This window comes from Haematobia irritans, chromosome 2, assembly GCF_050003625.1.
Source record: "Haematobia irritans isolate KBUSLIRL chromosome 2, ASM5000362v1, whole genome shotgun sequence".
Taxonomy (NCBI): domain Eukaryota; kingdom Metazoa; phylum Arthropoda; class Insecta; order Diptera; family Muscidae; genus Haematobia; species Haematobia irritans.
Genome location: NC_134398.1, coordinates 121,172,161 through 121,289,675, shown reverse-complemented (window position 1 = coordinate 121,289,675; position 117,515 = coordinate 121,172,161). Strand labels below are relative to the sequence as shown.

Below are 117,515 nucleotides of genomic sequence, written 5' to 3'. Positions count from 1 at the left end.
TTGCTTAAAACATCCCACTAGAGGCCCCGATGAAGGCTAGTATGTTATTTAAGCTTAAATCCCACCGATACGAGGGAGCCCGAAAGAAAACTGACCCCAGCATCTTGTTTTTTCTAGGATAATGCAGGACACTGGTACAGGAAGTGTCACAAGTCTTCCGTAACTTCCGGATTCAGACACCATCTGCAAATGTCATCATCCTTAGGGCCTATTCTTACCATATGTTTCCCAAGTATGTTAGATATAATGCCAATTATAGGGCTCAATTCCTGTCGTTCCACGAGTGTCCTTCTTAAACAGCACATGTGCTTCTTCATTTCCCATTATTCCATAGTGCCAAGTACCCAGCACAGAGTTAGTTTGCTGTTTTCTTTATGTGTAAATCGAGTGGGAAGGCTTCTCCCATCAGTATCTCTTAGAGGTCGATCGAAACCGATTATTTGTCCAAAATTTGTAATTAAAGATGTTTAGTGTTTTACTTCAATATTGACATATTTTTTACCAAAAGGATAAAAAACAACAATAAAAAGTATTCAGCCAAGACATTTTCTACATGCAAACTCGATCTACATTCGGAAAACAGACGTCTCGCTGCACTGAACAATTGCTGGCCGCTACTTTTAAATGTAGAAAAGAATATATTCACCCTTATTCCTGAAATCGCTCTCGCCGTCGCTTTTTGTCGTCTGTCGCTTTCAAGTCGTCTCGTCATCCATTTGGTATTCCTGTGAAGTGGCGACGGCGACGACGACGATTACTTTTTGTACCAATTACAATACTCGGTAATAAAAGGCCGATATAACCAGAAAACAATCAGCTAATGTGTAATTTCCCAATAAACACAGGATGAGCGTTTTTCAAATGCAACAACTTTTCAGTTTGAGTGTAAATATAATTTTCAACATAAATTCAACTTGACTTGAAATAGCTCATCTTCAATACATCTTCAAATTGTTTGCGAATTACTTCCAATTTGCCAAACTGTTGACGAAATCTTTGAAAAGGTGTTGAAGATAATGTGAGAAAACTTTGACAAAACACTACCCTAAAATGCAACGAAAAAACCATGTGGTTTTCAATACTTATTTGTGCAACGAAGTTCGTGGTCAATTGCAAGAAATTAAAAAAATGGAAAATTTTAGACAAATAACCAAATAGTTTATAAAAGTAGGTAAGTGAAAATAAAAAATGAAATAAAACTTTAAGGAAATCACTAAATGTATATCTCTTTGCAGAAAACTAAAATTATGGATTCTACGTTCTTGAAAACATTAAAAAGCTGACCCAAGAGAAAATGGTGGACAATTAACTGGAACTGCTTCAAATAGTTTATAATAATTGGTACGTCAATATGAAAAATTAAATCAACACTTTTGAGAAGTCACTAAATTTAAATTTCTTTGCAGAAAACTAAGATCTTTGGATGCTACATTCTTGCAAACATTAAGAAGCTGACCAATGAAAAATGAGTGGCTTATCGACAAGAAAAAGTTTCCAGAAACATTACAAGTGCAACCAATTAAAATTGTTAAAAACAACAAATTGTTGAAATCAACAACTTCTGGACGAAAATGTGCATCACATCGTCAGTTTAATTCATATGCTATTAACAGTTTAAAATGGACGTTCCTAATTTCAAATTGCCCGCATGTTAATAAATTTTAATGCTGTTTTATGACACCAAAAGGAAGGAAATCGAATTATCAATGCAAAAGTGTTTACTAATAATGTTGAAGATATTTTTTTTGTTGTTTGTTTTTTTTTTTTTTGTTCTTATTTGTTGATATGTTTAATAAGATTATTATTTATCAATTGGTATTGTAGTGTATTATGCAGTGTAGTGTATTATTATATATTTTATTTTGATGAAAATGAATAAATTATACAAAATTCATAGAATTTTGGCTTTGACTTTCAATTTGAAGTGGGGATATCATTCATACAAATTTAGGTTGAAAAGTATTTGCAACGATGTTAATTTTGAATTTGACTCGCATCGAAAATTGTTTGACAAAGTATTGAGTAGCGATGTATTTCAATTTGAGGAGAACACTTGAGATATTATTCCTAATGTGTTGAATTTCACTGTTGAGGGTAATGTCTGTTTTTTGTTGAGAACGCGATTTTCTCAACAATTTCTCAACTTGAATATTACCTTAATCCTTTGAAAAAATGTATGAAAAATTGTTGAAATTTAGCATTTTTCAAACGTTTGTGTTTATTGGGTTAATTTTTTTCAGTTTAAAATATTTTTATTTCTGACGCAATTCTATGTCGGGTAATCAAGAAAAAATATTTAATTTGACGCGGGAAAAAATGTGGATATATATTAGGGGCAGTAAAAGCTTCCAAAACTTAAAAAATAGCGACGACGCTGAGATCAATGGCACAAGGATCATCGTCAAAGAAAACAATCAGCTGATGTGATGATGTGAATTTTAATTAATTGCGTTTAATAATAATAAATAATAATTTTGACTCGGAAAATGATTTACATTATCTAAGTTTGTTGCTAAATAAAATACATTGGCCTTAAAGGTTTTCTATTAAAAATAAACGTTTACTTTAATTGTGCAGTTTTTCTTTTCTATAGGTGGGTATTAAGTTCGAGTTTAGCCGCTAAAGGTGAGTATTAAGTTCGAGTTTAGCCGCTAAAATCGCTAAAGTGAAAATTAAATCAGTAAGAAAAATGCATGAAGTTATGCATATTTGTTGCAAATTTTATTATAACTTGATGGGGAAAAGCCCAAAGCAAATTATCACCATAAGCGTAGGAAGGCCTCTGGGGAGGGGGCTTAGACCCCCCAGAAAAATTTTAGCTCCCCCCAGAATTTGAAAACCTATTTACGATTTTACATTTTTATAAAAATTACAACGCACAAAGTTCCACTAAAGACTTTCATGCACAATCGAATTACTTGGGTTGTGGTAGAAGTCTGACATTTATGAAATAAAGCTGTGATTGAACTTATGATTTAGTTGAATAAAAAATAGTAATTGATATTAAAACTATTCTTTCATAAATTAATATCTTAATAATGCTGCAAAAAAGGGTCGCCAAAAAAGAAGTGAAAATGTTCTTTTTGGGTCTGGAAGTGGTACAAAATTGGCGGAGAAGCGATAAATGTAATAAGAACTTGTCATAGAACGAATGTCCACCGTTTCAACAACCGTTGCAATGAATTTGCACCACTCCTTAAGGTGTGACCCGAATTCAGTGTTTTGAATGTGAATTAAAAATTTTGTGATATTTTCCCAAATAAATAATTTTTATTCTTTTTGATGATTTTTAATGCATTCTAACGCTTGCTTGAAACGTTTTTTCAAATATTATCGATTTTTCTATAATGGATTTAACATTTTTGTGGCAAAATTTGAATAATTTGTACCATCTTACTCTTTTTTTAAACTATTTGAAAAAAGAAAACAAAAAATTACGCATTAAAATATAAAAAAAAATTAAGTAAAAAACTTCCTGTGTAGTTAAAATAGTTAACTTCTTTGTGAAGACATTTTTGGAAGTGCTTTTAAAGTTGTGCCTTTAGAACAACTCCCATTTTTTTGCTGGGAAAAGTGTGGAACTACCCTACGGGAAATGGATCAACCACAGAACTGGTACAGGACTAGTCCCTGATGTGTATGGACCAGTCCCAGTTCTGATCAAAACGTATGGAAGGGACCGTCCACTTTAACATGGGTTTGTCATTGACGGAGTAAACTTACATTTTAGGACGCGTCTTGGACTCATCCCAAAGGACACGTCCTGGGACAATTTAGCAGGAGCAACCCATAAACAAGTCCTCAGGAACCAGTCTCGGACAAACTCTTAGAAATCTCTTTCAATTTGGGTTCCTAATCGAACCCGAAATGAAAAAAAAAACTTTTGAAATATGTCGAACAAAAGGTTATTCTGATCATTTTATTTCACTAAATGTGAAGATTGCAGCTTACTGGAGCACAGGTACCAGTTCTGTGATAGGTCCGTCAGTGGTAATTTGCACCAATTTCCCGTAGGGTACTTTTAGTTGCTTTATTATAAATTGATTGTCGAGTTATTTTGATGTCTATTTTTTATTCAATTTTATGAAATAAAACATTAGTTGAACCTATAAGTTCAGTCTATAAAGTTTTAGCTAGGGGGGCTATAGCCCCCCCTAGGAAAATTGTCTAGCTACGCTAATGATTATCACAAAGTTTGTGTTCCTTAAAATGGATTATTAAAGAAAAGCAATCGTGAAAAAATGACGTTTTTAGCGGCTAAACTCGAACTTAATACCCACCTTAAAATAGTAATTTTTTTCACAATTACTTTTCTTCAATAGTCCATTTTAAGGAATACAAACTTTGTGAAAATTTGTTTTGGACGATTCCCCATAAAGTTAAAATAATTGCTACAAATATGTATAATTGTATGCCTTTTTTACTGATTTAGTTTTCACTTTAGCGGCTAAACTCTAACTTAGTACTCGCCTTATGATGTGTGTACTTTATATACAGATCTTTGTCAATTTAGTATAAATAGCGCATTTTTATATCAATAGATGGAACAAATATACTTTAGCAAAAGTGGTTAAAAACAAACCTTTTTTTGAGTGTAGGAGAAGGGATTTTAAAACAAAATTGTTAAGTAAAAAATTTATCGGAAAAGCCTAGTTTTCGAGATATCGACATCTGACAATCGGTATTTTCCTTTATATTTTTGTTAATTCTGACAGCAATTTTTCATGAAAGAATGAAATTGCGTTTTTTGGTAAAAATAGTACATTTTAAAGAGAAAATGTTAAGTAAAAATTTTGTCGGAAGAGCGTAGTTTTCGAGATACCGACCCTTGAAAATTGGAGTATAGGTGCCAGGTCTTCGACGGGGGTTTGAGACTTTCTCCTATGGACAGGGTCTACAGTAGGCTAACGGGAATAGGTGGCCGGCATTCGGCCGGGGTTTGAGACTTTCTCCTATGGACAGAGTCCAAAGTGGGCTAACGCGAACCCAGGACCTCCCCGGGTCCATGTTATTCTAAATATATTACTTTTAGGATGATTATGGTATTCTGACGAACGGAATACCATTTAGTGGCGACGGACGAAAAGCGACGGCGAGGGCGACTTCAGGAATTAGGGTGATTGTTTTGTAGTTGCCGAGAGCCTGTGTTACGGTGCAGCTGGGGCCAATGTGCCAAGTTTTTTCTGTACAAGTACTTACCAAGTGTTTCCTGGATAGGTATAAAATGTTGCATATCTAGTAAACGAACATCATTTTATGAAAGTCTCTTGAAATTTATTGAACTTATTTCAGTACATTATTCTCTAAAAGTAAACACAGTTTTGGTTTAGTCAAATACATCAACATGGAGCTGTCGATTTTATCAATAAAGCCATTTTACTCCATTTCCAACTACGTGTCATAGGCATAACTTGCCAAAGGATAACGGATAACAAATGCAACAATCGAACACAACACCTGAATGGCTATAAGCATTTGTGTTACAACTTTTTCATGTACTGGTCCAAAAACGACCAACACAAAATTGATTAGAGTGAAATTGTTCGTAATAACCCTTCCGTCTGGAAGTTCTTGCCATGTTATCAATCGGAAAGTTTTAAATATAGTGACCATAATTTTACCCAAAATATTGAGTTCGTTTTTATGAAATTCCGTTGTACTAATATGCAAAAGATCCGTTTGTGGATCGTATTTAGGTAGGCGATGCCTTGGACAAGGCACAAATTTAAAGAGTTGTGGTATTGAGTAGAGAAAATTTATGATTTGTGGCAGGAAAAAGAGTAGAAGTGTTTTACTGAAATGGCCCAATATGCCGACGACTGCAAATGTCATACCGGCAAAATAACAAAAGGTGTCGCCCACAAATACCTGTGAAGGATATCTGAAAAGGAACAAAAAAGGATAATTACAAAATTATGTACAAAGTCTATTAAAAATAAAGAAAATCGTACAGGAATGTTCCCTAAATATTTATTTATTTATTTATCGTCAAGTATTTATTTATTTAAGAGATACTTCACAAATTTTCTATAAAAATAAAATTTTAAGGGCGCTGAGGCACATTTATTTTTGTACATAGTGAATTCAATAAAAAAATAAAAATTTTCTATATAGAAATAAAATTTTGACAAAATTTTCTATAGAAGTAAAACTTTGACTTTCTATAGAAATAAAATTTTGACAAAATTTGGTATAGAAATAAAATGATGACAAAAGTTTCTAGAAACAAAATGTTGACAAAACTTTCTATGGAAATAAAATTTTTAAAAATTTTCTATAGAAATAAAATGTTGACAAAATTTTCTATAGGAATAAAATTTTGACAAAATTTTCTACAGGAGTAAGAGGTACTTCATAAATTTTCTATATAGAAATAAAATAAGTTTTATATATAGAAATAACATTTTGCCAAAATTTTCTATAGAAATAATATTTTGACAAAATTGTCTATAGAAATAAAAATTTGTCAAAATTGTTTATAGAAATAAAATTTTGACAAAATTTTCTATGGAAATAAAAATTTTAAAAATTTTCTATAGAAATAAAATGTTGACAAAATGTTCTATAGGAATAAAATTTTGACAACATTTTCTACAGGAATAAGAGGTACTTCACAAATTTTCTATAAAAATAAAATTTTAACAAAATTTTCTAAAGAAATAAAATAAATTTTATATATAGAAATAAAATTTTGACAAAATTTTCTATAGAAATAATATTTTGACAAAGTTGTCTATAGAAATAAAAATTTGACAAAATTTTCTATGGAAATAAAATTTTGACAACATTTTTTACAGGAATAGGAGGTACTTCACAAATTTTCTATAAAAATAAAATTTTGACAAAATTTTCTATATAGAAATAAAATAAATTTTATATAGAAATACAATTTTGACAAAATTTTCTATAGAAATAATATTTTGACAAAATTGTCTATAGAAATCAAATTTTGACAAAATTACCTATAGAAATAAAATTTTGACAAAAGTTTCTAGAAACAAAATGTTGACAAAATTGTCTATAGAAATAAAATTTTGACAAAAGTTTCTAGAAACAAAATGTTGACAAAATTTTCTGGGGAAATAAAATTTTTAAAAATTTTCTATAGAAATAAAATGTTACCAAATTATCGATAGAAATAATATTTTGCAAAATAAGGTTTTTTGTTTGGTAAAATTTTCTTTAAATATAGGTAGATTAGTTTTGGCTCGAGTGGCAACCGTTTCGGATCGTTAGCATTGCTTTAGAAATTCACTCGAATGAAGAAATTATATTGTTCCTTTGTTTATACACACTATCTAATTTCTAGAATTTGAAAAACTTTTTCGCTCCGACCGTGACTTGAACCTGGGTATGTTGGCACCATAAGAGGACACCTTAGCGCATCCAACCACAAACGCTGTTGAACGTGTTGCGTCCAAACATTAATTCAAATTTAATCAGACCAAGGCATAACATTCTCACTATTTCTTGATATATTATTTTTTTTATGAATAAAAAATGAGGAACGAAGGAACAAATCTGTCTAGTTAATCTACTTAAAGCTGAAAACTGCCAAAATATGTAAACTCTAAAACTCGTAGGATTTGGAAAAAAATGGACTGAGAGTGCTTAAAAACTTTTCCAAGTTTTTACTGGGATACAAAAGTTTTTAAAAAAGATACATATGTTTTTTGAATCACTCGGTATTTCGCATTGAAATTATTAAAATTCATTAAAAATGGTGAACATCTTGCAGTCACAAAATCATCTTGTCGGACAAGTCCCAACGGCATGGTCAGGCGGGGTCGTTTGATCATACTGAGCTTGGATCAACAGATTCTTTATGGTCTGGGGCCAAATCACCGCATTCGTCATCGAGTTCTGTTTCGTATAGAGAAACATTTCGATCGCATTAAATTTTTGGATCACCGCATTCGATCGTAATTTATTTTGTCTACTACTTTTTTTACATTGCTGTAAACATATGGTAATAAGAAATTGGAAGATAGAAGAATTTCAAAATAATTTTTTGTTATCAAATTATGTTATTTCTGAGATATTTATATTGTTTTTGTGTGTTAAAATATATGTGTATATATATTGTTTTTTTTTTTTTTTGTTTTCCTCGTCTTCGGATTCAGAGGATGAGTACAAAGTGGCATTAATAAGGAAAAATATTCGTGACAAAAGCAGTCCTTTAGCATTGCCTGAAGTAGAGTGATTCTATTTTGAAGTGAGTGCTTTTAACTAATTGTGTTTTTAACAACCATAGATTTAAAGGGTGGTTAACATTTCAAGGGCCGATGTTGATTTTGAATAAAACACATCTCACGATAGCGAACACCATTCACAGTAACTGCCTGACCGGCCTCATTTTGGAACAAATACGGCCCGATGATGCCGCCAGCCCATAAACCGCACCAAACAGTCACTCTTTGTGGGTGCATTGGTTTTTCGACAATCACACTTGGATTCTCATTCGGCCAAATGCGGCAATTCTGTTTATTGACGAATCCACTGAGGTGAAAATGTGCCTCATCACTGAAGATGATTTTCTTCGAAAATTGATCATCCATTGTTGCCATTTCTTGGAACCATTTAACACGTTGTTGGATTGTGTATCTCTCCATGGTGTGGTTCACATTCAACATCGGCCCTTACAATTTAACCACCCTTTAAAAGACGTTTTCATCTGTCAAAAGAAACTTTTAAATATGTTCTTGAAAAAATAAGTTTTTTGAAGCGGCTACTGAGCATTCCTTTCTTTGATCCGTTTCCCTAAATGCAAGTAATATTATATTTTCTTAAATGTATTTTGCCAAAATAGAATAATAATTACATTTTCACCAACCTTTTTCTTTTTGTTTACCTTTTTTCTACTCAAAAATCACTACATACTTCGTTTTCGATAGCATGCTACCTATCGTGTTCAACTTCGAGTAGAAACAATTCGATAACGACTGCGGTGATCCGCGTAAACTACACTACGATGACGAAGTACTCGATTTCGACTGCGGTGATTTGGCCCCTGAGTGGGATGGTATTGATCAGAAAAACGTGCATTGTAAACAAGAGGGCACTACGTGCCGCCGAACGAATCAAATGGCATTTTACTCGAGGAGGTGACCTTAATTGACCAAGGAGATATTGTGCTTTAATATCTTGTAAATTCTTCCACTGGACCCACGTGAAAGTTAAGGCCCACGCCTCCATTCAAGACCTCAAAGATAGAATTCGTACACGCAAAAAAAAAAAAATACTTTTTTCCCAAACGAAATTTTAATGCAAAGAACTTCTTTTGGAAACTTCTTGCCGCGGTACAGAGTTTGTTTGGAAGAAAGTTTATTATTTTTGGTGGCATAAAGCCCTATTGCGATCAGTTTATTAACAAATTAGGCAATGAACTTAACGATATTCTTACAGTGCCTTTTTGTACGTTTTATCTATTCTCTTATAGATCCTTATAACTATTTCAGGTAAAAAATACAAAACATAATGCCCTTTATGAAGAAAACAGGTTGGCTGATAAATCCCCGGTCTAACAAAGAAAAACACATTTTTTTTTGTCAAAATTCGTTTTTATTATTCAACATAGTTCCCTTCAAGAGCGATACAACGATTATAACGACCTTCCAATTTTTTGATACCATTTTGGTAGTACTCCTTCGGTTTTTCTCCAAAATAGGCCTCAATTTCGGGGATCACCTCTTCATTGCAGCCAATTTTTTTTCCCTGCGAGCATCCTTTTGAGGTCTGAGAACAAGAAAAAGTCGCTGGGGCGACTTTTTCTTGTTGGGAAGCAATTCGAAGCCCAATTCATGAATTTTTGCCATCGTTCTCAATGACTTGTGGCACGGTGCATTGTCTTGGTGGAACAACACTTTTTTCTTCTTCATATGGGGCCGTTTTGCCGCGATTTCGACCTTCAAACGCTCCAATAACGCCATATAATAGTCACTGTTAATGGTTTTTCCCTTCTCAAGATAATCGATAAAAATTATTCCATGCGCATCCCAAAAAACAGAGGCCATTACTTTGCCAGCGGACTTTTGAGTCTTTCCACGCTTCGGAGACGGTTCACCGGTTGCTGTCCACTCAGCCGACTGTCGATTGGACTCAGGAGTGTAGTGATGGAACCATGTTTCATCCATTGTCACATATCGACGGAAAAACTCGGGTGTATTACGAGTTAACAGCTGCAAACATCGCTCAGAATCATCAACACGTTGTTGTTTTTGGTCAAATGTGAGCTCGCGCGGCACTCATATTGCACAGAGCTTCCGCATATCCAAATATTGATGAATGATATGACCAACACGTTCCTTTGATATCTTTAAGGCCTCTGCTATCTCCATCAACTTCATTTTACGGTCATTCAAAATCATTTTGTGGATTTTTTTGCTGTTTTCGTCGGTAACCACCTCTTTCGGGCGTCCACTGCGTTCACCGTCCTACGTGCTCATTTCACCACGCTTGAATTTTGCATACCAATCAATTATTGTTGATTTTCCTGGGACAGAGTCCGGAAACTCATTATCAAGCCAAGTTTTTGCTTCCACAGTATTTTTTCCCTTCAGAAAACAGTATTTTATCAAAGCACGAAATTCCTTTTTTCCATTTTTTTTTTTCACAATAACAAAAGTTGCTTCACAAAAGACGCTCTATCTCACCAACTAATTGACTTACAGACGTCAAATTTTGACACGAATCATTTGAAGGTTGGTACTATATAAAAATAATATGCATTTAAACTAGCGACTATCTATGTGTCAGACCGGGGACTTATCAGCCAACCTGTTAGTTGCAAATGTTTTGAACAGGTCGAATCATACGATTCCTTACCTTCAGGGAATTTCAATATTTTATAACAACCAATTCATTTGCCCATTAAGAATTTGGAAATACCACTCCACAAAGATTATTTTTTAAGTGGAAGCTAAACAATAAAATAATTATTATGGGAGATATACCTATATCAAGTTCATGGTACACTCAGAAAAGAGTGAAGCCATTAGCGAGTTATTTGTAACTAACCAGTGTTAATATTGAACTACGTATGTCGCTAAAGAAGCATGTACCCATAATATGTTAAGTGCAACATTTTCCTATAGGTTGGTAATTTGTTTTAACTTTTGTCAAGTTCAAATTTAACTGTTCAGAAGTAAAAAATTAAAAAAAAACGAAAGAAATTAACGTTCTGGATTTCCTAGACCACCTGGTGACTTGGAGCAAGGAGACCTCAAGGGGGAGGATCCCCATTTCTACATGTCGTATTATACTTAGTACAAACCACTTACTACTCTGTGGTACAAATCCTTTAGAATCATTTATTAGATTTTATTTTTATCATTTTTATAAAATTTTACCTTTTGTCCGGACGGAGGATCGAACCGCGTACCATCAGTTTTCTAACTAAACACACTATCCACTGTGCCACTTAGCTCTTATACTCATCAAAAACCAAATTTGACTTTGTTTATTCTTTTCTTGCTTGGCTGCATGTATTCATTAACACATATAGTCAAGGGTGTCTATTTTTAGAAACACCACACGAGCACATGTTTCGGAGACGAACTATTGTCTACAAATAGATTCACTTAACGGTAGTTAGAATTGTTAGTTTATTTATACAAAAAATGGAAATTTCGTGTCCAACTAGACTTCGTAATATTGCACAGTAAAAGTTCAGTAACGATGAGAAACTTCTTCGTACGATCGAGAAAATATGTATTCCCTATTATTATATTTGCTTCAGTCCATTTACGAACTCATTGGGAGTTTTTAACCATTTTGCTGGTAATGGTCATAAGTTTAATTTACTTCCACTGAGTTAATTTTGTTCATCAATAGTAAAATTTAACTAACTGTGAGTAAAATTTTGAATTACTCAATATTATGGAATTTACTTGTAGTTACGACGTTCAATTTTCTGAGTGTAGGGCTAGTTGCAAATATTTTGAACAGCACTGTGTGTAGACGAGTGTGTAATGCATACACAAGACGATTTTAAAGAAACTTCGTTTAAAGAATTGGCGCTACGTGCCGCTCAACGAAACCTTAACTGGAAAGTTTCCGAACCGTGTTATGTCTCCACGATGCGATCCTTATTTTTCCATTGGACCCACATGAAATATAAGGTCTACGCCCACAGACAAACGTCGATTCAAGATCACAAAAATAGAATTCGTATGGGTGGCTATAACATTGGATTTGGCTATGCAAATTTTCCTTTTAGTTATGAAATAAACATCTCGTTTATTTCATCGTTTATGTAAAAAAATATTTTTCTTTGAATATCAAAATAACACTTCTTAGAAAAAAGCTAGGTAAGTACACGCAAAGAAAAAACGTGTATCGAAAACGTTGTTCTTTTGTTAAGAGTATTTTGAAATTCTTAGAAAATTTCAAACTTTTTATACTCTGCTCCACACTGTGGAACAGGGTATTATAAGTTAGTGCATATGTTTGCAACACCCAGAAGGAGACGAGATATACACATGGTGTCTTTGGCAAAAATGCTAAGGGTGGGCTCCTGAGTCGATATAGCGATGTCCGTCTGTCCATCTGTCCGTGAACACATTTTTGTAATCAAAGTCTAGGTCGCAGTTTTAGTCCAATCGTCTTCAAATTTGGCACAAGTATGTGTTTTGGCTCAGAATAGATCCCTATTGATTTTGGAAGAAATCGGTTCAGATTTAGATATAGCTTCCATATATATATATTTCGCCCGATATGGACTTATATGGCCCCAGAAGCCAGAGTTTTACTCTAATTTACTTAAAATTTTGCACAAGAAGAACAATTAGTACTATAGTCAAGTGTGCCAAATTTTATTGAAATCGGTTCAGATTTAGATATAGCTCCCATATATATCTTTCGCCCGATATGGACTAATACGGTCCCAGAAGCCAGAGTTTTACCCCAATTTGGTTGAAATTTTGCACAGGGAGTAGATTTAGCATTGTAGCTATGCGTGCCAAATTTGATTGAAATCGGTTCAGATTTATATATAGCTCCCATATATAGCTTTCACCCGATTTACACTCATATGACCACAGAGGCCAATTTTTTACTCCGATTTAGTTGAAATTTTGCACAGGGAGTAGAATTAGCATTGTAGCCATGCGTGCCCAATTTGGTTGAAATCGGTTCAGATTTAGATATAGCTCCCATATATATGTTTTTCTGATTTCGACAAAAATGGTCAAAATACCAACATTTTCCCTTATAAAATCGCCTCTGCTTAGTCGAAAACTTGTAAAAAGGACTGTAATTTTCCTAAACTTCTAATACATATATATCGAGCGATAAATCATAAATAAACTTTTGCGAAGTTTCCTTAAAATTGCTTCAGATTTAAATGTTTCCCATATGTTTTTACTAAAATTGTGTTCCACCAATTGTGCCAACTTAAATTTTGAGTCTATAGATTTTGTAAAAGTCTATCAAATTCTATCCAAATAGAGTGATATTTAAATGTATGTATTTGGGACAAACCTTTATATATAGCACCCAACACATTTGACGGATGTGATATGGTATCGAAAATTTAGATCTACAAAGTGGTGCAGGGTATAATATAGTCGGCCCCGCCCGACTTTAGACTTTCCTTACTTGTTTTCACCAAAAAATTTGTTATGTTACAAAATTATTTTTTCAATAAAAAAATTAATTGTTATTCCAAAATCACAGTCCATTTCGTTTATAGCAGGCACTGTCCGTTTCTGACTTTAAGACTTTAATAAGAATACAAATTTAATATTGCAGTATATAATCCCGAACATCTTTTCGAAATCTTGTGAACATTTTTGGATTATATTATATAAAGTTGTATTTTTAAGAAAGCGGTCAACAGGTATATTTTTGTTAAATAAAGTTTCTTTGCATCGGCTCGTAGGCGCCATAAACTGTTTGACTGTTTGCATTGCTTGTGCGTTGATGGCTATAGCGATAATTGTCTGTTGATCACAAAACAGCTACATAACCCAGTGAATAGTGTGTTGGCTTACAAATTGTGTGGTCCACGTTTCGATTCTCCGTCCAGGCAAAAGGTAAAATTTAAAAATAAAATCGATTAATTTCTTCTATATCGTTTGTATTACAGACAAAGATGGTAAATAAAAACTAAAACAAACAACCGTGGAAGTCAGAATGATGTGAGGGAAGATGCAATTAACCAGAAAAGATTTTGAGTTATTCATTATGAAATTATTTTTACATTCTGTAAAAGAATCAACGATTATCACAAAAAGTATATACTTTTCTTCCAAACAAACGTCCCTACAGCGAAAAGCAAATGAGAAACTGTATTTGTTTGTCTAAAATTTCGTTTGGGAGGAAAGAATTATTTTTTTGCATGTACGTAGCCCAGTTGATAGTGTGGGTTACAAACTGTATGGTCCACGGTTCGACCCAGGCGAAAGATAAAAAAACTATAAAATCAAAAAAATTCTTCTACATTGTATTACAGAAAAAGGTTCTAAGAACTAAATAAATCTCGTGGAAGTGGGAAATATGTGAGGAAAGATACAATTAGCCAGGAAATTAAAAACAATTTCTTTGACTTATCTTTGTGAAATTATTTTTACATTCTGTAAAAGAATCAACGATTATCACAAGAAGTATATACTCTTCTTCCAAACAAACTTCATTACAGCGAAAAGCAAATGGGAAACGATATTTATTTATCTAAAATTTCGTTTGGCGAACATGTTAAATGGTAAAATTTTTTTGATCTTGAAACAGGTTTGAGGTAATCATATTCCTTCTTTGGGTGAAAAGATGTAAATTGGTACTTGATGGCGTTCGCGTACATATCTATAATTTTAGTAAAAAGAGAATAAAATTCAATTCTACTCTCTTGCAAATTTTTACTGGAAAAATAAGTAAACAGACCTATTTTACGATACAATGTGACTGATAGCACTGGAGATAGACGACTTCACAGACATCTATGGACAAAATAGGAAAATATTTTCTTGATTACCCAATATACCATATTCAATATTAAAATATATTAAATAAAAAATATTGCTTTGTATTTTATTACACAAAATTTATTTGACCAACACAAATGGTACAGTAATCATTTACTATAGATTAAACGATACAGACTTTTATTTTCTTTAATTCGGTAGGATATACATACATAATAATTGTTATAATTTGCTAAATAAATTACTAAGTCGTTATAATGATTTGGTTTGGTGTGGAAATTAACAAATGCTATGGGAAAAAACTAGAAAACAATTAAATACAAATCACAATGTTTCCATTAAAAGTAAAATAGTCCATTTCATGGAGGGTAAAAACATCCTCTTAAAAATATCATTAGCAATTAGGTAATTCTTAAGTGCAAATTATCATCATTTCTACCCTATCTCCACAATTCTTTTGCTGTAATATAATGTAGTATTTGCTCAGTGTATATTTCTACAATTTTGGCTATTTATATTTTAAATGTTGGTTCTTTCACTGTCTCTTATATAATCGTTATAGGGTGGGAAATGCATATTTCGATGTGTTACAAACGAAATGGCTAACATAATATGAGTTTTGTAAATTTTATTCTCCATTCCCCTTATGATGAATTATGGGATCGATTCCCTAACAAATAATCGATTTAACGGGTCCAATACTATTTTTGTGGGTTTAATTCGTGCTATTCATATTTTTGTCGCCGCTTCGAGTTCAATCTATTAAATAATAGAACATGTTTTTCTGATTTCAGGATCATGATTTGAACTCGCGTAATAAACACTTTTTCACTAAATAAACTATGTGTTATTTGGCCATTAAAAGCTCCAAATAAATATTAAATGGATCATGTGGAGGTGTGCTGTCGCCTTTACTTTGGTTACTCATGGTACACAGAAAAAAATTTCACGAAAATGTTTCCAATTAAAGTCTTGAGTTTTAAAAAATATTCAATTAAAAATTTAATTGATTCAGCAAATTTTTTAATTGAAACAAAAATCAATGACAAAAATATTAGTATCAATTAATCTTTTAATTGACTTTCAATTAATTTTTAATTGATACTATCATTTCTGGTTGAAATGCCAATTAAAAATTAATTGGATCAATTAATTTCGTCATTGAAGGCTAAAAATATTTTTTTTTGTGTGTAGATGAAATCCTCACTTTTCTGCATAATAAGGGAATAAAAATATTGGCATATGCGGATGATATTGTTATAATGGTGTCAGGCAAATTTCTGGACACGATCAGTGTTGCCAGTATTGGGGATTTTCCCAAAATTGGAAATGTTTTTTCGTTAATGGGGCCTGGAGGGTTTGGTGGGGAATTTCAATAAATTTTATACATTATTATTAAAAAAAGAAGAACTGAGAATAGTCAAAATTTAAAAAAGAACCCTTTGCTCCCATTTTTTTGTTTTGAGGGCCCAAGCGCTAATTTACAATTTTACTAAGCTCGACATTTTTCTATAGTTATTAAATCATTTTGTGAGGACTCGAGACTAAATGTTGTCGTTGGTTCTCCTTCATGTTCATCTATAACCCAATTTCATTACTTGAGTATTTAGAAGTAAATTTTCGTTTATAAATACATTGTGATCGACCAAACCTTTTATTTTTTAATATTTAAATTTATACTGAAGAGTATATTTCTGTATTTTTTTTTCTTCTTAAAAACTTGTCAATAATTTATTCGGAATTTTTATCAAGTATTTTAATTTAAATTGGGAGTTTTTGGGGATGAAAGCGTCCAATTTGGGGCCAAGTTGACGGAAACATGGCAACTCTGGACACGATCTATGATATAATGAGCAAGGCTTTGCAAATTCTATCAAACTAGACAAGGAACTGTGGTTTAATTTCAGTACTATGTTCGCTTTTCGCGTTGAAAATTTCGCGGTTACTTTATTAAAACAGTTCAATTTAAAGCAGATAAATTAACTTTACAGGAATATGTTTGTTTTCATTTATAATTTTGATTATTTAAGGAAAAGTAATCGCGAAAATAATGTGGTTTTCAACATCTTCATTAGAAGAAGAAAAATCACAGGATATAAAGAACAAGATCGAGTTTCTCAAAATTGGACAGATACTTGGGAGACTCTTAGACTCCAGTCTCCCATTGTATATATGCCAAAAGCTAGAATGAGACCATCCCTCTTTCCCTGGCTTTTTACAGCAGTTATAAGATCAGTAGCTACAGATGCCACGTCTGGTGGGCCATTACGATCGGAATCATATACAGAAATTCAACAGAATAAACAGGACGGCCCTTAAAACTAGTGCAACAACGGCCACCGCAGCTCTGGAAATATTGATGGGAATTTGCCCAATTGATCTGCTTATAAGAAAAAGGTGATACTCATGAGACTGAAGAGGTTCAGAACTCGTTGCTTCAATTGGGCAACATACAAGGACAGACTATATGGCGACTCGGCATGTATATAAGGGCTAGATAAAATCAATTATTCCAAGTATAAAGGATTGGAATAAAAGGCGCATTCATGTTAGAGATCTGAACATTTATACGGATGGACCAAAAATAGCTGAATGCCCTAGCAGTGGTATTTACTGTGAAGAGTTGGAAATCATAGAGTTATATAAAGCAGTATTTTACAGGCGGACGTGTTTTCCAATGCATATATGCATTGGAAAACATGTATATTCCTCTGTGAGCGAGCAAAACAAATTGGTATGGGACGACAAGAGAATTTTCATCAAGGCTTCGGGATGGAAGACCTACAAAATTTAATTAAAAACGCAAATATGATTAATCCTGGCAGAGGAAAATAGAGAATGAAGAAGAAAGAAACAACTATGGGAAATCACTATGGATCAATATGGTCTATGTGAAAACCAATTTCAAGAATTGGTGTCATCCTCTGTAACCTAACCTAACAATATGTAAACATGGTTGATTGAGTGAGTACATATGTAAATCTACACTCTAAGAAATTATTCTAATAATAGCAAAAAAAATTGATTTTCACCAAATTATTTAAAGGCATGGCAAAATACCAACTTAATGCGCCTGATTACTTCATATAAATTTTGGCAATCTTTGATAGCAAAATAAAATGTTTTATTTCATGTTTTTATATATTATTTCGTGAAGATTCAAGTTGCATCAATCAATTTTGCACTTAAAAATAACTAAAGAAATTTGTTAGGAGCCATTCTCTTTCTAAAAAAAATCGATGTTTTTGTATTATTCAGGTATAATCATTTAAGATGTCAGATGGGTTCAATCAAACATTTTTCGTTGCTATAAAAGCAAACTTTTTTTAGGCAAAACAATTGAAGAATATGAGACCACTTTCTCCTTTTTAAGCAAAAATAAACTGTGGAAACCACTACATTTTTTCGCTTGAGCGTAACGATGTATAATGTATATTTAAATTATTTTAGATAATTTTGGATTTGTTTGTAGAAATTCTAATTCCGTCAATTTTCTTTTTTACTTTCATGAATGCATAAAAAAATTGAGTAATATAAGTAGAAATTCATATTTGATAATAAATAATTTTTAGATGATAAACATTTGAGGGACAAGAGTAATGTAACATTTGAAAAATATATAATAATATATAAATTTTTTACTATTTTCTCTTATATATAATTAGGGATATATTAGTCTTTTTGTATTATACTCCATTCGTTCATATTAAATCTTTTTTCTGTGCATTACTATTATGATGATATGTGTGATAAATTGTTATAAAAGCGGTTTAAGCTATAGTCAATGGAAACAAATTCGGTTACAGATATGTAATAGAGACAATAGGCAATGGAATTTTAATAAATGGTCCTTATTTGCCGGACGTTAAGAAGTTTTTTTTTTGAACGTTTTCCGTAATTTTAAGCAAATATTTTTTTTTGACAAATTACTTATTCCAATTATTAGATGATATTAATTCAATAATTGGACAATAAACTAAACTAACTTCACAGGAATTTTGCTAAAACAAAAACTCTGGTCTAAATGCGAAATCAGTATAGTTTTTTTTTAATTGTATACAGAAAAAACAACAAGTGGTTTGGCTTACTAACAACATAAAGCAGTCCAATGCAGATTAAATGTCCACGTTAATGAGTCTTTCGGAATATTCAAAATTTTAAGTACGTGAAATGTTCAAAATGAAGTTGTAAGATTCAAAAATATTGAATATATGTTAATTGTGCGCTTCAGCACTGTACAATACATTATTTCTTTTGTTTGTAATACACAGAAAAACGTATTTTTTGACTACATGTACTCAAAAAAGGGACACTAAAGAAAATTTAACTTTATTTTAGTTCATGGAAATTGAAACGTTGTAGTTAAAATTTTCCCAACATAAGAAAATTTCCTTTACTTTAATAATTTTTCTGTACGTTAGTTAAATGGACTAAAAATGAGAAAAAATTATAAATGAAGCATAAAGTTTTACTAAATTCGTATCTCCCATAAAATAGTTCAGAACTTCCTAAAACTTTTACATTTTACCTAAAATGCGTTCATCTTGAACTTGATATGGCGCTAAAGACAATTTTGCATTTTCGAACTCCAATTTTTTTCTTCAAAATATGAAATAACTACTGAAAAAATTAAATAGTGCTAATAAATTTTCTTGAATTTGTCGAAAAATATGTCAATTATTACGAAATTACAAAATAGTCAAATTAATTTAAATTAAATCGCACGAAAATCCAATCCAACCAGTCACTTGTGATGTATATCGAACGAAAGCTTTCTTTCGTATGAAAGAAAATGGATTTTGTTTCCTCTGTTTTGACTATCACTTCCTATTTTCTTGTCGAGTAAAAAACGAACGTATAGAGTATGTGCCAAGAAAAATGTTAAAAACATTGTTAAAATTTAAATCAATTCTCAGGCAAAAGAAATTGAAAATATTCATTTTTACACTGAAAATGTAAATTTAATGTGATTGAGGTGATTTTTTTATGTATTTTCACCTGCTGAATTCGAAAATGAAGGTCACTGTAAAATACGGTTTTTTAGATATATTTTGAACCACTTAACTTATCACAGATCCAATTATTCCAATACGTTTGTTCGTCACCTCAATACCTTACATTCAAGTACCAACAACAATATACTCAGACATTTCTAGCTCGAGATATGATTTGTCTAGTGGAAAAAGGACGAAAAATATTAACGGGATATCTCAAAAACTGTTCCATAAAAATGTTAACCTTCAGCAGATGAAAATACTTAAGAAAAGTCACCTCTTATCAAATGTACATGAAAAAAAAAATATTTTGTAAACTAGTGCAATCAATGCATTCTCATATGAACGAAGCCAAATTTCAAAAACAGAAAAACGCAAATTGATTCGAATTCGAGTGAAAGTTTTCCTTTCACCTGGGTTTTCGTTCGACATACAGAAATAGGAGATTGAAAGTTCGTTTCGTTTTTACACTGAAAAGAATATTGACTTCATATGAAAGATTAAGCTACCTAAATTTTAGGACACGCAAAGGACAAATTACTTTAAAAAGATGATATTTTAATTAAAAGAAAGAAGTCGTTTTTAAATTAACTGATAGACGTTTCAAATATAGGCAAAGTTATTTTAAGTATTTTGCATCTTTGGTTTAATGTTCTTTTTTTTGGAATTAAGGAAAAATTTTTTACGTGAAAAAGTGTCGCCAAAAAAGTACACAGAAAAAAATTTCACGAAAAATTTTCCAATTAAAATTTTAGTTGAGTTTTAAAAAATATTCAATTAAATATTTAATTGAATCAACAAAGTTTTTAATTGAAACAAAAATCAATCACAAAAATTAATAGTATCAATTATTTTTTTAATTGGATCAATTAATTTTTTAATTGACCTTCAATTAATTTTTTAATTGATACTATCATTTCTATGATTGAAGACATTTCAATTAAAAAATTAATTGGATCAATTAATTTCGTGATTGAATCAGAAAAAAATTTTTTTGTGTGTAGTGAAAATGTTCTTTTTGGACCCGGAAGTGGTGCAAAATTGGCGCAGAAGTGATGAATTTAACGTGCGCTTTTCATAGAACGGATGTACACTATTTCAACAGACGGTGTACTGAATTCGCATTACTTCTTAAAGTGTGAAGCGAATTCAGTTTTTTGGTTGTAAATTAAGAAATATTGTAATATTTTTACAAATAAATAATTTTTAATTTTTTTGTTATGAATTTTAATGCAGTTAATGAATTGGCAAAATTGAATAATTTGCACCATTTTATTAATTCTTAGTCTGCTCTTAACCTATTTGAATTACAAAAATTTTTAATTTCCCATTAATTTATCCTCGTACTGTAATTATAAGAATTCTATATTCTTGTTGTGCGAGATTTAATAATAATAAAAAACACAAATACAAAAAATCTTAAAGGGAAGGTCAAGAATTTTATTATTATTCGGATCCAAGAATTTTATTTTCTTTTTTTTGAGTGTATGGGAATATATTGGGTACCAAACATGAGTATTTTCAATTTTTTGGCCTGAAAATATATTCAAATTGCAAATTTTAAAAATGTTTTTACTTTTTTCGTGAAACATATTTTATACGTGCGATTCCTACTCGAAAGTAAAATATGAAGTTACTTGCCTTTTGAAATAGAAGAAAATTTCTAAAATTTATCTAAATTTTCTTTCCTGGTGGGTTCCATGGTACAATTATTTATAGGCGACTTTCAACGGCTCATCAAAATGTCAAAACATATTGTTGACATTTTGACTTTTGTGTACATTTCGTTGTTATTACAAATTTAAATTGAAATTCGGAAATCACTTAAATACAAAGAGAAATGCCCAAATGTTGTCTGTGTTACAAACGGGAAAATGGTGAAAATTTCCAAAAATCTTACACACATTTCAATGTTTTTCACTCAAAATGTATTTCCTCGCGATTAATAAACATTTCTCATGGTTGACACAGAATTCAAACAAATATTTTTGTATTTGTTTATTTACTTTTTAATGACATTGTGCTGAGGTGCTGTTATATTTTTGTTGTTACTTTTGGGCTAGTGAGGCCACCTTATATACAATTGTACCATGGTGGGTTCCCTTTTATTTAGTGTGGTTATATGGGGATATAACCAAAATATCTTACATCTTACAGCTGGTTCTGGTTTTACCGATTCAATGTAAAAGGTGGTAATTTTGCGCAAATATGAATGGATTCAGAAATCTTGATAACATTCACATATTTTTATCATATGCATAATTTATTGAAAATATTATGCAAACTTATATGAAATTCAGGAATTCGATTACATAATATCAAATATATCCTCCTATTGTCTCCAACATACGATAATCACATATCTAATTTCGTATATGCATAGGTTAGTATGATTGTTAAATAACTCAATGCTTTGTTTGGCATTGTGATATTTTCTTCAGCCTTAATTTTCTACTCCACATTAGTCGCAGTGAAAGATACTTATGTTAATTATTATGATTACAACATTTGAATGCTTATATCCTCAATTATTATTAAATAAAAATATGTAGCCAATTTTTAAGTGGAGTTATTCCACAATTATACTAACTTGGCAGTTATTCTGATATTTTTAACTTTCCAAATAGTTTGTTATAGTGTTAAGTAATTTTAATAAGGTAATAATGAATTTGTTAATTAGCAGGCACAATGAATAAATTACATAATGATGACATGAGTGATAATTAAGAATTATAAACATTTATCTATTATATATACAATTGCAAATTTATTTAAGGAACTTCTTATGTTTATGTTATATATATAAATCTCTATTCGTTATTTTTACTTTTTTTGTTGAGTGGTGATAAATAATTCAATAATATACATGTTCAAAAATTAAAATATTTAGAAAAACTTGCACATTTCGGCGCTAAGAAAAGAGAATGAGAAAAAATATTTTTTGATTTCAATTACGAAATTAATTGATCTAATTCAATTTTTAATTGAAATTGTTTCAATCACTGAATTGATGCCAATTAAATTTAACAAATTAAATATTTAATATAAGTGATTTTTGTGACTAAATTTTGTTTTGATTAAAAAATTAACTGAATCAATAAATCTTTTGATTGAGATTTTTTCCAATTCAATAAATTTTTTAATTGAAAACATATTGTTAATATTTTTATGTGAATCAGTGATTTTAATCAGAATCAAAAGGTTGACTTTTTAAAATTTAATTATTACTGAAATTTATTTACGTAAAAATAAAAAATCAATTAATTTAAATATTTAATTAATTGATTTTTATTGGAAAAACAAATAAAATTTTAAATTATTAATTGAATTTTGTCTATAATTTTTAAATTGGATCAATTATTTCTTATTTCAATTAAAACATTTTTCGGTTCAATTAATCCGTGAATTGAATCCCTGAAATTTCTTAATATTTGATTGATTTTTTTGAAAACATCAAAATCGAAAACGGTTGTGGCAAAAATCGACTTTAACGATCAATCTTTGTGGTTGTATCAATGACAGTTTTTTTTTTTTGAAATTCATTTCTTATTTTGTTTGGCAATCGACCTGTTGCTCAAATTCTTAATTCTTTTAGACCTCGTACAAAACTAAAAGAATTAACATAGTTTAAATTGTTGTCCAATTAATAATTCTGTTGATTAGGTCGCAAACCCATATTACATTTGTTATTGATGCAATTAGATCGATTTTTAATTAATTGGTTGATTGATTCAATTCGAAAATGTTTAAAATTTATTTGCAAAACTGAATTAGATTCAAAAATCAATTAATTGTTTTATCCGATAATTGTATCTGTTAACTTTTCAATTTCAATACAATTTGTAGTTAATTAATTTAAAACATTTGAAAAACTGGCAATTACCATCAAAAACATTATCCACAGTTATCAGCCACACACTCACTCTCTGCCTTCAATCACGAAAATGATAGTAGCAATCACAGTTTTAATTAGGCATAGAAAAAAATCTTGATTCAAAAATTAATTGATTTTTTTCAGCAAATTTCAATTAATTTTTTAATTGATTCAATTAAAAATTTAATTGATGTTGATTGCAAAACTCAATTAATTTATTAATTAAAAAAGGTAACTATTTTTAATTACTTTCTGAATTGGCTTAGAGTTTTTATTTGGATTAACAAATGATTGTTTGAAATACATTTTTAATTAAAAATTAAAAAAAAAATCAGCACTTTTTTGACTGAATTAGTCTTCCGAATTTGATTAAAAAGTTAATTGTATCAATTAATTTTTTAATTAAAAATTTTAAAATTTTCAATCATTGACTTAATTAACTTAATGTTTCTATCATGATTAAAAAGTTAATTGTATCAATTAATTTATTAATTGAAAAAATTTTCAACTTCAATTAACTTTTTAATTGGAAATATTTTGGTGATATTTTTTTCTCTTAAATATTTACATAACAAATAAAATATTTGTCTTATATTTAATTTTTACTAAAATATCTTAACTAAAACATTTCATCTTCATTATCATCAGCCAACAAATCTTCTAGGGATTCATAAATATTTACCAATAAATGACCATATTTCCAACTTTGTTGTGAGGCATAAATTGGTGCAAAATATTTTTCCGTAAAACGGCGAACTTTTAGTAACTGAGTTTTACCATCGTTCAAGTAGACACCGGTGGATATTAATTTTTGTATATAATTAACATCGATGTGTAACGAATGTTTCTTATCAGTCGGGAATGCTATAGCATTTTTTTCAATTGACTTGCTTGCCGTTATATTTGAGGGATTTTGAAGTGCTTGCAATTCACTGATAATTTCATCTGGTTGTTGACAATATTTACAAAACCAACCACCAAAGTGATTCAGATCTCCCATTACGATTGTCTGACGATTTGCCATTGACGTACTGGAAAGATGTATGAAGCTCAATTGTGAAGGATCTGAGTTGAAATTATCTATATGCTGGAAGGAGCTTATCGATCCATGGAGCTTAGTTAAATCAGGATGTTGCCAATAAAAACCGTATACTATGAATTTTACACGAAATTCTATCAAAGGTATATTGGAACTATAGTATTTGAGGAAATTCAAAGCTCTATGACCCAATATGGTTCTATCATCGGTGTAAATGAAGAGGTCTGTGGGTTTTATGGCATTGCTCAAAAGTTGTTGGTGGCGAAATAAACGATAAACTTCCGCCGAGGAACAATTTGTTAGTGATGCTAGTTTACAATGGTATATCATAAAATTATGATTGGGCAAATTTTGCCTAAGTCTATATTTAAGAGTTTTGAGTTCCTTAATATTTACAACACTACGTTTATAGTAAATTATGAAGTAGTCCACAACCTTTGTGACGGCTTGTATTTGTAATTCCATCAAGTCCATGCTAAAGAAATTGCCTTCGATCATATAGACCAAACGGTGGGCTTCATCCTGCGTTGGATTTTGTAATTTGAAAGGCATTTTGGCTGTCATTAAAGCACGCCATATTATTTCCGGTTGGCCACAATCCTGACCATGCCACTCTGGTAGACATTGGCAAATGTCTGGCCAAATGCCAGAGTCATAGTCCCTCGATGATCGGGTTTCTTTGACTGTGCCTTCTTTAAAACACCATATTGATGGCTCACCAAACATAACTTTTTCGGCATCGCTGTAATTATATGTAATCTGTTGTAATTCGAAATCCTGTTGAAATTTAAAATCTCTGGAAGGCCACTGAAAATTTCTAACTCCTTGTACTTTTTTAGCCGAATCATCATAATTCTCCTTACTAGTCTCTTTAGAAGCTTGTGAAGACTTTATAAAATGTATTCGATTAGTTTCTGCAGCTTTGACTGGCGTTTGTCCGGAAACATCTTTGAGATTACCACCACTTAGACCAAATTGTAGCAGCCAAAAACACAATATAAATCCAAATTGTATAAGCAATATTGACCATAGGAATAGTCGTTTTATTCTTTTCGTTACGAATGCCTGGTTCTGATGAAGACATCCTCCAGACACAGGCTGTCTAATTAACTGCATTGTATCTTTGGATGACGAATGTTGTCCCTCCATATCACACCCATTTTGATACGGAGCGTTACTCAAACGAAGATGCATTTAGAGTGAATGTTATCAACTTTTTTTTTTTTATTGAAATTTCATTTCCAATTAAGATTTTGTTGAACAATTTTTTAAATTTTCCAGCACACTACATGGGTGTGTGCAGTCATAAAGAAGAAAAGAACACACTTTTTACATTTCGCTTATATCTTCCTTTAGACTACGATTTTCCTTTTACGAAGAGCTCTACATTCTATATGCGAATCAGTTGTTGTATCAAATTTTCTTTCGGTTGGTTTTCGTTTTACATTCTTCGTCTGAGTATCATATGATATTTATTGGGGTGAGGATTGGTGTGAACGAAACGGTGGTGGTGGTGGCAGTGTCTGTCGTCAGCACTTGGGGGTCGTTTCAATACAGCATGGTAACTATATTTTGTGGGTGGGAGTCTGTCATCAACAGCTGGTAGTCCAGCTGATTTGTAATGTTTATGTTGTTTTTACTTATTACACTTTGTCAGTCTATTCGTAACAAATACTCCATATCTTAACTGCAATAGAAGTATATGCATACACCCACCAACACAGTGATACAAATTAGCACAATTTCGATAGATATTTTTGATTTAAAATAGAAACACCTGAAGTAACTGAGCGCTCAGGGTTGCAAAATATACAAAATGAGGATTTGATATTATGATGAGTGTATTATTACACTTAGAGAAAAATAGAAAAAACACTTTCAACAACATACATGTTATAATTTTATTTAATTAATACATATGTAATTTAATAATTACATGCGCTATTTTTTACTTTGTTTTCTAGGAGTAAATAATTTTTTGTGTGAAATTAGAAATTGGCCACGAAATTAAAATTGGAAAAGGAGTAATCAGATCAGCTTTTAAACTTACTCCAATTTTGCAAAAATAATCTTTTAACTTAAATATATTTAGAATAGCCTACTTTTTGACATTTAAATTTTTACAAAAGTTTACTTTCAATCTTTCAATACTGAATAAAGGTGGAAAAAGGCCCGGTAGCCTTGTACTTGTGCAAAAAGGCAATAAAGACAATGTGGGATCAAAAATCGAATATTATACATTAGTGGTTAGACATTAGGTTAAGCACACTCAATAAGAATGGAAAAATTCCCTTAATGTATTTTGTATTTGTATATTGGTTATATTGCCTTTAGACATATTGGCCAAACAGGTAGCTGCAACAACGGCAGCACGACTATTTTCGCTATGATCGGGAAAAACATGGACAAGGTGTTAGATCAGATCAGTAAAGCATGATGCAAACAGAAAATTTATATAGATTTTTATACCGATATCTTCAAATAAGATGGACAGGAGAAATCGGTTTTGGCGTATAATCAAAAGAAGTGGTACTTAAAATCACGGAAAAATTACCTAATCACAGTACTATTTTCCACATTAATTATGAGCAATATGAAAATAAATAAAAAACATCAATAGAAAATGAGCTAGCAATGCCAAGATCTACATATTCCAGTGGATAGATAGATAAAATAAATACAAAAATAAAATGACGAATGTCCGATGCGAAAATTGCAAGGGCTGCAAAGACAGCAAGCAAATATGGTCCAATATTAACTTAAACGGCACAGATTTACTAGTGCTTCAAAGACATCGGATATCCTGATATCTGCATTAACGGGTCGCTACCTGCTAGGCCTGTTTGGTACACAGGTTATTATTATTACCAATTGATTGAAGTTGAAAATTTTTTCAATTAATAAATTAATTGATACAATTAACTTTTTAATCACGATAGAAACATTAAGTTAATTAAGTCAATGATGCCCAATTAAAACTGTGATTGATACTATCATTTTCGTAATTGAAGGCATTTCAATTAAAAAATTAATTGGATCAATTAATTTGGTGATTGAATCAGAAAAAAATTTGTTGTGTGTTGTGTGAGTGTAATGCATTTTGCGTGAGGCGTAAGTGAATTTTGGGGCCTTAAGCTTCAGATTACTGACGAACCTGGAAATATTAACTTAAACTATCTGCTAATGTTTTGGAACAACCAAGAGTGTTCAACAGTATAAAATAATTGGCGGATTCAAAGATAAAAACACTAAAAGTGGATATATATAATAGTTATTCTTTTAGTTAATGTGCTATCACTATAGACTGAATAGCCTAAGTGAGCTTAAAATTAAGGGGATTTGCACTTAAACATTAACTAATGTAAGCAACGAGATTTGATATCTTCATTTCATATTTAAACTACGAGAATTATCCAACTAATGGATACGATACTTACACATATACTTTTTTGTTCCTATTTTTTCACATTTTCATATAACCAATCATATCCTCAAAAATCAAGTATTTAATAGTCACAGAAAGCGAAGAGACGATAAAAATTTGAAAAATCCGAAAGTACGATAAGTCAACCGTTGTTGCCGTAGTGGAAAAATCGATTATTCAAAAATTTGAAAAAGACCATTTTTTAAGATTTTATAGTATACTATCCATAAGCGCAGCGAAGGCCTCTGGGGAGGGGGCTTATGATTTAAGTTCATAAATTTATGTTTAGTTTAAAATCTAAAGCTCCTTTATTATTTTGTTTAGTCTGGTTTTTAGTCAATTTAATTAAAAAATAGTTATTGATGTTAAAACCATTCTTTCATAAATGTATATTAATAATGCATAATAAAATAAAGCGTCGCTAAAAAATTAGTTGAAAAATTGGCGGAGAAGCGATAACTGTAATATGAATCTGTCATAGGACAAATGTCCACCGTTTCAACAGCCGTTGCACTGAATTTGCATCACTTCTTAAGGTGTCATTCGAATATAGTGTTTTGAATGTGAATTAAAAAATTTTGTGATATTTTCCCAAATAGAAAATTTATATAATTTTTAATGTATTTTAATGCTTGTCTGAAACGTTTGCCCTGGAATATTTTCAAAAATGATCAATTTTTCTAGAATGGATTTGGCATTCTAATATGAATAATTTGTACCATTTTATTAATTCTTATTAACCTATTTGAAAAAAAAAACAATAATTTCCCATTAAAATATAAAAAAAAACGAGCTATAAAATACTGAATTAAAAAACTTCCTGTATAGTTAAAAATAATTAACTTCTTTGTGGGGAAATTTTTGGAAGTACTTGTAAAGTTATGCCTTTAGAACAACTCCCCTTTTTTTGCTGGGAAAAAGTGTGGAACTACTTTTAGTTGCTTTATTAAATATTAATTGTCTAGTTATCTTGATGTCTGAATTTTTATTCATTTTTATAAAATAAAACATTAATTGAACCTGTAAGTTCAGTCTATTAAATTTTAGCTAGGGGGATATAGCCCTCCTTAGAAAAATTGTCTAGCTACGCTAATGATACTATCTTTCATATTTTTAGTTCCAAATCTAAATTGAGCATTCATTTTTTTTAAATATATTTTATTATTTTTGTTTAAAATATGTAATAAAAAACATTCCAGTACACTGGGTATTAATATTTAATTAAAATTCTTTATAAAAAGGAGTAAAATGGATGGCAGCAAGTATAGTGTAGGATCTTGGAGATGCATTCTAGAGTTCATTAAATTATAGATTAATCGAGTGGTCCTATTAACAGAATGTATCCCTAAAAGATATTACCAGCCTTTGCATGCTACATGGAGATTGAGGATATGCGAAATAATATTGTGAAAAAACAAAAAAACTTTAAAATATCAATAGGATTATTAGAAATTGATATTTTTCAGTTGTAATTGTACTCAGTGGTAAGAAAGTTATTTGGGTTTTCACTTATTACGGCCATTTTATATAGTAGCTCCGTTAGGCTTTAACCAGTTAACAGAAAGTAATTTGCAAATATCTTCTTTCCGGTTAACTTTGACAGAAAAATTTTCAGCAGTTAAGTTCCTAACTGATATATGGAATATATAGCAGATGGCAGATATGTCCATAGTACGGTTTAAAAGTTCGTTAGCTAACGAAGACCTAACGGAGCTTCATGGAAATGGCGGTGTCATTATTTATTTTTCTACGCCTTACAATACTTTTAGTTAATAAGATAAATGTATTCTATGTGTATTTAAATATTTTTAAGGATTTTAATATTAATTTTTTTATTCTGAAGCCTATGGTTATGATTTATTACTGTGTAATACACCATTTGGGCCACTAGGCCTTTGTATTATATTGAATGAATAAATAAAATAAATAAATAAAATAAAATAAATTTCTCTTAAGACGAACATCGAAGATGTCTCGAAATATTGGATAAACGTCAACCCACAAAAAACAATAAAATGGGTTTTTTGCTAATAATCTCGAGCATAACTAAACAAATATAAACTACATTTCTATTGAAAACAAGTCTTTGATTGTAGTTATATGATAAATGCAATCTAATTTTTTAGATACGGACAGAAAATTTCATTTCACTTCTTAATATTCTCAAACGTTTCAGTCTCTTATACGTAAAAATTAGATATGACGATAAATTTTCTATAAATATCAAATTAATCATATTTTTCTTCATTGAAAGGAGCCAACTTTTTTCACTACCGATCGCAAGGGCAACTAACTGAATTACCACAATAGTGTCATGTTAATAATTGTATCAAATAGGCTGAAATTTTTAATGGATTTTTAATCCCATTAATAAATTAAAACAATCCATTACATGATTTTAGTTCTTATCTTAGTCTACCGTAAAGCGAATAAACCATTACTGAATATGTTGCAGAATGTTGCATGTTCTACATAATAGGTAGGCAATGTGCTACATTTGATATGCTCTCAAAGTATAATTAGAACAATGGGATCTACCACCAGCATACATACAATTCATCAATAACTGATAAGAATACGTTATCTAAAATTAATGTGCACCTACTTACTTGTTATACTTCCACAGAGCCAATGACACAGCTAAGAAAGGCAACATCAGATATATACTAAATTTATGACCGGCAACTTGATGGCCCAAACATAATTCAATTGAATTGAAAACCAATATAGAGGCTGCAACCACTAAAGATTGGCCCACTTCCAATCCGTTGATGCCAGCCAAAATGTTAATGGCATTCGTACAGAAAACAGCCAACATTCCCATGTAAATGTAGTAAAGAATACCTTTATGAAAAATATGAATTACAATTTTTACAAATGCTGTTGAATTGGTTTCTTACCAATATCCAGAGAATATCCCACTAGACCTCTTACAAATTTAGGCATAATAATGGTGGTGGAGTTAAAATTCACATAATAAACCATTAGTAAAGGCAACGTGGCTATTGTAGGTAGTAACAGTTTGTGGCGCCATCTCAGATCCAGCACATCATCAGCAAATCCCAAGAGAATCATGCAACAAATTGATAGAAGTGCAACTATCAATTCCACAAACTCTTCGTGGGGAAATGTTGATGGCTTACTTCTGGTTTCTGAGTCCATGGCAGCTGATTCTTCCAAAGTAAAGGGGACTGGTATAAACAGGAACATGGCCACCAAAAACACACATCCTACTAAAACTCCCATAGACTCTGGTCTGGAAACAATATATGCATTAACTCATTGCCTATATCCATGACCGCTTACGTATGCTTACATTTCCTTTTGATCCCGTTTGCACAAATCTTTCCCAAACAAATTTGCCTTTATGAACATTTCTCGGAACCGTGGTATTATTCGTACGGCCATTCCATACGCTCCCAATGATATTAAACCATTCAAAATAATTGTTAAATGTGCCATAGCTCCAAAATTTCTAACTTCCAATTTCTATGGCTAATTGAATTAATGAAACAACATCGGGAGAAACACTACGAAACCTCTTCCGCCAATTAGAATAAAACAACAGAGCAAATCGGAGAATACTGATAACTAATGCCATAATCAGCTGGTTCGAGCCGGTAATATAGAGAACGGAGTCTCTTCGGCGAAACTGTTGCTGGGCCGCCGATGCTAGTGTCTATAATCGTCACTAAATATCTGTGGTAGCTGCGTTTTATGCGCTTTACACACTATCAGTTATTCCGGACGGAATGTCGGTGTTTGTAATGCGCTTTATGCACTTTACAGACTATCAGTTATTCCGGACGGAATGTCGGTGTTTGTAAAGAATCTTATAGTGTGTCGGATCGATACGACTTGTCGGCGATGACTAAATAATCGGTAAATGTGTTATCGATCCCATAAACATGCAGCAGTATCGATTATGCCTTCGGACTTAACTTATAATATGCACAATATATGGGATATGTTCGACGCGAGCACTGTCGTCCGGAATAACTGATAATCTGTAAAGCGCATTATGCGCTTTACAGATTATCAGTTATTCCGGACGGAATGTCGGTGCTTGTAAAGAATATTACAGTGTGTCGGATCGATACGACTTGTCGGCGATGACTAAATAATCGGTAAAGGTGTTATCGATCCCATAAACATGCAGCAGTATCGATTATGCCTTCGGGCTTAACTTATAATGTGCACAATATATGGGATATGTTCGACACGAGCACTGTCGTCCGGAATAACTGATAATCTGTAAAACGCATTATGTACTTTACAGAAAAGAAGTGAAATCTTGCATTTTTAATGTATGAAATGCTCCAATTAGTAATAAATATTTACTGCTGCGATTATTTATGACACTATACCACTTTGAATTACATGTTTTTCGATAAATTAGTCACAATAAAGTGCTATTGTGAATCAATGAAGCGTCAATTTATCAAAACACAATCTGGCAAGATCGGCGCGACTTGCACTGATGAGATGTTCTGGATAGAACACCAGTGCAACGATGTTCTGGATCAGTGATGCCATGCGTAGGGAAAAATCCTTTTTTGTATGGATTTTTTCCTAAATTACATCTGTAGGGAAAAAAGGACAGATTTTTCATTTTTTCTACAAATGCAGGGAAATTTTCCAATTTCCAGAGTTTACTACATTTTGCAACAAGAATAGTACCTTTCCTTAATATTCTAAATATTTGAAGATCCAAAATATATGGTAGTCAAAGCTTCAACGAATGGAATACGCAATTCACTGTTAACGATGTTATTGTAATGATTTTATTTAGAAAAGTACAGCGGTAACGTTAAAAGATGTTTTGCTTTGTATTTAATTACAAATGCGTAAATAGATTCCATTTGCAGGAATGAACGCTTCCATTAAAGTTCATAAACAGGTGATGGCTTCCTCAACTTAGTGCCTCTCAATATTTTCTAATACAAATATCACTTGCAGTGCATACGCGGATTCGTGTGCATAAATGTAGTATTAAATATTATTACAATACTTATTCGAGTCTATTGGACAAGAAGATTAAGGGAATTAGTACTATTACTGAAAAGAACTTGTCCAATAAGCTCGAATAAGTATTGTAATAATATTTAGTTTAAATGACTTCGACATTAAGCCGGCCTGCATTGGTGTCAGGCTAACATAAAAATAGTAAATGTAGGATTTTTATTCCGGAATATCTTCAAAAACTGTTTTAAAACTGTTACATTCACAACAGTTTTTAATGTTTTAGAAAAATGTCGTACAGTGAAGAAAATTAAAGGCATTCCAACAAAATTTAGAAAATAGCCTTTTGACCAAATTGGCTCATTGTTGAATTAAAGCGTTGGCTAGAGGCGGTCGAAAAAGACGATTTTAAATACCAATGCATTGCTTGTGGAAAGTTCGTAAATTGTAGAAATCAGACCTGAAGAAACACGCGGCCATTAAAGTCCACAAGTCCACAAATGTTGGTAGTGTTGGTAATGGTTTTCAAAGTTTTCTTGCCAAATTAGTTTGAATTTAGTACCGTAGGGAAAAATGTAGGGAAACAAATTTTGGGCGTAGGGAAAAAAGGGAATTTTTAGGAGCCGCGTAGGGAATTTTCAAAAAACTTCCTGGCATCACAAATGTTGTTTCCAGTGCAAAAAGAAAACAGCCCTATTATTGTATAAAAATCTAATGTTGAAATTAGCTTACTTCATGCCACTACCTTAAAATAAGGTTACCAAGAGTTCTAAAAGGTCCGAACGAACAAATCATAAGTAGAAAACTTGGCAACTCATCGTCCATTGTTTATTGTTTATGGTACATTGATTTTTTTAAATTTCTGTTCTTTCTGTTTGGTGAAGGATTTTTTGTAATAAATAATAGACTCCTGACATGGAGGAACATAAGAATCCATTTGTATCAGTTAACGTTCCATCAGTGCAGTTTGAGTCGAATAAAGAGTTTCAAACTAAAGGCTTACTATATGATGGCGACAGTGGTTTCCTTCGTTATCGTCACAAATTTATTCAACCCAAGGGCGATTCACAGGCAAATCGAGAAATATTAACAACATTACTATCAACTCAGGGTGACAATAGTAGTGACTATGTGGAGAAGCTAATTGCCGAAGATATATCCTACAGAGATTTGGCATCATTAACACAGGAAGATCTGGACCTTATGGGCTTCAACAAACGTACACAACGAGAACTCTTGTCTTTCTTTGAACAATTACCCAATCAAGATCCTTCGTACGACCAGTAAGTATAGCAAAAACTAACTATTTTGCAATGTTAATTTTTCATTTCGTATTTATCAAAGGATTTGCCACTTAAATGAGGCATATAGTTATAATCGCAAAATAGTGAACAATGCTAGTCAACATTTGGAGACAATGCGATCTGCTCTGGCTGCCTCTAATTATAAACTGCAAATTATGCCGCCTGATGATGTTATAGTTGGAGAAAAGTCTTTTGCAAGCCGCTTTGTTTTGGAAGCATTGGATGAACTCTATGGAGTCACTGATGATATTGAGAAGGAGATGCAAGAAATAGAAGAGGTTTGTATGTAAATCATGCTATGCTTCTTAACCAATTATTTATTGTATACACTCTTCTTTCGGAACCCCCCTTTCTCATGAATTTTTAAATTGACTGATCAACTTTTGGTGATAAATTCGGCATTACCTATGTACAGCGAGCAGCAAGTCATGTTAGCAATGGTAATTTATCAACACAACCAAAGTAATTTATTAGTAGACACTACTAATTTTTTAAACGCAATTACACTACAACATGTTTTAGTTTCGAAACTATCCCCTCTGTTGTGGTTTATGAATTCGCAAAACGCAAAATTTTTCCTTATTGATCGGATTAAAAACAGAAGAGTATCCACCTATACACGAAACTCTCTTTTTGGTTCTTGAGAATACTTTGGTTAACATATTCTAAAACTAGATCTTTATTTTTGGCGTAGTTATGCGCTCACATTTTTATCGTATATGATGAATTAACAAAAATATTTCATACATTTAACCATAACTAAAAATTATCTAAACGAAAATATGTACTATTGCTTTAAGAAATTAACAAGCAAATCTATAAATTTGGCTGGTTGTTCAAAATGTACCAAATGACCAGCATCCAACCAATGTATATTAGAATTCGGAAATATTTCTTGTATCTGTGGCCAACTATCTGGATCAACAAAATTCGATTTATTACCGCAGATAAACATCATAGGGCCCTTATAGGGTGGTAGGCCGCCAATGTAATTCGTGAATTCAGAAAACAATCTTAAATTCGTATACAGTGACTGGACATTTGCTGCCCATTTAAATGTTCCATCTGGATTTTTCCTTAGGTTCAAAAGAATAAAGTCGACGGTTTCGTTTGATGGTATGGCCTTTTTCATTTCTACTTCAGCATATTTACGGCCTTCGGCCATTGAAAGTTCCGGTGGTACTCGTAAGGTTTTCATTGCAACAAATATATCTTCCATAGCTTGAAAGTCTCTTGGTAATGTCAGTGGAGATATGTCGACAATTACACCACTCTCAACTAACTCGGGATATTTAAGGGCCATGTACATCATGGTTCTGCCACCCATACTGTGGCCCATGACAGATGCTTTGCCAATGTTCATTTGTTGCATAAGATGCACCACATCTGCTGCCATATCAATGTAACTATGTTCGTCCGTGTGTGGAGAATCTCCATGATTTCGGGCATCCACTGTTATTATTCTACGACTCGTTTTTGCCTGCAAAGCTTTACCAACGGCCCTCCAATTTTGTTTTAATCCAAAAAGGCCATGCATGATTATCAGCGGTGGTCGTGAAATGTCGGTACTGGGACCTTCAAAAACATTGTAAGCCATTTTAACGGGTCGAACATCGCTGTAACCACGGACATAAGCTGTTGCCCGGACCAAAGGATATATAGCCCTTCTTCCGCAAAACAACATTATTCGTACAAAAACACAAGAAATAGTAGGTGACTACTGTCACAATAAAATAGGGTTGCCAAGTTTACAAGTGTAAATTGTTCCAATTTTAAAAGAGTGTTTTATTTATTTCAGGTTATCTCGAGTAAGAACAAACAAAATTCCGCCACGTCAAAATCTGAGAAAATGCTGAAAAGAAAATTTTTTAACGCATCGTATTTACTGGTTCCTATAACATCATTGGGAGCACTCATAGCATTATGCTACTGGAAAATCAAAAAATAATTTCACATTCCGATACCTATTGACCGTTACCTTTTACCGATAAAAAGATTTACAATGATTCTCAAGAAGAGGTTAGAATATTTTATTTTATTTTTGTAAATTGCTATTATTCACATGTAGTGTATTAGATTTGGATGCGAAGATGCAAAGCCTATCTCATTCGAAGTACAAATAGCGTCGCAACAGCGTCTATTGTTATAGTGTATAAGTTTTGAACAATAAAGTGTTGAATTGACTGTAATAAATTAGACATGTGTTTTATTTACATTAATTTCACGTTTAAGCCTAGTACTAAGATCACGTTTTCGCACAAACCTGTTATACTCCATATAAAAAACGTTAGCGCGGAATAAATGCGAAATCTTTGTTTTGAGTATATTCAGACACATATTTATACAACCATAAGCGTAGGAAGGCCTCTGGGGAGGGGGCTTAGACCCCCCCAGCAAAATTTTAGCCCCCCCCAGAATTTGAAAACCTATTTACGATTTTTATAAAAATTAAACAAGTATATACTCGTACAACGCACAAAGTTCCACTAAAGACTTTCATGCACAATCGAATTACTTGGGTTGTGGTAGAAGGCTGATATTTATGAAAAAACTGTGGTTGAATTTATGATTTAGTTGAATAAAAAATCGTAATTGATATTAAAACTATTCTTTCATAAATTAATATCTTAATAATGCTGCAAAAAAGCGTCGCCAAAAAAGAAGTGAAAATGTTCTTTTTGGGTCTGGAAGTGGTACAAAATTGGCGGAGACGCGATAAATGTAATATGAACTTGTCATAGAACGAATGTCCACCGTTTCAACAACCGTTCCATGAATTTGCATCACTTCTTAAGGTGTGATCCGAATTCAGTGTTTTGAATGTGAATTAAAAATTTTGTGATATTTTCCCAAATAAATAATTTTTATACTTTTTTATGATTTTTAATGCATTCTAACGCTTGTTTGAAACGTTTTTTCAAATATTATCGATTTTTCTATGATGGATTTAGCATTTTTGTGGCAAAATTTGAATAATTTGTACCATATTATTTATTCTTACTCTTTTTTAAACTATTTGAAAAAAGAAACAAAAAATTACACATTAAAATGACAAAATGAAGTAAAAAACTTCCTGTGTAGTTAAAATAGTTAACTTCTTGGTGACGACATTTTTGGAAGTGCTTTTAAAGTTGTGCATTTAGAACAACTCCCAATTTTTTGCTGGGAAAAGTGTGGAACTACCCTACGGGAAATGGATCAACCACAGAACTGGTACAGGACTAGTCCCTGGTGTGTGTGGACCAGTCCCAATTCTGATCAAAACGTATTGAAGGGACCGTCCGCTTTAACATGGGTTTGTCATTGACGGAGTAAACTTACACTTTAGGACGCGTCTTGAACTCATCCCAAAGGTCACGTGCTAGGACAATTTAGCAGGAGCAACCCATAAACAGGTCCTCAGGAACCAGTCTCGGACAAACTCTTAGAAATCTCTTTCAATTTGGGCTCCTAATCGAACCCGAAATGAAAAGAAAAACAAAAGGTTATTCTGACAATTTTATTTCACTAAATGTGAAAATTGCAACTAACTGGAGCACAGGTACCAGTTTTGTGATAGGTCCGTCAGTGGCAATTTGCACCAATTTCCCGTAGGGTACTTTTAGTTGCTTTATTATAAATTGATTGTCGAGTTATTTTGATGACTATTTCTTTATTCAATTTTATGAAATAAAACATTAGTTGAACCTATAAGTTCAGTCTATAAAGTTTTAGCTAGGGGGCTATAGCCCCCCCCTAGGAATATTGTCTAGCTACGCTAATATATATAACCCTGGATTTTTCGCACGAAAAAATAGGCAGGCATATTATTTCGCATGAACAAGTTAACACCCTTGAGTTTGAGACCCTATTCACAGATATAGATGAAGATATTCGTTTTTCGCAGAAACGAACTTAGTACTAAGCATTATAATTAAACCAAGTTCGGCGATTAATTTATTTTTTATACAAAAGAATTCTGGAATATGTTGTGTTATTCGACCGAAATTAGAATTGACACTTAGTACACATGTCGGGAATGATAACTATTGCTCCACGAATGCATAAGAATATCATCATATAGTTTTATGTAAACGTTTTATTTCAGCCTCTCACACATTATGACCACATTTAAAAAACACAACTGGTATACCCATTGAAGAAATTAGTTACAATTCGATCATTACAATATCAATATAGAGGTTGCACCACAATGTATGTTGCTTGTACCAGTTGCGATACAGTTCGTTCAACTATTAAACTTTGATATGCCAAATTATTTCTATTTCTAAAACATAGCCACAAAACCAATATATACTTGGGAGGACAAAGCAGTTCACTCGGCCGAATGGATAGGAAAATATATGGTCGCTTCAACTTTTAGTGTACTAGTCGCAACAACGAATGTCGGTCAAATCTGTGAGTGTCAGAATACTAGCAAATGCTGAGGAAAACAGAAGTGAAAATACAAATTTTACGATTTATAATTTCGCAAAAACAGGCAAAAGGTATTATTGCTAGCTACTATCGAAGACGCTTTCGGGACAGGATCAAAAATCGATTGTAAACGCCGTGATGTCGACATATTTCTACCAATGTCGAATATATTAAAAAGGTACTTATTTTTTAAGTATTCAAAGGTACTGTTTCTGCTAATCCATTACTGATTAAAATAATGAATTGTCTTGAACATTTTCACAAACAAGAACATTTAATAAAAAATATTAACGATATAACCAATATAAATATAAAAAATATAACCAATATAAACCTAACTATGGTTTATATTGGGCCTATTATAAGCTTCATAATTGTAGCGTGTACTCGTGCTCCCACGAATTGAAAACGAAAGATCGTTCTACACCCAAAAAAATTTGTTAGTAGGGACAGCAGAAAAGTCTGCTAAAACGGCAGAAAGTCTGCTGAAAAACGGACAGCAGTCGGTGTTTGCTGAAATAGCAAACATTTCCTGCTATTTTTGAAGCTCGATTACACTAAAACATTTTTTGTTTTGGCTAAAACAAATAAAAATGTCAACTTAGGAGCTATCCTAACATAATTAAAACAATATTTTATGAATATCTATAGTATTTGACCAAAAATCTGAATATTTATCGAAGTGGGGCATAACAGCAAACAAAATGTTTGCTGGTCGTATTTAGGAGCTTGTATATATATTGCAGTGCAAAAATATAGCAAAAACTACTTTTGGTTCTTAAATAGGCTTTGGGTAAAAATTTATAACCTAAAAATTTTATAAATTGTGGCCCTGAAGTACAAAAATATAATAGCAGACATCGACTGCTGTTTTTAGCAGACTTTTTTCTATGAATGTAGTTATAGGTAAAATAAAATAATTAAGTATAACTTAAAATAAAATAATTAAGTATAACTTATACAGCATTTTCATTTCAAATTAAATCTTTTTCAAGGCAAATGAATGATTTTTCAACCAACCAATTCCATTTCATATCAAATGAAAATGTTTTTTGTGATCATATATATTACAAAATTTCAAGTTAAAGTCGGTACTATGTTCGGTTTTCGAGTTGAAAATCACTTTGTTTTCGCGAATACTTTTTCTAAAACGATCGATATTATAAATGAAAATAAATATATTCCTGTTAAATCACGACGAAAAAGATAATGCGAACTCAATTAGAGTTCAATTATCTGCTTTTAATCGCACTATTTGAATAAAGTTACCGCAGAAATTTTAACGTGAAAAGCAAAAATAGATCCGCCCTTAAAGAGCGGTACTACCGGTATGACCTGCAATAAATACGCATTGTCTTTTTCATTTAGATTTGGTCAGGATTTAACAGGGATATATTTGTTTTCATTTATTATTTTGGTTGTTTTTGTTTTGTTTTAGAAAATGTGATCGCGAAAATAAAGTGATTTTCAATTCGAAACCGGAACATATTGCCAGTCTTTAAGGGTTACCACCAGCAATATGCAATAAATAAATATTGTTGTAGTTTTTTTGATTTCAGCTTAAAACCACGCATTGACTAAACTACAAGTGTAGCTTAACCAACAAAGGAAAAGAATGTTTGTCAAATTTATTTGGGCAAAGCCCTATAAACTGCAAGATGGTTGGATGGACGCACGTTTCGGAATTACCGATTAGCCGGCTATCATGTAAATGAATTTTATGGAATACAAACTTTGTGAAATACAAACTTTTTTATGGAATAGAAATTTTGTGAAAAGTTGCTTTGTGTTATTCCACATTAAGTTATAATAAAATTTGCAACAAAGATGTATAATTTGATGCCTTTCTTTACTGATTTAGTTTTCATTTTAGCCGCTAAACTCGAAATTAGTACTCACCTTAACAGAGCTTTATGAAAATAGGCGTAATTGTGATACCATACTTGCTTATAGTGTTCACATGAACCGACCCACGCTAATGTATCTGGGTCAACAGCTGTTTCAGAACATTTTGCTTAACGGCGCCTATATATATGACCCTAAATTGTCAGACGTATGCGGGGGGCGATTCCACTTGTCAATCATTGTAAACAATTTCTTCGAGAGAATGGACGCAAGTGAATATCTGGAAGAATCAAAACATGATAGTCTTACGGCTGTTTGGTGTAGGTTATCTTTATAATGAGTGCGTAACATTTCTAAACACGTTCCCAAACATTTATAGATTCGCCCAGTTCGAAAACAAAAGCTAATGCAGATTCAAATGTTTTGGCGTGCCGAGCACGATTAGAAGTAATTATAAACACAACATTGGAACATTTTAAAAAATGGAATATGGCAGACAAACGAGGACTACAATTATGCTCTCATATAGAAGCGACAAAGGGCAAGTTGTTGGAACAAATAAATTCTTCTGAGAAAAACGAAGATTTCACGCTGTATCCCAGTACATTGAAGCCACATTGTGCTAATCTAGCCATTATAGCTTCAATTTGCAATGATATTTCTGTAAAAACAAAAGACTCACTCAGACAACTGCGGGCATTAAGTAAATTACCAGGAAGCTGTAACGAAATATTCTACCGGTCGTGGCAGTTGCCAAATTTTGTAACATTTATGGAGGATTTGGCTACCCGATATGAAAATGAGGCCAATATAAAAAAAGCTGTAGCAGGTAAAATACTTATAGTTGGATGACATCAGATTTTAATGTAGTATATTGCACAATATAATATTTTTTGCGGTTACTAACATTTTGGTTAACGATAGGTTAGGCTACTACATTAGGCTTTCTGAGACAATTCGCACCGTTGGAGATGGACTTCTCTCTTATTCTATTCATATTTTATTTGTAATTTTAAAGCCCCATGGCAAATTATAACAAAATTACAACGAATACAATTCAGTCTACTAAAAAATACATAAATTCAAAGCAGAATTGAAGAATTCTTAATGTTTACCCTAAACTCTTGAAAGTAAGAATTTCAAAACAGTTCGCTGTACTACTAAAAAATTGATAATCCGACGTAAAAATAGCAAATATCTACTTATTTTTACCCTAAACTCGTAACAATAATTGTTGAGTATCGGAGCATAATTGTTGAGTATCGGAGCATCTGAGTATCGGAGCATCTGCCTATTCTACAAGGTGATTAGGGAATCCAGACCTTTACCTCTACGTCTTAAATTTACGTTCTCACGATCGACACGGAACATACAGATATTTATACCTCGGATCAGAAGAACTATATTTTCTAGATCGTTTCTGGTTAGAATTGCACGTACGTGGAACGGACTACCACTTGAGTTGAGGATTTTTTCTCAATGTAACAATGTGTTCCGATTGAAGCTAATGGAATTTTTTGCCTCTACAACCCAATCTTTGTAAAGTTTCAGTCATTTATGGTTTTATACTTATACTTACTTACATTTCATTTCATTTTATTATTCTCTAATTCAGTACTTGTATTTCAAATTTTTTTTATCATGTTATGGGCTTATTTTGATGATTATATATATTTTTCCTATTTTTGTTTATGGCTGGGGAGCCACTTTAATATTGCAGGAATAATATTATAAATGTATATAGAATAATTAGAGTACTTGACTTATAAATATAATAATAATTACTCAGGATTTGTCATAAGTAATATAAATTAATTGGCCTTATAGGCTTTGTATTACGAAAAATTTTGAAATAAATAAAATAAAAATAAATAAATAAAAATAATAATATATAACAAATTTCAATATACAAAACAACCCTCTGGCAAATTGACAATAGTTCATATAGTAATTACAAGACTTATAATAGTGGCTATCAGAGTCCCAGCTAACAGCAAACAATATCCATAAAACTAACAAATAATATTTATAAAAATACCCACGCATCAAAAGCTCTCAGAACCAATCAGACACACCAAACATCCTCAAGGCGTCAGGAAGGGCATTAAGCTTAAAATGGAATCGGGCAGCATTCAGTGATAAGAGAAAAGTTCACCAATGTGGTATCACAATGAACTGAATAGTCTGAGTGAGCCTAAAACATCGGGCTGCCACCTAACCTAAGGGCATTAAAAGCCCGAGCAACTCTCACTTCAAAAGATCTCTCAAATCTCAAATTTTTAGTTTGGAAATACTTCATCAATCCTTAAACATGTAAACTCAAAACTTCCAATTGAAATTAGACTTATGTCCCAGAGTATCACGATATTTTCGTTGGAAGAATAATAAATTGTGTGCAAATTGCGATTCCGTATATCGGAACATTGGGGAAAAAGTATTACACTATACATGAACTTTGGATTGGTTTATTGTTAGTAGTAAGAATATATAAAGAAATTATATAATTTATTTTCCTGTAGGCTCTTTTGGTTTGCTTTTTAGCCGAAGAAAAAATGGTCAAACAAAAATAACCTAAGCCTTAAGATATTTTATAACTTGTTTAAATATTTGCATTTTATACCTTATCAAAATAAGATTCCCTTACTCGAATCTTTGTCTTACTTCGTTTGCGAAATCATCTTACCCCTTTTGCAGATATCAAGAAAAATGAATCGGTTACAGTCGCGTAGGGCAATTGGACTAAAATTCTGTCTTCCCACATTTCTAGAGATCTTTCACATTAGTTCCGAACTTACCAATTACGCGGTGTTATCATAAAGTAGTAAATGATTTCCATTATTAATATAATTCATATATTTTCGGCTATAAACTTGTGTAATAAATAAAAAAAATTCTCTTTGCAGAAAACATACCACATTGTACTTCTAAATCTGAACTTATTAGATGGACATCCCTCTGGGAGTACCCACAATATGTTGATTCATATGTATTTGCATTGTTCACGTGTTTTAAGGAAGAAATTGAAAATAAAAACGTCAGCTAACGGATATGCTATTATAATTTTGCGTTTATTTATTTTTTAATACATAGATGAAAATTCATGTTTTAAGAGAAAAAAAGCGTATAAGCTACTTAGCATAAAAATTAAAAAAAATAAACAAACAAACCAAAACAACAACAAAATCTGCAACAAAATTCAATTCAGCGAGGTAGCTGTAATACAGATTAGGCGAATGTAATTTTTGATAGTATAAAAAAGTATATAAATTCCTTAATTTTGTGATGCAGCCAAAGCCATTACAGTAAAGCGTAATTCTTCTGGATCGCGTGCCATAAATTCCTTGCAAACACGAGCAGCATCTTGGACAAAGTTTTCATCGGTGGTGGCGCCATGCTTAACCGGGAATGATTTACGTCCGTCTAGTTCGTACAAAGTACCTTCGACATTGACCAATGCAATAAAATGATGATTAACTTTTTCCTCAGGATTAGCAGCAGTCTGTCCTTCCTACATATTCGGAAAACTTTAAGGTTCTTCAATGTACTTATATGATGCATTGTTTTTCATATACCTGAGCTAATGTTTGATGACTATCTGTCACACCTTTGTCGCTCTCTAATGCTTTTCCTCTTTCTTCTGGTGTAAGATCTTTGGCAGTATCCAAAAACTTCTTTAGTGGGCCATCCTCCAAGACAATGCTACAATTGAAATTATTTGTTTATTTTAATGAGTACCTCAAGCAATTAAAAACTTACTCTGCATTGTTAGCAACACTGTGAATAAGAGCCACAGTGCCACAGGCATTCGATGTAAATTGCCGCATATAAAATAAAGACTTTGGATGATTTTGAGCCTCACCAGCCAAACGCTCATTCTCTTCGGCACGATGCTTTTCATACTACCGAGACAGAAAAATAAAAACTGTTATTGTCGCCTATATTTAACATTGGAGTCTAAGGACCCTAAACTAAGATTTCCAAAAGCTAAAAAATAGATGTCCACATTAGAACTCGACCAAAATTAAATTGTACATTAAGGAGATTAGGTGCTACGAAACGGTAACATATTTGAATATTGGAAGAGTTGACCTTTTCAACATTTAAGAGCAGCGTTGTCAGCGAACAATTGCTCGGTGCAGCGGGACGACTTTTTCCGAACGAAGAACAAGTTTGAATGGTGAAAATGTACAAAAATCCTTTTTTGCCATTATAATATTACTGAATTTTAAAAAATTCAAAAAAAAAAGACAATTAAATATGCTAATATTGAAGTAAAGTACACCAAACTTATATAATTACAAATTTTAGCAATCGGCCGATTATTGCTTGTTTTTGCCGAACATCGGATTCGGCCAAAAATAAATAACAGCTTCGAGCTCTAGTCCACATAAAACTGCAACCAAATCCTTTGACCACTTGTTTGCATATTTACCATCCAAGCTATACAAAGCATCAAGTTTTTTTATTTTGATTAATCATTTCGAGACCTATTTCTCTCGTTGACTTGCTTTGTTCAAACCAATTAAGTGCTATACATAGTTTAGAACAGCCTTAGAAATAAGCTCGTCTAAACAAAGGCACGATAATCTTATAAGAGTTTGTGTTCCCTTATCGTCGAATTTATATGTATTTCGTGGAGATTATCTCTCATCCACCGGAATTGCACTGCTGTCGTCGGGGTATGTGAATGTTAGCATATAAAGCTCAAACCCGAAAGGCGTAACTACATCCAAAGGATCATTTCGGATCTTACTACACACGAATGAGAAGGTATTACATTCGATGCGTGGATGGAAGGGCCAAAAGAAGAATATACTCTTCAATCAATGTAGGAATTAAAGCATGTATTCCAAAAGTTCAATATAAACAAGCATATGGAAAAATACTTTCAATATGTCCATCATGTAGACAATCATGATGGAGTAACTAAGAGATGATACGTCAATCATTGAATCATTTATCAATTCAGCTGTAGTATAAGGGGGATTTTCTATTTAAAAACTTGTTTAATAAAATTGTTTGCAAATGAAGAAAAGATGAAAAAAGAATTGTAATGGCGAATTGATGCATTGGAAGTCCCATTTCCATCCAATAAATTTATATACATAAATTAACATGTTTTACTTACTTTTTCCGAGCAAGGAAATAGCAATATTATAGATTTTGCGGGTTTGGGTATCCATTCCAACATCTCTGGCTCCAGGCCCATTACGTCGGTTAGTGACCATTCTTTGGATACACCCAGTGTGTGAATGTATTTGGTCAATACCTAAAATATGATTTTACAAAATTTACATGAGTCATCAATGGCGCCAGCTTCCACAAACAGGCGACGGACGAATAAGGACTTTGAATTAATTTTCTAGGTTAACTTACATCAGGGTTAGATTCTAATGGTGTCCAGACCGACATATTTATTAAATTCTTGTGATACAAACAGTAGCAAATAAATTTTTCAGAAAAAAATTATTTTCTTTCCTAAGCAGTAAGAAAATGCCGGCTTGTCGGTGGGAGGTGACTCTTTGTTTTAATTTTCCTTTTTCGATAGATGAAATGCAAGTTCTCTTTTAATCAGTGATGCCAGGAAGTTTTTTGAAAATTCCCTACGCGGCTCCTAAAAATTCCCTTTTTTCCCTACGCCCACAATTTTTTTCACTACATTTTCCCTACGGTACTAAATTCAAACAAATTTGGCAAGAAAATGACAAATATTTTATATTAAATTCAATTTCTTTAATATTAGGGATTATATCCTTCAATAAAGGGACCAAATGTTCAATAATTGAAATTTTTATTCGGATTTCGAACATTGCAACATCATTGCTCATTTTTAACACTAGCAACATTTTTCTTGTGGACTTTAATGGCCGCGTGTTTCTTCAGGTCTGTTTCTTCCACAAGCAATGCATTGGTATTTAAAATCGTCTTTTTCGACCGCCTCTAGCCAACGCTTTAATTCAACAATGAGCCAATTTGATCAAAATTATAAATTTTGTTGGAATGGTTTTATTTTCTTCACTAGACAACATTTTTCTAAAACATTAAAAACTTTTGTGAATGTAACAGTTTTTGAAGATATTTCGGAATAAAAATCCTACATTTACTATTTTTATGTTAGCCTGACACCAATGCAGGCCGGCTTAATGTCGAAGTCATTTAAACTATATATTATTACAATACTTATTCGAGCTTATTGGACAAGTTCTTTTCAGTAATAGTACTAATTCCCTTAATCTTCTTGTTCAATAGGCTCGAATAAGTATTGTAATAATACTTAATCCTACATTTATGTACACGAATCCGCGTATGCACTGCAAGTGATCTTTGTATTAGAAAATATTGAGAGGCACCAAGTTGAGGAAGCCATCACCAGTTTATGAACCTTAATGGAAGCGTTCATTCCTGCAAATGAAATCTATTTACGCATTTGTAATTAAATACCAATGCAAAACATCTTTTAACGTTACCGCTGAACTTTTCTATTTGGAATATTAAGGAAAAGTACTCTTCTTGTTGCAAAATGTAGTAAACTCTTTAAATTGGAAAAATTCCCTACATTTGTAGAAAAAATTAAAAATCTGTCCTTTTTCCCCTACAGATGTAATTTTAGGAAAAAATCCCTACAAAAAAGGACTTTTCCCTACGCATGGCATCACTGCTTTTAATGCTGTTTTTTTAATGCTAAAAGCTTTAGACTTTACTAATTGAGAGCGCAGATGAATTTTCGCGCATGTCAGAGCTGGGATGTTGATTGAGGATTACGAAATGTATGTAGTGGTAAACTAGTCAAATGCATAATGGATAAAGTTATATTTAATTTTTGCTTTTATTCAATTAATTTTTAAGAAGTTATCTTCGATTGCTGTTTCACAAAATACCAAAATGATTCTTGCAAGAATAGTGACGGCAAAATACTTTCATGTACATTTCGTACTTTTTGGTGCCTTGCGTTTGTTGTTGTGCCACTTACGAGTCTGTGATAGCGATGGGAATGAAATCCAACTTTGAAATGCTATCAGTGACCCCTGCCAGCATTTCAAAGATCCATTTCATCCTCATCGCTACCACAGACTCGTAAATGACACTACAACAATCGCAAACTGTGATTGGAGAAGCGTATCAAAAACAACAAAATGTACATGAAACTATTTTGTCATCACTATTGTTACAAGAGCCATTTTATATTGTTTTTGATATTTCTAGATTTAAGTTTATTTAAATTAGTTTCCGTTAATTATAATCTCAAATTGTAACAATAAAATTAATAAAAGCGACGTCACTATTGAGAAGTTGTACCACGCCAAGTTACCACAAAAAAGCATCGCATGAGTGCAATTATTAGGTGCCCTATTAGATAAATTTAAAACGCCACCCACAAGTGCATTCTTTTATTAATGCAAAAAATTATGTTAAATGTGAAGTGATAGTCGTATAAATGTTATATATATAAGAATTTATAAATGTTTAATCAAAACATTCATGCGGTACTTTTTTTTAGTAACGTGGTACAACTTCTCAATAGTGACGGCGCTTTTCCGACGAGTTTTGGATGTCGTATACGATTGTTTTCGACGTGGTGGGGATTCTCAGAAGCGCCGTCAAATTCAAAAAATGTTGGCAGGGAATATACCTTTCACAATTTTAAACGTAATAAATATGTTTTCAGCCCTTCATTTTCGTTTTTATTTAAATAAATTATAATAAGATAGTTGAGCTTGGCGTTTCACAAAATATAAAATGCCTTTTCATGTACATTTTGTACATTTTGTACTTTTTGATACGCTTGCCCCATCACAGTTGGCGATTGTTGTAGTGTCACTTACGAGTATATGGTAGCGATGAGGAAGAAATGGAACTTTGAAATGCTGGCAGGCTGGCGCGGTACAACGTCTCAATACACTAATAGAAAAAGTTTCGTTATATTAACGAAATGTGTCATTAAAAGTCAGCAATTGAAACAAATTCGTTAATACAACGAAATTTTTCGTTAGTATAACGAATTTTGTGTTAATCAACCTAATGTTTCGTACTATTAACGATTATTTTCATTGTATTAATGAAAATATTTCGTTATATCAATGAAAATTTTTCGTTGGCTGACTTTTAATGAAATTTTCTTTGTGTGTAGTGACGCCGTTTTACGACGTACAACTGCTTCCGACGTGGTGGGGATTCTCACAAGTGCCGTCAAATTCAAAAAATTTTGGTACATTTCATGCTGTATTATGAAAAAGCTCCTAATAGTGCTTATTGGGTTATTGTTTAAACTTTTTCTCAAATGATACAGGCAACTCTGTTTGTCATATGTTTATTGACATTGCCAAACCGCACGGTTTCCTCGCCAATTCAATGTGTGTGTTGTTGCAAATTTCGCGTTGTAAATTGGAAAAATAGACAAATAAATTTCTCGTTGGTCTTAAGTAAATTGGAAAAAAGACAAATAACCTACTTTAGAAAGGAAATAAACAAGTTTGTGTTAGTTTTTTATACATTGAACCCGTCTCCCAGAGGATATCTTAGGTAAGTAATGTTCAAGACTATTAAGGTTCATGCCGTCATTTGTTTATTAGCAATTTGGGACTTATGGAACAATGAGAGCAGCATTGCCATTTTGGTCCGATCGGACCAAAATTTGTCCAAAAGATTTCTATTGTATTCTCTCAAGAAGTAAAATCGGGAGATTATTCTTCATGGGGCAATGCCAATATAAACTAAATGTGTGACAGTTGTTTTTACCTACCTCTAAGATGAAAGTTTAAACTTTTTGTAATATTGAATTTCGACTTTTGATGTCAACTAAAATTGTCGACCTTTTCAAATAGTCTATTTTTTAAAATTTTAAAAAAGTTGAAAAGTCGACGTTTTGATTCCTATGACAACCGCTAAATAACAACATTCCTTTCTGGTTTACTTAACTTTTTTAATAAAAGCACTATGTACAATAATATAATACATCTTGAGGCATTTTCTTCGAAAATGGAAATTTGGTCCGCTGGAGGGAATTTTGGTCCGATTTTGGAAAAAAATTGGTCCAAAATAAATTTTCGTTTTGGCAACGCTGAATGAGAGAGAAAATATATCAGTGAATATTCGTTTGATCGCCACCTATATGTGAAAACAAAAAGCCTCCTGGCATACTTTTGCCAAACGGTAATAGACGGAAAAGCCAATTCTTATTATAAATATTTTAATTTTAGATTACTTAATTTGCTTATTTATTTATTTATTTATGTAATATTATTAATAATATTATTATTGTAATATTATTAATATTATTAATACTTTCATTGTATCTTAATCAAAGATACACTGAAATGGCGTTTTTCATTTGGGTATTGGGATTCTGATCTATAGATCTTTTGGTCCTCTATAAGATGTCCAAAAGGATATTGCATAATGTGTTTGGGATACTTAATATATGCCTTCCAAGAATGTGGGGTGCTCCTGGAGAGAAATTAACTTTGTTTTTGTATCATCACTGATAATTACCTCCATATGCGGTGTTGCGTTTTTTTGGTGTTTAGGTAAAGAAATGTGCGTGTAGTTTTTCAGCTATTGAGAATATTGTATTCACATTAGTTTTAAGTATTATTATGATTTTTTTCCTTTGCATTTGTAATTTCTTTGGCTTGTTGTACTTTTTTTTCAAATCTATCAATGTATGGTCCAAGAGGGCTTAATTGATTAAATAAATGTTTGAATTGAATTGAAATGTGCCAAATGTACAAAGATAGGCATCCAGATTCATATGAAATCTGTTAAGGATAATGTGTATTACTGCTATCAAGGAGATTTTTGGCAAACTGTTATTTGTTTAAATTTCCATTTTCTGTCTCTTCCCGTTTGGCAAAATTATGTCAATTTTAATAGAGGATTATTTAGAAAAATGTTTGTCTTCGTAATATAACACGTTTTTCACAGTGCACTCGCGGTAACGCGAACACGCGTTTTCTTACACTAACTACTCCGTAAAGCTGAAAAACATGAAATTAATTATTATTTTAAATTGCTTTATAATTCCATACCCACTAATATTTTTCCGATATTTTTTTTTATTTTTTCATGTTATTAAATTAAGTTTTTAATATGACTAATAACAAAACTAAAACACTATCACGCTAGAACGTGTATAACTTCCTATTATTGTTACGTTTTGTTCTGAAATTCGGTGAAGTTCGCTAACGTGAACTCTCTTTGTTTTAATTAGTTCACGTTACCGAGAGGGCACTGTACATAATTAGCGCTAGAACAAACATTCCAATATAGATTTATTCTCCATCACAATATGTAAGAGTCTTAAATGTCTCCGCCGAACATATTGACCTTATGTCTCATAGAATTACATTTGGTCTTAAGGAACTTTACAAGCATGAGTTTGATTTATCAGGCACCACAGTCGCATTTGCATTATTAAGTTCATCGCTTGAGTTATTGTTCATATCTTGTTCGTATATCTGTGGCAGCATTTACGATCCCACACCAATTTTATAAAAAGACGAGCATTTTTTCTAGCTCCAGATCTAAATAATTAACAAAGCAAAGTTCGTCTCATATCAAACGAAACTCCACGATCAGGAATTAAATCCGAATAACATAAGCTGAGATAAAGAAGTGTACAACTAAATAGAATTGCCAAAACAAATATTATATAGTTTGAAGGATTAAAGTGAATGGGATAGGTCGAAATTATCGAAAATGAAATTTCGTAATTCAGATTTTAACTTTCTTGAAAATCCTTTATTTTAAAATTTCAAATCTTTGAGTACTAAATTATTAACAAAATACATATAGTTGATAAAAAAACTGATTTCCGCGTTTCCTACATTTTTCTCAAAATTAACGAAATTCATTTTATTTTATAAAATTTTGGTCAGGTTAGCGTGGAAATTGTTTGTGACTGCGTCAAATTGATGTTAAATAATTTGTATTTTGTTTTTATGAAATCACTAATATATAGTTGCTTGGCTATTTTTTGTGATATTTATATACCTTTGTGTTTTAGAATAAAATCGAGAAATTGTTAATTTGGATCTGTAGTCATTGTTGACTTTTTGCCAAAAGAAAAAATGAAATGTTGTACACAGTCTTCCAAAATTAAAATGTATAATAGTCAAATGACGTCATCATGAGTATTATTCTCTCATATTTTATGAAATACGAACACTGTTTCCAATCAATCCATAGATATAACATTTAACTCAATCTACCGATTGGAACTTGTTGAACATCAGTAGCTTCTGATTTTTTCTAAAATTAAAATCAGTTACCATGAACTTTTGCTAATTATTGTAACATATATAATTGGGATAGTTACGAATTGCGAATTTTATTCTATTGGACAAAGGTCGCACTTTTTAACAATAACTTGGTTGACCAAAATTCAATTGTGAATCAATGACTCAATCTTCTTGGGCAAGTAAATAGGCTTCGGAGTTGAACTCCAAAGATATCAAATGACAAATTACTTAAAAGAATGAAAGCGAATCGCCAACTAATAGTGTAAAATCTCTTACTTTGGATACATACAATGAAATAACATATGCAAAATTCTACAAAAAGTCCTGGAGGAAAACATTTAAGAAAAGTAAAGAAAAGAAACGTTGTGACTCAAAAATATCCAGACATGGGCCGGTTATAAAGAAAAATATACTATCTTAAATTCTGTCAAGAATAGGGATTTAAACATCAATATATAACCAATTATATTTATTTTAAGATCATATGTACAGCTGCGCTCAAAATAATAGTAGTAGCAAATAAATTAAAGCACCATCGTGATTTACAGTTTTTGTCGTAAAATTGGTACTGTACTCAGTGTTTTTAGGTTGCCGAGCATATAGACGGGATCCTCTTCAATCATAAAGCACCATTTTTGACTCATCCATCCAATGTTCCTCCATTTCTGTACTGGGGAATGTTCCTCCATTTCTGTACTGACCAATGGAAATCCTCTTGGGCATAGTTTATTCTTTTCGATACATGTTTTTTTTTGAAAGGAGAGTGACTTTTCTTGGACTATGGACAGCTAAATTATTTTCGTCTTTTAATTGTTTGTAACCTAGCTTATAACCCTTTTATTTGTTTTGGAGCTTGCAAAGGGATTTTTCTTATGTCGATTTTTTTTACAACAACAATAGCATCAGAAGTTAAACCAACGGTATTTTTTTATTATGCACATTCCAAACAATGATATAGTAAAAAACAAAGATAAAATAAACCTTTAGTGGAAGGAATAGAAGAAGCAGAAAAAAAAATTCAGCACAGCACTACTATTATTTTGAGCACAACTGTATGTATTGAAATACTATTGTACAATTAGTAATATTCGAATGACGGATGAGTAAATAAAGTAGAAGTTGATTTTAACTACAACAATATTTTTTTTAGATAAAAAGAAACAAATATCTATTTTACCCTGAAAAAGAAGATTTAGGCACTATGATAAAAAAATACATTGAAAAATTCAAATTAGTTTCATAGTATCAAGTTCACAAAACTGGAGTTTAAAAGTGAATTGCATCTTTAATAAATCCATAGTGAATTCCTCCGCTTCTTTGACTTGGAATCAATACTAAATTCAAGACAGAATCTTTGGAGCCCATCAAGCTTGTTTTTTAAATGTTATACATATAGAACCGCAAAAAGTGCTGTCTTTTAAGGGACAGAAAAAATTCAAAAATGCAAAAAAGGCGAATTTAATATGGTATCTAAAAAAGCGTATTTTTTGTGTTCATTGTCAATATCATAAGTAACTTGGCTTTTTGAAGCAAATTCTAGCACTCTCCTTTGTTGCTTATGACCAATTTTTGTTTGAGATGACCAATTTTCAATTTAAAAAAAATATATATATGAATCCGTTTTACGAGCGTATAACCGAAATACGTTTCAGGACAATATTTTTAGGGTACAAAAATGGGAGATCTCATGTTTATGTATATATAAATATATCGTCTTGATTTGGATAAATTTTGATATTTTAGCTTATATAAAAAGTTTCAATAAATAAAGTGCAATAAATATATACACATATTAATATTAATGGAATTAATGTTAGCATTTAGCAAGCTTTTTTCTGTTGATGTGATCTGAATCTGTATAGATTTAAGATTTGTTAGTGGCAGCACACTTTATTATTGGCCTTATTTGGCTTATTATATTGAAATTAAAATATAAAATTATGTTTGACTTCCCCATAGCATCCTAGAAACTGGACTTTAATTCGATTTCTATAAGTACAAAATTTGGCACGTACACTCAAAAGTTTAATTGAATCGAAAGATTTTGAACCAAAAACAAAGGAGACAGGCGCACTTTAAATCTAACCAGAAAAACTGTCCCTTGTTAAATTAATGCTAAATTAACGTATGTTTATTGCAAAAAAATTATAATTTATAATTTTTAAAGAAAATTTTCCCCAGCCGCATGGAAGTTTCTTTATTCCAAGTAGGTCTCAATGATTATGAAAATCTCAAAAAAAATTAAATACAATTTAGTTCAATGTCCGCATTGTTCATTTTTCCATAAAGAGGTTTAAATTTTTTTGTGTGTAGGTTTTATAAAACTGAAATTAGGAAATATGAAATATGATTTATCAAAATTTCCATTTTTTTTTTAATAATAAGAAAGCTTCAGAAGCAGCTAAATGTCAGCATATAAATCCAAATTATAATAGACATTTTAAAGTAACCAATGTTTAATAAACAATTTTTAAATCAATGAAACAACATTCTGAAAATAAATCTTTTATCTAAAAGTGGGTATTAAGTTCGAGTTTAGCCGCTAAAATCGCTAAAGTGAAAACTAAATCAGTAAAAAAAGGCATAAAATTATACATATTTGTTGCACTTTAAATCTAACCAGAAAAACTGTCCCTTGTTAAATTAATGCTAAATTAACGTATGTTTATTGGAAAAAAAAATTATAATTTATAATTTTTTAAGAAAATTTTCCCCAGCCGCATGGAAGTTTCTTTATTCCAAGTAGGTCTCAATGATTTTATGAACTAAACGTGGGTATATATTTCACTGATCGTAAAAATAAGTTCAATACTAAGTAAAGCAGAAGCAAAATTTCGTACATCTCCCAAAACTAGTAAAAATGAACTACAGAGGGGTTTATGATAATGATTTGGTGCCAATGATTTTTGTCTTTACTTTTACGAGAAGGAAGAATTTCGTAAATGATAGTTAAAAATTATAAAATATCAGTAAATGTTTGTGATGTTAACAACGCATTATGAAAATCTCAAAAAAAAAATTAAATACAATTTAGTTCAATGTCCGCATTGTTCATTTTTCCATAAAAAGGTTTACATTTTTTTGTGTGTAGGTTTTATAAAACTGAAATTAGGAAATATGAAATATGATTTATCAAAATTTCCATTTTTTTTAAATAATAAGAAAGCTTCAGAAGCAGATAAATGTCAGCATATAAATCCAAATTATAATAGACATTTTAAAGTAACCAATGTTTAATAAACAATTTTGAAATCAATGAAACAACATTCTGAAAATAAATCTTTTATCTAAAGGTGGGTATTAAGTTCGAGTTTAGCCGCTAAAATCGCTAAAGTGAAAACTAAATCAGTAAAAAAAGGAATAAAATTATACATATTTGTTGCAAATTTTATTATAACTTGATGGGCAATACCCCAAAGCATATTTTCACAAAGTTTGTATACCTTAAGGTGGATCAATTAAGAAAAGTAATCGTGAAAAAATGGCGATTTTAGCGGCTAAACTCGAACTTAATACCCACCTTAAGATTCAATATCTCAGTTAACCACCTAACCTAACTTATTCCATCAGACAAAGGCTAAACTTATTCCAAACTTTATGTTTGAGTTTGAATAACCAATTATTATAAGTGTTTTTGTTCTGAAGAAAAGATTAACGAATATTAGATATTTTTTTTACCTTTTTGAAAATAAAAAAGGAACGAAATAAATTACACACTGAGTGGAAGTAATCAGAATCTCTTCCATAAATATGTAGATCGCTAGGCAATTGAAACACGAGATTAGTGTTGCCATGTGATTTTTGATTCTTCCCCCCAAATCTTAGGAAAACCCCCTAAATTGGTCTAGATTTTTTTCAAAACCCCCAGAAATTTTAAGAATTTATATAGTACAAAAAGTGGTCCCAAATTTTGTGAAAAAAATCTTGTAGTGATACACTTTAAAAATTAAATTTAACACAAATATATACTGAAAGAAGAGGTTTCTTTTCTGAGGAATGAAATTTTAGAGAAATTACATTTTCTTTTGATGCTAAACAATTTTCTTTTGAAGTTAGATGAAATCATTACAACAGTTGTCACAAATTCGGGTTTATTAACTCTTTAAGAAAATACTTTATAACAAAAGGGAATTTCGTTTTTCTAAAATTAAGTCTCTGAGGAAAGCAGGCAAAACAAAACGATTCAATGTATAAATCTTTTAAACCAAATTAATTTAAAAAATGGTTTATAGAAATAAAAAAATAAACAAAAATTATTAGTTATTCGCTAAAATTGTAGGCGAGAAATTGTAAGACCAATAATTTAATGAAAATTTAACTCTTAAAATGCTTTCAGCTGCTAAGTTAAAATACGATTTTTTAATTTGTCAAATATTAAAAATGTCCTTTCAACAGAAGCGTTTGAAAAAGATAACGAAAAAAATGCTATTGCCCTGCCAGCATTTCAAAGTTCCATTTCATCCTCATCGCTACCACAGACTCGTAAATGTCACCACAACCATCGCGAACTGTGATGGGGGAAGCATATCAAAAATTACAAAATGTACATGAAAGTATTTTGCCATCACTACTGTTAGAAGAGCCATTTTTTTTTGTGAAACGCCAAGCGCAACCAGCTTGTTATATTTTATTTAAATAAAAACGAAAATAAAGTTCTGAAAACATTAAAATTGTGAAAGGTATATGGTGAACAATTTTCGACTTTCCAAATAGAATAAAGTGATCTTTTTTCAAATATTTTCCAGGCACGCTGTCTCCATCGAAAATAAACAAAGTGGCTGATAGACGCTGCAATATGTAATTTGCTAATTAAAACTCAACATCATTCATTTATTAATGCAAAAAATTATGTTAAATGTGATGAGATAAACCGAAAAATATTATATTTATAAGAAATTATAAATGTTTAATCAAATCAATAAACATCTACACAATCGTGTTTTACTTGACCACAATGATTGTTCTACAATTACCTTAAAATGCACTTTTTCTGATAGTTTGCAGGGGTTCTTATTGGCGTCCTTCGAAATTGATATAAATAGGCACCTAATAATTGCACTGATGAGAAACTTTTTCGTAGTAACTTGGCGTGGTACAACTTCTCAATAGTGACGGCGCTTTTCCGACGAGTTTTTGATGTCGTATATGATTGTTTTCGACGTAGTGGGGATTCTCAGAAGCGCCCCCAAATTCAAAAAATGTTGGCAGGGTGCATACTTGCTTATATTTAGGAATTTTGGTTGACTTCCCGCATTTTTTTCTCATAATTCATACCACAATTGTTCCGAATTTGGTTGAGAATTGCTCCACTATATAAGGTCTAAGATACTTTTTTACCCCCAAAAATCCCCCCAAATAAATGTCCCTCCCAAAAGTCTACCTAAACGTGAAAAAAACACTAAATTTGGGGAGGGAAACCCTCAACCTGGCAATACTACACGAGATACATTCAATATTATGATTTGAGAAATCAAAAAAAAGTAACGGCTTCCACATATCTCCGCTAATTGTTTATAACAATAATCAATCCAATAGTTTGGGTATAAAATAAAAGCATGAAATAAAACTAGGGGGAAACGTAAACGAGAACACAATCGTACATGGAAAGAGACACTGTCTCAACACATTGCTAAATATAGCTTAGTGACATAATAAAACAAAATGTTTTATTTATTTACTCGTGTTTGATGTCTTACCCAAACAACAGCTTGAATTTGCCATTCTCAGCACCTCCACATTCGTTTATGTGCGGAGAAATACAATCTAAATGACTATAATGTTTCCCAAACAGTATAGTGCTATTCAAAATTGTATCAATGGATTATTGTTGTCCATTACCCAAGCAATGTAATGTGTGTTACCAATGTCAAGAGACGGGTAACATTTTAGAAGAAATTCAGAAAGAAAGAAATCATGAAAATACAAATGTCAGTTCCAGATAATATTAGGATTTTTATTTCCGTACTTGTTTTATAATTAATTTATCTTTCAAAAATTCGATACAAAGCGTATCACGCTAACTTCCGAAAGAAACAAGCTATCGCCTTGAAACTTGGTATAAGTATTTATTATTGATGCATGTATTGCAAATGGACCCAGTCGGACCACTGTTAGGTATAGTCCCATATAAACAGACCCCAGATTTGCCTTACGAAGCCTCTTGGAAGAGCAAACATTTTTTCATTCCATTTATTTCATCTGAATTTTCAGTACAACAAGATACAAATCTTATAAATTTAGTACTCCATTTACATTGTTATAAATAACTAAAGTAGGAATGAAAAATCATACAAATATTATTATTAACATTTAACTAGTTTAAAAATTATATATGAATAAATATAAATAACAAACAAAAAGAAACAAATATTGAAAGATATTAAAAAAATATATACACAGTCTTACACAAGTTTACATACCCCTGAGTTTTTAACTTACTAACCAAACATCTTTCTTGTTGTTTTTTATAAACCACACTAAAAAAATATTGTTAAAAATTAACAAATACTATGTTTTCAAATTATTTTACAAAAATTAAAGCATCTATATGCATAGTTTATAATATTTTATTATTTCAATAAAATACAAATTCTTTAATCGTATGTAAACTTGTGTGAGACTGTGTATATAAATCACAGCTGTAGTTTATAACAACAATTTTTTTAAACTTAAAGAAGCTTCTACAAAACACGTCCGCTCTCGACCAAAGCACTAAAACATCATCCGACCCTGTTGACATTTGGTACGTGATGTTAGGCTAGGCTAGCCTAGGTGGCTCTTTTTATAGCCGACGTTCCAGATTGCAGTGAAATCACTTAGAGAAGCTTTGAAAGCCTCAGAAATGTCACCAGCATTACTGACGTAGGATAATCCACCGCTGAAAAACTTTTTGGTGTTCGGTCGAAGCAGGAATCAAACCTACGACCTTGTGTATGCAAGGCGGGCATGCTAACCATTGCACAATGGTGCAATGTTAGTATATACCCTCAAGAATTGCAAGATAGCCTTCATATAAACCGATCCCCAGATTTGAAATTTGGAATTAGAAACTGGAATTAACTATTTGGGACTTTAAAATAGATATGCTTGGGATGAAATATAATATGTTTGCACAAAGAAACTTTTTTTTTGTTTGAACACATTCCGAAAATATATGTGTTTAAAGCAAAATACGTTTGGAAGTATATGTTACAGAGGCGATTCTTTTGAGGATGTATATAAAACGATGAAGAACTGAAGAAGCTTATTTTGTAGGGTGTCCAAAACCGACACCGGTACATAACCCGAAACCGGATAGTGAAAAATGGCGCGTAACGGTTTTGACCATCCGTTAACCGGTTTTCTATATTTCAATGAAATGTCGATCTACTTTGTCATATGTTTCTTCCGAAAGTGGAACTTATTGTAGAGAGGTAGATTATATGAACTCTTTATTATTTGCTTTCAACAATTTTTTTTAGAATCGAGAGAAAATTTCATTTGTCCGATTTCATAGTCCGACATCTTCCATCAGTAAATGATCAAGTTTCAGAAAATAAACAAAATATCGTTTGCAAAGGGAACATTTTAACTACCTTCAATTTTTCTATAACACTCACACAAAAATTATTTTTTCTTGTTCAATCACGAAATTAATTGATCCAATTAGTTTTTTAATTTAAATGTCTTCAAAAGCGAAAATGATAGTATCAATCACAATTTTAATTGTGCATAAAAAAATACTAGATTTAAAAATTAATTCATTTCATTTGCAAATTTCAATTAATTTTTAATTGATTGGATTCAAAATTTTATTGATGTTGATTGCAAAACTCAATTAATTTTTTAAATAAAAACGTAACTATTTTCAATTACTTTCTTAACTGACTTACCCCCATTTTCATGAAGCTCCGTTAGTGCTCCGTTAACCTAACCTAACCTAACGAGGAGTTAAAGCCTAACGGAGCTTCAATAAGTTTGATTAAAAAATTTAATGTTTGAAATGTATTTTTAATTAAAAATTAAAATTTCCATCAATTTTTTTAGTCTTCCGAGTTTGATTAAAAATATAATTGTACCAATTTTTTAATTGAAAGCATTTTCAATTTCAATCAATTTTTTAATTGCAAATATTGGATTAATAGATTAATCCTTAGTTTGTTTTAAAATGTTCATTTTATTACAATGAATTATTAATTATAATTTTTTTTAAACAAAACGAGTGTTTAAAACTCATTTTCACCAATTTTAATTTTTTTGTTTTTTTTTTTAACGGTTTTAAGCAAAATAAAAAACCGAGAACCGGTTTTTAAAAACAATGGTATTTTTTGATAAACCGAAAACCGACTTTTCAAAAAAAACAGTTATTTGGACACGCTATTATATACACTCATAGAAAAAAGTCTGCTAAAAACAGCAGTCGATGTCTGCTGTTATATTTTTGTACTTCAGGACCTAACGAACAACAATTTATAAAATATTTAGGTTATACATTTTCCCCAAAGCATATTTAAGAACCAAAAGTAGCTTTTGGTATATTTTTGCCCTGTAATATATTTACAAGCTCCTAAATACGATCAGCAAACATTTTGTTTGCTGTTATGCCTCAATTCGATAAATATTCAGATTTTTGGTCAAATACTATAGATATTCATAAAATATTGTTTTAATTATGTTAGGATAGCTCCTAAGTTGACATTTTTATTTGTTTTAGCCAAAATAAAACATGTTTTAGTGTAATCGAGCTTAAAAAAAGCAGGAAATGTTTGCTATTTCAGCAAACAGTGACTGCTGTCCCTTTTTCAGCAGACTTTTTGCTGTTTCAGCAGACTTTTCTGCTGTCCCTACTAACAAATCTCTTTGGGTGTAACATCGACAAATATAACATTTACTTGTTATAATTTACGTTAGTGGTGATTGATTTTCATGAAGTCTCTATTAACTCTTTACTTTGGTCTAGTTATGCTCCAACTATTATTATGTTTGGAAACAAAAATAAGTCCAAAGGGACGAAATCAAAAGCCAATTTCCTCACTAGGCGGGAGGTGTGAGCTGGTTAGTAAATAAGGTGAAATATCGCCTTTTTCCACTGTTCTTGAAACCGCAAACACTCCCTCCTCCATACGCAGTACTAACAAAAATACGATCCGATCAGGCTGATGTAATGAAGTTTGAACGAAAAAGCACGAAAAATATAGTAAAAATCGACGAATGCGATACCTATCTTCCAAACAAAACAATTTTTCTGTGCGCTTTCCCCATCCCCCAAAATTTCATGTGGGATATGGACCGTACGATCTTTTGAAATGCATTATTGGGCGTACTTTGTGGGATCTCACAGTAATATTTCGATGCGTTACAAATAGGATGGAGGAATTGTGCCACGGTGCAAATCCTTTAAATAATGTTTTCTTTTTAAACAACAAAGTATATTTTTATTATGACCATAAATGGCCATGAGCCAATTTGAATTAGCTCATCCTAAAAATTGTTATTTACAATTAGAATTCTATGATTTGTAAGGTAGCGGTTTGGGTCACTTGGCCCATATCGAAAGCTTTAGGCACTGTACTATAAAAAATATTAATACCTCCTCTTCACTCAGAACAAAAGTCAAGAGAGTTGGGAAGAGACCTGATTGTAGCCGGTTTCTTGATTTGACAACAATACCTTCACAACTCTAAAGATCTACCTTGAGAAATTGTTTTCACATATGTATACTAGTCAACGTTGATTACGGACGGACATACGTACTAACTTGTTTCTGTATGAATTCTAGTTCTCTGAGAACACTAAACAACAGTCAGGGACCAGAGAGATTACAATACGAAATAAAAACACAAAACACTTGTTTGCTTTAAATTTGAGAGAATGGCATGAATTTGTCGTATAAGGCTTTTAGTTGACAATTAATTGCGGACCCGAAAACATTGCAAAATGCCTTATTACACAAACGAAAAATATGTCAAGAAGTGAATACACATTAAGTTAGCATAGTATTATTTAATTTAAAAGCGATACACGAAAGAAACAAAATCACTCAAGCGAAATAAAACAGAAACAACGAAGAAAAAAACTAAGGCTAAAAACCACAGCAACAAAAATGCTGTGTTCTTAATAAGCGATCTCTGCGAAGATAAAAACAAATCCAAAAGCAAAAAATTAAATGAAATGAAATCATTTAGAAAAAAATCGCAAAAGAAATTTGTGTTGAATTTAAATTTATTAAAAAATGAATGAATAAATAAATAAGAGAAGAACGTTTCTTTGATGATTATGAAAGTGTGTGTGTGTTTATGTGCGTGCAAAAAAATGCTTGTGGTTGTAAAATATAATAAAATTTAGACATTTATATGTAGAGAATCCATAAATGCGTAATCCCAATGTTCATGTGACAGAACATTTTTGGTATTTATGTAATATTTGTGCTTTAAACAAAACGCAACGTTTCTTTGCTTTGCTTTCTTCAATTCAAACACATCAATATTATCGACGACATCACCAACGCCGCTCACATCGATAACCACAGCAATACACGTTTCACAAGAAATAAAAGACTTATTCCTTGCAAATAGGCCAAAGGTTTGTTAGTATAATATTTATAAACTACAAATACACTGAAAAAAATTATAGCTATTTATCAAAAAAAAAAAAAAAAAAACTAACGACTTCGTGCGAACATTGAACTAAAATGTATTGTGAGGCCCTGTATCCAAAAGCTTTGACAGTTCCTCATATTTCGACATGAATCTCGAGAAAGTTGCACGTCTTTTTCGAATAGAAATCATCATTAAAGTAGGGTCAACTTTTTCTTTTCTTCGACCATACGCACCAAGCTTAATATATCTTTATTGCTACGACAATTTTATGAAGTTTTCCTCAAGAAGAATTCAATTTTACTAAATTCGAATTTAGCATAAAGTAGTTCAGAATTTCCTATAATGTTACCACACTCAAAAAAAAGTGAACTCTCTATTTCACTAAAGCCAATTTAACTTTATTTTAGTTTATGGAATTATTATGTTTGGAGAAAGTTTCCTTTACTCTATTAGTTTTTTGTGTACGTTAGTTAAATTAACTATATTCGAGGAAAAAAATATACTCAAATGAAGCACAAAGATAAACAAAATTCGTGTCTTCCACAAAATAGTTCAGAATTTCTTTAAATTTGTAAATTTTACCAAAAATGCGTCCATCATGAACTTCGTATGTCACTAAAGACATTCTTGCAATTTTGAACTCAAAGTGTTTCCTTCAAACTACAAAATTTTCTTTAACAAGTGAAAAAACTTAGTTATGTCTAATAATTTTATTTGAATTTGTGGAAAAATATTTACTTATTTTTATGACATTGGCGTGATGCCAACGTTTGTAATACTGTTTAGTTAAAATTTTCTACAAATATTCAACATTTTCTAAAATTAACGGAAAGTTTTCTTCCTGGTGGGTTCACTGTTTTTTCAGTGCAAAAATGTATACTTTCTGAACTTCGTGTGACGCTAAAGCAGCGTTGCCAGAAATAATTGTTTCATCAAAAGCCGCTAGATTTACCCAAAAAATAGCTAAAAAGCTACAAAATAGCTAGAAAAAAAGCAAAAAATTTTTTTGTATCAAAAGTCACGCTTTTCATAGAAATTTAAGAAACTTAAATACTTTATTTCACTTAAAATTCATATTAATTTAATTGTATTAATTTTTTAATTGGACTTTTGTGATACTGCAACAATATTTAAGTCATATTAGCTCCGTTTGCATACTCGATAAATTTTGATTACTACACACAAAATTTTTTTTTTCTGATTCAATCACGAAATTAATTGATCCAATTAATTTTTAATTGAAATGCCTTCAATCACAGAAATGATAGTATCAATTAAAAAATTAATTGTAGGTCAATTAAAAAGTTAATTGATCCAATTAAAAAATTAATTGATACTATTATTTTTGTGATTGATTTTTGTTTCAAATAAAAAATTTGTTGAATCAATTAAATTTTTAATTGAATATTTTTTAAAACTCAATTAAAATTTTAATTGGAAAAATTTTCGTGAAATTTTTTTGTGTGTACAATAAATTTTTACTGGAAGTCCCTCGTTTATACCAAAAAGAACATTTGTTCGCAGTAAAAACTTGCAGAAGGTAACACACAATTATCAACTGGTTTTAATCATCAACAAATCGAATGTGCGATATATTGCACATCTCACAATCACGCTCACAAAAAATCGCTTCTGTAACATATACTCCCAAACATATTTTGCTTCAAGCATATACATTTTTGGGTATTGCCCAAACATTTATATGTTTGATCTCTTCCAATATATAATATGTTTGAAAGCATATTGGTCTAAAAAATATATGTTTGGGTAGTCAATTTCCAAACATTTTGTATTTTTGCATCCAAATTCAATAATGTTGTCTTCCAAAAAACAATATGTTATTATGTGAACATATAATATGTTTGGAAGCATTTTGCACCCAAAAATATTATATGCTTAAAAAAATTCTCCCAAACAATATTGTGCTCAAAATTTTATTTATTTATTTATATATTTACAATCATAATGAATTATGAAAATAAACAGGTAATATAGGTGCTAACAACATAGGTTTTCGACCTGAATGCTCAAAATTTTGTTTCTGCCCAATTGTATATTACCCCACATCTTTCTCACTTCCACGAGATTTTTTAGTTCTTAGCATCTTTTTCTGTAATACAAACATTGTAGAAGAAATTATTCAATTGTATGATTTTTTTTATTTTAATTTTACCTTTTGCCGGACGGGGATTCGAACAGCGGACCACACAGTTTGTAAGGATCAAAGAAGTAGCTGATCAATTGCCCAAGGAAAAATAAAATGTTAATTTTGTAATAACAAGCAACAACCACCAACTTAATTCAATATCGCTCCCTGTTAAATAGCGCTCCAAGCTACTAAACACATATATGTTTATAGGCTATTTCTAAATTAATATATGTTTGCATCCAAGCATATTATATTTAAAAACATTTTATGTCCCAAACATAATATGTTCTAACATATTAACATATATGTCCCAAACATGTTATGCTAGTTTATGAACATTATATGCTTGCACTCAAAAATATTGTGTTTAAAAATTTGTTTTCCAAACATATAATGTTTATAGCCAAACATATGAAAAACAGTCTTTTTCATCCGTGTAGAAGTGTATTAGAACATAAATATCAATATGTGTCGTTTTAATTGGTTTAAAGCCGGTGAATTAATGATAAATTCGTGAACGTGTACTTTTTGATAATTTCACGCAAGAGAGTAAAACCCATTCTTACTGTCTTGCAAGTTTATACTGAATAACTTTTATTGGAAAATTACGCAAACAATCCTGTTGTTGTTTTATTTTCGAAAATGTAATTCCATTCCATTCACAATCTGCAGATTTCTTTTTATCGCGCTTATACTAATGTTTTGATCCTATCAATACGATATTTTTATTGTATTTTTTTGCTGTTAAAAAAAAATAGTACGATATTCAAAACTTTATTTCTTTCATTTTTTCTTGCATACACTGAAAAAAAAACATGCCCGGTTCCAAAGATTCAAAGTCCTTTAAAAACGTCCTAACGGCAACTTAAATTTCCAAATTCAGACTCAACTTCAAGCAGAAATTATTCTATTTATCAAGTAAAAAAACGTCTTTAAAATAAAGTATTGGAAAACATCTTCTATTTTTGAACGTTTATTTTTCTTTGTGGTCAAATACAAAAAGTTCACAAATTTAAAGACGATTTCACTTAATTTTGAATAATTTTTCAGAATTGACCTTAGATCAACAACATTTTCTTTCATGTAAACAAACCCATTTTTAAGTTGAATCACTTAACTATAAGGACAAAACGATTTCACTGACGAGTTTGTCGACTTTTGGACAAGGAAAAAACTTTAAATAAGAAAAATGCACAAATGCATTGCTAAGGAAAATTCGCGTTTGCATTTTAAGGACATGAAATCTTTGGTCTCACGACAATATTTATTCAGTGTACAAAACAATTCACATATAATTTTTAACTTAGTAATAACATAATAACTTGAGAATAATATAATAGCATAATAAGGACACCATAAAGGAGTGAAAAACTGTACAACAAGGTGTATTTGTTGTAAAAATGCGGCAATTAATAGCGTAAATTATTGTTAATGTTTGAATTGAGCTTGAAATATGTGGAAAACCTTATTCTGGCAGCAAGGGTTAGATAAAAACGCCGTTTTGTCCATATTTCACTAGAAACGTGTCGAAAATAAATAAAGCTAAAATTGCTAAAAGTCTCATGAAAAAACAGAAAAAAGCTAAAAGCTAAATGTATTTTTACCGTCTAAAAGACTTCAAAAAAAGCAAAATCTACACCGAAAAAAAGCATGTCCGGTTCCAAAGATTTTGTTTTTACATTAAAAATTTTGGTATTGATTCCGAGCCAAAGAAGCGTAAAATACAAGTAAGGATACTTTTAAGACACAATTCTCTTTTAAATTTGGGTTTGGTGTACTTGCTTCCAGGAAGCAAATTTTAATTTTTCGCCTTTTCAGCCTTTTTATACCCACCACCATAGAATGGTGACGGGGGTATAATAAGTTTGTCATTCCGTTTGTAACACATCGAAATATCGATTTCCGACTATATAAAGTATATATATTCTTGATCAGGGAGAAATTCTAAGACGATATAACGATGTCCGTCTGTCTGTCTTTTGTAATCACGCTACAGTCTTCAATAATGAAGCAATCGTACTGAAATTTTGCACAAACTCGTCTTTTGTCTGCAGGCAGGTCAAGTTCGAAGGTGGGCTATATCGGTCAAGTTCGAAGATGGGCTATATCGGTCCAGGTTTTTATATAGTCCCCATATAAACCGACCTCCCGATTTTGGGTCTTGGGCTTATAGAAATCGTATTTTTTATCCAATTTGCCTGAAATTTGAAATCTAGAGGTATTTTATGACCATAAAGAGGTGTGCCAAAAAAGGTGAGTATCGGTCCATGTTTTGGTATAGCCCCCATATAGACCGATCTCCCGATTTGAATTCTTGGGCTTATAGAAACCGCAGTTTTTATTCAATTTACCTGAAATTGGAAATCTAGAGGTATTGTAGGACCACAAATACGTGTGCCAAAAATTGTGAGTATCGGTCCATATTTTGGTATAGCCCCCATATAGACCGATCTCCCGATTTTACTTCTTGGGCTTATAGAAACCGCAGTTTTTATTCAATTTACCTGAAATTGGAAATCTAGTGGTATTGTAGGACCACAAATACGTGTGCCAAAAATTGTGAGTATCGGTCCATGTTTTGATATGGTCCCCATATAAAATGACCTCCCGATTTGGGGTCTTGGGCTTATAGAAACCGTAGTTTTTATTCAATTTGTCTGAAATTGGAAATCTAGAGGTATTTTAGGACCATAAAGAGGTGTGCCGAAAATGGTGAGTATCGGTCCATATTTTGGGATAGCCCCCATATAGACCGATTTCCCCATTTTACTTCTTGGGCTTCTAGAATCCGAAGTTTTTATCCTATTTGCCTGAAATTGGAAATGTAGAGGTATTTTCGGGTCATAAAGAGGTGTGTCGAAAACGGTGAGTATCGGTCCATATTTTAGTATAGCCCCCATAAGAACGATCTCCCGATTTAACCCCTTGGGTTTCTGGAAACCGTAGTTTTTATCTGATTTGCCTGAAATTGTAAGTATTCTGGTATTTTAGGCTCACAAAAACGTGTATCGGATTATGTTTTTATCGGTCCATTTGGTAATGCCTCCATATAGACCGACTTCACTTCTTGAGGGTGTAGAAGGCGCACTGATCATGAAAATTGCTTGAAACTCAATGTAAAATTTCCAGATTTTACTTCTACAGATTTAAGATTTCAAATCAAGACGTTATTTTATAATTTTCTTGCACACTTACAAGAGATGTTAATGATTCCTCTAAAACTCAAACAAAAATGGTTCTTATAAATCCAGAATCTGATATAGTCCTCATAGGTGAAATCTTTAAATTTATCTTCGGGAAGTGTCCTCAAGTCCTCAAGCCCTCCTGAAATTTCAAAGGAAACCCTAATATTTGGTTCATGGTGGTGGGTATTTAAGATTCGGCCCGGCCGAACTTAGTGCTGTATATACTTGTTTCTTCATATGCTATTAAAGTCCTTTAAAAACGAGTTAACGACAACTTTATTTTCCAAATTAAGACTCGACTTCCAGTAGAAATTATGCTATGTTTCAAGTAAAAAAAAACGCCTTTAAAATGAAGTGTTGAAAAACATGTCCTATATTTGAACGATTTTTTGCTTTGTAGTCAAGATGTAAAAAGACAACAAATTTAAAGACAAATTTTCATTACATTTAAAAAATTTTTCTGAATTATTAAAGCCAAGTTGACCTTAGCCCAAACATATTTTCTTTCATGTTATGATACCCATTTTTAATTGAAATCACTTAATTATAAGGACAATACGACTTCATTGAAAAGTTTATCGACTTTTGGACAAGGAAAAAAACTTTATATTAGAGAAATGCGTCTTCTGTGCTAAGCAAAATTTGTATTCGTATTTTAAAGACATGACATCTTTGACCTCACGACAATATTTTTTTCAGTGTAGCGGAAAAAAATATAAACTGGAAACGCTGCGTCAAAGACATTTTTACAAATTTTAACTCTAAACTTTTCTCATCAAAATACGAAATATTCTTAAACGAAAAAAGTTAATTATGTCAAAAAAAAAAATGTCATTAATTTGTCTAAAAATATTTACCTAATTTTGTCATATCAATGTTTGTAATACTGATTAGTAAAAATTTCTAAAATAACCTACATTTTCTCACGTTTATTTCGTTCACAAAAATTTGCACATGGGATATAATCATACATTATAAAGAATTATAAAATAGAAGGTCGAAACTTTTTAATAAAAATATGTTAATTTATGGCGTTTTTTTCGGTGTACAAAATAAATTTCAAATGTACGCAATTTTCTTCGATATCCTATGTTCTTTTCTACCATTAAGTTAAATATTTGCCATACAAGCGGTATGTTATTTTGTATTTTCATTATCAAGGTCGTTTTGTTCATTATTTGGATTTCATTATGGAGAGAATTCGAAACGAACATACAACACAGCCGGTACTTTATGTGATGGACGACGTGCGATTCAAATAGAAATAAATCATGCAATGTCATTAAATAATGAGTCTTGCTTGGATAAAGAAATAGGGATACAAATGCAAACAATTACGAATTTTATAAAAACAAAAACTTAAAGAGACAATGCTCAAGTCGGGTGAATCCCACTATTGTATATGACACCCTACACCAATCTTACTGAACGTAAATTGAGGTTTGTGTCAATAAAACTAGTTAAAATAATTGAATGATCACGGAAACAACATTTAACTAATAGAATATACACTGAAACATGTTGATCTAACGGGAAAGATTATGCAACCTAAATTTTAGGATACGAAATTCACACAATATTAAGGACAAATTTCTTTAAATTAAAAAACAAGTAAGGAAAGTCTAAAGTCGGGCGGGGCCGACTATATTATACCCTGCACCACTTTGTAGATCTAAATTTTCGATACCATCACATCCGTCAAATGTGTTGGGGGCTATATATAAAGGTTTGTCCCAAATACATACATTTAAATATCACTCGATCTGGACAGAATTTGATAGACTTTTACAAAATCTATAGACTCAAAATTTAAGTCGGCTAATGCACTAGGGTTGAACACAATTTTAGTACAAAAATATGGGAAACAATTAAATCTGAAGCAATTTTAAGGAAACTTCGCAAAAGTTTATTTATGATTTATCCCTCGATATAAATGTATTAGAAGTTTAATTAATTCATTAGAGTAATTTTTACAACTTTTCGACTAAGCAGTGGCGATTTTACAAGGAAGATGTTGGTATTTTGACCATTTTTGTCGCAATCAGAAAAACATATATATGGAAGCTATATCTAAATGTGAACCGATTTTAACCAAATTTGGCACGCATAGCTACAATGCTAATTCTACTCCCTGTGCAAAATTTCAACTAAATCGGATTTAAAAATTGGCCTCTGTGGTCATATGAGTGTAAATCGGGCGAAAGCTATATATGGGAGATATATCTAAATCTGAACCGATTTCAACCAAATTTAGCACACATAGCTACAATGCTAATTCTACTCCCTGTGCAAAATTTCAATTAAATCGTAGCAAAAAATTGGCCTCTGTGGTCATATGAGTGTAAATCGGGCGAAAGCTATATATGGGAGCTATATCTAAATCTGAACCGATTTCAAACAAATTTGGCACACATAGCTACAATACTAATTCTACTTCTTGTGCAAAATTTCAACGAATTCGGAGCAAAAAGTTGGCCTCTGTGGTCATTTGAGTGTAAATCGGGCGAAAACTATATATGGGAGCTTTATCTAAATCTGAACTGATTTCAACCAAATTTGACACGCGTAGCTATAATGCTAATTCTACTCCCTGTGCAAAATTTCAACTAAATCGGAGCAAAAAATTGGCCTCTGTGGGCAAATGAGTGCAAATCGGGCGAAAGCTATATATGGGAGCTATATCTAAATCTGAACCGATTTGGCTGATATTTTGCAAGTTTTTCGAGACTCTTAAAATATTCGAATGTACGGAATTTGAGGAAGATCGGTTCATATACACGCCAATTATGACCAGATCGGTGAAAAATATATATGGCAGCTATATCTAAATCTGAACCGATTTTTTTCCAAAATTAATAGGGATCGTCTCTGAGCCGAAACAGGACCCTATACCAAATTTTAGGACAATCGGACTAAAACTGCGAGCTGTACTTTGCACACAAAAATACATCAACAGACAGACGGACAGACAGATAGACAGACAGACGGACATCGCTAAATCGACTCAGAATTTAATTCTAAGACGATCGGTATACTAAACGATGGGTCTCAGACTTTTCCTTCTTGGCGTTACATACAAATGCACAAACTTATTATACCCTGTACCACAGTAGTGGTGAAGGGTATAAAAAATAATTAAAATAAAGTTCATAATCATTGCTTTAACATTTGTATTCCTCCGTTTGTTTTAAAGTTTTATTGAAATTAAGAAAACATTTTTTGCTTTGAAGTATTTGTTGTAATTTGAATTAAACTGACATTTATTTCTACATGAATACCTTTGTTGATGTATTGATAAAGAGAACGATGATTTGATAAATGAAATCTGTACATACAAAATTTTTTTCTGATTCAATCGCGAAATTAATTTTTTAATTGAAATTAATTTTTCAATTAAAAAATTAATTGATACTATTAATTTTTGTTTCAAATAAAAAATTTGTTGAATTAATTAGATTTTTAATTGAATATTTTTTTTTTTAAGAAGCAGCATCTTTGGCTCGGAATCAATACCAAACTCCTTAACAGAAGGTCAATGTTTTTTTTTTAATCCAAGCACAATATTTTTAATTGTAAGTTCTCGTGTTCGAGAACATTTATATTTTAGGAATCTGAGATAAATAAATCGTCTTTGTAATGAATGAAATAACTGTTCTTATTACATCATAACTAAAATTAAAGTATTTTTGACAAACTTCGAAGTCGGCATTCTTAAATAGATAATTTGTTCTGTTGATCTCACTCATTTGTTTACGGTCGATTGGCTAGGTTAGCTCATTATTGTTGTGTTCCGCGTCATGCTAGAAGAGTTTTTTGGTTGATTTATAAATCAACCGGTTTATTTGTTGTTTTTATTTCCAATTGTTTATTTGCATTTGAATTTTATAGCCTTAAAGTATATATGTACCAAGTTCAATGTTTACTCGGTAAATAAAATTAATTTCATTCATCTGAAAATGTGTGTTTGAGATAAATATACATTCGAATCGAAACTATTCTTGAGGTTTCTCTGTTATTGTGTTTAATGATTTGATGGAGAGAGAAATCATCAGTTATTTGGCATTGAAGTTCGAATAATTATCTCTATTGAAATCAATGATTTCTTTTAAATTACCCCGTTATCAGTATAACACGATGAGAGATTTTATTGCAAAAAAACAAAAAAAAAAAAAACTATTCGATTTCCCATGACAACTAGGTTAAACATTATGATGGAATACATTGGAAATATTTTGCACGCTTTCTACGAAATCAAGTTAGTCTGACACAAACATTATTTACTTGACCAAAAATTGAAAAAAACTTTTCATTGAAGGCATTTTATCCTTAGAGTTAGGTGATTCAACTTTATAATAGGTATCTTTACACGAAAGAAATGTTTGTTGGACTAAGGTCAACTTGGCTTTAATAATTCTACAAAATTAGTCTTTATTCTCGTTGAGTTTTTGTATCTTTACTATAAAGCTTAAAAGCTTTCAAAAATAGGAAACGGGTTTTAAAACTTTATTTTAAAGACTCGTTGCGCTTAAAAAATAAAATAATTTATACTCAATTTAAAAGTGAATTGCGTTTAGGGTGTCCAAATAACAGCTTTTTTCGAAAAGTCGGTTTTCGATTTATCCAAAAATCCTAATTTTTAAAAACCGCTTTTCGGTTTTTTATTTTGTACAAAGCCGGCTAATCGGTTAAAACCGAAAAAATAAAAATTAGTTAAAATGAATTTTAAACATTCATTTTTTTATTCTAAAAACAGAATTAACAATTCATTGTAATAAAATTAACAAACAAACTAAGGATTAAATTAGTGAGAAAAAAATTATGTTCGTGATGGTGTATAAAGAAAGAAAACCGAATAACAACCCCTTCATTCGTCTTCATTTTGGAATCTTCAATTAGCAGGTAACATTCAGTGACGCTAACCTTTTGGGAAAAAATTGGTTTATGATTTTTTATAATTGTAGGTATTGAAATTGTAAAAGGAGGACAAAATCGTTAGACAGCAACTTATTAAAAGTGAAAGGTACAAGAAGAAGAAAAAATGCGTTTTACATTTGATGACAACTAATATCATAGACCAAGAAAATATAGAGACATACTTTGATAATTCACCATGGTTTTGTTTATTTGCAGTGCGCAGTCATTCCACTCAATTGCGCAGTCAAGTGACTCAATTTGTTTTTGGAAAACGAGAATTACCGTACAAATCAGTCAATTTGCATTACCAAAAATGTGTAGATGTATAGAATTTTATATGCTTTTACAATATTTGGTGTTTCATCAAGAAAACAAAGGAAAGAAAACAAATTAAAGCCAATTGCAGACTAAAAGAGCCCTCTACGGTGTGCAGACAAACTACAGCGCTGTGAATTCACTTGAGATGTCTATACCTTCTTTGGTCTATGCTATCGAGTGAAGTTATAGATTCAATTAATGTTTCATTTTATAGAAACTAACTAGACAATTAATTTATAAAAAAGTGATTAAAAGTTGTTCCAAAAATATTGGGTGTTGCTATAAAGGCACAACTTTAACAGCACTTCCAAAAATGTCCTCACAAAGTTGTTAATTATTTGAACTACGCAGGAAATTGTTTTAATTCAATTTTTTATAACTCGCTTTTTCGTACTTTTAATGGGTAATTATACCCTTCACCACTACTGTGGTACATGGTATAATAAGTTTGTGAATTTGTATGTAACGCCAAGAAATAGTGGTCATAGACCCATCTTTTAGTATACCGATCGGCTTAGAATTAAATTCTGAGTCGATTTAGCGATGTCCGTCTGTCTGTCTGTCCGTCCGTCTGTCTGTATATGTAATTTTGTGCACAAAGTACAGCTCGCAATTTAAGTCCGATCGTCCTCAAATTTGGCATAGGGCCTTTTCTTGGGACAGAGACAATCGCTATTGGTTTTGGAAAAAATCGGTTCAGATTTAGATATAGCTGCCATATATATTTATCCCCAATTTGGTCATAGTTAGCGTGTTTATCAACCGATTTTCTTGAAATACCGTACATCCAAATATTTTATGAATCTCGAAAATCTAGCAAAATATCAAGCAAATCGGTTCAGATTTAGATATAGCTCCCATATATATCTTTCGTCCGATTTAGACTCATATGACCACAGAGGTCAAAGTTTACTACCGATCTTCGTGAAATCTTGCACAGAGGGTAGAATTGACATTCTACCAATGCTTGGTAAATTTGATTGAAATCGGTTCAAATTTAGATATAGCTCCCATATATATCTTTCGTCCGATTTGAACTTATATGGCCACAAAAGCCAGAGTTTTGACGTGATTTGCTTCAAATTTTGCACAAGAGGTACGTTTAATAGTATCGTTAAGTGTGTCAAATTTTGTTAAAATCGGTTCAGATTTAGATATAGCTGACATATATATCTTTCGCCCGATTTGGACGTATATGGTCTCAAAAGCCGGAGTTTTGCCCTGACTTACTTCAAATTTTGCATAAGCGGTACTTTTAACGATACTATTGTATGTACCAAATATGGTCAAAATCGATTCAGATTTAGATATAGCTCCCATATATATCTTTCGTCCGATTTGAACTTATATGGCCTCAAAATCCAGGGTTTTGCCGTGATTTGCTTCAAATTTCGCACAAGGAGTACATTTAGTAGTATCGATAATTGTGCCAAATTTGGTTGAAATAGGTTCAGATTTAGATATGGCTCCCATATATATCTTCCATCCGATTTGCTCTCATATGATCAGGGGGGTCAAAGTTATACTCCATTTACTTGAAATTTCGCATAGATTGCAGAATTATTATTCTAACTATGGTTAGGTTAGGTTATGCGGCAGCCCGGTGTATCAGGCTCACTTAGACTATTCAGTCCATTGTGATACCACAGTGGTACATGTCAAATTTAGTCAAAATCAGGTTCAGATTGTCTATAGCTCCCATATATACGTACACCAGAGTTGGGGAAGTATGGTAGACTGTTACACATTTTAGACCCATTTTCAATGGAAGTTTCCTCCAATTAACTGGATAGCGTTAGCCGATTTAAATTTTAATTCTAGAGATTTTGTAGAAGTAAAAAAATTGTCTCCTTTATATAGCTTCCAGCAAATGTGAAGTAGTTGAGATGGTAACACAAATTTTGGCCTACATAGTGGTGAAGGGTATAATATAGTCGGCCCCGCCCGACTTTAGACTTTACTTACTTGTTTTTTTGTTTTTGTTTTGATAGGTTAAAAAAGAGTACGAGTTTATAAACTGGTACAAATTTTTAAAATTTTACCGCAAAAATTCTAAATCCATTCTAAAAAATTTTAATATTTTAATAATTTTTGAAAATATTCGAGGACAAATGTTTCAGACAAGCGTTATAATGCATTAAAAATCATAAAAATTTTTGTTTGGGAATATATCACAAAAATTTTTAATTCACCTTATACACCCAGAAAAAAGTGACCCCTTCTTTAAGTTAAAATGAACTCATTGTGAAGAAAGTTGAACTTCGTATAGCGCCAAAGACATTTTTATTTGTTTGAACGATGTGATTTTCGTAGAAATTAGGAATAATGCATTCCATATATTAGTTAACATTTTCCTATATTTATATACCACTATACTACAGAATGAAAAAATTTAACTAATTTGAATTCATATATGGAATGATTTTATTGACATTTTTTCATTCATTTCGACAAATCTTACACATTTGTGGTAAAACTTTTACTTCATAATTAGAACTGCTTACCTTCGTTTTTAAATACAATTTTATTTATTTCTATAAGCAATTTTATCTTCAATAAAAGACATGTTTTATTAATATATTGAATATATTTATTAAGAATCAACAGCATCGAATCTCTTGGAAATATTAGTTTATTATTCCACTATTTCCAATTTCCGTGTGATATTATCAACTGTAAAACGCACTTTTTCTTCTTCTTGTACTTTTCACTTTTAATAAGTTGCTGCCTAATGATTTTGTCCTCCTTTTACAATTTCAATGCCTACAAATATAAAAAAACATAAAACATTTTTGTTGCAAAAGGTTAGCGTCACTGAATATTACCTGATAATTGAAGATTCCAAAATGAAGACAAATGAAAGGGTTGTTATTCTGCTGGTGTTTTCTTTCTTTATACACTATCACGAACATTGATAGATTTATTTAAAAAAACGAAAATTTTTCTCACTAATTTAAAATAACAAATATTTTATATATTTTATTTGTTATTTATTATATTATTTTACCATATTATTTTTTAACAATCTCTCCGTATACCAAAACAACGCGATTCCAACTAAAAAAACAACCGACGCGCAAATATATCGATTACACCCACGCGCAAACACATCGATTACGATGACAGGTCTCGATTACAGGTAGACAATAGAAATTTAGGAAAATTTCCTATATTCTAACAAGTGTGTTTCCTTAAGTTTTGAAAGGATTGCATACTTCTTAGTACGAATGAACTAAAATATTTTTCTATGCCAAGTGTTGTTCGTATGTATGAAAAACTTTCTATTATAAAGGAAGTCGCAATTATCATTTTATAAGAAATTTTACTAATTTTGAGGAAACTTGGTTTTAGTTCGGTTTTTGTTTATTTTTACGAATGCTTTGTTATCGGTGAATAAAATTTTCTTTTTCAGTAGTAAATTCTTATACCCAGCGAAGAAAATAGTATGAGTAAAATTCCATGCCTTATTCTAGTTAATGAACTAATCCTAACTGCTTACAGTTTAGGATTTTTTTACTGAAACGAGTAAATTTTATTATTTTTCACAAAAATTTACCTTAATGGAAATAAAATGGATAAACTATATTGATGAAAATTTTTTCCTTTAGTTTCGAAGCCACTTTTTTCTGGGTGTAATAAAGAAACTAACAGGTTGGCTGATAAGTCCCCGGTCTAACAAAGAAAAACACATTTTTTGTCAAAATTTTTATTATTCAACATAGTTCCCTTCAAGAGCGATTTAACGATTATAACGACCTTCCAATTTTTTGATACCATTTTGGTAGTACTCCTTCGGTTTTGCCTCAGTTTCGGCGATCACCTCTTCATTGCAGCCAAATTTTTTCTCTGCTAGCATCCTTTTGCGGTCTGAGAACAAGAAATTTTACCCAGGAGTGTAGTGATGGAGCCATGTTTCATCCATTGTCACATATCGACGGAAAAACTCGGCTGTATTACGAGTTAACAGCTGCAAACACCGCTCAGAATCATCAACATGTTGTTGTTTTTGGTCAAATGTGAGCTCGCGCGGCACCCATTTTGCAAAGAGCTTCCGCATATCCAAATATTGATGAATGATATGACCAACACGTTCCTTTGATATCTTTAAGGCCTCTGCTATCTCGATCAACTTCATTTTACGGTCATTCAAAATCATCGGCCCTTACAATTTAATTTGTGTCAGACCGGGGACTTATCAGCCAACCGTTAACTTACAATTTAGAAGACAATGTTAAGAAACAAAGTTATATATTGCTATCGGCAACTGCTACCACTAACATTTTTCTGGGGGGTTCTAAGCCCCCTCCGCAGAGGCCTTCCTACGCTTATGAGTTCAAGATGGGCGCATTTGTTGTAAAATTTACAAATTTCAAGAAATAATTAACTATTTTGTGAGATGTACGTAGTTAGTTAATCTTTATGCTTTATTTGTGTATAAATTTTCCCATTTTTTAGTTCTTTTAAATAATGAACGCAAAAAAATTATTAAAACAAAGAAAACTTTATCCAAACATAGTAATTCCAAGAACTAAAATAATGTTAAATTGGCTTTAGTTTTTAGGAAACAAATTATAATTAATTCGTTTCTTTTGGTTTTGTTTCTTCATGTGCTATCGAAGTCCTTTAAAAACATGTTAACAACAATTTAAATTTTCAAATTCAGACTCGAATTCAGGTAGAAATTATGCGATGTTTCAAGTAAACAACGTCTTTAAAATAAAGTATTGAAAAAACACGTCCTAATTTTGAACGAATTTTTGCGTTATAGTTAAGTTGCAAAATTCAACAAAATTGAAGACTATTTTATTAATTTTGTAGATTTTTTGTTGAAATTATTTAAGTCAAACAAAATTTTCTTTCATGTGATTTCCTTCAGATTTATGTCGAATCACTTAACTATAAATTTATCGAAAAATTAGTTTCCTATAGTAAGGAAAATTCGCATTCGTACTTTAAGGACATGAAATTTTTGGCCTAACGATTTTTTTCGGTGCATAATTTCTACTTGAAGTCGAGCCTGAATTTGGAAGTTTAAGTTGTCGTTAAAACATTTGATAGCACTTAAAGAATCAAGTACGCTTTGGGTACGATTTTATGTCCTTTGGAACTTGTTTCAGTTGTTGCATTTTTACCTTGGCCATGGCCAGGTACCAGTATAATTATAATGACTTATGATGCGAGACACTTACGGTGGAAATTTATTTGGATCCCTTCAATACACAGTAAGCCAATTTCTACATGATATCAAAATGTGAAAACCTTGGTGAAATTTTATTCAATATAAAGAATAAGGACACCCAGAAAAAAGTGACCCCTTCTTTAAGTTAAAATGAACTCATTGTGAAGAAAGTTGAACTTCGTATAGCGCCAAAGACATTTTTATTTGTTTGAACGATGTGATTTTCGTAGAAATTAGGAATAATGCATTCCATATATTAGTTAACATTTTCCTATATTTATATACCACTATACTACAGAATGAAAAAATTTAACTAATTTGAATTCATATATGGAATGATTTTATTGAAATTTTTTCATTCATTTCGACAAATCTTACACATTTGTGGTAAAACTTTTACTTCATAATTAGAACTGCTTACCTTCGTTTTTAAATACAATTTTATTTATTTCTATAAGCAATTTTATCTTCAATAAAAGACATGTTTTATTAATATATTGAATATATTTATTAAGAATCAACAGCATCGAATCTCTTTGAAATATTAGTTTATTATTCCACTATTTCCAATTTCCCTGTGATATTATCAACTGTAAAACGCACTTTTTCTTCTTCTTGTACTTTTCACTTTTAATAAGTTGCTGCCTAATGATTTTGTCCTCCTTTTACAATTTCAATACCTACAAATATAAAAAATCATAAAACATTTTTGTTGCAAAAGGTTAGCGTCACTGAATATTACCTGATAATTGAAGATTCCAAAATGAAGACAAATGAAAGGGTTGTTATTCTGCTGGTGTTTTCTTTCTTTATACACTATCACGAACATTGATAGATTTATTTAAAAAAACGAAAATTTTTCTCACTAATTTAAAATAACAAATATTTTATATATTTTATTTGTTATTTATTATATTATTTTACCATATTACGCGATTCCAACTAAAAAAACAACCGACGCGCAAATATATCGATTACACCCACGCGCAAACACATCGATTACGATGACAGGTATCGATTACAGGTAGACAATAGAAATTTAGGAAAATTTCCTATATTCTAACAAGTGTGTTTCCTTAAGTTTTGAAAGGATTGCATACTTCTTAGTACGAATGAACTAAAATATTTTTCTACGCCAAGTGTTGTTCGTATGTATGAAAAACTTTCTATTATAAAGGAAGTCGCAATTATCATTTTATAAGAAATTTTACTAATTTTGAAGAAACTTGGTTTTAGTTCGGTTTTTGTTTATTTTTACGAATGCTTTGTTATCGGTGAATAAAATTTTCTTTTTCAGTAGTAAATTCTTATACCCAACGAAGAAAATAGTATGAGTAAAATTCCATGCCTTATTCTAGTTAATGAACTATTCCTAACTGCTTACAGTTTAGGATTTTTTTTACTGAAACGAGTAAATTTTATTATTTTTCACAAAAATTTACCTTAATGGAAATAAAATGGATAAACTATATTGATGAAAATATTTTCCTTTAGTTTCGAAGGCACTTTTTTCTGGGTGGAGAAATGTTACAACCCTAACAAATGAATATCTCAGAAACTTGATAGTAAAAACCAAAAAAAAAAAAAAATAAAACATTAAAAATTACTGTAATAGTGTGTACTCATTAATTTGTACATACTATTTAGACTGTGTGGGATTTATTCATTACTCATACTTAACGCATTATTTTCTTATAATAAATTTTATCTATAGTTGACACATGAATGTAGTATATGACAACAGACACTTGTATGAATGAATTTTGTTTATACTACGGGTACAAATACATTTCTTGACATAAATAGATTTATTGCAACATATACTTATAGGTATATAATCTATGATTATTTATACATATGTTGTGTTTATTTTAAAATTATTATTTTATTATTATTTTGCAAATGCGTATGACCTTCATCAAGTGGAATCTGAATCTAAAATCTTCAAAGAATTTATTGAATAGAATTTATTTATTATGTTTTGAAAATGAATAATTTTCTTTTTTCAAGTTCAATTTTGTTTTGGTGTTGGCTATGACAATTGTGGCTACACAATAAAAAAATATTTACTTTTAGAAAATATTATGTGACCAAAACAAATATCATATTGGTTGTGTTCTTTTACTTCCTTAATACCTACCAGCGTTGTCAGAATTGTTTCACCAAAAACCTTTCTTTCGTATTCCTAACGAAAGAAAATTTATTTTGGTTAACTATGTTTCAAAAGGCAACTCACTTCATATTTTGTTGTCGAGTAATAAACGAACAAATACAATATGTATTTGTATATTGTTAACATTTGAATAAATTCTCAGACCAAGAATTTGAAAATACTCATCACTTAACTATAAGGACAAAACGACTTCACTGACAAGTTTGTCGTCTTTTGGTCAAGGAAAAAAAAATATATGAGATAAATTCACAAATACTGTGCTAAACAAAATTCGCGTTCGTAGTTTAAGTACCTGAAATCGTTGGCCTCACGACAATATTTTTTCAGTGTACAAAACAATTCACATCTAATTTTTTAACATTGTAATAATATAATAACTTGAGCATATTATAATAGGTTAGGTTAGGTTATGTGGCAGCCCGATGTATCAGGCTCACTTAGACTATTCAGTCCATTGTGATACCACAGTGGTGAACTTCTCTCTTATCACTGAGTGCTGCCCGATTCCATGTTAAGCTCAATGACAAGGGACCTCCTTTTTATAGCCGAGTCCGAACGGCATTCCACATTGCAGTGAAACCACTTAGAGAAGCTTTGAAACCCTCAGAAATGTCACCAGCATTACTGAGGTGGGATAATCCACCGCTGAAAAACTTTTTGGTGTTCGGTCGTAGCAGGAATCGAACCCACACCTTGTGTATGCAAGGCGGGCTTGCTAACCATTGCACCACGGTGGCTCCCTAGCATATTATAATAACATAATGAAGACACCATAAACAAGTCAAAAACTTTACAACAAGTTGCATTTGCTGCAAAAATGCCCCATATTGAGCTTTGAAATATGTGGAAACTCTTATTCTGGCAGCAAAGGCTAGATAAAAACGCCGTTTTGTCCATATTTCAATGGAAACATGCCGAAAATAAAAATCGCTAAAATTGGCAACGCTGATACCCACAAACTAGCACATATAGTAGAACATTTTAAGAAAGCAATGCCAACGTGACGCTCACTCTTACAATTTTGTTTACAAGATTTAACTCCACAAATTGTTCATAGTAAAAATAGTAAATGGGTTTAAGTTGGGTATACAAACGTTGCTTGTAATTTTCTTTTGACTGTTTAAAAATCCGTTTGGAGAAAAAAATAGAATTTATTGACGTCTTTTCCAGGATGTGAAAGCAATTCATTGGAGACCAACTATATACACTGAAAAAAAAAATATTATTGTGAGATTGCGAATTTTGCTTAGCGTAGAAGACGCATTTTTCTGATGTAAAGTTTTTTCTTTGTCCAAAAATCGAAAAACTTTTCAATAAAGTTGATTTGTCCTTATAGGTAAGTGATTAGACTTCACAACGGGTATCTTTACATGAAAGGATTTTTATTGAACTAAGGTCAACTTGGTTTAATAATTCTGAAAAATATTCAAAAATAATGAAATCATCTTTAAATTTGTTGACGTTGTATCTTGACTACAAAACAAAAAGGCTTTCAAAAATAGGAGTTGTTTTTCCACACTTTATTTTAAAGACTTTTTTTGAAGTCGATCCTGAATTTGGAAATTTATGTTGTCGTAAACACTTTTTAAGAAAAACGATGAAAAAACGATTCGATTAAAATTTGTTTCCTAGAATAAATTACGCAAAATTTTAATTTAAAAGAGATTTGTGTCTTAAATGTATCCTTAATTAATTTCTCCGCTTCTTTGGCTCGGAAGCAATACCAAAATGTTTAGTTAGATCTTTGGGACCGGGCATTCTTGTTTTCAGTGTATTTTTTTTACGATAGGCACCCTTCCATCACGACTTTCTTTTATGGATTACAAACAAGGTGTGTGCATGAGTAAAATTTCACTCACGAAGAAATATTTTTACTCGCGCATGATATCCCTGCAAAAAAAGCGTCGCCAAAAAAGTTCTTTTTGGATTCGGAAGTGGTGCAAAATTGAAGCAGAAGCGATGAATTTAACATGGACTTGTCATAGGACGGAAGTCCTCCATTTCAACAGCACTTGCACTGAATTTGCATCACTTCTTTAAATGTGATCCGAATTCAATGTTTTGGATGTAAATTAAAAAATTCTGTGATATTTTGTCAAATTAATAATTTTTATAATTTTTAATGGATTCTAACGCTTGTCGGAAACGTTTGACCTCAAATATTTTTAAAAATTCACAATTTTTTCAGATTGGATTTAGCATTTTTGTCGACAAAATTTAAATGATTTGTACCATTTTATGAATTCTTACTCTGTTTTTAACCTATTTGAAACAAAAAAAGTTAAAATTATCCATTAAAAGTGTGAAAAAACCAAGTTATAAAAAAAGAACTTTCTGGGTAGTTAAAATAAAGAACATCATTGGGAGTGCATCTTCTGGAAGTGCTTTTAAAGTTGTGCCTTTGGAAGAACTTCCAAATTTTTTTGCTGGGATGTGAGTAGAATTCACACTCACGCACATTGACAAAATGAAAAGACACGCACGTACAACGTTTAAAAAATTTAATTGATTCAATACATTTTTTAAATGAAACAAAAATCAAACACAAGATTAATAATATTAATTAATTTTTTGATTGGATCAATCAATTTGCTTTTAAAGTTGTGCCTTTGGAAGAACTTCCAAATTTTTTTGCTGGGATGTGAGTAGAATTCACACTCACGCACATTGACAAAATGAAAAGACACGCACGTACAACGTTTAAAGCCTTATATTGAATCAATTAAAAAATTTAATTGATTCAATACATTTTTTAAATGAAACAAAAATCAAACACAAAATTAATAATATTAATTCATTTTTTGATTGGATCAATTAATTTTTAATTGACTTTCAATTAATTTTTTAATTGATACTATAATTTCTGTGATTGAAGACATTTCAATTAAAAAATTTACTGGATCAATTAATTTCGTGATTGAATCAGAATTTTTATGTACATTTTTATGTACACGTGCAAATATGTCATGACTCGCTACAATTACCCATGAGTAAGGACCATTTTCGTATCTTACGACGGAACCATTAGCAAAACTAAAATATGAGTTTATGTTTTTTTTTTATATTCTTTCTTTAGCTAATTCCGCTTATCGTATTGATGTAAATAAAAACAATTTTTAGTTACATGTTTCCCGACGTTTCGTCGATGTATATCGACATTTTCAAAAGATTTTTTTTTTTAAATTATATGTTTTATATTACATCAAACTTTTTACAATTTTTACATGTAAACACCCAAAAAGTTACAACACACTCCAGCGAACTAAGCGAACCGGCGTATTAAAAACCGTGAAGCTAATTGAAATCGTGAGAATGATTGATATTGGTTATAATGAATTCAATCCTGAACGTAAATTTATTCTGGAGTGTTTAAAATATGGACACACATAGAGTCCATATTTTACCTTGAGTTTGAATATTTTCATTAACGTGAATATTATCGTGAGCGTGAATTTTATAGTGAACGTGATTTTTTCATGAGCGTTATTTTGTACGAATTTAACTCACGCACGTTCACGAACAATATTTGATTTTCATTCACGCTCGACACATTTTTGTTTAATTTGAGTTTCATTTACGACTCATTCTTACGCTTGCTGCACAAAAATCACATAATTCTTTTTAAAGGATTGAACCTACGACCCTTTTTACGCAAGACGGACATGTTAACAAATTGGCTACCTTTGCTTAAGCTTTTTTGGCACATGGTTTGTGATTTGGAAAAACTAAATAGTTTATCTCTATCGGCTTCCATTAATTAAGCTCAAAAACTAATTAGTATTGATTAGTAAGTAACTTATCAATAGAAAATGTGAGATAAGATTTTTTTGAATATAATAAAATGGATCATTTTGAAAACATTAAAATGCCATAATCCGTCATTACCATTATTGCCGATAACGTGACAGTAAATAATTGCATCATTGCCAAATATACAAATATTAATTTATCTTCTCCGTAAATTTTTTATAATTTTCACACATAACTGATAATATGCATTAAGAAAGGTCATTTTGTATTGTAGACAAAAATTGTTTACAATTGATAGCATACAGAATTCACAGGATACAATTTGAAACCAATAGTGAATCTTGCGGTATTATAGTCATCATAATCTAAAATGGTCTGATTCCAAAGTATAAATTTGATCGAATTCGGCAAGATAGCGTTACAAAGGCGACATCTCGAACTAAAAAGCAGTTTTATGATTGTTTGATTCAGTTTTGTTCAGGCAGGCGGACACTTTAATAACCAATCACACGCAATTTTGGTTTCAATGTCGTTACAGTAACTGAGCAATGTGGTATCACAATGGACTGAATAGTCTAAGTGAGCCTGATACATCGGGCTGTCACCTAACCTTATCTAACCTAACCTACAGTAACTGATTGGAATTGGATCGTCTGAAGTGAGCAAATGAAATGAAATTGTGTTCCATCAGGACAATACCAGACAACACATATCGACTAGCCAGAAGGTTCGGTAGCTTGGATAAGATGGTCTCAGGTATCCACCTTATAGTGCGAATCTGCCCAGCAAAAAAAAGCGTCGCCAAAAAAGTAATGAAAATGTTCTTTTTGGATCCGGAAGTTGTGCAAAATTGACGCAGAAGCGATGAATTTAACATGGGCTTGTCATAGGACGGAAGTCCTCCAATTCAACAGCCGTTGCACTGAATTTGCATCACTTCTTTAGGTGTGATCCGAATTCAATGTTTTGGATGTAAATTAAAAAATTCTGTGACATTTTGTCAAATAAATAATTATTATAATTCTTTTTATAATTTTTAATAGATATCTAACGCTTGTCGGAAACGTTTGACCTCAAATATTTTCAAAAATTCACAATTTTTTCAGATTGGATTTAGCATTTTTTTCGACAAAATTTAAATGATTTGTACCATATTATTAATTCTTACTCTGTTTTTAACCTATTTGAAACAAAAAAAGTTAAAATTACCCATTAAAAGTATGAAAAAACCAAGTTATAAAAAATTGAATTAAAAGAACTTCCTGGGTAGTTAAAATAAAGAACATCATTGGGAGTGCATCTTGTGGAAGTGCTTTTAAAGTTGTGCCTTTGGAATAACTTCCAAATTTTTTTGCTGGGTGGGAATGGGTGGTTATCATCTGCTCCAGACCGTGGCGAACAATTTTGCTGGTTCGACAAACTTTATTTGTTCAAAAATTTTATAGACTTTTTGACTTTTTTCTCTTGTTATTTCTCGATAAATTCAAGAAAATCAAAGAAAAAATTATTGACGCCAAATCATGACCATTTTAACCCTACAGTATAATGAAAAAAATATTTACGTGATATTAAAGATTACGCAGCCTAAATTTTAGGATGCGCAACTTCCAGAATATTAGGGACAAATTTCTTTACAATAATGAAATTTTAATTAAAATTATGTTTATTATCTTTGCTTCAAAAATTTTTGTTATTAAAGTTTTGGAAATTTGCATACCTTCGTCAAAGTCGCGTGTCTTTGAACTAAACCTTAAATTAACTGAAATATTGAATCTTTAACCCTTTCACTACCGATGTCCACCTAGAAGGACATTCTAAAAAGACACCAAATTCTATTCTCCCATGTAGTTTCGATTTATTTCTCAATGTTACTTTAAAGTATAGGCTTTAATCTAAATAATCTATAAATATTTTCCATATTGGTGAGTACTAAAATACATTTTTATTATCTTCTTTAACAATAAAAGAAAATACGAAAATTTGAGACAATTTTTCTACTTTCTAGTAAATGGACATTTATGTTGTACAAAAACTATAGCTTATACTTTTACGGTTATTTTTTGTATTTTTTCTCACACTGTGAAAGATATTATAGACCAAGTAGCGCTTATTTTCGTAAGGCCATTTGGTCATAATTCAAGAATCAAGTTTTCAGAACAAGTTCATATAGCTCTTGAAGTAATTGAGGTAGGTTCTCAAAATGAAAATGTTTGTTCTACATGCTGTTAGTACAAGTAAAAACAGAACAAAAATTAAAGTTTTTAATATTAGGTTTATTTCGGTAGTGAAAGGGTTAAGATAAAAACGCTTCAAATATAAGCTAAAACTTATTTTGAGGATTTAGAATCCTTGGTTTAAACTTGTTTTTGGAATTAAGAAAACATTTTTACTTTGAAGTAGCCGTTATAATTTGGATTTTTAAACTGGCTTTTGTTCGTGAATAGCTTTATTAATACAACCGCGAAAAAAGAATGAAAATTCGATAAATGAAATATGTATCTTAATTTTAATTTTATTGATCCTAGATTTAAATAGGTCGCTAACAAATGTCTTTATATTAAAGTAGCCGCATCTTTGGCTCGGAATAAATACCAAAATACTTAAGAGAAGGTCAAAATCTTTGGATCCAAGTAAACTTTTTTTTGAGTGTAGTTCATTCTTATTATATTTGGGTATTTTACAAAATTTTTCTTCTGCTTTAGTTCACATTGAACTTTTGTGTACGTCAATGCTTAGTTCATACAATTTGTGGGAAATACTTGGGATAAATTTCATTACGCCATGGAAAATTTCGAAAAAATAATAAAATTTAACTGCAAACAAATAATTTTCTTACAATAAAAATAAGTTACATTTAGCATTAGTTTAAATACTGACTTTTTTGTGTAAGCAAAACCAAAAACATAAAACATAAGATGAATTCATAAAAATTTCAAATAAACCTTAATCTAGTTTAGATTTTATTTTTATTTGAATGCAAAATTTTCAAATAAAAATCTGTGTGTCTTAACATTGAGGACATTCTAAGTATAATGACAAAACTTTCAAACAACATTTTATAATTTATTGTAATTGAATATTTTAATATCAGAGATATTTCTTCTCAGGGGTATACATTTTATAGCCAAAAATTAAAGTTACAATGCCTGCATTGTAAAAGGTTTTGCTCTAATCAATTTGGCAAAAATAAAATAAAAATACCTTTTCTTTGTTGGTTAAGTTACTCTTGTAGTTTAGTCAATATATGAACGAATTTAGTCAAACATTTTTCTGTGTATGATTGTAAAAATGTAATAAACGTATTTAAATATAACACAAATGAGCCTATAAAGAAAAATGATGCCATTGAATATGTTCAATTATAGTCACGTGTTCTTATTTCATTTTTTCACAAGTTGTTTCACTTGCATTAGTTCAATCTTAATAATATCCACCAGTATTAGGTATAGATATTTTCTATTACAAACATATATATTTATGTATATACACAATTTATATTTATTATTAACCATTACCATTTGTTTAACGATGCGTTTAAAGCTACATTGAGTCATCCCATTGTGTAAGAAAAAAATAAAAATAAAAATAAATTTGCCTAACAAAAGTCGGGGTATTCTATTAAATTATTTAAAATTTTGAAGTAAAGAACAACATTTTTTATTTAAATAAATAATCTTTAAATAAATCTTTAAATTAATTAAATTAGTTAATTCAAAAAGGCTATTACTTATTTTGAGGATTTTACATATTTTACGACATCATTATGAAACCATTGCTTGCTTTGAAGTATCTGTTATAATTTGAATTTTTCAATTAGTATTTATTTTTACGTGAATACCTTTACTGATATATCCCAAAAAGAAAACGAAGCATCGGTAAATGAGATGTGTATCCCAACTTTAAATTTATAGAGACGAGATCTAAAGCTAGATAGCTCTCTAAAAATTTTCTTTATTTTAAGGAAGCAGAACCTTTGGCTCGGAATCAATACCAACATTCTTAAACCAATGTCAAAATATTTGAATTCAAGGAAACGTTTTTTTTTTCTTAGATTTGACTGCAGATATTAACTTTTAATCCGATCCACTTATGAGTCGAACATGTTGGGATTTTTTAAGGGTTATAATTGATGATCAACTTAGCCAATACAGTCAAATAATAGGAAAGAGTAGTTTGTCCATTAAAGGGAACTGACTTAAACAAGAGTGCACCCATTATTTTTCAGCGTTGAAATGTTGTATATGACGTCAGTGCATTTAATAATCATGCAGCAATTTGTTTACATCAATTCATAATTGAATATATAACCCGCTACCAGATATTACTTCTTAAGTGTTTCGTATGCTTATTTTAAGGAATAACGTACTAACGTCAGCGTATGCCGTTAGTGTTCCCTTTCTATATGCAGCTAAATAATAAGAAAATATCCTCCTTTTTATAGCCGAGTTCTAAAGGCGTGTTACACTATGCAGAAATATCACTAGCATTACTGAGAGGTGCAAACCCACTCTGAAAAAAAATTTTGCTGTTTGGACAAAAGGCGCATAATAACTTCAGATTTTTTTTGTGATATTACTCTTTTGTATGCCCAATTGGGGTTATATTAAAGAAATGAGCTTCGTAAGCTCTTCTTTTTGGAGAGAAATGACAACTTCTTCATAGATTCCATTATTTATGATGTTCTGAGGACTAGGCGCTGTACAACCTTAATACCCTTTATAGATGTAATGAATAGGATAATGTGATAATGCCATGGATAAAATACAAACACAGTGAAAGGCATCGGAAGGTTGGTACTATATAAAAATAATATGCATTTAATACTAGCGACGCCATCTATGTGTCAGACCGGGGACTTATCAGCCAACCTGTTATTATGATTAAATTTCACAAACCGAACATGTCCAAAATAGGAATAAAGTCAAACAATTTTCATTTTCCACTTACTGTTTTTGACCGCTGAATTAATTTTTCTAATTTTCTTCATTTATTTTTAGGCTACTTTTACTTTAAGCTTGTGTGATTCTCCCCATACTAACTCTATCTACACAAAATGTTCCGCAACACAGCTTTAGCTAATACACCGACATATAAGCTCGTCCTGGGCTTTGGCCTTTGCACATTGGGCGGTGCCATGTTATATGCATATTTTAAGCAACGTGATGAAGATGATGAAAATCAAAATCAGGATAAATCACAAAGAAATCCAACAACGACTTCCTCAAAAATAAAATCACAAAATTCACCCCAACATGCACAAAAAGAAATTAAGATAGAATTGAAAATAGCCAATGAACATGTTTCTCTTGTGGCAGGCAGGCAAGGAGCAAATCTTAAATCTATAGAAGATCGAACGCAAACTAACATACATTTTCGGTAAGTTGGCTTAGCTCTAGAATCGTTCGTTATATTTTATTATTTTTTCTGATTTTTCTCTAGAGACAAAAATGACTCTCATAAAGTGTGTGAAATTGTGGGCTTGCCAGATAACGTAAAGGAGGCACGTTCAATTATTTTAAAGGAAATCGAACGTTCGCCCATTGTAAAGGAAGAAATCTATGTACCCCAAAGTGTTTGTGGTAAAATAATGGGTCGCTGCGGAGAAGCAATGCAAGAAATATGCCGTATTTCACTGGCCAAAGTGTCCGTGGACTCAGGAGTACGAAGTGCCAACACAAGACGCATAACTATTACAGGTAATCGTCAACAAGTCAATATTGCCCGCAAAATGATTGAGGATAAAATCGAAGAAGATGAAAATCTCCGCAAGGCTGTCGAAGAAGCAGAACAAAAACGCGAACCCCGAAGATCGCCAGCGAATAGTCTCAATTCGAGTATGTATTCATCGCAAACATCATTAAGTTCACATTTGCCTCCACGTGAAAAACTAATGGCCTCCCGCAATGACGATAAACCCATGGAAGTGTATGTCTCCGCTATAGCATCGCCAGCTAAATTCTGGGTACAACTTATAGGACCTCAAACAAAAAAATTGGATGATTTGGTGGCAAACATGACTGCCTATTATAATTCTGCCGAAAATCGTGCAATGCATCAAATCCATGAACCATATCTGGGGCAAATTGTAGCAACCATCTTTAAACATGACAGCAAATGGTATAGAGCTGAAGTTGTTGGTATCCTGCCCAATCAATACAACCCCAATGAAATAGTATTGGATTTATATTTTGTGGACTACGGTGATAGTGAATATGTACTACCTCATGAAATTTTTGAACTACGCACGGATTTTCTAACCTTAAGGTAAGTTATCAGTACAACCTCAATACAATCGGAAATTGATATCATGAAATGATGTTTATGTTTACTTCAGATGTCTATTGCGATTTACATTTCCAATGATATAGTACAATTCGAATTGGTATCATGAACTATGAATTATGAGAGTGATATAAATAAATTCATAATGGTGAGGATAAAATGCTATTGTTGTGGTTAGAAGAAAGTCCGGGAATAGCGCAACTTTCAAAATAATACCAGATTGGTAACTAAGATCTGCACCTAAATATGGTACAAAGATAACTTGATCACTTACAGGCTGAAATTATGCCGGCATAAATATATAATAAGAGAGATAGCAACAAATTCTTGGACTCTATGTCTCTCAACTCCAAAACTATCATTGTCTGTCGCAGATATCTCAATAAGATGGCTGAACAATTCAATATTTACCTAATGTAGGTGCATGTCCACGGGGACATACTAGGAAACTGCAAAGCGAGTGAGTTAGCAAAGACTAGGAACTACCTTTAGGGTTCTTAGTCTAGAAGGTTTGTAGGTATGCTCTTGGTCAAAAGTATGTCCTTCTTCTCGACTAACTACAAAACAGCTCCTTCCGAATAAAAGCAGCTATAAAAACTCAAATTACCTCTGAGATTTGACTCCAGAAGCATTTGAAGTTCCATTTGTGCTTTGGTGTGCGCATGACATGGACGAGATACTTAAATTGGAAATATAAAGACTTATCTGAGTGAAAAATAAAATCGGTTCGTAAATGTTCGTGAATATATTTTTAAGGTAATGTTCACGTCAAACTCAATCTCATGAAAATTAAGTCTCGTACGCAAATCAAGTCCTTTATTTGGATAATTAACATTAATATGGCTGGCGAACCATAATCTATTTTTGTTATTTTATTGTTTTAGATCATTGGAAAATGATGTTAGTCTCGTGAATCTAGTGAGTTTTTCGTAAGTAACGTGAATCGTGCATGAGTCTTTAAAATTTGTTGTGAGCTGGCGTGGGTACGGTTATTGTTTTGTAAATATGCGTAAGTAAGTGTGAGTTTCTACCACTCATATCGTACGTGAGTAAATAATGTTTCCGTGAATGTGCGTGAGTAAAATTTCACGCGCACACCATGTTGTCCACTGCTCCTTTTCTATCAAAAGCCTACACATGGTTTTCCTTGACAACTAAGGGAAAAGATCTTTTATTCCTTTTAGATTCTAACTCTTAGGTCCTAACTCTTTGTCATTCTATTTTGTGTGTAGCATTAATCTTGAAAACGATATATGAGGTGCTGAACGAAGGGTTTTATTGCCGTACATTTTTTAAGGATAACAAATGTTAATACAAAATATTTACCGACATTTTCTTTCGCAAAAGCTTTTGTTACGAAAGCTGTCACATTTATGCAAATTGGGTCAAGGATTGAATGAATATAAAAATAAATTCGAAAATCTCAAGCAAAATGAGTCACAGCACTAAAGTTTCTTTTGTTATGAGCATTATACACTGAAAAGATCAAGTTAGTAAAGTAAACTAAAACTACAAAAAACTATAGGTCAAAAAAGGAGAAGCAGCCTCGCTTACTAACTATTTTTATACACACCACCATGGTGACGGGGGTATAATAAGTTTGTCATTCCGTTTGTAACACATCGAAATATCGATTTCCGATTATATAAAGTATATATATTCTTGATCAGGGAGAAATTCTAAGACGATATAACGATGTCCGTTTGTCTGGCTGTCTGTTGTAATCACGCTACAGTCTTCAATAATGAAGCAATCATGCTGAAATTTTGCACAAGCTCGTCTTTTGTCTGCAGGCAGGTCAAGTTCGAAGATGGGCTATATCGGTCCAGGTTTTGATATAGTCCCCATATAAACCAAGCTCTCGATTTCGGGTCTTGGGCTTATAGAAATCGTAGTTTTTATCCAATTTGCCTGAAATTGGAAATCTAGAAGTATTTTATGACAATAAAGAGGTGTGCCGAAAAGGGCGTGTATTGGTTCATGTTTTGGTATATCCCCAATAATGACCGATCTCCGGATTTTATTTCTTGGGATTATAAAAACCGTAGTTTTTATCCAATTTGTATGAAATTCGAAATCTAGAATTATTTTTGGATCATAAAGAGATACGCCGAAAATGGTGAGTATCGGTCAGTGTTTTAGTATAGCCCCCATAAGAACGATTTCCCCATTTAACTCCTTGGGTTTCTAGAAACCGTAGTTTTTATCCGATTTGTCTGAAATTTCACTTCTTGAGGGTATAGAAGGCGCACCGATCATGAAAATTGCTTGAAACTCAATGTAAAATTTCCAGATTTTTCTTCTCGGGTGAAAATCTACAGATTTAAGATTTCAAATCAAGACGTTATTTTATAATTTTCTTGCACACTTACAAGAGATGTTAATGATTCCTCTAAAACAAAAATGGTTCTTACAAATCCAGAATCTGATATAGTCTTCATAGGTAAAATCTTTAAATTTATCTCCGGGAAGTGTATTGGTTGAACTGCTCTGCTTGATTTGTCCTCAAACCCCCCCCCCCCCCCCTGAAATTTCAAAGGAAACCCTAATATTTGATTCATGGTGGTAGGTATTTAAGATTCGGCCTGGCCGAACTTATGGTCGTAACAGATTGGCTGATAAGTCCCCGGTCTAACAAAGAAAAACACATTTTTTGTCAAAATTCGTTTTTATTATTCAACATAGTTCCCTTCAAGAGCGATACAACGATCATAACGACCTTCCAATTTTTTGATACCGTTTTGGTAGTACTCCTTCGGTTTTGCCTCAAAATAGGCCTCAGTTTCGGCGATCACCTCTTCATTGCAGCCAAATTTTTTCCCTGCGAACATCCTTTTGAGGTCTGAGAACAAGAAAAAGTCACTGGGGCCAGATTTGAAGAATTTGAAGCCCAATTCATGAATTTTTGCCATCGTTCTCAATGTGGCACGGTACGTTGTCTTGGTGGAACAACACTTTTTTCTTCTTCATATGGGGCCGTTTTGCCGCGATTTCGACCTTCAAACGCTCCAATAACGCCATATAATAGTCACTGTTGATGGTTTTTCCCTTCTCAAGATAATCGATAAAAATTATTCCATGCGCATCCCAAAAAACAGAGTCCATTACTTTGCCAGCGGACTTTTGAGTCTTTCCACGCTTCGGAGACGATTCACCGGTCGCTGTCCACTCAGCCGACTGTCGATTGGACTCAGGAGTATAGTGATGGAGCCATGTTTCATCCATTCCACATATCGACGGAAAAACTCGGGTGTATTACGAGTTAACAGCTGCAAACACCGCTCAGAATCATCAATACGTTGTTGTTTTTGGTCAAATGTGAGCTGGCGCGGCACAGAGCTTCCGCATATCCAAATATTGATGAATGATATGGCCAACACGTTCCTTTGATATCTTTAAGGCCTCTGCTATCTCGATCAACTTCATTCAAAATCATTTTGTGGATTTTTTTGATGTTTTCGTCGGTAACCACCTCTTCGGGCGTCCACTGCGTTCACCGTCCGTGCTCATTTCACCACGCTTGAATTTTGCATACCAATCAATTATTGTTGATTTCCATGGGGCAGAGTCCGGAAACTCATCAATTCTTTTTTTTTCCATTTTTTTTTTCACAATAACAAAAGTTGCTTCACAAAAGATGCTCTATCACACAAACTACTTGACTTGCAGACGTCAAATTTTGACACGAATCATTTGAAGGTTGGTACTATATAAAAATAATATGCATTTAATACTAGCGACGCCATCTATGTGTCAGACCGGGGACTTATCAGCCAAATAAAATAAAAAAAAGCAACGTTCGAACGTTTAAGAGCGTAAATATATCTTAATATGGCGAGATGATTTTTACTGTTAACATTTAGTAAAAAGTTCACTGCCGTACAACAACACTGGAACTAGGTACTACTTGACCAATAAGATACGAATTTTAAGGGGGCTAAGATGTTCCGTTTAATATAAAGTTTGTAACATACAAAACATTTTTCCGGTGGGAGAAATTATTTATTTGATCGTCCCATGCCAACAATTATTTACAATTTTGTTTTGTGTATCTGCTCGATTTGTTCACTTCCAAATTGTACAGGATACTCACAAGAAATGTTTTGTATACGATCCTTTATCAGGAGAAATTTAAATTTATTTGAAGACAATTAGTCTGAAACCATCAATATATTTTGCCAAGGTCATAATTTAATTTAGTTACGCCATCGGCTAGATGAAATTTCTCACAACTCAAATGAGCATTATAGGATTAATTTATTTCACTTGTAATTAAGATATGTTTCCCAATGTATATATGATTTATTTAATTGTATCCCTTTTTTCAGATTCCAAGCAGTTGAATGTTTCTTAGCTAATGTTAAATCGACGCGACCTACTGACCCTGATACTTGGGAATCACAGTCCATAGAATTCTTTGAAGAGTTTACCCAGGGTTTGTATAGCAAATATATATATAATAATTGCAACATTCATTAGAAAATAAAAAAATGTATCCTATTTATTATTTGGTTCAATTAGTTGCTCGCTGGAAGAAACTCATATCGAGAGTTGTCACATATAAGGATCGTGTTAAATCTCTTACTGGAAACGCGGCAGCTCGAGAAGGTTCGCCTATTCCTGGAGTTGAAATATACGACATACAAGAAGGTCAGTTTTTATTTAATCACATCCACGTTTTTTAGTATGAGTTTCTAATGTTGGGGGACTCTCCCAAGCCTTGTAGGTAGATACATATTAGCAGATTCCTTAATTACCTATATTAATAGGTAGCACAAACGTCTAAAATAATCACTATGAATACAATCATACGAGTGGACATTACGAATTTCAAAATTTTACTTTTATTCATTTCAACTTTTAGTCGATTTTATATATGAATAACCAAATATCTGTAGTTTTCATTAATCGGAAAGTCATTGCAATAAATCGAAAATTCCATATTTTTACATAGAAAAGTTCGACGTTTTCAAAAATGTACTAAAAGAATTCGAAGCTTGTTTTTTGTATCCCAGTGAAATTTTGCGTTGATTTTGGGATTGGAGTAATTCAAATTGCCATTAAAAAAAGAGACAAAAAACTCAAAATTTTACAATCCAACATGTTAAAGTTGGATGCAAAAAAAAAACGGAAAGATATATTTTTTCATACGAATTGCTAACATAAACTTTTTATTTTATTTTTTATGTTTCAGGTGTTGAAGTTAATTTGGGCTATATGATGATATCTCAAGGTTATGCTTTGCCCTCCTCTGACGATTATCCTCGCGCCAGATCACCTTATAATACAAGCCGCAGCAATTCTAATGATGCATTGACCTCATCCACAACGTCCTCCATACAACACAATTTAAAATCACAATCACCTCCACCATTATCGCCAACATACTCAAATGGTGGAATTGATTCGGCTGAAGATGCCCTTATTGAGGAACAACTTAAACACCTGAAAACAATCACACCATATCAAAAGTACTTTAATGGCAATCCTGAATTGTCAAAAATGTCACCGGCAGAGTTTATAAATGGCAATAATTTACCAGAGACAAATGGACATCACATTACGCCCTTAGAGCAACCAACAACATTTAATGGCAATCCGCAACGATAAGAAATATTACTGTTGTTGTTATTTGTATGGTTTTAACTAGCTTTAGTGTTCTAAACTTAATTCTCCTGTACATAGTTTATATGTAATTATATTTCTTTTTTAATTTTATATTTATGTTTCTGTGAGGACTTTAATTCTAGAATTGTGTTTATGCCATATACTTAGTTATTATGTATTTTTTATTACTTTTTCGTTAATTGGGAACATAAGTTTGACATAAACTTATAACTTAAGTCTTTTTTATTTGAATATGTCCACATTTTAAAGACTTTTATTTAAATTTATGTAATGTACATATTTGATTTTTTTTTGTGTAGTAAGTCGTACTTTATTGTCATTATACGATTGAAATTATGTTCCATGATTTATTTAAACAATTACTTAATATGATTAAGTAACACGTACACCATTGTTGTACTATATCTATGATCGATTTCTGTGGCATATCGGTTTGAAAATAAAAGATATAAAACTTAATGAAAATCCTTAACATATGAAAGGTAATTAAAAAATGCTTTCAAAAATAAAAGAATATTTTAAAATACGTCCAGTTGGTTTATTCTTTACAGAGGTGCTATGCCAAGATTCTAACTCCATCTACAGACAAACATTTTTTTCTGATTCAATCACGAAATAAATTGGGCCAATTAATTTTTAAATTGAAATTTCTTCAATCACGAAAATGATAGTATCAATCAAAGGTTTAATTGGACATAAAAAATACTTGATTAAAAAATTAATTGATTTCATAAGCAAATTTCAATTAATTTTTTAATTGTTTCAGCTCCGTTAGCTAACGAACTTTTAAACCGTGATATCTACATATCTGTCATATTGCGTATATATTCCATATGTCAGTTAGAAACTTAACTGCTGAAAATTTTTCAGTTAACCGCAGAAAAGATATTTCCATTTTTCTTTCTGTTAACTGGCAGTTAAAGCCTAACGGAGCTACATGAAAATGACCGTTAGTGTTTTTAGTTTGATTAAAAAATTGATGGTTTGAAATAAATTTTTATTTAAAAATTAAAAAAAATTCCATCTATTTTTTTTTAAGTGATTAAAAGTTTTTTCATTTCATTTCATTTCATTTATTTCATAACATTCCGTTTCTGCTTTTTCTTTACATTTATACTTATTTCTAAAGAGTTTAAGAAAAATAATTTCCTTTTCTTCTTAATTATGCTATGTAGTATTTCAACATTTACGACGTGTGTTTAATCACATTAATAAATAGTTAAAGGAAAAAGTATAACAAAACCTTTATAAATGTTTGACTAGATTAGGAGGCTTAGGGCTAATTTAAGTTGAGGCAATTTCATTAATATGTTTATATATAGATGCTTTACATCTTACATTAAAATTTGAGTAGATTTCTTCAAGTTTATCTGATACAAGTGGAAACCCTGAAAGGGAATGTAATCTTTGTGTAGAGAAATGCCATGATAGGTTAAAAATCATTTTTAGCAGTTTGTTCTGGACTACTTGAAGTTTATGGATGTGGCATCTGGCCGAAGATGCCCAGAGAGGAGCACAATAGTAAATTATCGGCAAGAATATTGATTTAATTAACAGTTTCTTATTTTCTCTATTTAATTCCGAGTTTCTGGCAATAAATGGATACATTGTCCTTATAGTCTTGTTTATTTTATGAACTACAGCAGGGATGTGGTCACAAAAATTAAGTTTTTTATCTAGAACGACTCCTAGATATTTAACGTTTACTTCCCATGCTATATTGTGGTTTAAAAACCTTAATGGGGCTTGTGGCAGAAAACATGATTTCCGTTTTCGCGAGAAGTATATTGCTTGCGTTTTGTCAGGATTTACAGAGATGTTCCATTTGTTAAAGTACTGGTATAATTTATTCAGACCATCTTCCAGGTTTTTGGTAATAATAGAGGAGTACAAATTAGAGCTTAAAATGGCTGTGTCATCTGCAAACACAGATATCATACAATTTTTTATGATAGGTATATCGGCAGTAAATATATTGTAAAGCAATGGTGATAAGCAGGAGCCTTGCGGGCAACCACTTGGGATATTATATTCCTCAGATTTTGTTTCGCCAAGGCAAACCCTAAAAGATCTGCCGTTTAAAAAACTTTGAGTTAGTTTGACAATATAAGTAGGAAACCCAAATTTCATCATTTTAAAGATTAGGCCGTTGTGCCAGACGCTGTCGAAGGCCGCTTTAATGTCAAGAAGTACCATACCGGTGGATAGAGAGTTATTGAAATTTTGGTGGACAATCCTTTTTATCTTCATGAGAGGGTGGCAAGTGTTGTGCTCCTTCCTAAACCCAAATTGCTGCTTTGGAAGAAGTGATTAAAAGTTAATTGTGTCAATTTGTTAATTAAAAATTTTCAATCATTGACTTAATAAACTTAATGTTTATATCTTGATTAAAGTCTATCAACTTTTTAATTGCAAATATTTTGGTGATATTTTTTCAGTGTACTGTGCAGGGATTAATATTAGGAACCTTTTCGGAAACGCAATGTTGCTGCGCAACATTGGTTTTGTTGTGCAACATTGTTTTTGTTGCGAAAATGTTACTGATGCTTCTTTCTTTCACATTTTTGTTTGCAAGAAAGTAAGAACACAAACACAAAAATATATAATAATTTTATTTTGTGATTGAGATTATTCTTCAAATGAGTCAAAGCTATGTTATTTACAGAAAAAAGACTTCTGAAGTATAAAAAGCGAAATTTATTACTGCAACAAGTTTGTGTGAACTTACGAAGAATTCCAAAAATTTTGGAAAACAATATTTTTTAATACTATAAAGTCGACAAACAATAATTCCTTAATAAATAATATTAAAGAAAATAATCTTTTTGAATTGGTGCTGCGGATCATTGCCTTTCAAGCCATAATAAAATGTGCCAAAATATATAATTATATTCTACTTTTATTGAATTCAGAGGCCTAACTTATTTTATCAAAAAGAATAATGGCCATGACCGAAACATACACAATTTTTGGAAAATACCTTTTAATAACATTGAGTTATTGTATTATTGATCGTTTCAACACTTTATTTGTAGACCTATTTTATTTACGGCCATTTTCATACAGATCCGTTAGGCTTTAACTGCCAGTTAACAGAATGAAATTTTCAATTTCCAATTATTTCGTAATACAAAGCCAATGAGGCCTAATAATCAACGTATTACATGACTAAAGCCTAAGTAAAGATACATAAAATAACATGTGTGAACATTTAAAATAGTATAACAATTTTTTACATGAGTAACTCATAAAGGGCTCCCCCGCCAAGTAAGTATAATGTAAGGGAATACGAATTCAAAAGACAAACTAACAGTCTGGGTCCAGCAATTAGCACCAAAAATATAGAGCATTATAGAATATCAATATCAACTTCAAATTGATGCTCCCGAAAAAATCGATACATTTTCAAACGAAAAGCATTATTCGAATGGGAGAAAATTCTCAAATCAAGAGGCAACATATTCCAGATACGAGCGACTCGTACATGAAACGACTTTTCATATAAAGAACAAGAGATACGAGGAATCACAATTTGCAGATAACTTTTCTCTGTTTAACTTTAACTGAAAAATTTTCCGTAGTTAAGTTCCTAACTGGCATAAGGAATTCATAGACAAGATAGCAGATATTTCCATCGTTCTTTTCAAAAGTTTCTTAGCTAACGTTGCACTAATGGAACAATTTTAAAATAAAAAACAATTTTTTGAGCTAAACTTTATTGAATGTTACAATTTTAAGATTTATTGCAAGGTCGCTTATGGCTAGTATTTGGAGTAAAAAATTAACATATATGTATGTATGCCATTACAAACGAATATTGGCATAATATAGATACCAAAGAGATTTTTTTTTTGAAAAATTGGCAATATTGGCAGTTTTAAATATTTTATTGGTCAATGGAGATGTACTTAGATTAGAATATCGTTCGTGTGATTAATTGCAATTGGTGGCAGGTATATTGCTCTTATTTGACTACGAAGTCTAGCAATTTCCACATCCTGAATTTCAAGCTCACGCACTAGTTGGGAGAATTGTACAAGTCCCTCTCTGTTTCCAGGAAAACCATATGATTTGATTACCTCCGTTTGTAGCTGCATAACCAAAGGAAAAACGTACTGCATCATAAGAAGCATTTCCTTTCCAGCATTTGCCTTGGCCTCTGAGAGCTTTTTGGAATTTTCCGGTTGATTGACGGTACGTATGATATCAATGAGGATTTGTTTGGCAGTGTCATTGTTAAAATTCATTTTTGTGTTCCGATTTCCTCTAAAGACCGGCACTAAGATATTTTGCTGAAAAAGTAAATATACATATATTTCTATTGTAAGAAATCATAATGTCGTATATATCTCCTGAATTCACCGCCTGATGCAACCGTACCGCAAACGGCTACTGTATAAATTTAAGCCAGATCGGATAGGTATTTTGTTTTTAGTGTCTGTGGAAAATTAAATGCCTGTATTCTAGAAAAGTGGAAATAGAACAATAAAAGTTCTACTCCAATTTTTAGAAGTGAAATAGTTTGATAAATATCAACGTGGTTCTACGATGGTTTTTGAGGACGCAAATTCTGTTATCCTAAAAACTGCTACCGCAGTGGTGTGACAGACGACCGATTGAACTAAACGAAATAGTTGAGGTTTGGATACCTATCCAAACATCTCGTGGTCGTTAGGTTTAGGCATAAAGAAGCTTTAAGAGATCACCCGGATAACCAATGAAAACATTTCAAAGCAGTTTCAGAAATGATGCAAATTCAACAAGTTTGTTTTCTTCTAGTAAGTTCAACTTTTTCAGGTTACTTTTTTCTTTAATCGAGAAAGCACCTATACAGTAATATTATGTAGAAGTATACTACGATAATTTCTATTCACCGGTGAAAACGTTATACCAGCCGTTTCCATCAACTTTTCAATTTGACTAAACTAAATTCTACATTTATTCCAAAAATCAACTACATTTACTTAATACGAGTCCGAACTGGAATGTTCTTTAATTTGTTAAGTTTCTCCTATAATTTTAAATAAATTCTATAGCCTTTTGGGATGTATTCGACATTTATTTTTTTGCGTAGGGCCCAACAACTATCACAAAAGTGGCCTCCTGTCATCATTTTGTTCGGACCTTGTCCTCACGTCCAGTATTCTTGAGATGGACAAGAGGCTGATATATTTAAACCAAGAGGGAGTCACGGTGGTGCAATGAGTAACATGCCCGCATTGTATATATACGGGGTCGTGGGTTTAACCCCAGTTTCGACCGAAACCAAAATGTGGATTATCCGCTCTCAGTAATGCTGGTGACATTTCTGAGTGTTTCAAGGCTTCCCTAAGTGGGTTCACCGTAATAAGAAACGCTGTTCGGACTTGGCTATAAGAAGGAGGACCCTTGTCAATGAGCTCAACATAGAATCGGGCAGCACTCATTGATAAGAGAGAAGTTCACCACCTGTGGTATCACAATGGACTGAATAGTCTGACATATCGGGTTGCAACTATTCCAAACCAAACCCTAGCCATTTGCAAATGTACTAGTAAAATTTCCGGAAAACGTACAGCATCGCCTCCTTACCAATCTTACTAAGATAAATTATTATTAAAAAGAATTAAAGAATTAAATAAACTGAAATTATTTTACAGCTTTACTTGATTTTTGGCTGATGATTCCTTTTTGTGTCAACTAAACTTTTTTCATACAAATAAATTTGTGCCACTTTTTTACTTACCAATGTTTTTGCTACAAAAACTGTTGTATTTTTTATATGGAAGTTGAAGTTGTTTTGCTGCAAAACGAACTTAATAAGGGATTCAATGATAATGATTTTGGTGGAATAGTTTGTTTACAATTGTTTTTGGTAAATAGCTTATAAAATAGGGATGGCTATCAACTTCGATTGCACAAAGTAATCGATATTTTGTAATCGATTAGTAAGTTAACGTAGTATCTAAACTTGGACGTAGGAATTGGTTTTTGTCACATCTTTATTGTGACTAATGCGCATAAAATGAATATCTATCCCTTCCCTGAGTAACTGTACGACAGGGTTATGATCGAATCGAAGGAGTTTGCACTTTAAATATACCAAATATATTCCAAAATCAGAAACATGGAAAATCAGTGCATATATCGCCAGTGTTGCCAGGTTGAATGTACGTAAAGTGACGTTGTTTGATTCACAATAGTTATTTATTGGGATTAATTCGTCCAATAAAGGTGGGTGGAAATTAACCGTTATTTTTTTGAATCAATTAATTTGGAAAACTAAATAGTACCCAGTTATGCCAAAGACATTTAACGTTAAAATACAGTAGATAACATATATAAGAAAATAACACATTTTTAAATTAGTCTAATATAAGCAAAAGTTGAGTTGTTACTGTTCTTTTCATACTCATACGCGTCTGAAAAATACCTTAAACTCATCAGAATTTTTATAATTAAAATTATAGGCAATACTATGCAAGTAATGTTATGTTAAATAGCAAATGGGATAAGCAAATAGTTAATAAATTATAACTCATTTATGAATTTACTACCGATAAGTAGGAAAAAAATTTAATAAAAATTTTGACAAACAATTTATTTATTTTTGAGCAAACCTTATACTGAAATTGACGATACTTTTGATTTTGAAACCTTTATTACAAATTATAAGGCATAGTATAAAACAATTAATATTTAAGAGAGAATATCCTTAAATGCTTCATCGTCATCATCTTGAAAAAAATCCTCAATACTTTCAATTTCCTTATTAATATCTATATTCGATGTAGAAATGGGCGAAGTAGTATCACTTTTGACGGAGGTGTTTGCGGACTTTATAGGTGTACAATATTTGTCTAAAGTATTTGACTGAAAAATAAAGGAATATATTAAGATAGATACTAAAACGTTTATCAAGTTGAAACTTACAGATGTTGGAGCGGCTGTATGTGTGGCATCTTGTAGGTCTTCACAAAAAATGCCTGCTTTATTGAGTACATCCTGTTTGGCTTTAAGCATATTCCAGATATGATCATCAGCAGTTTTAGCAGCCATTAAATAGCGGCATATTACAGGATTTTGTTGACCAATACGATGTGCTCTGCTTTCAGCCTGAGCTAGTGTCTGTAATGAAGAATTTTAAACATGAGTTTACGAACACAAAAAAATACTTTCGTAACTATACGAAACGACATTATGCCATTTTCTGTCGTTAGGTTATATAAAGTATAGTAAATGTTGTGAAACGTGCAAACATGCTATATCGTTCCATATTTTGATACATCACTCGTACTATACGATGTCCTCATTTGATTTCTCGGGTGTTATTACACCACACGCTTTATCTGACATGACCGAAATATGAAATATGGTACAGTACCGATCCAAGCTTCATTACAGCTTGAATCCACCCTTATAGGTGGACTTTTAGTTCTTGAGTACACCTGTTTAGATAAAGCTCTAATCCTTTAGACCAATTAAGACATATGCTGAATATCATTGCTTTCTTTTTTTTTCATAGAAGTCAATATCCTTGGTGCGATTTTTTACTACTTGAGAAGTTAAGTAAGATTTAGTTGAATGTGCCTTTTCATACTCGAAGATTTAGCAACATTTTTACGGACTTTTTAAATCAATATAAACAAATTTTACATATGTGTAGCTAGTTAACGCAATAATACTCATTTTGATCCACAGTGACATACAGTGTATTGCAATCTCCTTTCTGTGACTTACACTTGGATTCCATGTTAGTTCAGCAAAAATTATCAATTCTGCCGCTGTCAGTGTTATGCCAGAATTGCAGGCTCCCAATGATAAGACAGCAACTTTACAAGATGGTTTCTTTTGGAATGTCTCAATGAATTCACCACGATCATTTTTTCTAGTGCTTCCGTCTATTCGAATGTATTTCACTTTCAGTTTGTCAAGACATTCTGAAATAGCGTCCAACATTACACGGTGGTGGGCAAATACAATAAATTTCTTTGGTTCCTTTACTTGTTTTTTTAAATAAGCGCTAAAACGAAAAAAAATAACTTTTACATTGTAGAAAAACATAACATAATTTTATATGTTCAACGTAAATGAATATGATAACATGTATAATGGGATGACAATTTATTTTCTTTATTTGATATTCTAATTTCTATAGGAAACTCAAAACACCAAACTTCACCAAGATTGGTAATAGCATAACCACGGAGTGACTGCCGTGTGGGCATGCAAAATCACTTATAACCTGTGTATACTTACCATACTGCTTTTGCTTTAACTTCTGCTGTTTGAGCATAAAAGCGTAAGAGAATTTGTTCTCTTTCAGTCCCTTTAGAGAATTGCAATGTTTTGGCCACAGTATTTAAAGATTCCTTAATTTCATCACTTGGCCACACGAGAGCAGGATCTAGAACAACTGTTTCTCTGAAGAGAAAAAAAAACACCCATGCTTATTACGTCCCCTAGAAGAGTTTATTTATTATATACCTATATTTTTCCGATAAATCACTCAACACTTCAGCCTTGGTTCTCCTTATCATAAATTTAAGTTTTAACACAACATTCAACTCTTTAAGATTGGATTGACCATTTGCATCCCAACCAAAATTAGTTTGTTTTCCATCACAATACCGTGTTGCTATAAGAGGTTCATTACATATATTTTAATTTCAATGAAAAATCACTCATTCGTATACTTACTAAAATCGATAAAACCCATGAATTTTCTATCTACCATTTGCAATTGGCTGAACAATTCTACTGGTTTTGACAAGGCAGGTGTTCCAGATAGTAAAATTATACGTTTGGCTTGTTGAGACAGCCGATCGGCCACCATTGTACATTTGGCTTTAGGATTTTTCAAACTATGCGACTCATCGAATATCAAAAATCCAAATTTACGATCCATTATTTGTTGAATATTACGTTCCATAATGCTGTAACTTGTGATGAGCACTTTGCAATCTCCAATATATTGCTGATTCGAGTTTAGTACTTGGACATAATGCAACGGAAGATATGGTAGCAACTCACGTACGTGGTTAGCCCAAGAATCCCGTGTGGATGCAGTTGTACATATAAAGAGAGGCCAATCTTCTTTATAAAAATCAGCAACTGCTATCGCTTGATAGGTTTTACCCAAACCCATTTCATCACAGATCATACAACGACCATTTAGAGATATTGCAAAACTTAGTTTAAAAATAAAGAAAGGTTTTTTAATATGCAAAATGACGCATGAACCATTTTAATTCTTTTAAACTTAGATCGATTTAAATTACTTACCACACTCCTTCTCTCTGAAATGGCATCAATTTCGTCCCAATGGTAGGTTCCAATGACTCCAAGCAAGACTTATCAAGGTCTTTGGGAGGTGATAGACACAATTTCATCACGGTTTTAGGTATAATTCCCATTACAACATCAGGCTTCAAATTATTTACGCGTTCCTGAAGAGTGTCATAATCAGACAAAGCAAAATTCCAAAAACGTGTAGATGGATCTAGATAATTTTTGAAAATATAAATTTAAAAAAAAGTGTATCATATGACAAAGCTTTAAACTCACCATATGATTTGGAGGGTATAGTTTTAAAAACCTCAATGAGCTTACTGTGGTAACCAGAGGGTTGAATTTCGAATCGTGTAACACTTATCATTGCAACTTTACAGCTAACTGAATTGACACCAACAGGTCCTATAATGCTCTTTTGAGCAGGACATAAACCTAGAATAGGGCCGTTTCGTTTCTCATTATTGTCTCCATTAGACGATTTTTTGTAGAAATTCTTAGACTCTTCAAGCGATGGCCTTTTGTAAGGATGCGCAGCATCCCGTGCAGAATGCTGAGGTTCTTGGCGTTGTTTGAATATATTACTTCCCTTTAGGGCATTCAAAAATGACGATGCCTTATTTTCTGTTGTAATAGGTGCATTGGTAGATGAAGCAATTGTGGTATTTGGTGGAGCTTTTGTTTGCGGAGGTGTTTTAGCCAGGTTTGCTTTTTTCGCCTTCAATTTCTCCAAGGCAATTCGCCTTTTCTCAGCTATCTCAGCAGCGGAACATGAGGACATTTTTATTTTATTTTACTAGCTTTTAAAACATCCAACCTGCGTTGTATTAAATCTTCCACTAATCGCGGTAGAATCAGCTGTAGTTAACGTTTAGGGTTACCATAACAACGATAAAATAATAAGTGCTAAATCAATTTCTGTTTTTCTGAAAAAAAGGTTTTTAACTTCATTTCGCCTATACAGAGTCTATAATTTTAAGGAACAGAAAAGAATTTAAAGAAGTAAACAAGGTGAACGTAAAATGAACTACAACAAAATTAATATAAAATAAAAGCAACATTCACGTATTCTACTTTTTTCCGGTGCCATATATTTCTTTGTTATAAAATATTAACGAAAACTTGAAATTACCCCATTTTCATTAATTAAAGTATCCATCAGTCTGCATGTTAGGGCAATTGCAGCACTCCCTTTTATCGACATTGTCAATTTGTCAAAATGCCAAAAAATTAAAATATTTTACAAGAAGGGGCTTTTAATTTCAAAATCTATTAATTTCATTAGATTTATATAAATTTTTGTTTTAAAAGCCGGTACTCTGTTCGGTTTTCGCGTTGAAATTTGCGAAATATTTTCCATTTGTGATACTTTGTTTTTTCGTGTTGAAAAACTGACGTTTATAGCACGGCGCCATTTGCAATGTGAATTAAGAAATATTTTTGTTCCGAAACTATACAAAGGATCAAAGGAATAGCAGATCAATTGCCCAAGGAAAAATAAAATGTTATTTTGTAAAAACAAGCAACAACCACCAACTTAATCCAATATCGCTCCCTATAAATAGCGCTCCAAGCTACCTAAAAAAACGCCGCTTTCTATGTGCGAAATAATGGTTTCCATAAAAAATTTTCGCAAGAATGAACATAGTACCGGCCTTAAAGGCCGGTACTATGTTCATTTTTTTTAGGTAGCTTGGAGCGCTATTTTACAGGGAGCGATATTGGATTAAGTTGGTGGTTGTTGCTTGTTTTTACAAAATAAAATTTTATTTTTCCTTGGGCAATTGATCTGCCCAACATAGTACCGGCCTTAAAGGCCGGTACTATGTTCATTCTTGCGAAAATTTTTTATGGAAACCATTATTTCGCACAGAGAAAGCGGCGTTTTTTTAGGTAGCTTGGAGCGCTATTTATAGGGAGCGATATTGGATTAAGTTGGTGGTTGTTGCTAGTTTTTACAAAATAACATTTTATTTTTCCTTGGGCAATTGATCTGCTATTCCTTTGATCCTTTGTATAGTTTCGGAACAAAAATATGGTCCGTGTTTGATTTATAAACCCGCACAAATAGTTTTTAATAAATAAATTATTTCTTAATTCACATTGCAAATGGCGCCGTGCTATAAACGTCAGTTTTTCAACACGAAAAAACAAAGTATCACAAATGGAAAAAATTTCGCAAATTTTTCGCATTTTTTGGTTTTGTATGGAGTTTCAACGCGAAAACCGAACAGAGTACCGGCCTTAAGGTGGGTATTAAGTTCGACTTTTTTCACTAAAGGTGTGTACTATGTTCGTTTTTCGAGTTGAAAATCACTATATTTTCGCGATTACTTTTCCTGAAATAATCAAAATTATAAATGAAAACAAACATATTCCCGTAAAGTCATGCCGAAATCTATAGGAACAAGAAATTGCGCATCAATTGAGTTAATTTATCTGCTTTATATTGCATTGTTTTAGTAAAGTAACCGCGAAAATTTCAACTCGAAAAGCGAACATAGTACTTACCTTAAAGCTGAGTACTATGTTCTGTTTTCAAGCTGAAAACCAGCTTGTTTTCACGGTTACTTTTTTTAATTAATTAATTTAGAAATATAAAATTATTTGCAATCAATTCCTTGGACTTTTTCAATCCATTATTTGACAATACTTGATCAAAATATAATCGTCTTCATAAATATATTTGTACTTTTAATTTAGTGTTTTGGTGGAAAAACCGAACATAGTACTCACCTTAAAATGAAAACTAAAGGTAAGTACTATGTCCGCTTTTCGCGTTGAAATTTTCGTGGTTACTTTATTAAAACAGTTCAATATAAAACAGATAAATTAACTCAATTGATGCGCTGTTTCTTGTTTCTCTAGATTTCGAAAAGACTTCACAGGAATAAGTTTGTTTTCATTTATAATTTTGATTATTTGAGGAAAAGTAATCGCGAAAATAAAGTGGTTTTCAACTCGAAAACCGAACATAGTACCCACCTTAAAACAGTAAAAAAGGCATAAAATTATACATATTTGTTGCAGATTTTGTTATAACTTGATGGGGAATAGCCCAAAGCAAGTTTTCAAAAAGTTTGTACTTTTTTTCTATCGATTTGTCTATCAATTTGTAGTCCTTGAGGGCATTGATTGATTATTATTAAATAAAATTACAAAAATTACAAATTACAAATCAACTATTGAATACAATTTTTTCCGCTATTTCTGGCCTTTAACAGCCACCTCTATTGATCGACAGAAATTCAACGTCACAACTAAATTTTAACAGCCAATTTCTCATATCCGAAACGAATGCTTTCGTTCGACTAGAATGCCCAAAACAGCTGAATTCATAAAGGAAAATCAGCATTTCAGTCGAACGAAAGCGTTCGTTTCGGATATGAGAAATTGGCTGTAAGTACATAGAGAAAAATGCTGCAAATGAAAATTGAAGCATATGCGCATACAACTTTTTTTGAGGGATGGCAACCCTGGTTCAATGTTTATTACCTGTAGTAGTAAACAATTGGATTTACGATTATTTATTTAGCACCATTAAAAGTTATCTTGTAAAAACTATTATCTTGTGGGCTACGATGACGACATTAACCAACGAAGAACGCCATTTGGAGGAAATGTCTACGATTGGTCATTATGAGGATTCAGGTATATTCTTCGAAGTGCTCAGCTGGGAAGACATTATTATACCGAACATTTTATCGAACTTGACCCTGAAAGAACTTTTTACGCTCCGTTGTTGTTCACAAGCCGCAAAACGATTGGTTGATGGTGCTATTGAAAAGCTAACGGAAATAAATTTTGCAGGCAACAACAGTCCCAACATTCACTTTGCATTTAGAGTGCTGGGAGAAAATTGCAAAAAATTGGAGAATCTTCAATTGGCCCGATGTCACTGGATGACTGATGAATTGTTGTTACCTATATTAGCAAAAAATAAACATTTAAAAGTGGTCAATTTAAATGAATGCGTTAATATAACACCAATGGCGTTACAGCCCATCATAATAGAATGTAAGGATTTGCGTGTCCTTAAGTTGTCGAAATGTCAATGGTTAACAACAGGGGCCGTTGATGCTCTCACCTTGCATCAAAGCAATCTTGAGGAGTTCGATATATCACATTGTGCGGCAATTGGCGAGCGCTGTTTGATTATATTTTTTAGAAAACTGAATAAGCTAACCATTTTGTCATTGGCGAACACCTTAAGCGTTACGGATCAAGTATTGATACAAATAGGAAAGTATTGCCGAGCTTTGGAACATATTAATTTGGTTGGATGCTCAGCTATAACGGATTATGGAATACAGTGAGTAAAATACAATACAATGTTGGCATGGATTGTTTCTTTATTTTTTTATTGATTGATCGTTTTTTGTCACATCTATATCATATATAATAGAGAATTTAAAAGAGTTTCGACCGAAACTATGAAAAATATGGCTTAAGATTTTAATTTATCAAGAATTTAAATAGGAGTTCGTTTTTCGTTTTACTTTTTTTCCAATCCCCGGCTATTCAGCAATGGTATTAATTATAACAAGTATATACAGCAGTAAGTTCGGCCGGGCCGAATCTTAAATACCCACTACCATGAATCATTCTAGAAGCCCAAGAAATAAAGTCGGGAGATCGGTCTATATGGGGGCTATACCAAAACATGGTATAGCCTACTTGTGACACACCTATTTGTGATCTTAAAATACCTCTAGATTTTCAATTTCAAGCAAATCGGCTAGAAAATATAGTCTCTAGACGCCCAAGAAGTTAAATCGGGAGATCAGTCTATATGGGGGTTATACCAAAAAATGGACCGATACACCCTAATTTCGGCACACCTATTTGTGGTCATAAAATACTTCTAGATTTCAAATTTCAGGCAAACATACAGTTCTAGACGCCAATCGGGAGATCGGTCTATATGGGGGCTATACTAAAACATGGATCGATGGGCACCATTTTCGGCACACCTTTTTTGGTCCGCAAGTACCTCTAGATTTCCAATTTTAGGCAAATTGGATAAAAACTACGGTTTTTATAAGCCCAAGACCCCAAATCGGGAAGTCGGTTTATATGGGGACTATATCGAAACGTGGACCGAACTTCGAACTTGACCTGCCTGCAAACAAAAAACGAATCTGTGCCAAATTTCAGGACGATAGCGCCATTATTGAAGGCTGTAACGTGATTACAACAGACGGACATGCTTATATCGTCTTAGAATTTCTCCCTGACCACGAATATATATACTTTATATTGTCGGAAATCAATATTTCGATGTGTTACAAACGGAATGACAAACTTATTATACCCCATCACCATGGGGAGCCACCGTGGTGCAATGGTTAGCATGCCCGCCTTGCATACACAAGGTCGTGGGTTCGATTCCTGCTACGACCGAACACCAAAAAGTTTTTCAGCGGTGGATTATCCCACCTCAGTAATGCTGGTGACATTTCTGAGGGTTTCAAAGCTTCTCTAAGTAGTTTCACTGCAATGTGGAACGCCGTTCGGACTCGGCTATAAAAAGGAGGTCCCTTGTCATTGAGCTTAACATGGAATCGGGCAGCTCTCAGTGATATCACAATGGACTGAATAGTCTAAGTGAGCCTGATACATCGGGCTGCCACATAACCTAACCTAACCTAACATACCCCATCACCACTGTATGGTGGTGGTTATAAAAATATAGTATTCCACTAGAAAAAATATAAAACAAACCCTAATAGGTCCATAACATGATAAAGACACCAAATCCCCCTATTTCTTATATTGTTCGACATGTTTTTAGGCTTTTCTTTTCGTAATGGTAGTCTTCGTTTCAGGGATGAAAAATCATATTTGGTTTAAATTGGTTTAATTTGTACCAAATTTCAAAAATAATGGATTGGAATTAGTAACCAAAAAATAAAAACTATTTATCAACTTGTAAAATAACGATGGTTGTGAAGTAAACTGGCGGAAACCAAAAACAAGTCGTAAATGGACAATATTTATCCAATTTGACTGTAATTTAGTCAGACCTAAAAGATGTCATCACGATCATTTATAATGGACAAAATTATTATTAATATAAATCGACGCTGGGGCTTCTAGAGCAAATTTGAAGACAAACCAAAATTTTCAAATTTACCAAATATATCATTGTAGTACCAGTGTACTTTTGGAAAGAGGAATTTAGCAAATTTAGTACAATTGTACCAACTTTTACATCCCTGCTTCGTTTAGTCCTATATACCAACACGTTGAAGTGATTTGATATTGAATATAAATGCCTATTTCCTGATTGCTACACCTGAAATTAAACCCTAGTTGTCAATATAACATGCAATATTTTTCGTTAGCCAGTAGATTTATTTGATCTACTAATACGCCAACGCTAATTATATGTAATTTTCAAAATTTCCATTTAAAATTCCGTCAAAAAAATTGAGGGCCTTGTTGGACTAATTGTTAAAGATCTAACCTTGTTCACATTAGCATCTTCATATATACAATTTTGTTTTAATTTCTTCGAAACTTTTCTTTTGCAAAAGTGTTTCAAACCTATTTCGTCTATGCATGGTATATTGTTGGTCCTTGATATTTCCTTTTTATTTTTGAATATCCTATACAACTCATTTTCGTATTTTACTTTCTTTTTCTTATCATAGAGCTTTGGGTAGCTATTGTCAGCAACTGCAATCACTTTTTGTTCGACATTGTCCACGAGTTAGCGAACGCTCTTTAGGCCCTTTGCGTAAACGAATTTTTATAGATAAACAATTTAATTTAGATTTCAATCAAAACGATTTTTATCCCACCGATTTTCTAATTTACTAGCCAAGACATTATTAAAATCATCGAAACTCTACCGTTTCTGCCTTTGGTTAAGTTTTAACACATTTACTTTACAGAACCCTAACCAAAAATTGTACACAACTGAAATCTTTAATGGTACAAAGATGTGATTTGGTAACGGAGAGATCTCTATTTCCACTGAGGGGTAAACTTCATATAGATCGACCGCCAGCAGCAGAAATGCAATTACAACTCTACGATATAAGGCAACATATTAATCAAATTTTCCTACAAGTTTAAATTAGGCGTTAAGAATACTATGGAGATGGTGCTATTGGTAAAATAAGGCTATGATGGCATTGTAAATATTATGTACATGATTGTTTTGTCAGATTCTTAAAAAAACGCTTGCTCTAAGTTATAAAATTATTGTCTTATTTAATGAAATAAAGTTATAATTAAAGTAAACATAAAAAATGTTTCAGCTGTTTAGATTTTCTCCCATAAAAAAGGATGCATACTGGTGCTGGTGAGATGCATACTGGCTTTAATACGGAAACTCATAAAATAGATTGGAAACACAAAAGAAAGAATGAACGGATGATCAGTAATTCCAAGGCAAGGTAATTATAGGAAATATTTCAATGATTATGTTATCACTAAGAAAAAATTATAAAAAGTATTGAAATTTCAGCTACTACGTACCAAAAAAAAAAAATACTTTTTAATGATCGCAAAATTCGAAATCTTGACTTTACAAAATTAGAAAATTATATTTTGCAAAACTACAAAAAAATTTACTGGACTTTTGAAAAGTTTACTGTCGATTTTACGAAAATTGAGAGAGAGAGAGAGAGAGAGAGAGAAAGATAACAATCGAAATAGTTTTGTACTCTGTAACTTCCTAACTATTAATAAATGACATTTAATATGGAAAATCAAAAAATGTTATGTATATTTGTGCCTTTAAATTTTCTCAAACTATTAAAGTACATATGGGCATTTTGTTTAAAAATACATAAAGTAGTTTCACGAAAATTAATATCTACACTTAGATTTGATAATACAACTTAGAATGTAAAAAAATGAAAATAATCTAAATATCCTCAATTTAGGATAAATATCACTGCGCCGTAATTAGAGGAGAGGTAATCGTGGTTGTTGTCTCTTCATCTACTGCAATTTTTGTCTCGTACATCCGCTGATTGAGGTGTTCCATGTAGTTTTTGTGATCCTCTTCAATGTTTGTTGTTTGCCATTTTTCATGTAGTTTCTTGAGTTTGTCATAGGCCATCATGGACATATTTAGACTAGGCATTACTTCCATTAAACCAGGCTCACCGGTAAACGAAAGGCCACAAAGACCTAAGTATGTGTGAAAGGGATCAGTTGTGGAATGGGGCCACTTTGCAAAACCTCCAACTATATTATCTTGGGTCTCTAAAATATAGGAACGATTTGCAGGGTAGTCTGTTAATTCGAATGCATTCAGTATTTTAAGTGCGGCTCCAATCCAGAATGAATAACAAGTATCGACTGGTTTATTGGGGCGACCTTGAAAGCCATCAACCTGGCGGAATATACACCAACGTTTTATGTTTTCCAGTGTTTGTTGATCTACCCTATGCAGTTGGCCACTCAATTGAAGGGCAGCTAATGCACAATATGTGGTACCACCATGTCCTTCAGCTTCCATATGTTGACTGAAGCCATAGTCATAGCGCTGAAACAAAATTGGAATTGAAATTAAATGCACGATAGTGCAATTAATTGCCTACTTACAATACTTTTCATTATAAAATCAAACATTTTATCTTTATTGACATCACCCCAATAGTCCAGCATGTGGCATATAGCTGCAGCACAAAATACAAAACGCATATCATTTTCACTTCCATCGTAACAGGCACTAAAACTTCCATCTGGCTTTTGTACAGCAGCCACTCCTATAAGTAACAAAATAAATTCCATACAATTTCATTATATACGAGGTTACTTTTCTTCAGAGAATATATTTACCATCGACTATTGATTTGCGATCTAGACGTGATAGATCATCACCCAAGGTTACCAAAACCCCTAAGCTAGTATAAGTCATTGCCAAATGGCCCCATTGATAGCATCTTGCATTATTTAAAAGTTCTTCATCGTCCGTTTTAATCGTGACTGAACGGGAGCCCTACGAAATAGATGTGAGAGATAAAACATATATTAGTGATCAAAAAAGAGATCTGTGAGTAAAACAGAATGTCGCACTTTGAGTGAAATCAGTTGGACAAGCAGTCAATCCTTCAAAAATGTATCTAGCATTAATGAGTACTTGTATGATATAAGCAGGATTATGGGAAGCGTTTTCCAATATATAATGTCTCCTAACCTCTAAAAATAGGCATCCACAAGGTAGAAAAACGAAAGTACGATTAGGCTGCCATTTCGACACCATTTATATACGAGGGAGTATTACATTTATTGCGATACTCTTGCATTAGGCGGTGAGGCTAAGTACCACCTCGAACGACAACATTTGTTTTAGAAAAAATAATCATTAGTAAAACTTTCCTATAGTCTTTAACAATTAAAATCTAAATTGAAAGTTAACATTGCAGCTGATGTTATGATTCAAATAATGTGGACAAAATACAGCCCACTTTATACTGGTCCGACAATGTTGGCTGGTCACTGGATGTTAACATTTAAAATATCCTTAAATTTAAATATCAATTCTCTTTAAGATTTTCATAATTATACAAACGATTCCACGGAACCAACTACGACAACACTTTCTCTTTCTGAGAATCTCTCTACATTCCGAAACCGAAAAGTGGAGAAGAGGACTAACTCCGCTTGTTCAACAGTTTTGATTATTATAAACTTTGTATGGCCGAGTGGGTTTAATAACACATATGGTAAATAAAGTTTCGGTGTGCAATAGAAAGAGAAATATCGGAGCAAGAGCATTACAATAATAATATTCAAATATTTTCGAAAATATTGAAATACTAATGAATTTAATCTTTATGCAAATTTTTTATGTATTTCTACAAATCTATTAGACGCCTGCTATCTGCTTGTATGCAATATATATATGGAGATTAAGTAGTATTTGTGATACTATTATATAATTATTATGCAGCTACTGTTTACGATTACTGATAAAAAAGAATTTGCATATTTACTGTAGCAGAATGTGTGTTTGTCCCCAAACTTTTTATAATACCTTAAATTTATGAAATGTATGCTGTACGCATAAATCGTTCAAATCTTTTGTCAACACATATAGCTAGTTACTAAAATTCTGCAGAAAAACAAAAAAATGTTAAAATTCAACACCTATTGGCCTAAGGCACGTAACTATGATAAGGCAACGACATGACAGCTTGATAGGCAAACGGACTCCGAGAGTAAACAAACAACTGCGAATGTTGTGTGACTCCGATAAATAAAAACAAGGTAAGCAAACAAATATATTCGGCATACAATAATAATAATGTGCCTCTACGAAATTTAATAAACAATGCGACACAAGCGTAATATCAACAATGAACTTACCTGAAACCCTGAACAATTTCGTTCTCCAGGCTTTGGTACCACCAAACTACCATAAGTCCAATCAATGATATTCTGTCGCATTTCCTTTGTTAAAAGGTGGAGGGAGTTCAATACGTCCAATCCACATACGGCAAAAAATGATATAGTTCCTCTATATAATGAAAACCAAAAATTTGGAAAAATGGAATCAGTCACTAGCATCTACTCATATTTACCTTGTGGAATCATGTGAGGCCAAACGAGCGGGAAGTATATGCAGGAATCGAACAAAATATTTGGCATGTTTGGAAAGTAGCACCGGAGCAACATCTATGGCAGGACCTTCAATATTCAAGGCATCGTAGGACATATTGTCAATGAAAACTTTGGCAAAACTTGTGTGACTAATTTGTAATGTCTCAGCAATGCAAATTCATATAAAGTGGTTTGTCATGCGATACCGGACCGGCTAGCTAACTATCTTTTCTTCAGTAGGAGTTAAACGTCGTTGGGTATAGGTTTTATAATTTTTTGATAGATCTTATCTTCTGTATTATTTGTTTTTAGATAATTTAAGATAATAGAATGGATATCTGTAACACCTGAAGGAATCCCGTCGATGGTCAAAGATGAACAAACAGATGACTCAAATTCTGTGTAGACAGCTGTGCGCAAATGTCATAGGTATCGCAAACCTAATCTGAAAGCGTACCTTAATACTGGCAAAGAAAAATTTAAGACTAAGATATTCACTCTCTTCAATTGAGAGAATAAGGCGCTGTTCATATTATTAGTTTAACCAGATGATAATGGCCGTGTCCACCTTTTTGGGGGATATTCCCATCATAATTTATGATCGATGACATAATCGATGCTGCAGCTTATTAATGTGTTCGGTTGGATATTTATTGCCGTCAATTCTTTGCTTTTGACCACACTAATGGCGTTTTCTTTTCTTGTAAAAAATGCACACTTTTTTTGCATTTTGCCCGGAAAATGTACTCTTTAGGTTCTTTTCTAAAAAAAACAGGCAAAAGTGCGAAAAGGCTTCGAATTCTGTTGTGAAAATAGCGCCACGCATAGAGGCAAATTACGGGCATTTTCAGCACTGCCAACAAACGAGAGTGCTGCGATTGCCCTGTTTCCTTCTTTGAATTCTTTTCTGCCCGCTGAAATGATAGCATTTTTTTAGGTTTCTGGTAACATTTTAAAAATGCGCATTCTGTACAGACAAAATGAAGGCAAAGCACTTTTTTCAGAAAAGAAAACACCATAAGATTTGTTACAAATACAGAATTTTGCACCCGGATAATGCATAAAAGTCTTTGGTCTGGTCATGGTACAATAATTCCCAGTTAGTTGCAGTATTAAGGTGAGTACTATATTCGGGGTTTTCACCAAAACACTAAATTAAAAGTACGAATATATTTATGAAGATGATTATATTTTGATCAAGCCTTGCCAAATAGTGGTATTCCATCCACTATTTGGCAAGGCTCCATGAAATTGATTGCAAATTATTTTATATTTCTAAATTAATTAATTAAAAAAGTAACCGTGAAAACAAGCTGGTTTTCAGCTTGAAAACTGAACATAGTACTCAGCTTTACAAAAAAAAAAAAACAGAAATCAAGTACATCCAAATGTTAGTTTTGTTTATAATTTTAGGCCGGTACTCTGTTCGGTTTTCGCGTTGAAACTCCATACAAAACCAAAAAATGCGAAAAATTTACGAAATTTTTTCCATTTGTGATACTTTGTTTTTT

General features: G+C 31.8%; 11 protein-coding genes across 15 annotated transcripts; 4 read left to right on the top strand and 7 right to left on the bottom strand.

Moving 5' to 3' along the window:
• Nucleotides 1-5,252: 5,252 nt before the first annotated feature.
• Nucleotides 5,253-31,847, bottom strand: Alg7 (Alg7 dolichyl-phosphate N-acetylglucosaminephosphotransferase). The gene is made up of 4 exons (XM_075296028.1): nucleotides 31,566-31,847; nucleotides 31,150-31,505; nucleotides 30,859-31,093; nucleotides 5,253-5,881 (listed from the first exon to the last, which is right to left on the bottom strand). The coding sequence occupies exons 1-4, from the start codon at nucleotides 31,709-31,711 to the stop codon at nucleotides 5,392-5,394; spliced, it is 1,227 nt and encodes a 408-aa protein (XP_075152143.1). The 5' UTR covers nucleotides 31,712-31,847; the 3' UTR covers nucleotides 5,253-5,391.
• Nucleotides 23,643-26,421, bottom strand: Mgat3 (beta-1,4-mannosyl-glycoprotein 4-beta-N-acetylglucosaminyltransferase). The gene has a single exon (XM_075296027.1). The coding sequence runs from the start codon at nucleotides 26,017-26,019 to the stop codon at nucleotides 24,406-24,408; it is 1,614 nt and encodes a 537-aa protein (XP_075152142.1). The 5' UTR covers nucleotides 26,020-26,421; the 3' UTR covers nucleotides 23,643-24,405.
• A 2,167-nt stretch (nucleotides 31,848-34,014) lies between the features above and the next one.
• daed (daedalus) lies at nucleotides 34,015-36,708 on the top strand. 3 transcript variants are annotated; one of them, XM_075296026.1, is made up of 4 exons: nucleotides 34,015-34,494; nucleotides 34,556-34,793; nucleotides 34,931-34,955; nucleotides 36,314-36,464. In XM_075296026.1, the coding sequence occupies exons 1-4, from the start codon at nucleotides 34,127-34,129 to the stop codon at nucleotides 36,325-36,327; spliced, it is 645 nt and encodes a 214-aa protein (XP_075152141.1). In that variant the 5' UTR covers nucleotides 34,015-34,126; the 3' UTR covers nucleotides 36,328-36,464. The 3 variants fall into 3 exon arrangements, 2 of the variants coding, with proteins under 2 accessions (XP_075152141.1, XP_075152140.1); XR_012719608.1 differs by lacking the exon at nucleotides 34,931-34,955 and adding an exon at nucleotides 36,592-36,708 and having other exon boundaries at nucleotides 34,021-34,494; nucleotides 36,314-36,534; XM_075296025.1 differs by lacking the exon at nucleotides 34,931-34,955 and having other exon boundaries at nucleotides 34,021-34,494; nucleotides 36,314-36,708.
• On the bottom strand, nucleotides 35,166-36,243 carry LOC142226132 (sn-1-specific diacylglycerol lipase ABHD11). Its single transcript, XM_075296024.1, has one exon. It carries the CDS (start codon nucleotides 36,197-36,199, stop codon nucleotides 35,303-35,305), a length of 897 nt encoding a protein of 298 aa, XP_075152139.1. The 5' UTR covers nucleotides 36,200-36,243; the 3' UTR covers nucleotides 35,166-35,302.
• A 4,262-nt stretch (nucleotides 36,709-40,970) lies between the features above and the next one.
• LOC142226145 (uncharacterized) lies at nucleotides 40,971-43,836 on the top strand. The gene is made up of 3 exons (XM_075296039.1): nucleotides 40,971-41,096; nucleotides 41,156-41,605; nucleotides 43,680-43,836. Exons 1-3 carry the CDS (start codon nucleotides 41,039-41,041, stop codon nucleotides 43,817-43,819), a joined length of 648 nt encoding a protein of 215 aa, XP_075152154.1. The 5' UTR covers nucleotides 40,971-41,038; the 3' UTR covers nucleotides 43,820-43,836.
• Uch (Ubiquitin carboxyl-terminal hydrolase) lies at nucleotides 43,828-46,341 on the bottom strand. The gene is made up of 5 exons (XM_075296038.1): nucleotides 46,153-46,341; nucleotides 45,905-46,045; nucleotides 44,533-44,675; nucleotides 44,349-44,475; nucleotides 43,828-44,284 (listed from the first exon to the last, which is right to left on the bottom strand). Exons 1-5 carry the CDS (start codon nucleotides 46,186-46,188, stop codon nucleotides 44,048-44,050), a joined length of 684 nt encoding a protein of 227 aa, XP_075152153.1. The 5' UTR covers nucleotides 46,189-46,341; the 3' UTR covers nucleotides 43,828-44,047.
• A 2,759-nt stretch (nucleotides 46,342-49,100) lies between these two features.
• papi (tudor and KH domain containing protein papi) lies at nucleotides 49,101-96,694 on the top strand. 2 transcript variants are annotated; one of them, XM_075296022.1, is made up of 6 exons: nucleotides 49,101-49,296; nucleotides 89,256-89,634; nucleotides 89,698-90,522; nucleotides 94,869-94,975; nucleotides 95,062-95,190; nucleotides 95,735-96,694. In XM_075296022.1, exons 2-6 carry the CDS (start codon nucleotides 89,312-89,314, stop codon nucleotides 96,148-96,150), a joined length of 1,800 nt encoding a protein of 599 aa, XP_075152137.1. In that variant the 5' UTR covers nucleotides 49,101-49,296; nucleotides 89,256-89,311; the 3' UTR covers nucleotides 96,151-96,694. The 2 variants fall into 2 exon arrangements, with proteins under 2 accessions (XP_075152137.1, XP_075152136.1); XM_075296021.1 differs by lacking the exon at nucleotides 49,101-49,296 and adding an exon at nucleotides 61,887-62,573.
• A 3,342-nt stretch (nucleotides 96,695-100,036) lies between these two features.
• Nucleotides 100,037-102,050, bottom strand: LOC142226128 (protein C10). Its single transcript, XM_075296020.1, has 2 exons — nucleotides 101,894-102,050; nucleotides 100,037-100,460 (listed from the first exon to the last, which is right to left on the bottom strand). Exon 2 carries the CDS (start codon nucleotides 100,413-100,415, stop codon nucleotides 100,077-100,079), a length of 339 nt encoding a protein of 112 aa, XP_075152135.1. The 5' UTR covers nucleotides 100,416-100,460; nucleotides 101,894-102,050; the 3' UTR covers nucleotides 100,037-100,076.
• Nucleotides 102,051-102,722: 672 nt separating this feature from the next.
• Nucleotides 102,723-106,304, bottom strand: Marcal1 (SWI/SNF-related matrix-associated actin-dependent regulator of chromatin subfamily A-like protein 1). The gene is made up of 8 exons (XM_075296019.1): nucleotides 105,715-106,304; nucleotides 105,433-105,649; nucleotides 104,848-105,338; nucleotides 104,635-104,785; nucleotides 104,407-104,571; nucleotides 103,888-104,170; nucleotides 103,081-103,275; nucleotides 102,723-103,020 (listed from the first exon to the last, which is right to left on the bottom strand). Exons 1-8 carry the CDS (start codon nucleotides 106,217-106,219, stop codon nucleotides 102,847-102,849), a joined length of 2,181 nt encoding a protein of 726 aa, XP_075152134.1. The 5' UTR covers nucleotides 106,220-106,304; the 3' UTR covers nucleotides 102,723-102,846.
• A 2,613-nt stretch (nucleotides 106,305-108,917) lies between these two features.
• Nucleotides 108,918-112,698, top strand: jet (F-box and leucine rich repeat protein jetlag). 2 transcript variants are annotated; one of them, XM_075296018.1, is made up of 2 exons: nucleotides 108,918-109,750; nucleotides 112,095-112,329. In XM_075296018.1, the coding sequence occupies exons 1-2, from the start codon at nucleotides 109,020-109,022 to the stop codon at nucleotides 112,261-112,263; spliced, it is 900 nt and encodes a 299-aa protein (XP_075152133.1). In that variant the 5' UTR covers nucleotides 108,918-109,019; the 3' UTR covers nucleotides 112,264-112,329. The 2 variants fall into 2 exon arrangements, with proteins under 2 accessions (XP_075152133.1, XP_075152132.1); XM_075296017.1 differs by lacking the exon at nucleotides 112,095-112,329 and adding an exon at nucleotides 112,338-112,698 and having other exon boundaries at nucleotides 108,923-109,750.
• Nucleotides 112,699-113,145: 447 nt separating this feature from the next.
• On the bottom strand, nucleotides 113,146-116,411 carry betaggt-I (geranylgeranyl transferase type-1 subunit beta). Its single transcript, XM_075296016.1, has 5 exons — nucleotides 115,986-116,411; nucleotides 115,771-115,921; nucleotides 114,241-114,400; nucleotides 114,004-114,167; nucleotides 113,146-113,944 (listed from the first exon to the last, which is right to left on the bottom strand). Exons 1-5 carry the CDS (start codon nucleotides 116,117-116,119, stop codon nucleotides 113,345-113,347), a joined length of 1,209 nt encoding a protein of 402 aa, XP_075152131.1. The 5' UTR covers nucleotides 116,120-116,411; the 3' UTR covers nucleotides 113,146-113,344.
• Nucleotides 116,412-117,515: the final 1,104 nt, after the last annotated feature.

Excerpts from the sequence above, each read along its gene's own strand:
- Mgat3 (XM_075296027.1), bottom strand. The coding sequence starts at position 26,019 with ATGCATCTTCGTTTGAGTAACGCTCCGTATCAAAATGGGTGTGATATG.
- Alg7 (XM_075296028.1), bottom strand. The coding sequence starts at position 31,711 with ATGGCACATTTAACAATTATTTTGAATGGTTTAATATCATTGGGAGCG. Across the intron at positions 31,506-31,565 it reads AAACGGGATCAAAAGGAAAT|ACCAGAGTCTATGGGAGTTT; the intron begins GTAAGCATACGT and ends TATTGTTTCCAG. Across the intron at positions 31,094-31,149 it reads GGGATATTCTCTGGATATTG|GTATTCTTTACTACATTTAC; the intron begins GTAAGAAACCAA and ends TTTTTCATAAAG.
- daed (XM_075296025.1), top strand. The coding sequence starts at position 34,127 with ATGGAGGAACATAAGAATCCATTTGTATCAGTTAACGTTCCATCAGTG. Across the intron at positions 34,495-34,555 it reads CAAGATCCTTCGTACGACCA|GATTTGCCACTTAAATGAGG; the intron begins GTAAGTATAGCA and ends TATTTATCAAAG. Across the intron at positions 34,794-36,313 it reads AGATGCAAGAAATAGAAGAG|GTTATCTCGAGTAAGAACAA; the intron begins GTTTGTATGTAA and ends TATTTATTTCAG.
- LOC142226132 (XM_075296024.1), bottom strand. The coding sequence starts at position 36,199 with ATGTTGTTTTGCGGAAGAAGGGCTATATATCCTTTGGTCCGGGCAACA.
- LOC142226145 (XM_075296039.1), top strand. The coding sequence starts at position 41,039 with ATGGACGCAAGTGAATATCTGGAAGAATCAAAACATGATAGTCTTACG. Across the intron at positions 41,097-41,155 it reads TAGTCTTACGGCTGTTTGGT|ATTCGCCCAGTTCGAAAACA; the intron begins GTAGGTTATCTT and ends AAACATTTATAG. Across the intron at positions 41,606-43,679 it reads TATAAAAAAAGCTGTAGCAG|AAAACATACCACATTGTACT; the intron begins GTAAAATACTTA and ends TTCTCTTTGCAG.
- Uch (XM_075296038.1), bottom strand. The coding sequence starts at position 46,188 with ATGTCGGTCTGGACACCATTAGAATCTAACCCTGAT. Across the intron at positions 46,046-46,152 it reads CATTAGAATCTAACCCTGAT|GTATTGACCAAATACATTCA; the intron begins GTAAGTTAACCT and ends ATCATATTTTAG. Across the intron at positions 44,476-44,532 it reads AGTGTTGCTAACAATGCAGA|CATTGTCTTGGAGGATGGCC; the intron begins GTAAGTTTTTAA and ends TTTCAATTGTAG.
- papi (XM_075296022.1), top strand. The coding sequence starts at position 89,312 with ATGTTCCGCAACACAGCTTTAGCTAATACACCGACATATAAGCTCGTC. Across the intron at positions 90,523-94,868 it reads ACGGATTTTCTAACCTTAAG|ATTCCAAGCAGTTGAATGTT; the intron begins GTAAGTTATCAG and ends CCCTTTTTTCAG. Across the intron at positions 94,976-95,061 it reads CTTTGAAGAGTTTACCCAGG|TTGCTCGCTGGAAGAAACTC; the intron begins GTTTGTATAGCA and ends TGGTTCAATTAG.
- LOC142226128 (XM_075296020.1), bottom strand. The coding sequence starts at position 100,415 with ATGAATTTTAACAATGACACTGCCAAACAAATCCTCATTGATATCATA.
- Marcal1 (XM_075296019.1), bottom strand. The coding sequence starts at position 106,219 with ATGTCCTCATGTTCCGCTGCTGAGATAGCTGAGAAAAGGCGAATTGCC. Across the intron at positions 104,572-104,634 it reads GATTTATCGGAAAAATATAG|AGAAACAGTTGTTCTAGATC; the intron begins GTATATAATAAA and ends TTTTCTCTTCAG. Across the intron at positions 103,276-103,887 it reads AACTAACATGGAATCCAAGT|ACACTAGCTCAGGCTGAAAG; the intron begins GTAAGTCACAGA and ends TCTTCATTACAG.
- jet (XM_075296017.1), top strand. The coding sequence starts at position 109,020 with ATGACGACATTAACCAACGAAGAACGCCATTTGGAGGAAATGTCTACG. Across the intron at positions 109,751-112,337 it reads ATAACGGATTATGGAATACA|AACCCTAACCAAAAATTGTA; the intron begins GTGAGTAAAATA and ends TTTACTTTACAG.
- betaggt-I (XM_075296016.1), bottom strand. The coding sequence starts at position 116,119 with ATGTCCTACGATGCCTTGAATATTGAAGGTCCTGCCATAGATGTTGCT. Across the intron at positions 115,922-115,985 it reads GCCTCACATGATTCCACAAG|AGGAACTATATCATTTTTTG; the intron begins GTAAATATGAGT and ends TTCATTATATAG. Across the intron at positions 114,401-115,770 it reads GAAATTGTTCAGGGTTTCAG|GGCTCCCGTTCAGTCACGAT; the intron begins GTAAGTTCATTG and ends TCTATTTCGTAG.